At 50.4% G+C, this 136,631-nt stretch overlaps 10 protein-coding genes, 1 long non-coding RNA gene and 1 other non-coding gene across 29 annotated transcripts in view; 5 read left to right on the forward strand and 7 right to left on the reverse strand.

Annotated features, from left to right (window-relative positions):
* Nucleotides 1-7,930: 7,930 nt before the first annotated feature.
* Nucleotides 7,931-32,151, reverse strand: Cntrob (centrobin, centriole duplication and spindle assembly protein). Of its 2 annotated transcripts, XM_032913483.1 has the most exons (19): nt 31,801-32,151; nt 30,953-31,037; nt 30,637-30,700; nt 30,114-30,270; nt 29,049-29,165; nt 28,621-28,737; nt 28,213-28,311; nt 25,333-25,569; nt 24,892-25,038; nt 21,144-21,277; nt 19,523-19,648; nt 16,906-17,068; nt 15,506-15,764; nt 13,173-13,327; nt 12,009-12,072; nt 10,814-10,984; nt 10,562-10,694; nt 8,670-8,742; nt 7,931-8,405 (listed from the first exon to the last, which is right to left on the reverse strand). In XM_032913483.1, the coding sequence occupies exons 1-19, from the start codon at nt 32,071-32,073 to the stop codon at nt 8,286-8,288; spliced, it is 2,694 nt and encodes an 897-aa protein (XP_032769374.1). In that variant the 5' UTR covers nt 32,074-32,151; the 3' UTR covers nt 7,931-8,285. The 2 variants fall into 2 exon arrangements, with proteins under 2 accessions (XP_032769374.1, XP_032769375.1); XM_032913484.1 differs by lacking the exon at nt 31,801-32,151 and having other exon boundaries at nt 30,637-30,718; nt 30,949-31,036.
* An 869-nt stretch (nt 32,152-33,020) lies between these two features.
* Nucleotides 33,021-34,841, forward strand: Trappc1 (trafficking protein particle complex 1). Its single transcript, XM_032913663.1, has 5 exons — nt 33,021-33,146; nt 33,239-33,337; nt 33,475-33,545; nt 33,886-34,024; nt 34,493-34,841. Exons 2-5 carry the CDS (start codon nt 33,239-33,241, stop codon nt 34,619-34,621), a joined length of 438 nt encoding a protein of 145 aa, XP_032769554.1. The 5' UTR covers nt 33,021-33,146; the 3' UTR covers nt 34,622-34,841.
* Nucleotides 34,842-35,345: 504 nt separating this feature from the next.
* Nucleotides 35,346-41,979, forward strand: Kcnab3 (potassium voltage-gated channel subfamily A regulatory beta subunit 3). Its single transcript, XM_032913794.1, has 14 exons — nt 35,346-35,962; nt 37,196-37,239; nt 37,328-37,365; nt 37,575-37,654; nt 38,942-38,986; nt 39,076-39,120; nt 39,277-39,320; nt 39,484-39,570; nt 39,813-39,898; nt 40,005-40,125; nt 40,206-40,300; nt 40,404-40,524; nt 40,688-40,776; nt 41,014-41,979. Exons 1-14 carry the CDS (start codon nt 35,721-35,723, stop codon nt 41,089-41,091), a joined length of 1,215 nt encoding a protein of 404 aa, XP_032769685.1. The 5' UTR covers nt 35,346-35,720; the 3' UTR covers nt 41,092-41,979.
* Nucleotides 41,980-48,246: 6,267 nt separating this feature from the next.
* Nucleotides 48,247-50,137, forward strand: Rnf227 (ring finger protein 227). The gene is made up of 2 exons (XM_032913798.1): nt 48,247-48,855; nt 48,956-50,137. Exons 1-2 carry the CDS (start codon nt 48,339-48,341, stop codon nt 49,009-49,011), a joined length of 573 nt encoding a protein of 190 aa, XP_032769689.1. The 5' UTR covers nt 48,247-48,338; the 3' UTR covers nt 49,012-50,137.
* A 986-nt stretch (nt 50,138-51,123) lies between these two features.
* Nucleotides 51,124-77,850, reverse strand: Chd3 (chromodomain helicase DNA binding protein 3). The gene is given in 41 exon segments (XM_032911765.1): nt 51,124-52,324; nt 52,985-53,111; nt 53,313-53,476; nt 54,433-54,628; nt 54,879-55,011; nt 55,586-55,694; nt 56,383-56,511; nt 56,698-56,799; nt 56,907-57,042; nt 57,150-57,271; nt 57,750-57,912; nt 58,081-58,225; nt 58,768-58,901; nt 59,065-59,150; nt 60,146-60,211; nt 60,595-60,772; nt 61,218-61,384; nt 61,675-61,906; nt 62,082-62,206; nt 62,391-62,508; nt 63,350-63,481; nt 63,638-63,779; nt 64,061-64,141; nt 64,143-64,232; nt 64,380-64,501; nt 64,783-64,920; nt 65,231-65,431; nt 65,564-65,755; nt 66,120-66,219; nt 67,113-67,244; nt 67,797-68,008; nt 68,156-68,359; nt 68,526-68,756; nt 69,029-69,222; nt 69,379-69,529; nt 69,685-69,815; nt 70,029-70,315; nt 71,653-71,777; nt 72,391-72,561; nt 73,110-73,222; nt 77,584-77,850. Coding segments are annotated over 41 exon segments (6,165 nt in total). The 5' UTR covers nt 77,840-77,850; the 3' UTR covers nt 51,124-52,196.
* On the reverse strand, nt 58,507-58,646 carry LOC116910732. The gene has a single exon (XR_004389250.1).
* On the forward strand, nt 77,590-82,477 carry LOC116908561. 3 transcript variants are annotated; one of them, XR_004388995.1, is made up of 3 exons: nt 77,590-77,629; nt 79,268-79,360; nt 82,106-82,477. It is a non-coding gene; the product is annotated as an uncharacterized LOC116908561 (long non-coding RNA). The 3 variants fall into 3 exon arrangements; XR_004388994.1 differs by lacking the exon at nt 77,590-77,629 and adding an exon at nt 78,843-78,926; XR_004388996.1 differs by lacking the exon at nt 77,590-77,629 and adding an exon at nt 78,943-79,107.
* Nucleotides 82,478-101,519: 19,042 nt separating this feature from the next.
* LOC116910604 (cytochrome b5 domain-containing protein 1) lies at nt 101,520-106,004 on the reverse strand. 2 transcript variants are annotated; one of them, XM_032914546.1, is made up of 5 exons: nt 105,703-105,770; nt 105,457-105,626; nt 105,295-105,371; nt 104,949-105,167; nt 104,126-104,373 (listed from the first exon to the last, which is right to left on the reverse strand). In XM_032914546.1, exons 2-5 carry the CDS (start codon nt 105,614-105,616, stop codon nt 104,143-104,145), a joined length of 687 nt encoding a protein of 228 aa, XP_032770437.1. In that variant the 5' UTR covers nt 105,617-105,626; nt 105,703-105,770; the 3' UTR covers nt 104,126-104,142. The 2 variants fall into 2 exon arrangements, with proteins under 2 accessions (XP_032770436.1, XP_032770437.1); XM_032914545.1 differs by having other exon boundaries at nt 101,520-104,373; nt 105,457-106,004.
* Naa38 (N-alpha-acetyltransferase 38, NatC auxiliary subunit) lies at nt 105,833-106,999 on the forward strand. Of its 3 annotated transcripts, none has more exons than XR_004389164.1 (3): nt 105,833-106,007; nt 106,500-106,683; nt 106,839-106,996. XR_004389164.1 is itself a non-coding variant. In XM_032914549.1 (3 exons), the coding sequence occupies exons 1-3, from the start codon at nt 106,217-106,219 to the stop codon at nt 106,949-106,951; spliced, it is 378 nt and encodes a 125-aa protein (XP_032770440.1). In that variant the 5' UTR covers nt 105,937-106,216; the 3' UTR covers nt 106,952-106,999. The 3 variants fall into 3 exon arrangements, 2 of the variants coding, with proteins under 2 accessions (XP_032770440.1, XP_032770439.1); XM_032914549.1 differs by having other exon boundaries at nt 105,937-106,297; nt 106,839-106,999; XM_032914548.1 differs by lacking the exon at nt 105,833-106,007 and adding an exon at nt 106,029-106,297 and having other exon boundaries at nt 106,497-106,683; nt 106,839-106,999.
* Tmem88 (transmembrane protein 88) lies at nt 106,827-108,568 on the reverse strand. The gene is made up of 2 exons (XM_032914547.1): nt 108,311-108,568; nt 106,827-108,181 (listed from the first exon to the last, which is right to left on the reverse strand). Exons 1-2 carry the CDS (start codon nt 108,518-108,520, stop codon nt 107,912-107,914), a joined length of 480 nt encoding a protein of 159 aa, XP_032770438.1. The 5' UTR covers nt 108,521-108,568; the 3' UTR covers nt 106,827-107,911.
* Nucleotides 108,569-109,150: 582 nt separating this feature from the next.
* Nucleotides 109,151-130,184, reverse strand: Kdm6b (lysine demethylase 6B). Of its 12 annotated transcripts, none has more exons than XM_032914532.1 (24): nt 130,053-130,184; nt 123,482-123,593; nt 118,658-118,775; nt 118,256-118,399; nt 118,025-118,166; nt 117,736-117,834; nt 117,425-117,644; nt 117,244-117,336; nt 117,001-117,162; nt 116,720-116,914; nt 116,284-116,628; nt 114,036-116,197; nt 113,827-113,953; nt 113,615-113,720; nt 112,331-112,536; nt 112,166-112,230; nt 112,012-112,086; nt 111,769-111,917; nt 111,531-111,645; nt 111,261-111,448; nt 110,975-111,116; nt 110,475-110,601; nt 110,220-110,390; nt 109,151-110,134 (listed from the first exon to the last, which is right to left on the reverse strand). In XM_032914532.1, exons 5-24 carry the CDS (start codon nt 118,159-118,161, stop codon nt 110,111-110,113), a joined length of 4,908 nt encoding a protein of 1,635 aa, XP_032770423.1. In that variant the 5' UTR covers nt 118,162-118,166; nt 118,256-118,399; nt 118,658-118,775; nt 123,482-123,593; nt 130,053-130,184; the 3' UTR covers nt 109,151-110,110. The 12 variants fall into 12 exon arrangements, with proteins under 12 accessions (XP_032770423.1, XP_032770435.1, XP_032770424.1 ...); XM_032914544.1 differs by having other exon boundaries at nt 112,012-112,083; nt 130,053-130,183; XM_032914533.1 differs by lacking the exon at nt 130,053-130,184 and adding an exon at nt 125,927-125,991.
* Nucleotides 130,185-130,638: 454 nt separating this feature from the next.
* The window catches only part of Dnah2 (dynein axonemal heavy chain 2), a 124,624-nt gene continuing 118,631 nt past the window's right edge, over nt 130,639-136,631 (reverse strand). The window contains exons 80-88 of the mRNA XM_032914170.1: nt 134,160-134,351; nt 133,798-133,982; nt 132,808-133,036; nt 132,580-132,731; nt 132,345-132,459; nt 131,561-131,737; nt 131,395-131,469; nt 131,101-131,251; nt 130,639-130,977 (exon numbers count right to left, since the gene is read on the reverse strand). Of these exons, the coding sequence (XP_032770061.1) occupies nt 130,823-130,977; nt 131,101-131,251; nt 131,395-131,469; nt 131,561-131,737; nt 132,345-132,459; nt 132,580-132,731; nt 132,808-133,036; nt 133,798-133,982; nt 134,160-134,351 (1,431 nt within the window). The 3' untranslated portion in view covers nt 130,639-130,822. The remainder of the gene's footprint in view (nt 130,978-131,100; nt 131,252-131,394; nt 131,470-131,560; nt 131,738-132,344; nt 132,460-132,579; nt 132,732-132,807; nt 133,037-133,797; nt 133,983-134,159; nt 134,352-136,631) is intronic.

Genomic DNA, 136,631 nt, shown 5'->3' on the forward strand with positions numbered 1-136,631 from the left:
TGAAGCTTTGCTCTGCTTTTCCTTTTCTGGCATGTTTTTATTCTGTTTTCTTGGTTTGGGAAGGTTTTGTTTTTACATTGGGCTTTTGTTTGCTTTTTGAGAAAATTCTTAACATTGGGTGGTTGAAGAGGGAGAGAGGATCTGGAAGGACTTGGGAAGGGGATCAATATGATCAAAATACATTTAAATTTAAAAATTGTTTTAAAGGGGCTGGAGAGATGACTCAGAGGTTAAGAGCACCAACTGTTCTCCCAGAGGTCCTGAGTTCAAATCCCAGCAACCACATGGTGGCTCACAACCATCTGTAATGGGATCTGATGCCGTCTTCTGGTGTGTCTGACAGCTACAGCAATGACTTTATCCAGGCCTTGTGGCACATGATTGTAATCCTAGAGGCAGGAGGATCAGGAGTTCAAGGCCACCTCATCGACACAGCAAATTTGAGGTCAGTCTGGACAAGAAGACTGTACTGGCTGGTTTTGTGTGTCAACTTGACACAAGCTGGAATTATCACAGAAAAGGAGCCTCAGTTGTGGAAATGCCTTCATGAGACCCAGCTGTAAGGCATTTTCTCAACTAGTGGTCAAGAGGGGAGGGCCCAGCCCATTGTGGGTGGTGTCCCTGGACTGGTGGTCTTGGGTTCTATAAGAGAGCAAGCTGAGCAAGCCAGGGGAAGCAAGCCAGTAAGTAACATCCCTCCATGGCCTCTGCATCAGCTCCTGCTTCCTGACCTGCTTGAGTTCCAGTCCTGACTTCCTTTGGTGATGAGCAGCAATGTGAATGTGTAAGCTGAATAAACCCTTTCCTCCCCAACTTGCTTCTTGGTCATGAGTGGGCACTTTCCCCACATGTGTAAAGCCCTGGGTTCAGCCCCCACTGTCAGAAGAAAGTGCCCTGCTGCCCAGCTACATACCTGACTCAACACCGGAAAGATGGCTCAGGGGCCAAGAGCGCCAGCTTCCCCTGCAGAGGACTCAAGTTCAGTTCACCCACACAGGTATCACAGCAAAATCTTGTAACTGCAGATCCAGGAGAGCCTGGGATCTTCTGACTTCTGACCTCTTCAAGTTGTACATGAGTCGACATAACTGCCTTCCCCAACACACATACATGCACATAATTAAAATTAAAAAATCAGTCTTCTCAGGGTTTTGGGATATGACTCAGTGGTAGCATGTATGAAGCCCTGGGTTCAATCTCCAGCACTAACAAAATAAAAAATAAAAAGGATTTTGCAGGTGGTGGTGCACACCTCTAATCCCCTTAATCTCAGTGCTTTGGGGGCAGAGGCGGGCAGATCTCTGAGTTCAAGGCCAGCCTGGTCTACAGAGTGAGTTCCAAGACAGCCAGGGCTGCATAGAGAAACCCTGTCTTGACAGTCTCCCCACCCCCGATAAAAGAGGATTCGTTTCAGTGCAGCCTGATGGTACATGCCTGTAATCTACCACTTGGGAAGTGGGGCAAGATCAGGAGTTCAAGGCCAGTTTAAGGCGCATAGAGAATTTGGGGATGTTGTTTCCAAACATCTGTACGTACACACGGAGAGAGAAAACCCATGTATATATAAAGACCTCTTGAGCTGTCAAACTACAACTGTAGTTATACGCCCATCATAACCAGGAGGCTGACACCAGTCTCGCTGTAGTCTAATCCTCAGAGTTGACTCGGCCTGCTCTGTCATCCTCCTGGTGTTCTCTGTGAGAAGATGTCCTAGTCATGGTCACATTACAGTTAGTCTTTTCAAAAAGACTGAAATTATAATGACTTTATTTGTATGTGTGTGTGGTGGGTGTTCATATGCCATACTACATGGTAAGATCAGAACACTTTTGGGGATCAGTACTTTTCTTGCAACATGTAGTCCCTGGAATCGAACTCATGTCATTAAGTGTGTTTACCCACTGAACCAGCTCCCCAGACACTGGGACAGCAACATTTATGTCTCTCAGAAACAAGCTGAATAAGAATTCTTAAAAATGAACTGGAGATGTAGTTCACTAGTAGTCTCTCTCTCTCTCTCTCTCTCTCTCTCTCTCTCTCTCTCTGCCTTTGTGAGGTGACAGGAGTGATGTTTGTGAGGTTGGTAGTGCAGCATGCATAACTGCATCAGAAATTCTTGCACTGCACGTCTGCATGACGCATTCTTGTACTGCATAACTGCATGGACTGCTTGAAGCTTGTGGTCCCAACTGAAGCAGGAGGAGCATCTGAGTCCAGAACTTTGGGCCCAGCCTGGGAACATAGGGAGGCATGTTTGTAAACAACGAAGACAACAGAGTGTCACATTGTTTATTGCTGGAATCCTGCATTTCAGACCGCCAGACTGCAGTTGACTGCGGACGGCAGAAATGATAGCCAAACTGCTTACGAACGGGGCTACTGTATTTAAATTGGTTTTGAAGGTATCAAGTTAAGTTGAAGTCGTAATGGATTAAGTGGGATCCTAAATCCAGTAAATATGGTGGCCTTATAAGAAGGCCAAGGAGGGCCCAGGGATTCTGGGAGAAGCTTGTGCTGCATGCCAAGGGGCTTTGGGGCTGTTGGCAGCCACTGACGGAAGCCAAGAAAACAGAGGTCCTCCCTATAGTCCCCACAGAGCATGGTCCTGCCCCAACCTTGATTTCAGACCTTCAGCCTCAGAATAGTGAGAGATGCCTCTCACTTACGACTACGCAGTCCGCAGTGACTCATCGTAGCAGACCGGGGAAGTAGTGGCATTGCTAGGAAACGCCACAGACATGCACAGAGCTTACATTCATGTGTGTTTCCATGTTCATTTCTCTGTTTATTTCCTCCCTGACACGTCCAACCTAATGCAGTAGCAGAATTGGCTCATTTTTCCCTCTCCACGTCTGTACATGATGGCTCTCCCACAACACAAACTCGACTCCCTCTATTTGTAACATGGCCACTATTTGATCACCCCCCAAAAGGCAGTGGTTTCCACTGTGTGCTCCCTCACATAGCCACTCTGTCTCACCCTGCCCTGTCTCTGACTCCCGTGGCACTTCAGACACACCCCTCCCCTCCAACACCCAGAGCTGGGTGAGCCCCTGCATTGTGGGGCTCCTTCTCACCCAGCTCTGCCTCTAATCACACACACTGGACCGGGCTAGCCTGCACTGATTCTAACGTTATGCAAGCAGCATGTGCTGCCCATTTCCTCCTGCAGTCTGCGTTGTCCCTCAGTACCGTGTTTAGGACCGTCACCGAGACAGAGAGACGGACGCCTGTAACTACAGTTCACCCATCTGACCTGCTGGGAGTACGTCCTGATGTGAGACTGCTGCGGTGGAAAGACACGCATTATTTTCCTGTGACGTCGATGGACTTGTCTCCTGGTGCAGAGCGGTTTTTCTAGGGCATGTCCCCAGGGATGGCTTTGCTACATCATAGGATGTGCACTGTCACATCAGGCACTGCCAAAATGTTTCCCAAAATGGGCCATTTGTCCCCTCCTGCTTCTCTCACCCGCAGAACAGCTGCGGCAGCCAAATATCCTCAGTGACTATACATTCAGACCTGTTAAATGTTGCCTGTCTGACAGGGCAAGAGAATAGCTAACTGATTTTATTTGCAGTGCCCACCCGGTGCTCAGTGAGGCTGAGCGTCCCTCCCAGTGTTGACTAGCTCAAGAAATGCCTGGTGGTGTCTCTCTCTTAAATTTTTTATTTTTATTTTTAAATGATTTTGTGAGTGGGTTTTGTCCACATGTAGGTCTATGTGCTCTCCTCTGGTGACTGTGGAGGCCAGAAGAGGGTGTTAGATCCCAGGAACCGGAGTTATGGAGAGCTGTGAGCCGCCATGTGGGTGCCTTGAGCCCCAGTCCTCTGGAAAAGCAGCCATTGCTCTTGACTGCTGAGCCATCTCTCCAGCCTCCGCTTTAAAAAAGTCTTTTGTTAAGCTAAGCCCTTCATACTGAAATTTTAAAAAATGAACAATTTACTATAAATCTTAACATGCTATTTATCACAGCATTAACATCTGAAATATATGTATCAGTCATATATTTTGGTGTCAGTGGGGGTATATCATACTTTAAGTGTATCATTCGATGCTCGTTTAAACTCATATGTCGCGGAGATGACTGCTTAATCTGCAAATACTGGTTTTCTCTTCTCCCATCCGGCTCCTGTAGGATTGCATCCCAGTGCTAACAGAGGCATCCAAGAGGAGGCATTAATGCTTCTTAGAAGACTTACGTGTCATTTGCTCGCTGAGTGTGTATACACACTGCACGCATGCTTGATTCCCCAGGAGACATTTGACTCCTGGGAATAGGACTTAGAGTTGTGGACGTCACGTAGGTGCTGGGACCAAACCCAGGTCCTCAGGAGGGGCAGCCAATGCTCTTAACTGCTGAGGTGCCTCTCCGGCCTGTAAAGACGATACTGTATAGAGAATGTTTCTAACATTCCCTACTGAGCATAGTGTTTGCAGAGCTGGGGGAGGCCACAGTGGATAAAGCACTTGCCCCACTTGTAAGAATAGGAGCTCAGAATCCCAGAACCCATAATGTTTTTGTCCTCACGGCCACAAGTGGTCACTGATGTGAATACATGACACTTGCATCTCTGAATTTCTGATGTTAAACTACTCTTCTGCTCCTGAGATAAACACATATATGCATACATGGGTGTTTTCCCTCTCCCCCCTCTCCATGTCTCCCCACCTCTGTGGGACCCAAATCTACAGTTGTTCTTAAAGGAAACCAGTTTCACAGTTCTACTCTGTGCTCCTGCCTTAATCTGAAGCCTTTTTTGACAGTTCGTTAACATTTATGCTGTTGTTGTTGTTGTTGTTGCAGTCATGGTATCAGGATCTCCCTCTGCAGCCCTGACAGGCCTTGAACTTTCAGCAATTTTCCTGTCTCAGTTTTCTAATTCTAGGCAGGAGCTGTCATTCCTGGCATTTTTTCCCCCTCTTTTGAACATGGGAGATTTCCAAAAAATTTTATTCTAAAGAACATACATTATTTTCAATAAAGTTAATTCATGTGTGGTGGTGGTGGTGGTGGTGGTGGTGGTGGTGGTGGTGGTGGTGGTGTGTGTGTGTGTGTGTGTGTGTGTGTGTGTGTGTGTGTGTGTGTGTGTGTGTGACACATATTTTTAACACAGGGTACAGGGTTTCTCTATGTAGCATTGGCTGTCCTAGAACTCACTATATAGACCAGGCTGGCCTTGAACTCTGATCTGTCTGGCTATGCCTCCCAAATGCTAGAATTAGAGATGGGCTACTATGCCCAGCTGTAAGTATATTTGTTTTGGTTTTTGGTGTGTGTGTGTGTGTGTGTGTGTGTGTGTGTGTGTGTGTGTGTGTGTATGCAGGAGTTGGAGGATGTCCAACTGGGAACCAAACCTGGGTCTTCTGTGAGAACAGCAAGTGTTCTTAAGCATGGAGCCAGTTCTCCAGTCCCAAGCTTAATCCCTTCACTACTCGCTTGTATGGCTGCCTCTTTGTAATAGCACCTTTCTCGTCTCAAAAAGAACACTGCTTAAATAAGGTCTTCCAACATTAATTTTCAAAAGAGACCAGTTCAGCTCTGCTGTTGGTCTGTGTGACCAATGTGTTTTTCCCAGCATCTCACAGTTGGTCACCACTAAATATGGGCATGGGTCATCTTCCCAGTGAATATTTTCAATTTCCTTTAAAATCTTTTATGTTTTGGTTCTTCAAGACAGGGTCTCACCATGTAGCCCTGAGTGTCCTGGAACTTACGATGTAAACCAAGTTGGTCTCAAACTCTAGAGATCTGCCTGCCTCTGCCTCCCAAGAATAGGGACTAAAGGCATGCACCACCAATGGTTAAGTTTTCAGTTTCTTTAAGGGAGGGCCTAGGGCAGATTGCTAGACTGTTGTCAAGTTCTACTTTATCCTTGCCATGTTGTTACACACAGTTCCAGCTGCACAATGGGAGCACAGTTGGGCTACATTCCTGAGATATTTGTAGCCTGATGTAACCAAATGCTGACCACCTTGCCAATGAGACAGTAGCAAAGTTGGTGCAAAGTTTCCAGCTCTGTGGACTAAGACACTGGACCCTTAAAGTCCTTCCTCTCTTTCCAGCCAGAAGTCATAATGGTCTCGCTTCACCTGTGTAAATAACAGCTCAAGAAAAACAGCAAGATGGAGGGCGACGGGTCCCAGTGACATCAGACTTCCCTAGACCATCACAGAAGAAACAAACTGTCTGGAAGGTCATGGTGGTCACAGCAGCTTAGCTTCCACCCTAGTGGACCCCACCCCTACCCCCCTAAGCTCTTCTCACACATGCCCCTGAGCCTTCTCAGGAGATGAAAATCCCATTATCAACATGCCCTGCACACCAGGCAGCTGGGAATGTAGGTTTTCTGGAAATCCTTCAGGTTTTTTTTTTTTTTTTTTTGGTTTTTCTGTCCCCTTCTCGGAGTTTTCCCAAGATAACCATGGAGGTGTTGGGTGGGAGATGGCCGTGAATTCTTGTTCCCCCCCAACTTCCTTCAGTGAATCAGTAGGCTGAAAACTCAAAGCTTGCCTGCTATAATCACCTCTCAAAGTGGTTAAGTCAGCGCTGTGCCCTTTTCTCACTGGGAGCTGTTTTAGGGATACATAACTTCCAGCCTGTGTCTCAAGAAAAATGTAGGGCATGCTGGCAGGCTGGAATCTGGAGATGAGATAGGAGCTGAGCGTTCATTTTACCAATATTTTTTAAAGGTGTAAAACTAACGCTTACCAATGCTGACAGTGCGCGCGCCCCAGATCAGTTTGGACATCCATGGCACTTGAAACAAAGATGCAGACATTCCTAAAGGCAGGGCTCACGAAAGCCCTCCCACGGGCCTGCTGTCAAGTCCTAAGCTCAGCTGAAGGCCTAGTGTCCTGGATGGCCAGGAGCAGGACCACAGGACGGACTTGTCATCTTCTCCCATCCCTGCCCTGGGAGGAAGGCCAGGGGGCAGGGAGGAAAATGTCCACGTGTGCTGCTGTTCGACACGTGAAGCGCGCCTGTGCTGGATTCCATCAAACAGCTCAAAGTCGACGGGGCCTGGTCTCCTCAGGAGCCAGCACTGTGCGTGCACCCGTCTGCCCTTTCCATCGCCCTATGGGTGCTGCTGTGAAGCGGGACGCTGTCTGCAGTCGTAAGGCTTCCTTCAGTCTGCCTGACAAACACACTCTCCATCCTCTCAGGTTAACTGGGACTGGGCTTCTGCCTCCACACTGCGGCCTAAACTAAGAAGCTTCATCCTGATTATGAGATGAATCTCATTCTGTAGTCCAGGATGGCCTAGAATTAGGTAGCCCAGGCTGGCTTCAAACTTGTGGCAATTGCCTGCCTAAACCCCCTGAGGATAATTATGATTATAGGCATGAGACACTGTGAGCAGCTATCACTTCAGCCCTAAGGACACTTCTGTGCTCATTTTGATAAACATCAGGATAGAAGGTTCTAGAAACAGTGTTACTCTCCTCTTCCTTCATTTTTTTCTTTAGCACAGGGTTTTACTGTGTAGCCCTGGCTATCCTTGACCTTGCTCTGTAGACCAGGTTGGCCTCCTCAGAGATTCACCTACCTCTGCCTCCCTCTTTCTGGGACTAAAGACCTGTGCATCACACCTTCCTTACTGACATGTTTTAGAGCTATAACGTTATAGCTCAAACACACCTATTGGCTGGACAGAACCTGCCAGCCTGAATCCCCAGTGCCACCCAAAGTCATCTGTCCTTAGAGAGCAGAAATGCCAAGCATGTTGGCACACGCTCGTAACCCAACACATAAGCAGCAGGAAGGCATACATGTACAGGCAGCCTGGGCTACACAGAGGGGCCTGGTCCCAAAAAGGGAAAAAAATCACATAAAAATAAAAATGTTTTAAAAGACAAACTCTCCCCAGCATGGAATGCTTTCCTCAAACATTTATACAATAATTTTCTTTTATTAAAGGTTTAGGCATTTTTGATCTCTAAAGTAATACATATTTATTTCAGAAAATGTACAAAATACAAACTATACAAGAAGAAAAGAATCACTCATAATCTACTATGGAGCAGCTAAGCTTACACTGTAAGCTTACACTGAGCCTTAGGCCACTCAGACATCCTCACATGGCAGCCTCAGAGGCTCCTGTGCTTTCTCATAGGAAACAATCATATTCTAAAATACCGAACCAGCATTTTAAAGGTTTCTTTACAAAGTCACTTCCTACAAAATCTCTACTTTCCAGACTTCACTGCTGCAGACAGACTGCAGGCAGACAGACTGCAGGGCGCTAATCAAAATGAATGCGAAAGAGGACGAAGGGTGGGCCTCATCTCCAGATGCCGCCCCGACTCCTCATGCTAGGGCCAGGATGCCCACTTTTCTTCCGAGCAGGCTTTTCAGTCTTAGGGGCTGAAGCAAGGCGTCGAGGGACAGCTTGGGAGGGGATCTGAGAATTGAGAGGAAAGAAGAAAAAGCTGTCTCCTTTTCCCTCATTTTCCCTGCCCCACAGAGGAAGGGCATGGTATACAGAGAGGCCCCAACCAGTGAGCACAGGGCAGTGTGTGTGTGTGTGTGTGTGTGTGTGTGTGTGTGTGTGTGTGTGTGTGTGTGTGTGTGTAAATGCTAGCAAGTGTGGACCTTGAGTGGCAAGGCTAGCCAGGGCATGTGGGACTGGAAAGACAAGAGCCCCACTCTTCCCTGCTCCCCTTACCTCTTTCCGGGTGATCTCACCCAAACGGGAGTCTGTGTTTCTTCTGGGGACAAACTCCCCTTGGCCATCAGTCCTGCCACACAAATCAAGGGTGTGAATGAGGACAAGGAGGAGGTGGGGGAGTAATTCCCCAATTCCCCAGTTTCCTCTCTTAGGAAAGTGAGATGCCTTTAATCCCAGTTTGAGCCCAGCCTGGTGTACACAGCAAGCTCTAGGATAGCCTGGGCTACACAGAGAAATCGTGTCTCAAAAAAAAAGCAGAGAGAGAGAGAGAGAGAGAGAGAGAGAGAGAGAGAGAGAGAGAGAGAGAGGGAGGGAGACAGAGGGTCTGGGGAGATGCTCAGACAGGAGACAGCATTTCTAGTTCCACAAAAACAAAAGAGAAAGAGAACTGGAAGCACAGTGGAGCTGGAGTCCATGTGGAGGAGACTTTGTGGGATCCAATGAGTCACTCTGGGTTGGATCCAAGCTTCTTAACCTGTAGCATGGCACCACAAAATAGAGATTTAAAAAAGAAAAAGAAAAAAAACCCCACAAACACAGAAAGGGTTTCTGAATATGGCACGATCAAAACTTAATTCAAATGCAGGCCCAAATGAGTCCAAATGTTGCAGTTCTCGATGGTCCTGCTTCTGAACACACAGCACACATGCGTCCGCTGTGCCCGCCGTCACCACAGTGGACACTGCCTGGACACTTGGCTCTAGAGTACTGCACTGTGACTCACTGCTGTGCTCTTCCTGTACATGAGGTGTGTGTCTGCTCTCACACAAACCACAGTTTAACCACAGAAAACAAAGACTGTGCTTCTGTGCTGTGCATCCAGGTGCAGAGGCACGCGGAGGCCAGAGGCCAGACAGCCTCCATGTTGTTCCTCAGGAGCTGCCCACAGTAATCTTTTTGTCTTTGTGAGATAGGGTCCCACCCACTGTGCAGACCAGATTTACCTCAAACTCATAGAAATTCACGGGTGTCTGCCTCCTAAGTGCTGGGATTAAAGGTATATGCTACCATATCTGGCTATTTTAGTTTGTGAGACAGGGTCTTTTATTGGCCTGGGGCTCGACAATTTGGCTAAGCTGGTTCCAGGCCCATGAGTCCCCAGGGAGCACAAGTGTATGCTACTGTGCCTGGCTTTTCAACATGAGCTCTGGGATCAAGCTCAGCTCCTCACGCCTGTATTGCTAGCACTCCACCAGACGAGCGGTCTCTCCAGCCCTCATTCCCCAGCACGTATCAAGTCCGTGCGTCTTTCAATTGTATTCAAATGTCTGATTTGAAAGTTTGAGCAGCCGACTTAGTTTTATTAAGAAACAAAAAACAAAACAAAACAAAACAGAACCCAAGGGCATGCTCACACATGCCGTAATCCTGAGCTTGAAGGCAGAGGCAAGGCTGACCGACAGTGAGTCCCAGGCTATTGAACCCTTGTCTCAAAAACATAATAAACAAATACATTTCCTTATGACTGACTCTGAGTAAATGTTTGATTTGTTAGAAAAGGTTCTCAGGTAATAAGAAGAATTCTGAGATTCTGAGTTTTGAGCTTCTGGGTAGAAAGGACAGAAAACTGAGGTCTGGGCACACAGGTCAGGGTTTAAGAAGAAAAGTCAGTAGAGGGGTTGGGGATTTAGCTCAGTGGTAGAGCGCTTGCCTAGCAAGCTCAAGGCCCTGGGTTCGGTCCTCAGCTCCGGAAAAAAAAGAAAAGGAAAAAAAAAAAGTCAGTAGAAATGGAAACAGAGAGAAGGGAACATTGTGACTCTACATTTCCTCCTTCCCCACGCCCTGGCCCCCTATAAAGGACAGGCCGCATTCAGCAGACACACTGGGGCTGACCATCTCCTAATCCAACTCCAGCTTGGAGCCCTTCCTCTCCTCCCCCAGGCGCATACCCGCCATGTTCCAGTCTCTTCAGGTACAGCAGCAGGTCCTCAGCGGGCAGAGCACCCCAGCCCCGAGCCTGGTACAGGCGTAAGAGCTCAGACACCTCCATCAGCTGCCTTGGGGGGCTGAGCCCATCCGCACCTGAGAGACAAGTCGGCCATTACCCGAGGCCTCCTCTCCCCGCCTTCGCCTTCGTCCCATTTCCCTAGGAGCCTAGGCTGGCCTCCAGCATTTCCTCCTCCTGGCACACCCCGCCTCACCTTTCTCTGGGGAGCCAGAGCTGACACCACTGCCTTGCAGATTGGATGAAGGAAGCTCATGGGCCCTGAAAAGACTAGAAGCCATGGCTAAGGGAACTTTAGTTTTGTGGACAGGAGGTGGAAGTCGAGGCATTTGAGGGGCTTCCTCCCAAGACGAGACAGCCCGGGAACCTGGCATTAGGAGAGAGCAACAATCAACACGGGATAAACAAAACCCAAACAGGCCGCCCAGGCTCTGCTCAGAGGCCCTGGGTTCAATCCCCGGCACAAATAAAGCTGGGCATCAGGACACACGCCTGTACACGAAACACTTGGGGAACAAAGGCAGGATGAGCAGAGTCCCAGAATACCTTCAACTACACGAGATCATGTCTCAGCCACAAAGATGACAATGCTCTCCCTCAATAAATTTTTTCTATGTACTTACTATTTAGTAAATAATAGTTAAGTATGGTATTTCAATGACCACAATATACTTGAGCAAAACTGACTGGTCCTTTAAATGAGAACTTTTAACTTAGTTATTTTAGGTGTTAATACATTGAAAAGTGCCAGAGGTAATTATTTCTAACACTACCAGGTTTAATGATAAATTAATTTAGAAATGGAATCCAAATTCAAGCCAGGCACTGTGATTCACTCCAATAAACCCAGTATTTGGGGAACTAGGGCAGGCTAGATCTGAGTTCAAGATTAACACCGATTTACACAGTAAGTTCAAGGCCAGCCTGGACTACAGAATGAGATCCTGCCACAAAAGACATACAGAAAACAACAGAAGAAACGGAATCCAAATTCAAATAAACACATATAATCTCTCCACAGAAAACCACTGTGCCCTTGTTTCTTCCTTTTTTTTTTTTTTAAAGATTTATTCATTTATTATATATAAGTACACTGTAGCTGTCTTCAGATACACCAGAAGAGGGCATCAGATCCCATTACAGATGGTTGTGACCCACCATGTGGTTGCTGGGAATTGAACTCAGGACCTCTGGAAGAGCAGTCAGTGCTCTTAACCGCTGAGCCATCTCTCCAGCCCCGCGCCCTTGTTTCTAATTCAGGTTTTTATATGTTACGACAGGTAGTTAATGGAGCAAAGCCAAGTCCTACCTCCAAGCGCCTACCTCATCCTAGCTCACCAATTCCCACCTCTTCTAGGCCCATCCTGACCTTCTTCAGAGTTGGGACTCACCAGACTTAGGGGGCAACAGGTCAACAGAGGGGTTTTCGTTGCTCTGAGGTGCTGTCTCCAGCAGCTGGGGAAAGAAGACAGGATGCTCCTCTAGACAAGGGTAAAAAGAAACCTCGGCTCTGAGGGGAACAGAGATGTCTGAGGCTAGGGTCAGTGGCCTAAGCTCCAGAGGAGGATTACGGACTAAGAATGTGATGGAATAATCACTAAGACAAATGGCTGGTCCTAAGAAGGCAAGGAAGGGGCTGGGGAGATGGCTCAGAGATGCTGAGCAAGCATGTGGGTCGAGTTTAACTCCCACATCTAATAAGCTAGGCAGAGCTGTGAGTGATGTGATGGTGCAGCCTTTAGCCCCAGCACTGAGGACGACGCAGATCCCTGTGAGCCTGAGGCCAGCCTAGTTTACATAGTGAGTCACAGACCAGCCAGGGTTACATAGTGCGGCCAGGCACGGCAGAGGATGGAGCCATTTCCCACCTCAGCACTTTGGGGAGGGAAGAGGGAGACAGGATAGTCCTGAGTGCTTGCTGGCCAGCCACCCAAGCCAATTAGTAAACTCTAGGTTCAGACAGACACACTGTCTCATTAAAAAAAAAAAAAAAAGGCTGCCAGTTGTGGTAGCGCACATCAGTAGGATTTGCTGAGGGAGGCAAAGGCAAGAGGATCACGAGTTTGCAGCCAGCCTGGGCTACACATTTGGAACTAAACCACCAACCAAGAGTACACATGGAGGGACCCATGGCTCCCGCTGCATATGTAGCAGAGGACGGCATTGTCTGGCATCAATGAGAAGGGAGCCCCTTGGTCCTATGGAGGCTCGATGACCCAGCATAGGGGAAAAGTAGGGCAGTGAGATGGGAAGGGGTAGGCGGGTGGGGGAGCACACTCACAGAAGTGGGTGGCATGAGGGAGGGATAGGAGGTTTAACTGGAAAGGGGAGTAACATTTGAAATGTAGATAAATAAAATAATCAGTAAAAAAGCAAAACAAAAAATGGCATTGAAAAAATAACTTAGCTGCGGAAGAAATGGCTGACACCGGCTTCTGGCTCACATACTTCATGTGCACACACAAAGGCAAGAAGTCACTCAGGTACAGTGCACTCGGGAGGCTAACCCAGAGGGAGTGAGTCAGGACATAAAGACAAATGGAGGTCTCTCTTACCTGCTGCAGAAAGTTCTTGAGGCCTTCCAGCTGAGAAGCAGGCGGCAGCCCTGCCTTTAGGGGCCCATCACCTTCAGGCCCAGGGTCCTCCTCAGGAAATGGGTGCTCTGCTCTATGATCAGCAGCGAAAGCCTCCAATGCAGAGAAGGGTCCAGCTGCAAAGTGAGACAGGTGCCTTGGCATGCACGTGTGTTGTACATGGAAGAATAAATGACCTACCAAATGCTCCCAAAGAAAAGGGACCACTGAATGGAAGAGTGGGGGCTGGAGAGAGGGCTCAGTGGTTAAGGGCCAGCACACGGCAGCTCACCACTGTCAAGAATTCCAGTTCCAGGGGGATTCAATGCCCTCTTCTAACCTCCACAGACACACGTGGTCCATCAGCATGCATGCAGTCACAACACCCATACACATAAATGAAAAATACAATCTTTTAAAACAAATAAATAAATATCAGAGGGACAGCACACCCAGGAAAGATGGCATCAGAGTTGAAAAGAACTAGAGGGGAGGATAAAGGTGCCTTCTGGGGACTGGGGTGCAGCTCACGTGGGAGTGTTTGCCTAGCAAACAGATAGCACTAGGGTTGTCCCCAGCACCACAGCACACTGGGTGTGGAGTGCGCTCTTGTAATCCCAGCATTTAAAAACCAGAATTCAAGACCATGCTTGGCTATCACAGTGAATCTGAGGCAAACCCCACCTCCCTTTTCGGTGGCCTGTAAGGTGGCTCAGACAATAAAGGCAGTTGGCTGCCAAGCCGGATGACTTGAGTTTGACTCCTGGGACCCACACTTATATAGAGTATCAGGTCCCATAGCTCCACAGAAATATCATGGTATATATGTGCTTATACATATACAAATACAAAGTAAATAATGTAAAAACAAAACAAAACAAAACAAAACCCAGTGCTTACGTGTTCAAGTGCACAAAGCACCAGAAGGATGCTGGTCTGCTTTACTCCCTTGAGACAGAATCTTACTGAGCCTGGAGCTAGGCCCACATGCCCCAGTGATCCCAGTCTCTCCAACTCTGTGGTGGTTTGAATGCAAACAGCCCCTGAAGGTCCATAGGGAGTGGCCCCATTAGAAGGTGTGGCCATGTTGGATTCGTCTGGATTCATGTTAGAGGATGGTTTTGAGATCTCAGATGCTCAAGCCAGGGCACTCTCTTCCTACCTCAAAGATCAGGACTAGAAGTGGATTCACCCACTTCAAGCAGAAACTCTCACAGGTGTGCCCTCCATTTCTGGATTGGCATTCATTCCAGATGTAGTCAAGCTGATAACCAAGAACAGCTCTCACAGGCCCAAGGCGGAGGTTGTCAGTGAAGGTCACACCGGCTTTTCCATGGGCACTAAGGTCTGAACTCAGCCCCGCTGCTTCTGCAGCAAGTGCTCCCACTCCCTGAGCCTTCTCTCCGGCCAGGCCAACACTTCCCTCTTTTGGTGAACTCGGGACTGTACCCAGCACCTCATGTGGGAGAGGCAAGCATTCTGCCAGAGTTACAGCTCCAGCCACAGCCTTCAACTCTTTATCCTCCTGCCTCCACCTTCCAAGTGCTGGTATCACAGGCATGAGCCCTACCCACGGCTCTACTCTTTCTCTTTTCATCGGGGTTCGTGCATCCATCCCAGGCTGGCCTCAAACTTACTATGTAGGTGCTAGAAAGGGGCACATATCTACATACAGGCAGAATGCTCATAAAATAATAATTTAAAAACCACCTTGCGATGTAGCTGAGGATGACCCTTAACTTCTGACCTTTCTGTTTCTACTCACTGAGTGCTGATGTATGCTACCAGGTCGTTTCTGCAATGCTGGGGGTTCACACGTCCTAGGCAAGCATTGTGTTTACAACTAAGCTACAAACATCAGCAGTCTTTTCATTCTTAAGTCACAGTACATCAGTGTTTGAATACAAAAACCCTAAACCATGGGTGGCCACCCATTAACGCCAGCCCATCCAGTGGTAAGTGCCATCGGAGAGTCTGGACTAGACTCAAGCATCCTGACTGGTCGAGTCCATCATAAGCCAAGGTGATAAGGAGTGAGAACCACAGGGTGGACAGTGAGAGAGTGGTAGACTTGTGCAGAAAGAAGCAGGGGTGTAGGAAGAGTCCACCCAGGAGAAGTGCCACCACTGTTCTGACAGCACCCCTGCCTCCGGCTCCGGCTCCCAGCACATCCGTGTACTTCCATGTACTCCTCCCATTACTCAACGACTGGTAAGAGACACCCAGGAACCAAATGCCCAAGTTCCTATCAGAGGGAACTCCGTAAGGAAGCCATTCGTGCATGGAGACCACCAGTGACCTCTGCCCTTAGTCACCTGTAAGTGGAGCCACATCAGGCTTGGGTTCCAGGGGCTGAAAGGAGTTCTGGCTCTGGAAAGAGGGTCCCAGCAGGAGGCTCAGATCTGGTGAGGTGCTACAGAGAACAGAGGGCGCTCCCGGCAGATCAGCCCTCGCTTCTCGGCCTTGCTGCAGCACAGGTTTCAGGGCCACAGCCATGGGAGGCATGGCCCAGATCCTCCTCTCCCCCTTCTCTGGCTCCATAGGCCCTGGGCTGGAGGGCTCAGCAAGAGGAGCCTGGCCAGGAGAGAGAGAGAGAGAGAGAGAGAGAGAGAGAGAGAGAGAGAGAGAGAGAGAGAGAAAGGAGGTTCACAGCCTGGCGGGTTCAAAGACACAAGGCTTAGTACAGACACTTGAATACGGCTGTAAACTCCCTGAACTCCCTTCAAAGGAAAATGGGTGACATCTAACTTTCATCAAACGTTAAACTGATTATCTGTCATATTACAATTCTATTTCCACAAACTGTATCGATAACCCATACAATAAATAACATGTGTTTTAATAGGTATTGTAACAGTATACATACTAAATACAGAAAATGAAAACCATTTCTGTATCAAGTACTACGTACTTGGTCACATTCAAAGTTAGATAGCAGTAGGTAGAGGGTGGCATCTGTTGTGAGGAGCTGAGGGGAGGAGAAGGGACCTGAAGATAGAGGGCTGGGGTCCTGGGATAGAGCAGAGGCTACTTTCTACTGTAAACTTTTTATTTTAACAGTTTAGATGTTTGTGCCACGTGCACAAAACTAATTCTAAAGCATTTTAACCAATCATACCATAAATTAAAAATAAGAAATACCAACATAAGAAAGACTGGGAGTAAGGATCCCTATTTTAGTCTACGGCAGGATGGACAACAACTCGACTGTGTGCGTGAGCGTGTGCACGTGTGTGTGTGTGTGTGTGTGTGTGTGTGTGTGTGTGTGTGTATGCTTGCTTTTGTTGCTGCTGCTGTTTTTTTCTTGTTATTGTTTGTTTTGCTTTGCTTTCCTTTAAGATAGGACCTCATGTAGCCCAGGCTTACCCTGAACTCACTATAAAGCTGAGGATATCTTTGAGCCTTTGACCTTCGGCCTCCTCCTCGCCACAAGCAGCTGTGCTCAGCAATTTTTCCCCTTGGGTTTTAGGGAATGAAGTTAGGTCTTCATGCTTGTAAAACAAGCACTTTACTGACAGTCATCTCCCTAACCTTAGCAACAACTTACTGTCCTAATTTTTTTTAGCCATTATTCTACCAAGCTGACACCACATATTTATCCACATGTGCTAGAACCACAGAACTATGCCCAGTGGAACAGGACGCATTTGGAGAGCTATGGCCATGGAAAAAGGGCTATTCAGGCACAACAGCTGTTCTCCAGGGCAATGGCTACCTGAGGGTTGGGAGGCAGAAGTGTGGTACTGAGCAGCTGGTTGGCCTCATCCCAGTGGGCCTGCAGCATGGCTTGGAGCCGCTCTACCAGCTCCACCCGCTGCTCCTCCAGCTGCTGGTTTCCGCTCTTCAGGTCACGCACACGAGCTTGCTCCCTTGCCAGCCTGAGGAGAAGAAGAGAGGGGCCAGGGTGACGCTCAGTTGGTGACTTGTCTGCTGCAAGGCCTGAGGGCCTGAGTTAGGATCCCCATTAGGGGCAGGGTGTGGCAGAACACATATGGTTAGCCAGGCTAGCCAAACAGGCGAGCTCTACGTTCAGAGCCTCAAAAAACGAGGTGAAGGAGACAAGGTATGACATAGGCCTCTGGTCTACACTTCACCCACAGGAACACATACATACATCCCTAATACACACACATTAGTCTACACTTCACCCACAGGAACACATACATACATCTCTAATACACACACATTAGTCTACACTTCACCCACAGGAACACATACATACATCCATAATACACACACATTAGTCTACACTTCACCCACAGGAACACGTACATACATCTCACCCACAGGAACACATACATACATCCCTAATACACACACATTAGTCTACACTTCACCCACAGGAACACATACATACATCCCTAATACACACACATTAGTCTACACTTCACCCACAGGAACACATACATACATCTCTAATACACACACATTAGTCTACACTTCACCCACAGGAACACATACATACATCTCTAATACACACACATTAGTCTACACTTCACCCACAGGAACACATACATACATCCCTAATACACACACATTAGTCTACACTTCACCCACAGGAACACATACATACATCTCTAATACACACACATTAGTCTACACTTCACCCACAGGAACACATACATACATCTCTAATACACACACATTAGTCTACACTTCACCCACAGGAACACATACATACATCCCTAATACACACACATTAGTCTACACTTCACCCACAGGAACACATACATACATCCCTAATACACACACATTAGTCTACACTTCACCCACAGGAACACATACATACATCTCTAATACACACACATTAGTCTACACTTCACCCACAGGAACACATACATACATCCCTAATACACACACATTAGTCTACACTTCACCCACAGGAACACATACATACATCCCTAATACACACACATTAGTCTACACTTCACCCACAGGAACACATACATACATCTCAGATACATACACATTAGTCTACACTTCACCCACAGGAACACATACATACATCCCTAATACACACACATTAGTCTACACTTCACCCACAGGAACACATACATACATCTCTAATACACACACATTAGTCTACACTTCACCCACAGGAACACATACATACATCTCTAATACACACACATTAGTCTACACTTCACCCACAGGAACACATACATACATCTCTAATACACACACATTAGTCTACACTTCACCCACAGGAACACATACATACATCTCTAATACACACACATTAGTCTACACTTCACCCACAGGAACACATACATACATCTCTAATACACACACATTAGTCTACACTTCACCCACAGGAACACATACATACATCTCTAATACACACACATTAGTCTACACTTCACCCACAGGAACACATACATACATCTCTAATACACACACATTAGTCTACACTTCACCCACAGGAACACATACATACATCTCTAATACACACACATTAGTCTACACTTCACCCACAGGAACACATACATACATCCCTAATACACACACATTAGTCTACACTTCACCCACAGGAACACATACATACATCTCTAATACACACACATTAGTCTACACTTCAACCACAGGAACACATACATACATCTCTAATACACACACATTAGTCTACACTTCACCCACAGGAACACATACATACATCTCTAATACACACACATTAGTCTACACTTCACCCACAGGAACACATACATACATCTCTAATACACACACATTAGTCTACACTTCACCCACAGGAACACATACATACATCTCTAACACACACACATTAGTCTACACTTCACCCACAGGAACACATACATACATCTCTAATACTCACACATTAGTCTACACTTCACCCACAGGAACACATACATACATCTCTAATACTCACACATTAGTCTACACTTCACCCACAGGAACACATACATACATCTCTAATACACACACATTAGTCTACACTTCACCCACAGGAACACATACATACATCCCTAATACACACACATTAGTCTACACTTCACCCACAGGAACACATACATACATCTCTAATACACACACATTAGTCTACACTTCACCCACAGGAACACATACATACATCCCTAATACACACACATTAGTCTACACTTCACCCACAGGAACACATACATACATCCCTAATACACACACATTAGAGAGGTGACTTTTAAGAAAGCAGAAGCTTAGGACAAGGGGCCGGGTGCAGTATCAGACCTCTGAAATAATTAAGGATTTGGATACATTAGAGGAAGCTGACTCTTCTGGAAGGCTTCTCTCTGCCATCCCCAGTCCAGGCTTTACCCATGGAGAGAACTCCAAGGCAGTACCTGAGCTCATAGTCCTGAGCAACCTGCTGCTGGCGCTCCTCTCGTTCAGCCATTTCCACCTTGAACTGAGCCAGCTGGGCAGCCAACTCCTGTTGGTGCTGTCCACTGAGTTCCTGTAGCTGCTTCCTAGAAAGGCCCAGGTGAGAAACAGACTTAGTGTACAGATGGGAGCTACCATCAGGGGCAGGAGAGGAGCTCAGGGGTTAAGTGTGTGGTGTGTACTGTTCCTGCAGAGGACCTAAGTGTGGCTCCCAGCACCCACACTGAGTGGCTAATGACTGCTTGCAGCTCCAGGAGTCCAGCTCCTTATCTGTCCCACAGGCATCTGTGCTCACACACACATATCTAAACACAGCCACATATGCACACATGTAATTACAAACAAAGCCATTTTAAACCAAAAGATGTTATTGATGAGAAAAAGACAGAATGTGTGTGGGTAAGGGGAGATGTGGGGAGCCAGCCCAAGCCCAGATTTTCCCAGAGGCCTAATGAAAGGACAAAGGGACCATTAGTTCTGTGTCCTTGTCCAGGAGTGAGCTTGCAAGGCTGGGCTAGGGCAGGAGCGAGTGTTTCTGGAGACCCTACTCATACCCCTGCACTGTGGTCATCAGCTGTGTCTGAGGTGTGCTGTGCTCTCCTTGCCAACATTGTCTGACGTGGCTCTCAGTTGACCTTGACTACTGAGCCCTCCTGCTCCCTGCAGATAGTATACAGGATGCTGCACTTCTGCATAAACTTGCTTGGCATACGTCATCAGCTTATGCAAGACCTGCTGGTCCCATTTCTCATCCCTGTCCTCCCTCTCAGCACCTCACCATTAGGGACCCTTGTTCCTGTGGGTTCGGGTCAGGAAGACAGACAACTGCAGTCACCCAGCTCAGCCCAGCACATGACAGTAAGGACAAAGCTGAGGCCACAGGACGGACTCCTCAGAAGCAAAGACTGGTGTGAAGGTTTGTGGGAAAGCGACAGACTCGCTGATCCATTTGGTTTGGTTTGGTTTGGTTTGGTTTGGTTGAGACAGAATTGCACTACATTGCCCAAGCTCAACTCAAACCTACAATCCTTCTGCCTTAGTCACCCAAGCTGGGGTTATAGGACTGTAATCCATGTCCACTTAAAAAGGACATAATAGGAAGCACTCCCACCAGGCACAGTGTCACATGCCGTTAGTCCCAGCTCTCAGGAGGAGGCGGAGACAAGACAGACAGACTTCTGTGAATTCAAGGACAGTCTGACCTACATAGTGAGACCCCATCTTTAAAAAGAACAACAAACCTCCCCAACCCCCCAAAACAAACAAAGCAGAAGCTCTTCCAGAAACCATGGTGAAGGAGGGTGAGCGAAGGCGGGGTGGAATCAGAGGCACCTCTGGAGCAGCTGTGAACTTCAGCACTGTTCCAAAAAGGAGCTGGAAACACTGGAGGGAAATCTCTAGGCTGTGTGCCTGGCCATAAGCACTTCATGGCAACTCTCCCGAGAAGGCCCAAGACCTTGACAGATAGGACCGAGTGCTGGGAGTCGTGCTGGGAGATGCTAAGAGGCTCTGAGCACATGGGCAGGAAGCTAACAACACTTGCTGCTGCCAGAGAAACACTATCTAGCGAGTCCCAAGTACCTGTGATGGTCCCTGAGGGAGGCGGCCTGCCGCAGGCTGTTCTCTTGAACCTCCGCCAGCCGCTCGGTCACCTGCTGCTCCAGCTGCACAGCCAGCTCTGACTCCATCTGGATCCGCTGACTCTCATATCTGGCCTGGGAGTAAAGGAGGTGGAATGACTGTCAGCTCAGTTATGTCTGAGATTAGTTGTCGTCTTCTTCTTCTTCTCCTTCTTCTCCTTCTTCTTCTCCTCCTCCTCCTCCTCCTCCTTCTCCTTCTTCTTCTCCTCCTCCTTCTCCTTCTTCTCTTTCTTCTCCTCCTTTTCCTCCTCCTTCTTCTTCTTCTTCCATATTTATTTACTTATTTATTTATTATATATGATACACTGTCATCGTCTTCAGACACACCAGAAGAGGGCATCAGATCCCATTACAGATGGTTGTGAGCCACCATGTGGTTGCTGAGAATTGAACTCAGGACCTCTGGAAAAGCAGTCAGTGCCCTTAACCACTGAGCCATCTCTCCAGCCCCCTAGTCCTCTAAGTGTGGAAAATGTCAACAAGATCAGTACCAACAACCCCCCATCTGCCTTAAGGACGAACAACAGGGAGTTTGCCTTGGAGAGGGACTCAGATTCCCTTTCTTTATTGAACTATGAGATATATCATATATCACACAAAGGTGAAAATGGCTTTGGACAAAAGAAACAGATGTATTAACCCAGGGGAACGCCAGAGCACTCTGCAGGAGTCTGAGATGATTCGCTTATTACCTCTCCCTGAAAGGAGGCACTCAGCAGTCTATCTCCCTTCCCCACGCCCCCACCCCTACTCCTTTTGCAGCTCTCTGGAATCTGATTGCTACTTCACAAGCAAAGAGCTCAGTTCTAATCCCACCGTGGCTGTTTCTCCATCTGTCACCGCAGCTCCTGGGCCCCTGGCCACCCCTCCTGTCTAGGTGACTTTTCCTCTGCAGAACCTCTGTTCTCATTCTAAGTCTTGGCTGACTGCTCTGCCTGCAACTGCTCTTTAACCCCACCACCCTTCCTTCTCCTCCTATCCTTCCTATCTGCTGACATTTGGGCCAGATAATTCTAAAGTGTATATGATAAGCTTCTGCCTCTAGGCATGGTTTTTACTAGATTCCTTAGTTCCTAAATCTTTCATTTTATCCTGATCTTTTTTTTCCCAAGCTTTAAGCCCATATACCCAAGCTAGGTATGGTGGCTCATGCCTGAACCCCAGCACTTGGTAGTCAGAGGCAGTAGGATAAAGTCAGTCAACTTCCACATATCAAAACCTTGTTTAAAACATAAACAAATAAGGGACTAGAGAGAAGGCTCAGCAGTTAAGACCACTGGCTGCTCTTCTAGAGGACCTGAGTTCAATTCCCAGTACCCACTTGACAGCTCACAACTGTTTGCAACTCCAGTTCCAGGAGATCTAATACTTTAATACCAATATACATGCAGGTAAAACACCAATGCATATAAAATAAAAATAATTGGCCTGAGAGATGGCTCAGTGGTTAAGAAGCACTGACTGTTCTTCCAGAGGTCCTGAGTTCAAATCCCAGAAACTACATGGTGGCTCACAACCATCTGTAATGAGATCTGATGCCCTCTTCTGGTGTGTGTGAAGACAGCTACAGTGTACTTATATAAAATAAATAAATAAATAAATAGATAAATAAATAAATCTTTTTTTAAAAAGGTAATTATTTAAAAATAAATAATAAACAAACAAAAGAAAACCAAAACACCATGGCTGTTTTTTGTATAGACCTGGGCCACGGGCGTCATTCCTGGCTTGTTATACTCTCGTACTCCCTTCTGACCGGTCATTTATCCTACTTCTTAGCTTGCTCTTGCTAACTCATGCATTGGCCCTTAGCAAACACTCTACACATAAAACAGAGGCCCACAGTGGTCAGAGCTAAGTCCTCCCAAGTCAGGGGTCCCCAGGGTTGTGTTCCTCCAGGACTGAAACATGGCTCTCTCCAAGCAGTTCCACCATTCCAGGGAGCAGCAAACTACAACTCAATTAGTTCCCCTAATGCCTGCTTTTTGTTATGAAGTCTGACTGGACACAGCCATACCCACTTACCCACATACTCTCCAAAAACTCTGCTTTTGTGTTGTGGCAGTAGGATAGTTACAGGTGAGAACACACCACCCACAGAGTCAAAAATACTCTCTGGTCCTCTGCAGAAAGTCTGTCAACCCCTCTTTCGTAGCCGATCAGAGGCTAACTAATGAAGGTGAAGATTCAATGGACTAGTTACACTGAAACTGTTGGTTTTTAATGTGTATGGATTTTGTCTGCAGGTAAAATGTGAATTTAGTTCTGACCATTAGTTTAATTCTGGCCATTGTGGGCCTCTGTTTTTATGTGTAAAAGGGCCAATCAATGAGTTTCTGAGAGCAAGTTAAGAAGTAGAATTAAATGGCCATGCTGATGCCTGGTCCACGCAGAGACTAGAAATAGGGTGTCACCTAGAACTGGAATTACAGATGGCTGTCAGCTGCTATGTGCGTGCTGGAAATTGAACCTGGGTCCCTTGGAAAAGCAGCCAGTGCTCTAAACTACCAAGCCATCTCTCCAGCCTTGTTTTATAACCAGTACTGAGATTGAACCCAGGGGCTCACGTATGCGGAGTGTGTCTTCTACCTCTGAGCCATACCCTAGTCTGCATTTTACTTTTGGACACAGGCATCCACTAAGTTGTCTAGGCTATACTTGAACTCACATTCACACTGTAACCTAGGCTGGGCTATATCTTGAGATCCTCCTGCCTCAGGCTTCTAAGTAGTTGAATTATAAACTTGTGCTACCAGGCCTAGCTGAAATGAGTTTTTCAATCTAATTGTGTCTTTTTGACCCAGGTTATGAGCTGATTCAGGAATTTCCCAAGTAAATAAAATAAACACTGTCCTCCCGGATCCCCAACTGATAGGTATTAGCAGAAGTTCCTAAGTACTAGTAACAGGGCTGCTTAGATGACTTATCAGATAAAAATGTGTGGGGTTGGGGATTTAGCTCAGTGGTAGAGTGCTTGCCTAGCAAGCGCAAGGCCCTGGGTTCGGTCCCCAGCTCCGAAAAAAAGAAAAAAAAGAAAAAAAAAATGTGTAGCACACAACTCTAATAACCTGAGTCCAATTCCTCACGTGAAAGGACAAAGCTGTTCTCTGACCTCTACGCACGTGTCATGGTACAATTCACCCATACACAGACATACAACCATTGCACATATAAAATGATAATAAAATTTTAGAGATAAAATAATAATAAACACAAAGCAAAACATTACCAATTGGAGTCAGGTCAGGCACAAACTTTCAACTGCTCAAAGAGTGCATACAGAAAGTGTGGCACTAGGGGCTGGGGATTTAGCTCAGCGGTAGAGCGCTTACCTAGGAAGCGCAAGGCCCTGGGTTCGGTCCCCAGCTCCGAAAAAAAGAACAAAAAAAAAAAAAAAAAAAAAAAAAAAAAAAAAAATAGAAAGTGTGGCACTGCCTCTTTAAGAGCAGTATACGGCATCTCAAGATTTGAACCAGCATAGTCTAAATGTAACAGGGTGTCAGTCCACACTGTTGGAAACTGTCCTTCAGGGAGGAATTACTGGAGCTTAAGACAGAATATTACCAAATTAGCCAAACCTATAATACGTCTTATATCTGACTGGTAGTCTTCCGTGACTTCCAAGTCTCTGTGTGTACTCAGGCCTGCTTTCCCAACTACAGAGCACCCCTTGGAACTCTGGGGCTCACCTGGACCAAGCTCATTTCCAGCTGCAGTGCGTCTCTCTCTCTCCGCACCGTGTCCAGGTCCCCTTCCAGCCGCCGCACCTCAGACTGCAGCAGTACCAACTGCTGCTGGGCCTCCCGGGCTGCCTGTGCCTCCCTCTGGCTGGTCCCCTAAAACGGAAAATCCAGGATTAATGCATGCCTCCCTCCTAATTCCTGCTTACTGATTCCAAGTCACACTCCGTCTTTCCCTCCTCCCATTCACCCTGTTTCTCCATCTCTGTGTCTTTCATGTATCTGTTGCCCCTAGGCCTTCACACTGGTACTCAACCCAATCCTGCCTTCCGTGTATAACTCTTTATTCTCCATCTTGCTCCCTAGTAACCTCCACATTCTGGCATCTCATCTTATTCTGTAATTTTCCCAACCCTGTTCATCCCCAACTCTTCCCTTTGCTGCTTCTACCTTCTCTCTTTCCAGCTGAGCCTGGCCCTCCTCCTGCAGCGCCTTAAGGCGTTCCTTCAGCTGCTGTTCCTGCTTGACCCAGGCCTGCCTCTCCTCTTGCAGAGCCACTTGAAGGGCCTCCAGCCTCCTGCGCTCACTGAGCTGCCCAGCCTTGGCCTCATCCCGCTCTTGCTGGAGGGCCTGGCACTGCTGCTGCTCCACCTCCAACCTCATGGCCAGGGCTTGCCGTTCTTCTTCCTAAAGCCCCAGGAGAGAGCCAACTTTTGAGTGTGCGTTCAGGAGACCAGCAAACACCCCCAGACAACATAGTGCGGAGAATTAGCATCAGCTGACTAGCTCACTGGGTTACAATACAGTGGATAAGAGCCCCATCCCCTGTCCACGGGGGGCAATGCACACCTGGTACAGTGAGCCTAGGGAAGCCCAAGGCTTGAAGGCCATCGGTCTGGGGGACCTACTACTGTTGTCTTGCTAAATGGACATGTTGTCAAAATGCCTCCTAAATACTCATGTTTAATGGCTGCAGAGATGGCTTAGTGGTTAGGAGGGTCAGCTGCTTTTCCAGAATATCCAGGACCTGCATGGTGGCTCACACTTGTCTTTAACTCCAGGGGATCTGAAGTCCTCTCCTGGTCTCGGTACCAGGCATGCACATGGTGCACAGACATATATGCAGGCAAAACAACCATACTCATAATGTAAAAACAATTTTTAAAAATTCATACTTAAACACAAATTTGTGCTATCCTCAACTTTGGCAATAAGAGGTCCATTCGGCAGTGGGCAACAGCTAATTTGGAAACTCAGAACTGGGTGACAGAATTGCAAATAAGTAACTAAATGGGAGCTCTCTAGCTACACCAACACTCCCTCCCAAGGCTCAGGAATGCCATGAGAAGCATAGGGAGGAGTGCTGGGAAATGTCAATGTACCCACAAGCACAGCAGCTATGCTTACGGCAGGAGACCGGCGTGTGACCACGCCAACAGGGTCAGTCAAATGACTAAAGCAGTTACCCCCAAAAGAAAGAGAGACTTGGGATGCATTTTATCAAGACACTGCTTATATGTACACAACTGGTAAAGGATAAATAAAAGATATTCTGTTTAAAAGCAGACCCATCGTGCCTTCTCGACAAGTGAAGGGGCAGCAAGACGTTAGCTGTGAGCAAGCCAGAAACCAACCCACCCAGCACCTTGGTCCTGGACTTGGAGCTGTCGGAACTTGAGAGAAAAATTACTTAAGCCCTCCAGTCGCTGGCTTTTTCTTTTCCTACCGAGAGGCTAAGTACACTAACACAGGCTATGTGCAGAGAAGGCAGGAAGACCTCATGATGCTTTTAAAAGAAATACCAGGCCAAGTGAAGACTGACTATACTGTGGGCTGTGAGTGTGTGACATAAACTTCCTGACTCTCATGAAATCTTCAGTAAGATAATTTTTATTGTTCTGGTTTTTTGAGACAGACCTCACTATGTAGCTCTGGCTGTGATAGAGCTCCCTCTGTAAACCAGGCTGGCCTTGAACTCAGGCACCTACCTCTGCTTCCCAAGTGCTGGGATTAAAGGTGTGCACCACTCTGGCCTATTGGTAACTTTTTAAAATAAAACTAATAAATACATAAACCGACTGTGTGCCAGAGTTTTAATCTCAGCAGGAATCCTACTCCTCCCCTCCGTTATCACGTGTTCTGTTTTTCAGTCAGTCTGGCTACGTAGCCCAGGCTGAGCTCGAATTTGATCCTCTTGCCTTAACCTCCCAAGTGTTGTGATTACAGATGTACGCCACCATGCCCAGTGTACCATGAGTTCTTAGGCATACATCATCATCTGTGAAAAGAAGATAATAGTTTGCTTTGTCAGGACTAAAGTGAAAAGTGTATTTAATCCATTTGGCAGGGCCAGGCACCTAGCATATACTCAACACACAACAGTCTTCACCACCATCATTAAAATACAAATGCCCAACCTACAGTCAGTGGGTCAAGTGGCACCAGCGCCAGCACTGTCAGAGGTAGCTGTCAGACCACAAGCATCGGTCTGCATATAGCAAGCATGTGTCATGAAAACAGTAACTTCCAAGCCTGACTACTAACTTCATAGGTGTTCACATGCCCACTTCAGCTCTAAGAATCCCAAGTAAGTGTCATCCAGTAGTGGTTTAGGCTGTGTAACCCAGACCAGCACTCCCACTCCAGACTGAACAAGATCACCTAGAAAATTTCTGAAACCCACTCTGTATCTATTGACACAAAATCTCTGGGGGTGAGAGAATGAGGGTGTAGCTCAGAAACAGAACTCTTGTCTAGCATGCGTGAGGATCCTCTATTAAAGGTGTGTGTGCACGAGTGTGTGCATTTGGATATGAGGTCTCATTATGTAGTTAGCACAGGCTGGCCTCAGACTCACAGAGATCCACCTGCCTCTGCCTACCCCAAGACTACAGAGATTAAAGGCCTGGGACACACCTAGCTCCTCACATGGGTTTAGGTTTTTTTTAAGATTTATTTATTTCATGTATGGGAGTACACTGTAGCTGTCTTCAGACACACCAGAAGAGGGCAGGGGATCAATCCCATTACAGATGGTTGCGAGGCACCATGAGGTTGCTGGGGAACTGAACTTGGGACCTCTGGAAGAACAGTCAGTGCTCTTAACCGCTGAGCCATCTCTCTAGCCCGGTTTAATGTTTTAATAGGAATATAATATGTGGTGTTTTCCTGGCAGCAGGGCTGTCTTCAGAGATTAGCAGAACTAATGTTCCTTGGATATACCTGAGCAGCAGGGCCCTAGTGCCACTCAAATTATAAACTCATCCAGACCATCACAGCCCCACAGTCTCTAGAGGAGCCTGACGCCCTCACCCAGCCCCCCCTTCTCACCAGTGCCTCTCTTTCCCTCTGCTGTAGCCTGGTACTCTCCTGCTCACGATTCAGGGCTTCCATGGCCTCAGAAAGGCTTTGTTCCAGGCGGGTTACTGTCTTTCAGGAGAGAAAAGCACACAACAGTGATAATGAGGGAAACACCTCTACTTTAGAAATAATTAGCAACGAACACTCGAAACCAGTTTACTAAATACCCCAGGGAACCAAAGACTAGAATGTGTGGGGGAGGGGAGCCTGCCTGAGAAGCCACTAGAAATACAAATCTGACAGAAATCTCAGCAAGCGGTAACGAGGGCGGGCGTGAGGATAGCAACCGCGTGCCAGAGGCCAGGCTTTTGGGAACCCTAGTACCAAAGCTGTTTCTTCCTATCCAGACTCTAATGCCACGGGGTCCAGGTCACCCACCTCCTGCTGCTTGCTTCTGGTGAGTTCTGCTGCCTGGCGCTCCTCCTGAAGTCCCCTCAGCACCTCTGTCCGCTCAGCCTCATGCCGATTCCAGCCCTCTACCACTCGAGCCAGAGTCTCAAGAAAGGCAAATAAAATGGAATTTTAAAACCCACTTTTTTGCCCTCTTTTCTACAAGTCATGAGCCACCTCCCTTTCCCAGGTCAGAAAACCTGGCATCTCATCCTGCTGTTAGCACGAACACAACCTGGTTAAACAGAGTGCGATGTCGTTCATCCCCGTAATCCCAGCCCTTGGGAGGCTGAGGCAGGATGGCCATTAAAACCTCAAAGGAACACCATAAGAGACCCTGCCACCCCCTTAGTGACACTGCAACAGTGCCCTCCACAGAGATGCCCCCGCCCCCATGCCTGCTACCGCCCCCATACCTTGTCTAGCTGTTCAATCATGAGATCTTTCTTGTGGTCAGCAGCCACGGCCACAGCTAGCTGTTGTTGTAACTCTAGCACTCGAGTCTGCAGGCTCTGAATGTGGCGCTCATAATGCTGGAAAGAGACATGAGGCATGTGGGTGCTGCTCACCCTTAGTCTGACCATGGCAATGACATTCAGCATCCTTAGGGACAAACAGACTGGAGACAGAAAGCTTAGATCCCCAGAGCAGAGTTGGTTTGAAAAGAAAGAATCGTGGGTTGGGGATTTAGCTCAGTGGTAGAGCGCTTGCCTAGGAAGCGCAAGGCCCTGGGTTCGGTCCCCAGCTCCGAGAAAAAAAAAAAAAAAAAAAAGAAAAGAAAAGAAAGAATCAAGAATTCTGGAGCTCTGGAAGTGGCTGTTAGCTTCTTTCCTGGATTTCCAGAAACTGTTGGCAGAGGCGCAGCAGCCCACATTGTAAAGGGTGGGAAGTTACTCCTGCTCTGAGGAGCTCATTGAACACAAAGTGGAAAGCCTTTCGCTCACGGCCCGGCAGTTTAAAATAACCGGGACGGTTCCAAAGTTGACAACCAGTGATTCTGCCTTCTCTTCATTCTTGTTCACCTCTCTGTCCCCTCAGACATTAAGGGTCTTATGGAGGAAAAGATCGTCATATCACCAATAGCTCTACTACTCTTTGTGCAAGCCAACAAAGTGGTTTATCCATTCAGAAACTACTATGGAAGGGTTTTTTTTTTTTCTTTCTGTGTGTTAGGTGAGAAGCAGTACTGAAAAGGACATAGCGCTGACCTTGGAGGAGCTCACACTTTAGAGGGGAGAACAACAAGATGTTATCAGTGAGGAGTTATATGAAGGGAACCAGGGATCTGATAACTCTGTGTGTGTATGGGAGGAGGGTATGTGTGTCACATTACACAGGACAGTCACTGAGGGCCTCTCTGAAGACATCCTAGAGCACAGTCCCATTCCCAGCCTTCAGACTTAACAATCAGACCTGCCTTTCTACCCAAGGCCCCTAATTTCTAACCTTGCTACTTTCAAATGAAAACCTTTGCCTCTCACCTTTCGGCGTGTAAGCTCTGAGTCCAGTGCATCCCTCAGCCCCTGACAATCTGGGGGGTTGGTGGGGGGCCCTGGTCGAAGGCTGGCATATCGGGGAAACAACTCTTCCAGTGCCTGGGCTGAGCTCGATGGAGACAGGTCTTGCAGAGGCCGGGTGCTGAGCGAGTCAGATAGGGAATGTCAAGACTGGGAAAACCTTTGAGACCCACTGATCCTACTGTGGTATTCTATATGTCACAGAACCAAAACATAGAGCCAACAGCACAGAGGATCCTCTGTGAGGTCCCTTCCTCCAATCACTCCCCCGCCCCCAGAATGAGACCCAATAACAGCAGATACAAGCTGGAGAAGACGGGCTGAGGATAGAGAGGGCCAAGTACTATACAGTTACTGCCCAGGTTTCAGAAGGAAGGGAGAAGGAAGATGAAAGCCAACGACAAGCTTCTAGATCCCTAGGAAGTACATAAGAGGTGATGGGAAGGGGGGAGTGAAGAAAAGCAAGTGGGCCACCAGGAGCACTCACTTGAGCAAGGTAGCAGTGCTGTCACTGTCAAAGGAGTCCTCTTCCCGTCTCTCTGAGCCAGTTCCTGGAATGAGGGGAGCCCCTGCTTGTAGCCCAAGGCCCAAGAGACCCCAAAGTAAGGACCAGGTAGGGACAGCAGCCATTTGGAAAAAAAGAAAAGAGAAAAAAAAAAAAGGCCTTTCCAGTTCTCCACTCCCCAAACCTTTCCCCAGAGAGTAGGTGCCTTTCTTCTGGTCTCTAATTCTTAGAGTGCCTGCTTACTGTCTCCTGCCCCTACACCTCAGCTTTCCTCAAGAGTTCTACCGGGCTGACTTACGATAGGCCATATCACGTGAGGTATGGAGCATGGTCTGGAGCTGGCCCCGAACGCTTTCCATCTCAAAGATATGCTTAGACCCATCCTAGGGTGAGAAAAAAGAAAGGCCACAGAAGTCACATTTTAACCTCTATGATATACATTCTACTTACTGCCAGGGCAGAATTTTCAAATGGGCCTTAAAAAACTGAGGAAAGCAGTCAAACCCAGCATGGGTGGGGGAGTGTCTTATCCTTGAACCAAACTCCAAATGTTTACAGAGGCCAGAAAGGCAGTAAGTGAATGAAGCAGCAGGTTTAAAACAAGGCTGGAGGGGACTGTTGTCAGCTGAGGAGCAAAGGTATTGTCTGAAGCCTGGTGCAACTGTGCCTACCAGATTCCACACTCTGGAAGACCTAACCAGTCTGCACATCAGTGGTATCTTTTCCAGGGGTACAACTATCTTCCCTACACATGCATGTGTGCCTTGTATGCCACAGTCTGAACCACACAATCAAAAGAATTTTGAGCTGACAGGACCCTTACGTGTGTTGCTGCTGTCCTCAAGTCTCCAGTTCTCATTTGGGTCCAAGAAACCTAATCCCCATTTCTAGGACAACTAAGCTACTCTACAGGGGCGGGTGTCTGTCCAAGCAAAAACAAACCAAAACTCTAGGAACCGTCACAACTTCCCAAATTATAGTTTCATGCCATTCCCTCAACATCTTCTGTGAGAAGCATGAAAAACCTATGTATTTGGAGGAGATCATTTAAATCTAATAACAGATTCAAGCCACAGCAAGGCTAACCTGAAAGGCCAAGAGCCTTTCTAATACCCGAGAGATCTCCAAGACACACCTCTCTCTCACCTTTTTCTTCAAGTTGTTTTCCAATCCAACTGACAAGCTGCGACTCAGTTCTTGAGCCAAGCTGTCTATGCCCTCGTTAGGAGGTGAGGAGGTGGAAGCTAAATACAGCTGGGCTCGGGCTGTGGCCTCCGCTTGCCGGCTGAGATGCAAAGAAGTATACAGCTGCGAGGTCACCTCCGAGGACACCTGGTTCAACCCAGGAGGCTCTGATGAATCGCTCAGGAGGTCCTCTGGCCGGAGAGGGGAATTGGGGCTGGGGGCTGCTGTAGCCATGAGCAGAGAAGAGACAACTGGACTCAGCGGGAAACTGGGAATTCCTGGCTCAGTTTTGAAAGGATCCAAACTTGTGGGTAAGATTTGGAAGGGACGAAGACACTGGGTCCTCAACAAATGAGGGTATCAGGGCTTTCTGCTTAGAGGAATGTCCACTGACTTCAGAGGCCAAGGAGAGGGCAAATACATTCCTTCTCCCAACTCCTGGGAACGGCGAAAAGCGGATGTGCAAGGCTGAAAGTCAAGGTAATGCACAGAAGACCTGCATGCAGGGCAACAGAACCGCTGCAGTTCCTTCCTAACTAGGGTCCTGGAAATTGCAAATCATTTTCGGCACGGGTTAACCACGGTTACCTTTTTTTCACACTTAAAATGTGCAAACTTTAACAGACCACACGCCAAAGCTGGCCCAATGTCTGTCCTTCAATTGGTTTTAGTGAAGAAAGAGGCACGACTTCAATGCCACAACACCCTCCTTCCGCCCCTTCTTCACCTGTCCCACTCAGAGTCGAATTCCCTGGATTTCCCTTCCAATCCTTCCTGAAAAGAAAGCCACAGCAGAGGTCGGTAGAATTCCGCCCTACCCCACCCTAAGAAATCTCTAAGAAAGGGGCGCGCGTGCACAAACACACCGGGCAACCAGCCGCCTGGGATGCTCTACCGCGACCATCTGGTTCCGACTACTCTGAGCACGACGGCCCTGGTTTGCCAAGATGAGGAGGACTATCTCCCTACCCAATAACTTCCACAGAGGAAAACCAAAGGCAACCCCTTTCTAGCGCGATACTAGCTCTCAAAACCGTTGGCAGCCTCCCGCCCACCGCCTGCAATCCCGCCTCCAACCGAATTACGTCACCCGCCCGCGAGACTAAACTCTCGGCACCTCACTGGGCTTGAGAGGCCGGGGAGCAGGAGCGCGCATGCGCGCGGCATCGGCGACCGCGGATTGGCTTCAGGAGAGAGGCGGAATCTAGTAAGACTTTCGGGGCGGAGTTAAGGTTCTTGAGGGCTTGGGACCCAGCTGGGCTTTAGAAACCGGAAGTAGCTTGTCACCCTCATTCAGAGCAATTCCGGTGAGTCCGGGGGTGGGGTTACCACCTGTCCTGAAGAACCAGGTTTTAGAGAGTTGGGTGCAAGCCACTGAGTGAGGCTTTTTATCTTGCAGATGACTGTCCACAATCTGTATCTTTTTGACCGGAATGGAGTGTGTCTACACTACAGCGAATGGCACCGCAAGAAGCAAGCAGGGATCCCTAAGGAAGAGGTGATCGGAGGGTCCTAGAGTATCCCCAAACGCACATAGTCCCTGTCCGGTTCCCCTTCTCCAAATCCCAGGTCCTTCCTATACCCATCCTGTCTCCCTCCATAACCGGGATCTAATTCTACCGCCTCTCCCTCCAGGAGTACAAGCTGATGTATGGGATGCTCTTCTCCATTCGTTCGTTTGTCAGCAAGATGTCCCCGCTAGACATGTACGGTCGTTTTAGAAGGGTGTTGAAAGGAGGGCTAACTAGCCTTGGGAAGAGGAGATATTGTTTTGGGATGGAAGTGGCATGTGGCCCCAAAGAGGGGAGGGTGTGTTTTAGAGAGGCTGAATCTGGAACAAGAGTCTTGAAGCTGGCAGGAGCGGCTGCAGGGATGGTCTGAAAGTAGGGAAAGAGTGAAGGCAGCAGCAATTAAGTCGAGGGGTGGGGATGATGGGAGGTGTTTTTACTCGACTATCTACATGAATAGAAAGGAGTTAGCCTGGAGGGCATAGCAAATATTTCTTTGGGAGTGATTCCACTCCTGTCTTAATACTCATTTCTGCAGGAAGGATGGCTTTCTATCTTTCCAAACTAGCCGTTACAAACTCCATTACTACGAGACTCCCACTGGAATCAAGGTTGTCATGAATACTGACTTGGGCGTGGGCCCTATCCGAGATGTTCTACACCATATCTACAGTGCGGTCAGTGTCAGTGGAGGAACTCTTCTCCCCCCCTGGAGCCCTAGGAGTCTGCCCTAATCCTTCTACGTTATATCCCTGTTGAACTCAGTTTTCTCCAGAACCTTAAGCTCCTTAAACAGTAATAGCTTCTCTAAGGAAGAGCTTGTACGGTTTTTTTCACTGACTTATTTCCCATTTTAATTATATGTATTGTGTGGAGGGTATGTGTGCACATGAGCACAGGTGCCTGTGGAGGGCAGAAAAGGGTGACAGATTCTCTGGAGAGTTACAAGCAGTTGTTGAGCTGACCAACATGGGTGCTGGGTACTGACCATCCTCCACAAAAACATTAGTATGCTTCTTAACTCCTGAGCTCCCTCTCCACCCCACCCCCACCCCGGGTATTCTTAAATTCCTGAGATTATACCAGGTTTGAGATTGAAAATGGAAAGTGTCTCAAATCAAGCTCACACACTCTCCTTTTCACAGCTGTATGTGGAGTTTGTTGTGAAGAATCCTCTGTGCCCGCTGGGACAAATTGTGCAAAGTGAACTCTTCCGATCCCGGCTAGACTCCTATGTCCGATCTTTGCCCTTCTTCTCTGCCAGAGCTGGCTGACACATCTACCTCACCCCTCAGAAGAACCCGTGACTGCCTGGGCCCATCTCACTTGTTGCAATTTGAGCCCTTCCACCTATCTGTCTCCCAGAGCTTCAACCTGAAGGCCTACCACCCACTGCCTTCAAGTCATGAGAATGAAGTTCACAAGAGAGTCTTTGCCAGTTTTATCCCCTGCTTGACTCTGTAAACAATGCAGAATAAACCTTTTGTCACCCTCTGCTGCCTGAGTGTGAGTTCCTGTGGCCCCTCCCCACACGAAAATGAGAACTAGGGTAGCCACACATCCCTGAAGCCTAATAAGGAGTTTTTCCCAGTAGATTTCTCTTGAGCTGGATAATTCTTTGTTGCGTTTGAGAATTTTAGCAGCAACCTTTGCTACCACTTGATGTGGTACACACATCCTTCTTACCTTTGGCTGTGATGATCAGCATCTCCAAATCTAGTTTCTGGGGGAACAAAAACGCCCTCTCGAGTGCACACCACTGACGGGAATGGAAGCTGACAGGTTTCAAGTACAAAAAGTGAGAACCACGTTCCTAAAACGGGATGTTCTGGCCATGGCACATTGATTATTTAAGTTCAGGAGCCTTCCGCAGGCGGAGCTTATGCAGATGAGCAGCGTGTTAGGCTCAGAGGCAGGCGGTTCCATGCAGATGAAGGGGGCGGAGCCTGCATGTTAATGAGCTGGGCTCGCTGCTGAAGCGGCTGGGAGCACAGCGGTCCCGCAGCGGTTCCAGCTGAAGTGGCACCGGTCTTTTGCTACCCCTTGTTCCTGGGTAGCTATCCTGGAAGACCGTCCTCGACTTTTCTTTATCCTTACCCGTTTATCCTCCTACTCCCTTCATCACAGCCCCCAGCACCTGAATATCCACCACTCCGGGCGACCCCACGGTTTTCCTTTCCCGCCGCAAAACCCGCGACCTCCAGCAGCCCGCCCCCGCGGGCCCGATCCCGTTTGGCGGCTCTAGCTGCAGCCTCCTCTGCCTTCCCACTCTCCCAGGGATCGCGCTACTACCCCACCGGTGTCTGCCCTCGGACTTCCCCGCTCCCTCCTCCCGCTCCCTCGGAGCCCCCTCCCCCGCCCTGGCCATCCGGCATGCAGGTGTCTATCGCGTGTACCGAGCAGAACCTTCGCAGCCGGAGCAGTGAGGACCGTCTCTGTGGACCCCGGCCGGGTCCTGGGGGCGGTAATGGAGGGCCAGTGGGCGGAGGGCATGGGAACCCTCCGGGGGGTGGAGGATTGGGCTCCAAGTCACGGACTGCAGTGGTCCCCCGACCCCCAGCACCTGCTGGGGCCCTTCGAGAGAGCACCGGCCGAGGCACTGGCATGAAATACAGGTATGGAGTGGCCGGGCAGCCTATCCATTCGCTCCTCTTTTGGGACCCTGAGTTTTTCTGGGTTAGCTGCCTAGAACCCTTCAAACTTAGCTTAAAGGTCTGGTTCACTCCCCCTCTTCTCTCTCACTGACACTCTCTTAGTGCTAGTTAGTTCCCCCAACTTTGAAATCAAGTTTACCAAGGTTGACAGAGTTCTGTCATACCTAAACGATGCCCCTGAGTTGTCATCCTTACCCGTAAAAGAGAGGGGAACGCCTGGATCTCCAGGCTGCTTCCCCCCCACCCCCCTCCAATGGAGTGTCCTTGGGTTGGCGTCCTGGGGAGAGGAGGGAGGGAAACAGCATCTCACTCTGGCCGGTTGGGGCGCCTGACCCAGATATTGCCCCCACCAGTCCCGAGGCCAGTCTCCCTCAACCTTTCCAGAGTAAGATCAAGGCATGAGAGAGGGAAGGGACATTTGGAAGGATGGACCACATCTTTCACCCTCATGCTGTAAGACAAGAGTTGGCGGGAAGGGTTTCGGGAATTTTACTTTAACTCAGAGGACTGCCGGGCAGAGACTCTCAGAAGGGGAGTGGGGAGCACTTTTGCTTGGGAATGAGTCATTAATGTGACCCACCTTTGTCCTCTGAAATATCCAGTCCTCTCCCTGTAGCAGCCCTGATTGGAAGTAGGGCTGTTTAATCTGTAACTTGGAAAGAGAAGGAGGCTTTCTAGTTGAATTTCAGAAGTCAGTGAAGAGAGGAAGAGAGAGAGCTAGACTTTCCCGTCAAAGCCTCCCCACCCCCACATCTGCCTTTACGGAGCCTCCTGAAGGTGCCTGAGTTGGTTTACTGTTCACTGTCACGCTTCAGTGTGGCGTTCCTTAACTGAGGGGCTGTTCTCAAACTCACCACAACCAGCCAGTTTTCAAATCCCACTACTCCACACATCCCAGAGATGACTCAGACACAGGCAGGCAGGACCTCACACAGAAGAAAGTCAAATCAGAGGGCAGAGGGGAAGGAGGCACTGAACAGTGGCTCTCCAGGGTCAGTCCTCTTTGTTTACTCATTCTTTCAACAACGTTCCTAGGGCCTCTGCTATGGGATAGCACTGTCCATACCATCAGCCCATTGGGTCTGGTCTCTTGGACTGAGACCCTTGAGGGCTTGGAAGGACAGGAGCTGGGGACTGATAATCCAAGTCCCCAGTGGAGGCTTCATCCTCTCCTGCTGCTTCTGTATCCTGCAGGAACCTAGGAAAGTCTGGACTCCGGGTGTCCTGTCTTGGCCTCGGTGAGTTAGAATAGAAGCTAAGGGAAAAGGGGCATTATTTCATGACCTGTCTCCCACAATTCTCACAGGTCTGAATTCTCTCTTGCAGGAACCTGGGTCACATTTGGCTCTCAGATCTCAGATGAGGTATATGTGATGGGATCTAGAAACAGGGTCCAGGTGGTTGTGGTGAGGGGATAAGAAGTGGGTTTAGATACGCATGGGAGTGGAGTAAAGGACCTGATGGGCAAAGGAGAGAAAATGTGGGGACCAGGGCTGCAGTGCTGTGGGTTAAGATGCAGGCAGGGAAGTAACTAAGGGCAGTCCTTCATCTTCAACTTTTCTCACCTCCCTAGATAGCAGAAGATCTCCTGACAGTAGCCTATGAGCACGGTGTAAACCTGTTTGACACCGCTGAAGTGTACGCAGCAGGAAAGTAAGAACTGGGGTGAAAGAGTAAAGTTATATTTGGAAGGCAGGTTGAGAGAACATCAGGGATTCTTGTTTCCCTCTTTTTAAAAAAAAAAAAAAAGCCTGGGAATTCTGGGAACAATCAAGTTCCAACTTTTCAGGCTAGTAGACACCCTATGTATTATGGGAGTTGTAGTTCCCACAACACTTTCCTCTCTGGATTAGAGGTCAGTAGACATTACTGTGCAGTCACATTAAAATAAAACCAACAAGTTTATCCTGAAGATTACAACACTGTATTCTTAAACACAGCACGTCACATCATATGCCTATGGCTTTACACTGGAAGTAGCCAAAATCTGCATGGCTTACTCTGCCTCTTTATTTGATAAACATCCTTCTTCAAGACTTAGCTCAGTGTCAGCTTCTCCAAGAAGCCTTTACCCAACTGCCCAGAATTGGCCATAAGCAGTGAGCACCCACGACACTCAGTACTACCTTCTGACATTGAGTAAATGTCTGCTTCATACGACTATATTTGCTGATCAACTCAGAGCCTTCCATGGCAACCTCCACGGAACCTGTCTTCTCGAGATCCTTCATGGAGGCCAGCAAAATGCATGCACTGTTTCAGGGAAGAAGTCAACATGAGCTTGTGAAATGTAGAGTCTTACGTGATTATACAAACAAGGGACATACGAAAGATCCAGCATTATACAGTGTTTCCATAATTTCGGACTTGTCACAGCCATTCATGATTGTGTGTAACGGAACTACACGGGCAGGGCTTGGTGCCACACACCTACAGCTCCAGCACTGGAAGGGCAAGGGAGGAGGACTGAGAGTTCGAGGCCAACCTGGGCTACAAAGTGAGATCTTGTTTCTAAAAGTGGGAGGCCAGAAGAGAGGGGACGTGTGTGAGCAACACTGTGGAAGCTGATGAGAGGACTCCCCACAGACTGGCAGTCACAGGCAGAACCAGGGCTGGGCTTAGGAGGATGGCTGGAATTTTACAGAGGCAGAAGGAGAGGAACAACCCAGTCTGTTTCTCTTGCCTTGTTATAGTCTACCCCTTAAGCACCCACAATAGGGCTTGGTACATAGTCGCTATACAACATAGGTGAATGAATAAAAATTATACACTCCTAGCTCTAGGACCCCCCCTCGCCTTTGTCCAAAGTAAAGCTGAGACTCCAAAGTGGGGGCTCCCGTTCCCCCACTCTTCTCTCTACTAGAGAGGACAAAGTGGGAGAAGAGGAGGAACCTAGTCTATCTTGGCAGAGTCGAGTGCCTTATATTGTCTTTATTTCAGGGCTGAAAGAACCCTAGGCAACATCCTCAAGAGCAAAGGTTGGAGGTGAGACTGTTTGGGGGGGAGGGAGTTACCAGAAACATGACCAACGGGATAGCATTTTCCTGCTGGAAATACCGTTTTGCTTTTTCCAGGAGATCAAGCTATGTTATCACCACCAAGATTTTTTGGGGAGGACAGTAAGTAATTGGGGCGAAGCCTTACAAAGGATATGTGGAATATGGGATAGGAGTGGGGGGGTTTGCTGCTCCACACCTTCGGGTAAAGACTCATGCCATCCCAGTTTTTCATAGCTCCAGATAAGCCCCCCTCCTTGACGTAGCCTCTTCCTACAGGGCAGAAACTGAGCGCGGCTTGAGTCGCAAACACATCATTGAAGGTGAGAGTCGGTGCCTGGGAACCTGAGGTGGGTAGCCATGGAGGCCGGAGGAACTGGGAATGTTCCTGAAGGGAAAGATTTAAGTTGACCATGTCAAGGGAGTATGGTCTGATGTCTTTACTGAAGGTAGTATTTACCTTCCTTTCCCTCCCCCACCCCCCAGGCTTGCAAGGATCCCTGGACCGCCTCCAACTGGAATATGTTGACATAGTATTTGCCAATCGTTCAGACCCCAGCAGTCCTATGGAGGGTAAGAGCCAACACCCCAAACCTGGCAGCCCTTCCATACCGGGCACTGTCTCAAATGTGCAGCAGGAAGCCAAGCTTCCCCCACCCACACATCCCCCAATAGCAGAGGCTCAGGTCCGAGGGTGAAGAGTAGACATGACTGCCTGAGGTCTTGTTGTGGTGGACAGAGTCTAGGTGCAGTGGATCTGGAGTCTAGGAACCCATGGGTCAGACATCAAGGCTTTTCCTCTCTTGTGCACCTAGAGATTGTAAGAGCCATGACCTATGTCATCAACCAGGGCCTGGCCCTATACTGGGGGACATCCAGGTGGAGTGCTGCAGAAATCATGGTATGTGACTTTGACCTTTCCTCGTGACCAGTCCCACCTCACTGGACTGAGAATGGAGAAAACGAAGGATTGCTCTGACCCCTGTCTCCTTTGCACACCAACCCAGGAGGCCTACTCCATGGCCAGACAGTTCAATCTGATCCCTCCTGTGTGTGAACAAGCGGAGAACCACTTCTTTCAGAGGGAGAAGGTGGAGATGCAGCTGCCTGAGCTCTACCACAAAATTGGTGTGCAGACCCTCGTCCCCCCTCTCCTGCCTCCCCCATGACATACGTCCCTGTTCCACACCAGATCCTCTTGCTCTTAGGTGTTGGCTCAGTCACTTGGTCTCCCCTGGCGTGCGGCCTCATTACTAGCAAGTACGATGGGCAAGTTCCAGATGCTTGCAAGGCCACTGTCAAGGTCAGACTTGGTTGTTCAGGGAGGCAGGGCTGGGCTAGCTAGGCCGATGTATGGTCAAAAAGAGGGTAGGGAGGGCTCTTTGCTGATTCTCATTGGCTTCCAGGGCTACCAGTGGCTCAAAGAAAAAGTGCAAAGTGAGGATGGCAAGAAGCAACAAGCCAGAGTGACGGACCTTCTCCCCATCGCTCACCAGCTAGGCTGCACCGTGGCCCAACTTGCTATAGGTGAGACCCTGCAGGGGACCTGCCTCTTGTGACTTCCTAAACCTCTTTCTAGGCTAGTTTGTTCTTGGGGAGGACCCTCTTCAGACACTTCTGGAGTCTGGGTGCCCACACTGATCCATCAGGGGTTCTTTTCTTTTTTTCTCTCTCTCTCCTCTGGTCCCAGCCTGGTGTCTCCGAAGCGAGGGTGTCAGCTCAGTTTTACTGGGGGTGTCCAGTGCAGAGCAGCTGATGGAACATCTGGGCTCCCTACAGGTGAGTTGGAGATTCAGAAACGGAATTCTTTTTTCTCCCCTTTCAACGCTGTCTAACCCTGAAGGGACTGAATGACCGACCTTCGTGCAGAATTGTCATTTGCAAAGGAAAGTCTAGGGAGACGGGCCAAGCTGTCAAACAGCTGAGGCGCTTTCTCAGCTGGTCCCACTTTGGCCTTCATCATTTCCTTACTCGGTGACCCGGCAAAAACTGCCCTCTCTACTGCCCATTCTCAAGGTGCTGGGTCAGCTGACGCCGCAAACGGTGATGGAAATAGATGCGCTCTTGGGGAACAAATCGCATTCCAAGAAATAGTCCGTTGTAGGCGCGGGGACCCAACGCGGAGTGATTGCACCCTTTGGAAAACCACTTTCCTGCATCCTGCAATCAGCCCTGGATCCCCACCAACCAAACCCTGCTCCCACGCAGCGCCGCGGCAGAATCAGGGTAGCCCCGCCCACCAACGAGTCCCGGCTTCGAGTAGCGATTCGCATGAACAAAGCCATATCCTTTCACCGTGGGGCACCGGGCAGGAGAGAGAAAGTAGATCTCCCGCCCACCCTCTATGCCCCTGCTGTTTCCTAGGGCTAGGCCTTCTTGCTAATCCAGGGCATGAGCATTCTCTCCGCCATTTGGTCTCGCACCGCTCTGCTCATTTCTTCCCCCTATTGCTGAAACCCAGAAAACATGGAACAGCTAAAAGAAACATTGAAAGCATCTCAAAAATGGGCCTTGAAATGTCATCAAGGGGGCAAGAACCTACACCGGGAAGGGGGCTTTGTAGTATTTGTCCAATAGAAGCCAGGCTGGCCCTGGCAGAAAGTAAATTATAGTCTTTGGAAAGGAGACTACTGCCTCCTGCCTTCCTGGAGGTGGAGGACTTAAATCTAGAAGGAGGGTCACACGAGAGGATAAAGTTAGGGAAGACAAATGTTGACAAAGGCAGGAAGAAATGTAATGGCTGTCTTGTAGAAATGGCAAGGTGGCGCTTAGAAAACAGAGTGCTTTGGAGGGTTTAGTGACACCCTTTGGGCTACCGGGTTGTAAAGGGTCTGGGGAAAAGCTTGGGCTCGAACTGGATTTAGTATGTAGCAGCAGAGGACTTCAGTCGTCTTCCTGACCGTAAACCTAAAGCAATAAAGATGGCCTCTCTGCTGTAAGACTTTCCAGGGAACTGTAAATAAAATCTCAGCTTGATCCTCACCACATCCTCTGAAACTGCAGGGTGGGGGTGGGGCCTCAGGGGCACCGGCTCACTCAGCACTGCCTCTTTGTTAGAAAGCCCTCAGCCCTGGTTCTCTCCGTTCATCTGAGTGGCTCAGGCACCCCACCCTTGGTTATGGTTCTCTTGAAGGATCTTAGGACCAGGTACCCCCGGGCTCAGGTCATCGTCCTTTCTTTTGAAACTAGTGATGAACCTTAGTTTCATTGACCCCTTCTTTTCTTCCTAATGGAAGATGCAGCTAACACTCTCCACCATTTGTGCATTACATTCTGAATTTTCGTTTTGTGCTTGTGTATGGGCGCACGAGCCGCGGTGCTTTTTGGAGGTCAGAGGACATCATTTGGTTCTCTCCTTCCACTAGGTGGGTTCTGGGGATCAAACTCAGGCTGTCATGGTTGGCAGCCATCACCGTGATCCCTTTAGCCATCTTGTTCACCCGCCCTCCCCCCTTTCATTTTTACGTATTTTGTCTGCGTGTTTAGTTTACGCACCGCTTGTATTCTAATGGTAACAGAGGCCAGAAAGAGGGTGTTGGATCCCCAAGGACTGGAGTTGCAAACAGTTGCGAACTGTTCTGTGGATGTTGGGCATTGAACCCAAGAGCAGCAATTGAGCAACTTCTCCACCACCCGCCCCACCTCACCCTTTCTATCTTTTAAGGTTTCGTGTGTCTGAGCCTTCTGCCTGCATGTGCATCACAGGTGTGCCTGTGCCTACAAGAGAGGAAGTCAGATCCCCTGGAACCTGGGTTATAGATGACTGTGAGGCACTGTGTACATGCTGGGAAACAAACTTGGGCCCTTCTCAGAAGCAGCCAGTACTCTTAACCGCTCTCACAAGCAAGTACGCATGCACACATGCGTGTGTGTGTGTGTGTGTGTGTGTGTGTGTGTGTGTGTGTGTGCACACTTTATCTGCCACACTTCTTGTCTCATAGTTCTCCTTTCCCTGCCTCATACCTACAGGGACCCAGAAATGAAGCCGTTTTGTTGTGGCTAGATAGGAAAGGTCATTGGGGTTGCGGTTCTGTGATGTAATAGAGTGGTATTGTAAGACCTGTTTCTCTGGAGAGGATACAGAGAGAGGGGAAGAGCCACAATTTGTGAGGGAAACCAGCGAAAAGCCAGGTAGGAAGTCGGCAGGGGAGGAGAGCCCAATGGGCTCTTCAGGTCCTGCCGCTATTTCCGCACTCTGTTTCTTGGAGGAAAGGAAGCAAGCAGGTGGGAAGTTACAACCTGCAGTGATCACAAAGCAAAGGAGAAGTCTGCCGCCCTGAAATATGACCTCAGCGGCTCCCTCCTACCCTTCTCATCCTGCCTTGATCCTGACAGGAGTGCAGCATAGAATGAAGTTCCAAGAGAGCCACTGAGCAGCCTGCCGCTCACTGACTGGCTCAGCAACCATCCGCAGTCTAATGAGTGCTCACAGCCACCCCTCTAATCTCCCACTCATTCTGGAAGACCGTGGAGGATCCAAAGAAGCAAGACATGACTAAGCTATGATTAGTTCTTCTGTGACAAACACACAAGGATTTATCAATTCAAAATAGTATTCGCCTTAAATAGTTCCCTTGGAGAGCAATGCGCTTCTTCTAATGCTGCCTCCCCCAGAGCTCAACACATTTTTGTTTATTTCTTATTTGTTTATCCCTGCTTCTGTTCAACACCCTTTAAAACCTCCTCTTAGGATTGCCTCCAGAGGTGGTTTGGACGTCCCTTGTAAACAGAACCTTCCTTTGTTCTCACGCCTCCTTTGTGTATAGACTTTTGCCATTACTTCTCACCCACTTCTTCATGAGTTCAGTGAGCATCCGGGCATTGAGTCACTCAACGGTGTGGCATGGGGCTACGGGATGACCTTCATGTAGTTTGTTGCTCGGAGAGACAACCACATGGTCACTGTTCTAGTATAAGCTTCTGTTGCCCAATGTCCAGAGGGAAGCCCATGGTGCTAACTAGAGTGAGTTCAGGCCATGGTGAGGCTGCCCCCAGAGCAGATGGAGTGGGTGTTAAAAGGAAGAGTGTGAGGGGAGGGTTGCATGCAGGGACCTGGCAGCGGAAAGGAGCCAAGTAGTGTTAGACAGCTTTCTGTTGCTGCGACAAATAGAGAGGAAAGGTTTCTCCAGCTCATGAATTTCTAGGTTTCGGCACCCGGTGGCTTGGCCCATTTGCTTTTGAGCCTGTGGCAGATTATCACAGTGGAGTAAACTGCTCAATCTATGGCAGCTGAGAAGCAGAGAGAAGGGGCTGAGTTCTCAACATACCCTTTACACAGCCCTTTAACCTAAATCCTAACAGTTCTATTCCCTCTCCAAAGTATCACCTGGGACCAAAGCCATCAACACATGGCTTTAGGGGACATTTAAGATCCAAACTATAATAGAACCCCAAAGTCTCCAAAGCCAGAGTGTCCAAGGAGCAAAGAGAGCCTGACACACTGAGGTCAGGGCCCACAAGACCATCTGGGCGGTTCAGAATATTATCCTCGTCCTAAAGATAACAGGATAGTTTCTATTTTGGTTAAAAATGAAATTGAGGGGGAGGAGGGCTGGAAAGATGACTGAGCAGTAAAGGTGCACGCTGTGCTTGCAAGGGACACATTCCCCTCCAAGGGTCCTCAGGCAGCTCACCCCCAAACTCCACCCCCGGGGTAGCATCTGACACCTCCAGCAGGCAGGCACCTCTATGCACATGTGTACACACACACACACACACACACACACACACACACACACAACAAATAGATATACACAGAGACATAATTTAAAATAAAACCAAATGCATAACAAGACTTTTTTTCATCCTCCTGTGGGTTGGCTGGGAGTCACTGTGCCCTTTCACTTGGTCTGTATTCACTGAGCAGGTAAACTGAGCAGGACTATTCCAGATCTCTTCACTAGGATGTCAGGCAGTAGCACTCACCTCCAGTTCTTGGGTCTAACTAACCCTCCTTCCTTCTGTGGTGGTCTCAGGGCAGCCTTCCAGCACTTCCGGCAGGCAGATGTGCACTGCTGTGGAGGACGAGGCTCCAGAACACGAACACACGATCCCTGCCTTTTGCTATCATTGGTCAAGGCTGGTCACAAAGTCATCCTCCACGGCAGAGACAGGGAAGTCCACTCTTTTTGTTTGATTGAAAACAGAGTCTCACCGTGTTAGTCCAGGGTGTCATCAAATTCAACTTCTGTCTCAGCCTCCTAAGTGCTGGGATTGCACTCTGTGCCACCAAGCCTAGTATAGTGGGCTGGGGGATGCTGGGCTGGGGGATGCTGGGTTGAGGGATGCTGGGAGAAGTAGCAAAGGATATGGGCACCGTTCCACACTCACTACATCAAAAGATTTTAAACAGGAGTGAGTGGAAGTGGTGACAGAACGTGACTGGTTTGAGGTTTGGAGAACTCTCTGTAAATAACGTGGAGGGCGTGGGAGGGGAGGCTGTAGACCAGTGTGTTTGTGAATGAACTGGGAGTTTGTGAATGACAGGGAGGCAAGAGATGACAACAGCTTGGATCAGGAGCGTGAGAAAGAGGTAGAGATAAGTAGGGAGATTGGTTATTCAAGGGACAAAATGGCCTGGGCTTGGGGAAGGGTCAATAACGGGAGGGGAGGAGAGAGGAGGGGAGGGGATACAGCCACATGAAGGAGGAGAGAAGGGAGGTATCACTCAGGGTTATGGAGCAAGCCAAGGAAGGGAAAGAGGAAAAGATGGAAGGAATTCTGGTTGGAAAAGGGAGATCACCAGTTCGGGTTCTTGGAGCCCGTGACAGGAAGCTGTAAGTGAGCTTAGACTTGGCTGTGGAGCACCTTGGGCTCACTGTATTGTTTGATTCCACCTTCGATGAATCAGACTTGGGTTGGGGGATGGCTCACCTGTAAAGCGCTTGAATGTAAATGCGAGAACCTAAGTCTGAACCCACAGACCTCACATAAGCTGAGTGTGCCGATATGTGTGTCTGTAATCACGGTCTCCTACGAGGTGGGAGGTGGATACAGGAGAATCCACGGAATCCCAGAAGCCTGTGGACCAGATGTCCTGGCATACAAGTCTGAGAAACCCTGTCCTAAGCCAGGTCGGACATGGGGCTGGGCATGATGGTGCACGCTTTTAACCCTAGCACTTCGAGGTAGAGGCAAGCGGATCTCTGAGTTTGAGGCCAGTCAGGGCTATGTAGTAAGACTCAGCCTCACAAACAACACACAGCCACTAGCAACAACAGGAAAGGCCAAACAAGGAGAAGGGGAGGACTCCTGAGGTTATCCTCCGATTTTCACACATGTGCCATAGCATGAACCACACACAAGAACCCACGTGCATGCACACACACACAAAAACAAAGATTAAGCCTTGCCATCAGTTGAAGCTTGCTTTATGCGCATGTGTGTGTATGCCAGGCATGTCCAGGTGCCCACGGAGTCTAGGAAAGACTCAGATCTAAAGCTGGCCTTGAAGGCACACACTTGGAGTCCCAGCACGTGAGAGGCAGAACAAGAGAGATCAGAAGTCCAAGGTCACTTGGAACGTGTAGAGCTCCAAGCCAGCCTGAGTTACATGAGGCCCTCCCAGTCCTTACTGCTTTTACAGAGGACCCAGCTTTGTGGCCAGAACCCATACTGGGTCGTTCACAACCACATGCAACTCCAGCTTCAGGAGATGGGACAGCTATTTGGACTCCGGGGGTTTCCTGCACTTATGTGCACACACCCACACAGACCCCCAAACATCTATCGCTAAAAACAAAATAAAGCTTAGGTAAATCATACCAAAAAGATAACTTTCCAGAAGCCATAATCCCAGTGCCCTGGAAGCTGAGGTAGGAGGACTGCCAGGATCTGAGACCAGCCTCGGCTACATAGCGAATCCCAAATTAGACTGGGCAAAAGATTACTGCTGTTAGGCGTGGTAACAAATGCCTTTAATCCCAGCACTCAGGAGGCAGAGCAGGCAGATTTCTTGTGAGTTTGAAGTCATCCAGAGCTACACACAGTTTCAGATCAGCCAGGGTTACATAGTGAGACTGTCCCCAAAACAAAACAAAGTTTTAAAAACTCTAATGTTGAAAACCAAAAGCAGCTCTGTCTTACCTGTGAGGAGCCAGTTAATGCTATACATGTAGAGAAACCCATCTCGTATTAACCAGGAGATGGTATTTGGAAAATACTGGGTACAGAGAAGTTAAAGTGAACACAAAACCGGCTTGGAGCCGGGGATGATAAGGATGAAAATAACCATTGCTTATCTGATGTTTACTGGGTACCAAGCATCATTTAAGGCACCTTCCAAACACAAGCTCTTCAGTCCTTACTATTATTATCTACACTCTGTAGATGAGGAAATCAAGGCGCAGAGAAATTAAGTAACTTGCCTGTGGTGTCACAACTAGGATTTGTACTCGAGCCAGCTGTGCCAAGCCTGTGTTATTATCCTCCGCCACTGAACCTGGGTACGAGAGGACGAGGAGGCAGCTTGGGTGTGGGCGCTACACCATGAGGGAATGTGGGTTGTGAGTACCACGTCCTGTTTACCAGTGGGAGAGAGAAGTCAGACCCCTGAGTCAGAAGTCATGCAGGGCTGCTTCGTGTCAACCATCATACTGTGTGGGTGTCCTAGCCCGGATACTCCCGAAGGAAAAGATTCCCAGCATTCCTAAGGCTGTGCTCCTGGAATCTAAGTCCCTCCTTGGGCTGAGATCTTAGCTGAACTCAAACTCTCGGAAGGGGGCGGAATTTTGGGGACCCAGCCTTCCAAAGAACCTAAAAAGTCTTGTATAAAAAGGAGAAATGAGGGCAGAGTAAATTATGGCTGGGCACAATCCAAACATCCAGCAGCTCAATTAAAACCGGGCAGAACCAACAGTAAACATGTTTGCGTGTGTATGTGTGTGGGGTGGTTGTGAAAGAGTATGAACATGTGACAAATATGCTAAGAGGGCCTTAGAGACTTGGGCCAGTGACTGTGTGTACAAGAGGAGGCCTGGGCATCTGCACCAGATAGGTTTAAGTGACAGCGTTGGTGTTTACCTACGGGTAAGGAGTCCGCCATACAGGCAGTGGGTGAAGCATGCCCCTCTTCTCCCCTCTGGCAATTCTGGCATTGTCTTGGGCATTCACCCCGCTGCACCCCCACTCGTATGCCCAGCCTCGCGCCTCCGCCTCCCCAACGCGTGCCTCGAAAGGGAGCGGCTGATCTGTGCATGACGCCTCGTGGGCGGGTCCTCATTATTAAAAGGGAACAGAGGCGGCGGCGCGGGCCCCAGGCCCCAGCCCTGGCCCAAAGTGGGCTCGTTTGTTCTGTGTCCTAGCCACCGCGGGATCGAAGTCCTCGAGCCACGGCGACCACGATGCAGCTCCTGATGAGAGTGCCCTCTCTTCCGGAGCTGGGTGAGCTGGACTGCAACATCTGCTTCCGACCCTACAACCTCGGGGCCCGCGCTCCCCGCCGCCTGCCTGGCACGGCGCGCGCCCGCTGCGGCCACACGTTGTGCACCGCTTGCCTGCGCGAGCTGGCGGCGCGGGGAGACGGCAGCCGCACGGCCGCGCGTGTGGTGCGCCTGCGCCGTGTTGTCACGTGCCCGTTCTGCCGCGCGCCTTCCCCGCTCCCGCGCGGCGGCATCACGGAGATCGCGCTAGATCCTGACTTGTGGTCACGGCTAGAGGAAGAAGCCCAGGCTGAGTGTGAAGGAGACCCGATGGGGAGCCCGGCCAAAGAAAGCGGAGAGGATGGAGAGGACGACGACGGGGAACAGGAGAGCGAGATGGGGGCGGGACCTTCAAGTGCGGGTTGGCGCGCGCTTCGCCGAATTTTGGACAGGGTCCTGGCGCCGGCGCGCCGCTTGCGGCGTCCGTTGCCTAGCAATGGTGAGGGACCATGTAGGGAAGATACTGGGTATCTCGTGCTGAAGAATGCTGGGTCAGGTTGCATCCCCCTGTTGCCACTAACCCTTCTTCTTTTCTCCAGTGCTCTACTGTCCAGAGGTCAAGGACATTGCCCACATGACGCGTTGTACGCTGTGACCGAAGAACCCGGGAGCTGTGGCAGAAAGCAGGTGGGAGCAGCATCTTCGAGCGTGCTCTGATACAAAGGGTTGATGTCAAGACTACACTGATACTGGAATTGGTACGCGCGTGACGGAGATGGAGCTGAACAGAAAGTACCCTAGGCGGTGTGAATTGTGAGCAGCGAAGGCTCCTAGACTGTGCCAGCATTACATTTTCAGGATGGAGTGGCCAAGGGATAACAGAAACAAAGCCTACCATAATGTGGAAAGAGAAAAAATGTGGCGTTTGTAAGCAACAGATCCCATTTTAGCCGTAGTCTGTGGTGGGAAATGTTTACTTTGGGAAAAGGGGGGGGGCAGGACAAGGGATAAGCTAGTTTTTATGCCGTGTCAATCTCACTTATCTGGTTATGTGTGTTTGCTGGCATGCCATCTACCCACTCCTGGTTCCTTGTTCCAGAAATTTCTGGTTGCCTCCCCGCTTATGATTGGAAGTCTTGCGTACACAATCTCCCTTCAGCCTGGTAGGGCAGGCATGAAAACATCCAAGGGACATTTACAGGAGGCCTTAATTAAGGCCTATCAGGGATGGGTGGACCATTTGATAAAGGAAGCAAAATCTAGCCCTTTGTTATCTGTACTGACTGTGTAGCAATACTGGTGGGGGAGAAGGATGCTCATATAATTTAAATGTGTCCCATAATGGGACATTGTTTACTATATGTAGTTAGTTATATTTTTAAAGTACTGTAAATATCTTACTGTAGACTTATCAAGACCAGCAGTGTTGGTTGGTCTCACAGCTTGCTAGAAATGCAGAATTTCAGGACCCCAGTCCACATTCCCTGATATTTTTTAGACTCTCAGGTGCATGTATGAAAGTTAAGAAACACTGGTTTAGATCTTAGTCACTATGAGATGTCATCATCATCTGTAGGTGAAATATTTAAAACACTAATGACACATTGCTTTAAAGTTCCAAAGTGACATTCTTTTGAGAAGAAAAGCTTTGAGCTAAAAATGTGAATTTGCAGTAGACCTCAGTTTTCAGAGGTCTTCAAGATCTTGTTTTTATTGACAAATAATAATGTATCCAGTTAGAAGCTATAAACCTCCATTTTAAAACTGTTTTGTCCTTTTCCTGTCCTTAAGTTTCAGCTTAAATGTCCCCTTTTGGAGGCCAGCATGCCTGTTATTACTTTTTCCTGTATACATGTTGCCAAAGTGAATGCTACGTTTATTTTCTGGTATTTTATGTCTTGAGTATTTCTAGAGTGTAAATTTCAAATGACTATCTCCAGAGCCAATAGCAGTGTTAATGTATATGTATTAAAAAATGTTTGCTGAATTTATTTTTAATGTAATAGTCTCAAGAATAAAGCGTCTAGACTCACTCAGCCTGTGAAAGACTGTTACTGACAGTTATAAGACCAAGTTTTGCCTAGCAGTTTAGTGACACCACACTCACCTCAGTTTTTTTTTTTTTTTCTTTTTCTTTTTTTTCGGAGCTGGGGACGGAACCCAGGGCCTTGCGCTTGCTAGGCAAGCACTCTACCACTGAGCTAAATCCCCAACCCCTCATCTCAGTTCTTTAAAACAAAATATGCTCTTTGCTCCATAATTGAACCTGTGGTGCTGTAGTGACCTCTACTGACTGTGGGGGAAGCCAGTTTTCAGTGCTGGGCATCCCTCCTGTCAGGCAGCCTGCCCCCTCTCTGCTCTGTTCAGCTCTGCTCTGCCATTGTGACCTCGGGGGTCCTACTGCTCACCAGCTCTGCACACTGAGCTCATTGTGGGGTTGACACTGGAAAAAGGTCTTATTTTGGTGAATGATTCAATAGAGAAAAATGCAGAAAACTCACAAAATAGGGAATTATTAGCGGGGTGGTGGTGGTGGCATACACTTTAATCCTTGCACTTGGGAGGCAGAGGTAGGAAGATCTCTATGAGTTGAGGCCAGTCTTGGCTACAGAGTGAGTTCCAGGATAGCCAGGGCTACACCGAGAAACCCTGTCTTAAAAACAATGGGGGGTGGAGGGGGCTATTAAGACGAAATAGTACAAAGCAATAATCGTTACTTTATCTCCACACAAAAATTCCCCTCCCCAGGCAAAAATGACAGCACACAGAAAGGAAAGTATAATTTATATGTACAACCGATAACCTGATACAGAAGAAGGGATTGGGACAGACCAGGAGCGGGAGCAAAGAGACTGGGAAAGGGGCAGCAAGGAGGATATGGGGGTTCCCCATGCAAACTGCCACTCCCTGGCCCCTCCTTAGAGGGGGAATGTGCCCGAATCTCCCTAGCCTTTATCCACTGTGTTGCTCTGGTCCCAAGGCAAGGCAGGCTCCTGACTGGGCCCCTGGCCTGACCTACTCAAATTTAGTCTGTATCCAGGCCTTGAGGAGGGAGGATTTAGTCCCCCAGAAACCTGAGCCCCAGAGTGGGGGTCTGCCCCATATCTGGCCCTCTGTATTCTCTCCCACCCTTTCTAGGTCACCTAGAACAGGTTGGGGAGCTCCTCTTTGGCTTGAGGGAGTATCACCCAACCATTACTGTGGGGGTGGTCCTTGGTCCCTGGGGAGAAGAACAGTTCCTACTACAAGATGCTGGCACACAGGAGGTAACTGAGCCAGGAGCAGCAATCCGCTCCCTTCCTTGTAGCTGTTTTACCCTCCCTTTGGGAGCGGGAGGGAAAGTGCCATGCAGCCCCGCCCCTCCTCCTCCTCCTTCTCCTGCTATTTTCATCTTTGTAATAAGGTTCCCCTCCTCTCTGAAGATCTCACAAAAGTTCCTAAAGGCCAGCAAGGCTAATCCCCCACTTTGGCAGGAGGTGGAGGTGATGCTGCAGGAAAGGCCTGGGAGGCCCCACCTCCTCCCTCCCGGACACTCATTTGCTGGGAAGCTGTATATTTGGTGGTGGGGCATCCGGGTACTTGGAAGACCCTGCTAACCATCTCCCACCCAGACCTCTTCACACCAGCACAGTCTTCAAGGTTTGGTGGGAAAGGTGTGTGGAGGCGGAGAGAGATAGGGGTCCTTCTTGAAGGGAGGCATTATAGAGGGGCAAAAGGGCTCCTAGCCCAGTGGTGGCCCAAGGGGTGGGGAAGGTGGAGGGTTGGCAGCAGGCCCCAAGGCCTGAGATGTGGGTCGGCTCCGGGGTCGGGGCCTAGGTGAAGGGCAGGCCTGGGATCCAGTCAGTCGTCTATACAAATCACCTCCCCTGCTCGGGGCTCCTTCCGATCCAGCCCCAGCCCGTCTGACACCAACGCCCCCACCATTTCCTTCTCTTTCTTCACCAGCACTGGAGGGCCGTTGGTGGTGGCTGTTTGGGAGGACAGGTAAGAAAAAGTCAGTCCTCACATTCCACACATCACTCTCTGATAACCTATCCTTACTGCTAAGTCATTTTTCGCCACTTCTGACTTTTCTTATAAATGTAGAAAGATTAGAGGTAACACTGCCTTCCTTAGATTCCTCTTGTACAATGATGTGACAGGTCTGACTCTCTAGCCTTTCGGAGTTCACATTCCTTTCCCCTTGAGGAAAGCAGGTAGAGGAAACTCATGTGGAAGATACGAAATCCTGTGATGGGTAAGGCTTTTGGTTTCTTGGTTTTTTGAAACGGGGTTTTCTTACACGACCCTGGCTGTCCTGTTTGTGCCTCTCAATTGCCGGGATTAACTGTGCACAACCACACCCAGCTGGCTTCCTTTTGGAAATAGCACCTCACACAAGCCCAGGCTAACCTCCAGACCCTCAGGAACCCTGCCTCAGCCTCCTGATTGAGGTTGACATGGGAACAGAAGAGGGGAGGCGGGGGGCGGGGGAGAAGCAAAGGGAATGGATAGAACAAGCCCAGAACAACTCTTCCTAAAACACTGGACACTTATAAGGAAGAGAGAAAAGCAAGACAAGGAAGTCAAGCAGGGATGGAGTTTGGTCAAAGTGAGGGAGAAGCAAGGAGTCAGAAGCACCATCTAACCTGTGATGAAGGACCCTGCTGGCATCTGGCTGTAATTGGCGCCTGCGGCGGCCAGGGCCCCTACGGGTGCGGCGCTGAAGGCTGCCCCGTACCCCGGAGGTGTGGCGTAAGGACCCGGGGGAAAGGCCTGGATTAGGAGAGCAAACTGGGGTTAGGTAGTCCACAGTCTGGAGAGGAAAAAAATCAAGCTCCAGAATTACCAGGCAGAGAGACTCAAGATGCAGACTGTTGGGAGCAGGCTGTTTATATGTGTAGGATTCTGATGCAGTGCTTGTGTATATGTACAAGGGGCACTGACAGGAAAATGAGCTAGGGAAAAGAGGGTTACCGGTGTGGGGTGAGGCTCCGTGCCCTTGCTGGCCAGTCGGCTGAGGATGCTGCGCTCGGACATCTGAAGGCGGGCTGCGATGGGGGGTATTCGGGACAGCGTGGCTGGCAGGCGGGTCACATCTGCCTTCATGTCGCTCAGCAACTCCTCCAGCTGGTTCAGAACTGGGGCCCGGGCCACAGAGAGAGAAGGGCAAGAGAAAGGTAGAGAGAGAGAGATGGAGCCAGAAAAAGGGACAGTCAGATGGACAAGTACAGTCAGAAAGAGAGGACACAGACATCAAAGGACCACAGGCCAAGGACCGAATGGCAGAGATTAGACAGAAGAGTGGTTCAGAGGAAAGCAACAGACCAGATACCACACAGAACAGATGGAGTAAAGACAAAGACAGAGTATGGAGAAGAGGTAGGGGGAAGACATTGAAAGACATGGGGTCGGGGTTGTCAGAACATCCCGTACTAGAAAAGGGAGGCTTAGGGGTCAGGATGATGGGGAGGAAATAGGAGGCATGGGGGCAGTATGATTTAGGGACTCGGTTTTAATACATGATGGGGAGGGGGTTAAAGAGTCAGCATTCTGTAGAAGGACCTAAGGTTGGCAGAAGTCAGGTGCTACACCAGGCTCTGTTAGGGGGTTAGGATGGCTCTGGGACCTAACCCATAGTTATCGAGGTAGGAGGATGTGGGAGAAAAGGTTGGGGGCCAAAAGCAAGCTTCATGGGGTCTGCCCAGAGGTAGATGGGCAGTCGTTTTCACTTCATGGGGTGAAGGAGATACAAAGAAAGTGACCTGTGGGTCAGAACTAAGGACACACACACACCAAGGCTATCAGGATCATGGCAGGTGCAACCTGTGGTCCCACTCACAGGGATCAGGTCCCACTTTATGAGGTGACTGGTACCCTACTGGTCACTGCTGTGAACCATATCAGGTATGGGCTTAGACAAGGGGTAAAGCTAAACCCCAAAAGGGTCAGAAGTGGGGTTAGAGGTCAGAGGGCAGTGGTTCAAAGGGTAGAGGGGTAAGGGGGCAAAGGGTGTGGGAAAGTTTTTAAGGGTGCGGGGTGAAGACTTACGCAGCGTTGTGGGCCCTCCCCCGCGCGGGGCCACCGCGGCCCTTACCCTTGTGCAGGACAGCGTTGGCTGGCTTGTTCCCTGCCAGCGACTCCTTGGAGAGGTGCTGGTGGCTCTCGGCTAGGCACTCGGCCTCGGCAAAGCGGGCGTGGAGGGCCATGGCGGGGTGCGCCGGCTCCTGTGACAGGTTCAGGTAGGCCGCCCGCCGCAGCTGCTCCTCGATCACCAGCGCCTGCTCCAGGAGCTAAGGGAACAGGATAGGGGTAAAGGCAGGTGAGTAGAAGGACTGACCCAGCACTAGAGAGCTACTCTGTCCCTGTTGCCCTGGAAACTCCAGCTCCACAGTGTGTGAGCCAGACCACAGTTCCCATCCGAAGGTCCACTTGGGTCTTAGCCACAAGTGTTACCTCAGGTCTCGTGATGATACCATTCCTTCCAGCCCATGTCTGAGCAAGGCCCTTCTTCACCCCACTTCTCTTCTTTCTCATCCTCACCTTGAACCTCCGGGCCAGGAATTTATTTTTCATCTCCAGGAAGTTCCCCTTATTGGCTTCCGTTTTAAATGGTTCATTGATAATGGCAAACTGAGCATCGTTCTGGATGTCTTGCCACCGGGCATAGCCATGGCTGCCAACAGAGCAAAGGAACTATCAAGGAATTTAACTGAATGGATGCGACTGTGAACATTTATTATTGGCCAGATGTCCCCAGAATGTGGCACAAGCTTCCCCTGCCTGACTGTGGACTCTTCTTCTCTGTAGTTCCCCTCTGCCCTGGCTAGTTTTTCTCAACCCGACAGAAGTTAGAATTATCTGGGAAGATGAACATCAGTGAAGAAAATGACTCCATAAGGTCGGGCTGTAGACAAACCTATGGGGCATTTTCTTAATCAATGATTGATGGGGGAGGGCCTAGACCACTGCAGGTGGTGCCATCCCTGGGCTGATGGTCCTGGGTTCTATATGAAAGCAGGCTGAGCAAGCCACAGGGAGCAAGCCAGTAAGCAGCACCCTTCCATGGCTTCTGCATCAGCTCTTGCCCTAACTTCCCTGGAAGACGTGCTACAAATTGTAAGAAGAAATAAACCCTTTCCTCCCCAAGTTTCTTTCAGCCATGGTGTTTATCAAGCAACAGAAACCCCACGACACCTTCTCTCCTAGCTGAGAGAACCTTTGTGATCTTGCACATATGCAAAGGATACAGGACAATGCCAGCTAGAAGCCAGTAGTCATGTCTCCGGTGCCAGATCTCATTGAGTTTCCCCGAGGAAATAGCTGCTCTTTCCTCATTCTGCCACAGTGTGTGCAGCTCTGCAAAGAACAGAACGAATGCATCAGGTTTGTGGTCTGCATCACCCTGGGAACGTACACATGGAAATCTGAGTAAGGACAGAGTATTAAAGGCTCCTTAAGAACTTTATGAGGGGGGGTTGGGGATTTAGCTCAGTGGTAGAGCACTTGCCTAGCAAGCGCAAGGTCCTGGGTTCAGTCCCCAGCTCCGAAAAAAAGAAAAAAGAAAAAAAAAAACTGTATGAGGGGCTGGAGGGGTAGCGCAGTGCTTAGAATCACTTGTTACTCATGCGAAGGACCAGACTTCAGGTCACAGCCCCAACAGGTAGCTCACAACCATCTGTCATTCCACTTACAGGGGATACAGTACCATCTTCTGACCTCTAAAGGTACTGTACACATGTGGTGCACACACATGCATGCAGGCAAACACTCATAACACATAAAATAAATCTGAGAAAATTAAATTACAAAAAGGCGAGAAACATTAAGTTAGGAAGTAAGGAGTAGAGTTAATTATGAACAGGCTTACATTAAGATTAAGGTAAGAGAACTGTTAGAGACCAATGGGAGTTTGGTGGTAACTTAGGACTGTCAAGGCTCACTGTCAGCATGCACCAGTTCATTGAAAGTGCTTGGAATTAAATGGAGCAGGCAGCCTCAGACACAGTGACACAGTGAGGAGCAGGTAACAGACAACCTCCCACACCTGTGAAACCACCATCAGCAATGTTGAACATGAATCTTGGCTTCTCCACCTTCTCCTCACGGCGCCCATTGGGCCGTGGCTCATCCCGAGGAGGCCCAAGTCGAAGCTCCCGATCTGCTTTTACATCTTCTGCTAGGCCAAAGAGTGCAAAGCTCACACCTCAGGACTGCCTCCTTCTAAGTCCCAAGACTACTTAGTGCATCAACCGTACCGGCTCTCCCAACAGCTACCCACCCAAGACCAGGCATCTGTCCCCAGATTCCGCCTCCCCAGATACCCTCCAGGACTTGGGTGTCCAGTCCTTCTGCCCATTACCTCTCTTGCCCAAATCCCCTGTCTCCCCCTCTGTCCTCTCCCTGTGTTCCTGTCCATCCAATGGCTTCTCCTCCCCCCTTTCTCCTGGTGTTGGCTCTGAGGCTGTAGGAAGGTCAGAAGATGTGAAGACGGCTGTTACTTTCACCCCAGGTCCCGAAGAGGCAACTCCAAAACCCAAGTCCCCATCGCTGGGAGGACAATTCACCCACCAGACTTTTCCCTGTCTCCTCGGTACCCAGGTTCAGGCTCTATCTCTCCAGGTACCCCCGGTGCGTCCTCCTCTAACAGAATCTTCCTATGTTCTAGCCGTTCTCCAAGTGATGGGGCAGGGCTGGGAGAATCGATCTAGTGAGGACAGAGAGTCAAGTGACTAGAGAGCTCCTAGGCACTTTGTTGCCAAGATCCCTCCAAACCTTCCACTCCACCTCCTCAGAGAGAACAGGCGAACACACCTCTGTCTCCATCTTTTCCCCCACTTTGCTGTTCTTCTCTGGCTTCTCTTCCGGGTTCTCAGTGTCATCCTTCTCCAGCAGTGTCCTTACACCATCTCCCTTCTCACTTGGAGCCGGAGTAGCTGTGGGTGAAGGCACAGTGCTATGGTTTGAATATGGCTTAAGTGTTCTCTAAAGGTTCACATGTTGAAATTTTATGCCCAGTGTAAAGTCACAGAACGGTAGAAATGGTAGCCGACTACAGTGTTTACAGGTGGGGCTTAAAGGGGATAATCAGGACCAGATAAGGTCATGGGGTGAGACCCCACAGTTGAATCCTGGTGGCTCTTAAGGGAGAGGGGAGAATAGACATGCATGTTCTCTGCATTTCACCATGTGACAATCCTGCATGACCCAGGATTCTGCCAGCAAGAAGTTTATCCCCAGATGCAGCTACTGACCTCAAACCTCCAAAACCGTGAGCCCAAATAAACCCATGTCCTCTACAAAGTTGTCCAGCTTCATGAATCCCATTAGAAGGGAAAAGCAGAGGTTTTTCCACCCTGACATCTGGCCCTCCCTCACTCATCTCTCCCTGCCCCAATCCAGACTCCCAATTACCAGGTTTAGAGGTGCAAGGACTGTTGGTTGTAGAAGCCTCAGGAGTGGTGGGAGACGTTTTGGTTGGAGAGGAGGCTCTGGAAGAGCGTTTGGAGTCAGCACTGGGGTCAGGCATCAGCTCTGGCATTGACCAGCGTCCATTGATATGCTCGAACTCTTGCACCTGGGAAGGAGTTTCCAGGGACAAGGGTCAGTTCCTGGCCCTGGTCCCATAGGAAGCTCCAGTTTCCTCTATATCACCCCAGCTTGAACTAGAACTAAGAGATGAAGGACAGAAGGAGGACAGAGACTAAACGGTTGGCCTGATGCTACAATGAGGAAGGACCAATACCTTCTTCTTGACGAGAGACATGACTCCAATGCGGGTCAACACCTGCTGGCGACTCAGCCCCTCCCGAGGGACCCCATCCGCAAAGGTTTCAGAGCCATCTGCCCCAGGTTCGCACAGATGGCGCATGAACAAAGACACATAGGCCCTGAAAAGCATGGGGTGACAGGAGGGTTGCAAGGACTCAGGAGGAGCTCAGATACAGCTGATGCAGAGCTCACTAACACCTGAACTTCAGCTCTCCGGTGCTTCCAAGACTCCAGCCCTGGGCCTCTCCGCCACACCAGCCCTTCCCATCCTGACTCATTTGCTGGCCCCCATCAGCTCCCTCATTGCACCTCCCAAGACTTGGCACTTTGTTCCTCGGCCCCATCAGTCAGCGTTTCATCCTGTTCACCAGCTCCTCCTGCCATGTTACCATGGCCAAGTAAATGTGAAGCCAGGCTAGCCTGGGTGAGGCTCCTTCTTCAAACCCCTCTCCCATAGGGGAGGAGGCCTGGCCCCTTTATTCTAGGCTCTGCTGAGGGGAAGTGGGGTAGGCTGAGTCCACGTCCCAGGAAATAGAGCCTGGACATCAGGGGAGAGGTGGTGATCAGCTGAGTAAGGTCACATCATATGGTAGCCAAGAGGAAGAAAGGAATGTCCAAAGCTCTTAGCCCTATTCAATTCATCTGCAAGTCACCCACTCACTTGAACTCCTTCTCCGTTTTGCCCCTCAGGTCTCTCACTAGCCACTGTGTGGTGAAAGCATCCTGTGGCGGCATCCCCCAGCGCATCACAGCATTAAGGAAAGCCTTCCGCTGCCGGGTATTGAATCCCAATACCTGAAGGTGGGGCGAAGAGGCAGGGCCATGAATGATTAGGAGCCTGAAGTCCTTTCTATCGCTGGTGGCCCAGTCCTCAATTCCCACTGCATCCCCATCCCCTAACCCCCCACCCCCATTTTCTCCTTAGAGATCATGCAAAGTGCCTGGGCCAAAGTCTCACTTCAATGTTGCCCCCGACTCGAGCCAGCAATGGAGGCAGCGGCTTGTCCTTCTCATTTCGAAGCTGCCTCTTTGACTGTCGACGCCCTAAGGGTAAGGGTGACACTGATTAGTGGAGAAACCACCTCCTCTAAGCCCTTGGTCTTCCTTATATCCATCCCCATAATACGCAAAACACAGGGCTAGCCTGTGTCGCATTCACCTCTAATTTTTTCAAGCACGTTGTCAGTGCTACCAACCTACTAAGGCTAAAAGAAGCCATATTTAAAAACTAATAACAACAGCTGACAGACAAGTTTACTCATGATTTTCCTGTTTGGTTTCTGGGTATGTGTGTTTGTGCTCAGATGAGGTTGTGTTGGCCAGGCCACCACCTCTGGACTTGGGCCATGCTGTCTAACCTTCCTAGTGGCTGGGCCTGCATGTATGCAGCATTGCACCTCAACGCCTGTCTTGACTGAGGGCATCAGCTACCACATGGCCATGTGCTCCAAATTCAACAAGGGAGAGGCCACGGACACGCTTCCCTCCAGTGTGCAACCTTCCGTTTTCCTGCTGAAGCAGCTGGCTTGCCTGCCTTTCTTCCTTCCTTTCTTTCTTCCTCTCTCTCTCTCTCTCTCTCTCTCTCTCTCTCTCTCTCTCTCTCTCTTTCTTTCTTTCTTTCTTTCTTTCTGTTAGGTGCAGGCTGGCTGTGTTGTTAGCATGCCTCTAACTCACAATCCTCCTGCTTTCTATGTATTGACATTACAAGTGTGTGCTACCACATTCCCACCCCAAAGAAAGCATTTTTATTGCATAAAATAGGGGGTCGGGGGCTGGAGAGATGGATCAGCAGTTAAGAGCCCAGGGTCCGATTTCCAGCACCCACACAGTGGCTCGCAATCATCTATAACTCCGGTTTCGGTGGATCTGATGCCCTCTTCTAGCCTCTGCAGGTACCAGGCATGAGGTTGTACACAGATATACATGCAGGTAAAACAATACACATAAAAATAAAAATAAATAAATCTTCAAATAGTGGACTTAAAGAAAGTTAGAAAGTGAAGTGAGAGAGCGGAAACAGAAAGTCAAGAAGACACCACCTTCAGGACGCTCATCGAAGTCTTCATCCTCCTCCTCGGACCCCACTGAGTATTCTGACTGGTTATCTGTGCGGGGCAGAGAGGGTTCGATGGTAAGCAGTAACCATACTGGGGTCCTCTCAACTTGGATTCTTGTCTTGGACATTTCTCCACCTCCACCCTGCCCTTGGTCCTACTGCAGACTCTGGGCCATATATCCTGAACCATCCTTAGCCTCTGGGTAGCACATACTTTACCACTGTGACTCCTGTCAAAGCTACTCTAACCATGTGTGCTCACGGGATCCCTCTGTAGTCCCTAGTTAAATCCCCAGGGATCCATCTGGCCTTAGAAAAGTTCCTCCTGATCCATCCCAATCACCCAGCCTTCCCTTTTTCCACAGCCCCAGCCCCAAAGGTCTATCCACGTCTTCTCCCCTCCCCATCTGTGCGTCAAGAGGCAGCCCGCACCTTGGTCCTCCTGGGCAGCATCATTGTAGTTGACCTGCTTTCGGACTCGCTTCCCCTTGCCTAGGTTCCGGGCGAGGTCTTCCTGCTGCTGCTCATAGTGGTGTCGCAGTAGCTTCTCCCAGTAGTCAGGGTCCACATTCTCCTCCTGCTTGATGATCTCTCGCTCGATCTCCTCAATCTGAAGGACAGAGTAAAGGCTGGTAGCCTCCTTCCTCACTCCTCCCACAGCTGCATCCCAATCCCTGTCACCTGCGCTGGTCAAATCCTGCCTGATGCTTTCGGACCCAGCATCTAGTTTCTGGACACTGCACATTCTTCCTACCAACTCCTCCTTGCAGTGTAAACATCTCCTCGCTCCCCTTATCCACCCGACAGACTCAGAAGCCGTGTTCTGTGACTGCAAGAACTTTCCGTGCCTAGGTGTCTTTCCAAGCCCAGTCTCATCTATCAAAATGAGAAATTGTTTGAGGTACACTGTTGCTTTTTGGTGGGGACCAAGTTGAGAGAATAAATCAAAAATATGAGTGCAAGAGAATAGTCCTACTTCAATATTTAGTGGAGGGCATGGATTTCCCTTCACAAAAGGCCTTGAAGAGACAGGGTGTGGCCCCCAAGCCTCTCACCTTGTCTTCCTCCCGCACAACATATTGTGCCACCTTGAAGGAGCTGAGGTATTCGTTCATGTTCTGCACGTCTGTGTCATCGGTCGCATCCTGGTTTCGGTCTAACAGTCGAGCAATGGCTTCATTGTCATAGTGGATCACACTGCTATCTTCCTCCTTATTCTCTCCTGGTAGAGACAGGGACAGAAGAGGACCAGAGGTGTTGGCCAGAAGCTGGGGAACAGTTTAGCCAGGACGGGTGGGATGCTTCTCCTTCTTATTGGGCCCTAGAAGAAATGCCCGCTCCCTGAGGGCTCGAATCTAGTGTCTTTTGTTTTGTTTCTTTGGGTGGCTGACCCTTCTCTCAGGACTACTAGAAAGAAAAGATTTGTCCTTTACTGGCTGAGAGGAGAAGTTAGGTTTTTTGGAGGTGGGGGGTTCCCAGGGACTACCTTTAGGGAGCTGTAGACGTTCTTACCCTCATTTTCATCTTTGAATAGCTCCTCGGTGCCAAATTTGAGGATGTCATCCAGCTCCTGCTTGGACATGGAACCAGCCTTGGAGCCCAGGCCTGGCCGCACGACCAGGTGTGTCAGCATCATCTTTCTCTTAGCCACCTGTGTGATTCGCTCTTCCACTGAGGCTCGGGTCACAAACCGGTAAATCATCACTTTGTTGGCCTGGCCAATCCGATGGGCTCTGCTGAAGGCCTACAGAGGCAGGAGGAAATGGATGTCAGCCAGGAGAGTGACGGAGAGAAGCTGACACAGGGTCAGGAAAGGGAAGGCCTTCTCTCTAAGACCAATCCCTGAGCAGGACAACGTTCTTCCTGAATCCATGCCATGTTGCTGAATGTTACAGGGGGTGTAGGATGCACATTCCCACCTGGATGTCATTATGGGGGTTCCAATCAGAATCGAAAATGATGACAGTGTCAGCAGTGGCCAGGTTGATGCCCAGTCCACCAGCCCGGGTGGACAGGAGGAAGCAGAACTGTTGGGCTCCAGGAGCTAGGACATGAGAAGAGGCCAAGTTTACCTAACTGGCTGCTAATGCTCTGACTATAAAGCACGACATCCCAACTCCCAGTGTAAGTTAAGTTGCCAGCTTCCCCTCACCATCCCCCATCCTAAGACATGGCAGATGTTCCCAGGCCCTCTGTGTCCACAGATAGCAAGCAGTTTTCCTCCTCACCATTAAAGCGGTCGATGGCCTCCTGCCTGAGGGCGCCCGTGATGCCACCATCGATGCGCTCATACTTGTACCCTTCGTAGTCTAGGAAGTCTTCCAGAAGGTCTAACATTTTGGTCATCTACAAGGGGACAGCAGGAGTCCAGAAGATGCAACAGGAGCTCAGGCCTAGTTCCTGAAAGCAACCCTTTACCACAACAACCCCAAGCCTCATACCTCAACACAGCCACCCAGCTGCACTACACGTTCCCCCGTCTACTCACTCCACCTATCCCTGCCCTCATGTTCTATCTCAAAGTCTTAATTTAAGATCGTTTCTTATAAGTCACAGGTTCTCTGAGACCCATGAAAAGGCTCCAGAGAAACCTATGTAAATACTTTGAAAGTAACATAAAACAGGTGTGTGATTTTCTCCAAAGTGGAGGTATAGTTTTCATCAAAACCCTAAAAGGCCTGTGGTCCCTATTGCATTCACCCACGAGGCTGGTAACTGGTCCTAGTCTCTTCTTAGGAACAAGGATGAGATCCAGGGATGAGCCAGCCATGCCAGGCCTTTTATTTTTAAAGACAAGGTCTCACTGCGTCAGCCGAGCTGGCCTGGAACTTGCTATGTGCAGGCTGAATTAAAGGGATGCACTACCACACCCGGCCCAGACCTTCGATACTTTTGTTTGTCCAGTGCTAGGGATCTAATCCACAGCCTCATGCAAGCAAGGGAAGTGTCCACCATTAAACGATCTGCTCTCTGCTCCTTGAATACACTGTCTCTATGTTTAGACTGGCTTTGGCCTCAGCATTCCAACTTCAGGGACTGTAAGGCTAGGCCACTGAATCAAGGCAGGCTATGGGCAGGATCTCGGCCTTTCAGAGTAGAGTAGCCACAGGAATGAGGACAGGGACTGAAGTCCGGGTGGCGAATGGCAACAGAAAGCAGCTCTGAGGAGAGCGGAGGGGCGGGCCACCTGGGAGAAGATGAGCACTCTGTGTCCTTGCTCCTTCAGCTTCCGCAGCATCTTCTGTAGCAGCAGCAGCTTCCCTGACGACTTAATAAGTGCCCCACCCTCATAAGCCCCACTGGGGAGTTTGGGAGACTCCTGAAGAGAGAGGAAAGGGAGAAACGAGGGTCAGCAAGCACACTCCTTACTGGACAGTGCCTGGAAAAGCCAAAGGCAGCCCAGCCCCACCCGATGTCCAAGGCAGACCCTCCCTGAGAGGCAGCCATATGATCTGCCCCTGCTCTCTGCTCCTACCATAGCAGCCACGGGGAAGAGGTACGGGTGGTTACAGCACTTCTTAAGGTCCATCATGATGTTAAGCAGGGACACTTGGTTCCCACCACCTCGAGAGTTCAAGGCCTCAAAATTTCGAGTTAGGATGTACTTGTAGTATTTCCTAAAGACCAGGGTAGAGATATACAAGAGATATAAATTATAAAGGGACCCACTTCTTTCCCTCCCCCCCTCCCCCTTTAAACAGGCCTTCTCTGTGTAGCTCTGGCTGTCCTGGAACTCACTCTGTAGACCAGGCTAACCTCAGACTCAGCGACCCATCTGTTTCTGCCTCCCAAGTGCTGGGATTAAAAGCATGGGCAGGCATCATTTCAATGTGGCCCAACTGTAGGGAAGCTGTCACCCGAGCCCCACCCCAGTCTGACAGCCTGTCCCAAGTCTCACTTCTGCATGGGGCTTAGCTCCACTCGAACAATGAGCTCTGTCTTGGCTGGCATGTTCTTAAAGACATCTGCCTTGAGTCTCAAGCATGTGTGGTCCCAGTAAATCATGCAGTTTCTTAATCTGGTCCTCTTTGGATATGTCAGCAAACTCCTCCAGAAAGCCCTCCAGGTTGCTAACAGACACAAAGAGATAAGAAATCAGACAAGGGGAGAAGTTCTCTGCCTCTGACCTTGGGCTCTATTTCCTACATCAGGTGAATCTTCTAGAAGTCTCTGTGATGCTCTTCCTCCCTGCAAGCCAGCCTTAGTGAGCCACTTACTTAAACCTCTCTGGAGTGAGGAAGTTGAGAAGGTGGAAGAGCTCCTCCAAGTTATTCTGCAGTGGAGTCCCCGTCAACAACAACTTATGATCTATCTTGTAGCCATTGAGGACCCTGAAAAACTAGGAAGTGGGACAAGGACAGGCAAGGGAAAGAAATGGCTTTCAGTGGCAGGCAGCTATCTCACCTCACAGACTTGCCCCAGTTGCCAGCTCCTGAATTCCCATTTCCCTCAGGATCAGAGACCCCAGCCCTAGCCCATTTCCTCCTGTAGCACGGTCCCTTCTCCACTATGACAGGAGCCTTACCTACAACAACTCAGACTAGTTTTGTTGCAGTTTCTTTAAGGGTCAACACAAGTCCTCCACAGCCTCCAAGTCCTCGGAGTAGGGATCTCACTCACCTTGGACTGATTGTTCTTGAGTCGATGAGCTTCATCCACCACAAGACACGCCCAGCGAATGGAGCCTAGAGCTGCCTGATCGATGGTGATCAGCTCGTATGATGTCAGGAGAACATGGAACTTCACCTGTGCCTCTCTCTGCCAACAGAAGCATTGCCCATTCATCCGCCACTTAGCACGCCCCGCCCACATCTCCAGCCTTGCTCTTTATCCAGACCCTGTGATGCCCTCCCTCGGAAAGTCAGGGATTCTAATTTCAACACTGATCAGGGACTACGGATCACAGCCTCTAATTTCCAGCCCAATGCCCGGCACTGACAGAGCTGCACTGTTCCCAGGAAAGTCTACTGTGGAGACACAGAGGCACAAAGATAAGGAGAGGAATTCCTGGCTGGGACAAAGAAATGACAGATCCAATGGTCTCAAAGCATGAGACAGAGGGACTTACCTTCATCTTAAAAGCTTTCTTCCCGCCTTTTATGGCATTATCCTCAAAGGAGAACTCGTTTTCTCGAATAATGGCCCGGCTATCCTTGTCACCCGTGTATGTGACCACATAGAACTTGGGTGCCCACATCTGGAACTCCCGTTCCCAGTTGATGATGGTAGAGAGTGGAGCACTCACCAGGAAGGGACCTTTTGTGTGGCCCTGGGAGTGAAGGGTGGAATGCCATCAGTTCAGGCTCAAGGGTATGTGCACCAGTCTCCCTGCTGTCTGCTCTAGCCAACCCCACCCTGAGCCTCAGCCCCACCCCCAGGGGGCCTAGAGCCCCACACGCACCTCCTTATAGAGTGAGTAGAGAAAGACAATGGTTTGGATGGTCTTGCCCAGCCCCATCTCATCAGCCAGAATTGTGTCAGTGCCTTGGGCCCATGAGAAGCGCAGCCAGTTCAGCCCTTCCAGCTGATACATGTGCAGCGTGCCTCCTGTGGCCGTGATAAACCGTGGCTGAGTCTCATATTTCACTGTAGGCTGTGGAGTCAAGACATCGCAAGGTTCAAGGGAACAGCTGAGGGGGCTTCTGCCCCGCCCTGGCACTGGTAAAAGGTGGATTACAATTTCCTCAGCTACGGACTGAGCTGAGTTCTAGTCTTGAGTCCCGTCCCCTCCCCCCGCCCCCATACCTTCCCCCTCCCAACGCACACACTCCCAGTCCCTAAATCATCACCAGGCAGCACCACTAGGAAGGGGCAGCTCGGAGGGAACTGGGCTGACTGCTGATAGTATTGCACTCCTACCCCCTGGAGAGGGCAAGGGTGAGTGGTGGAGAAAAGCTACTGTTTGGAGGCTGCTGACAGCTCCAGTCTGATGCTGGGGGCAGGGAAAGAAAACTTACATCATTAGTAGGGGAACTGGGAGGCCCATCGCCCTGTATCTCCTTCTTCTTCTTCTTGTACTTTCGAGGCTGTGCGGGGTCCTCGCCCATAATTAGCTCACTGAGAAAAGAGTGGGTGTCAGGTCCTCTCACTCTCTTTCTCCAACGCATTGCGCATTGCAAACAAAAAGCTCTAATTACATTTACAGGGGACGGAGGTCACAGGACAACTGTAGAAACTGGTTCTCTCATTCCACTGTGCAGATCCTAGAGAATGAACTCGGGTCGCCAGCCCTAGAGGCAAGTACTGTTACCCACTAAGCCATCTTGCCAGCTCCATCCTATGCTTCCCCCACACCCCAGATCCCTTGAGCATCTATCATTCTCTTCCAGGTGTCCTCCTACATTTCTTTTTTTTTTTTTTTTTTTTTTTTTTTAAAGATTTATTTATTTATTATATATAAGTACACTGTAGCTGTCTTCAGACACACCAGAAGAGGGCATCGGATCTCTTTACAGATGGTTGTGAGCCACCATGTGGTTGCTGGGATTTGAACTCATGACCTCTGGAAGAGCAGTCAGGGGTGCTCTTAACCGCTGAGCCATCTCTCCAGCCCCTCCTACATTTCTCAGACCAGATCTTATTTCCTCTGCTTACTTTTTTTAGATATAATTATGTATGTATGTATGTGTGTGTATGTATGTATGTATTTGTCTATTTGGGGGGGGGGTGTTCACTCAGAAACCAGAAGAAAGTGCCTGGTCCCCTGGATCTGGAGTCACAGGAAGTTGTGACTCCAGGTATAGGTGCTGGGAGCTGAACTCTGATCCTCTCCAAGTGCTCTTAGCTGCTGGGCCATGCTTCTGGGCTGGCCAGGTCTCACTGTTCGTCCTTATGTTACCCCACCAAACCCACCCAAAGTGCCAGCCAAGGCTGTAACTGCCCAAGCCTGGGTCTGTCTGGACCAGCATCCTCCCCTTCATTTTCACGGCTGAGCGGGCACCCGCCCTCACCGGTGCCTCCAGTAGCTCTGCTTATGGTCGTCATACTCAGGGATGTTCATCTCATCCTCCTCCCATGTAGACTGGTCGTAAGGCAGGTCCTTCCATTTCACAAGATAGTGGTAGTTCCCCTTTTTATCCATACTGTTGGGCAGGAGACCGAGAGAGGAAAGAAAAATAACATGGATCACGCATTGCAGAAAGTTCTGATAAAGTGTCAACAAACACAGCATGTGTTTTCTTAGCCTTCGCGGGATGGTCTGTAAGACACCCATCACAGAACACCCTGGAGAGCCCATAGGATCACTCACTCACCAGACGGGACTTGTGAGGGTCTGAAATGTGCCAGCCATGAATCGAGGCACTAGGCTGAGCAGTGAGTGAACCAACAAGCGTCCCCTCTGATTGCTCACACTTTGGTGGTAAACACTACTCTGGAGACACTCATCTGGGCGACCTGTCTCTCAGACCTTGTTTTCATCCCCATCCCCATCCTATGCTACTAGAGACAAAGAATGCTGGACTAAGCTTCCCCTGGTTTCTCAAGTTCCCTAGGAGGAGGAGCAGGGCTGGAAGGGCTGCAGCTGCAGAGACAGTCACCAAACTTCAATCAGTCACTTGGTTTATGTAGGGCCATTGCCATGGTTAGACCAGGGTCATGGTCCAGGTGGGCCTCTGCACAGAGCAAGGACTCACCTATGGTTAATAATGCGGTGCACAGTCATCCACTCTGGCTTGATGCCGAAACGGTAGTACTTCTCCTCCATCTCTGCGTAGTGCGGGTCCTTCACCTTCCGCTTATCACTCTTCCCATCGTCCTCACCAGATCCATAGTCCAGCGGTGGGGGCTCGTCCATGTCATTTTTCCGTTGATAGTTTCGGTACATTACCAAGTGGAAGATTTCCAGCTGGTGGGGGCACAGAGGAAGGGAGAAGAAACGACCTCTAAATCCAAAGAAGGCGAAGGAGCTGGATGCCCAGGGGACGGAGGGCCAGGAGAGAGCAGGAGGCTGGGAGCGGGATCTTAGGTGCTGGGAAAGGAGAGGCCTTTGTACCTGAAGCTCCTTGGCCCAGGAGCAATGCCAGTAGGACAGTCCCACCCACTTGACAAAGAACTCCCGCTCTGATCTGCCTTGAAGAACACGAGGGGGTGGGGCGTCTGGATCCCCGTCTGCCTGCTGCGGGGCCGGCACTGCCACAGGTGGCTCCCCCCATCGCCAGTGCAAGATCTTCTGAACACGGCCCTTTAGCACAGGACACTTCAGGATGGGCGTGTAAGAGAAAGAGGAAAGAAAGGGGTGAACAGAACCCCGTGTTAGGTAGGACAAGGGGTAGGGGCTAAGGAAGGAAGAGCTGCGCGGCCTCAGAAATGGCTGAAAGGTGGCGCCTGGATGGTGGGCGCTGTGAGGATGAGGTTCTACTTACCGTGCATCGAGGGCACAGCCATTCACCATTGGGGATGTCGGGCAGTGGGGGGTTCAGACAGTGGATGTGGTAGGAAGAGATGCAGGCGTCACAGCACAGGAGCTCCCCGCCGTCCTTGCACACGCGGCAGTACTCCATGTGGTCATCCTCTTCCTCCTTCTCTCCTTCCTCCCCTTCCTCCTCATAGTCTTCCTCTTCTTCCTTGGCCTCCCACTGTACCCCTTCCTTCTCCTAGGAGGTCAGGCGCAGACAGACATAGACAGAAGAGAAGGGGGGACAGGAAAACCAAGATGACTGAGTCCTAGACGTGTATAAAAGTCTCACGGGGCCTATCAAACAAGATACTCTGACTTTCCAAAGTTAGTGACTCTGGGAATAAGGGGTTGAAGGAAAGGACCCAATTAGGATTCTGGACTCTGAGTAATGCTGAGAGGCCTGGGAAACCATAGCAGAAAGCAAGAAGGAAAGAGATAGGTGGGACCATGAAGGCACCAGGTACTCACACAGTGGGGGCAGCTCCATTTGCCCTCAGGAGCTCGATCAAGCTCAGGGTCAAGGCAGACGAGGTGGTAGGCACGGGGGCAGGTGTCACACAGAATAATTTCCCCGCCCTGCTGGCACACCTCACAGTAATCCTGGTGATCCGTCTCATAGCCATCAACTTCCTCCTCCCCGGTCACTGTAGGACAGCCCAGGACTGTCACATACCCCAGTCAGGACAGAGGGAACAGAGAAAAAAGAAAGGGATTCAGGGAAAGACACACAGAAGGTTTGAATAGAGGTCAATATCTGAAGTAAGAAAAACAACAAAGGAATAAGTCACAGAGAGGCTCACACATGGTGACCTCCTCACCCTTCTTCTTCTTCCTTCCTGGCCGGCCTCGCTTCAGTTTCTTGGCACGGACAGGACCATCAGGCCGGCCTGAGGCACTATGAACACTACCACTGTCCAGGTCTGACTCCTCAGCCTCTGGTTCAGGGCCCTCATCACCCTGAAAAACACACTGCCCAGAGCCCCGCTGCCATGAGTGAGGCATCCTGGGTTCTACCCACCCTCCGTCCCCAGACTGTGGGTCCCCACCCCAGCTCCCCTCAGGGACTGTCCATGGAATTCAGCCCTTGACAGACAGGTGCTGAGCAGATGGGGAGGGTTGCTCACCGAGCCCGCCTTCCTCCTCCTGCCCCCCAGAAGCCCTAGCTTGATTTTGAGTGGCGCCATCTTCTTTCCTCGAAGCTTCTTGCGCCCATCGGGGGCTCGGGCGCTCTTACCCCGCCTCTTGTGGCCTGGACCTGCGTGGGAATGTGGAGGGGAGAAGGTCCACAGGCCATGACACATCCTGCTAGAGTAGGAGCCACAGGGAGCTCTAGGCTGGGTGTTACTTTCCCCGTCCCAGGAAGCATTTTCTTCCCCAGCAACCATGGTGGGAAAGCATGGGTTATAGAGTCATGAAGCCATGCAGTTTGGAAAGCAGGGTACAGAGGTCGGAAGAAGAAGGGTCCTACCTTTGCCCTCTTTGGTTTTGGCTCTTCTGATGGGTGGGGGCTGGATTTCAGGAGCAGGGGGTGGTGGAAGGGCAGGGGGGGGTCCAGATGGTGCTATGGGGGTGGCTGAGGAGACAGCAGCTGACACCTGCTCAGCTACAGCTGCTGCTGCTGCCGCTGCCGCTGCCGCCACAGCAGCTGCTGACCCTTTGAAGGGGTTATTGGCGCTGAACTCTCTCCACTTGGCCCCCAGGATGGTCATCATCTTCGACATCGGGATCTTAGGATTCTTCTTAGCAATTAGGGGCCTGAAAATATAGAAGCAGAAAACTCAGACTTTTCACAGATGGTCTGGGAATACTGCCATCTCCTGTATCAATTAAGTCTATGCTAACATTCCTGGGTGGGGAAAAATATGTCCTATTAAGAAAAATATTAATTTAAGTAATGAGCTAAGTAAAAATAAGTTAAGAGGAAAATCTATCCTGTCAAGTCCCACCCTCACAATGGCACGCTTGCCTTGATTTTCTGTGTTTTATTCAGTTATGTGGAACCTGAAGGCAGTTTCCCTCAGGATAGTTAGAAAGACACAGACATCGTGTTTTCCTCTAGGGGGCGTGGTCAGCTCTTATTAGGATATCTATGATTCTCAGTGCTGACAAACAGGCTATGTAGCAGGTGTGCAAGTAAGACATTTCCAAAGACAGTTACCAAATACCCCTGAGGCGAGGAAGCAACATCACTGGGCTATGCATTCAGCCTCCCATCAAACCCACACAGGCTCCTACCAAGCATGCATTTCTAGTTTACAGGTAAGAAAACCGAGCACCTACGAAATTAAGTAACTTGCCCGAGATGAAAGCAGGGCACTAAACTGTTGTGTTAAACTTCAGCATGTGTATCCAGGGCACCAAAACTGCTGTGTAAAACGACACTCCTACCCAGGGCATTCGCATGAGTCTCTGCTTTCAGAGTCCCACGGCTCAAGCCCATTGCTCTCGGTGCATGATTTGTTTTTACTGTGGCTTAAGAAAGGGTTCTGGGGCTGGAGAGATGGCTCAGCAGTTAAGAGAACTGGCTGCTCTTCCAGAGGTCCTGAGTTCAATTCCCAGCAACCACATGGTGGCTCACAACCATCTGTAATGGGATCCGAAGCCCTCTTCTGGCATGCAGGTGTACAAGCAGATAGAGCACCTCATATACATAAAATAAATAAATAAATAAATAAATAAATAAATAAATAAATAAATCTTTAAAAAGAAATAGGGTCGTGAAGACTTGAAATGAAAATTCCCAATGATGGCACCCAGGTCTAGTCTAGAGCAGTTACAGAGAGGAAAATCAGAACTGTCAGAGCAGAAGATTCAATCCTTCCTGTCCTTTCTACCTTCTAGTTCTAGAAAATTCTCTAATCTAGTATTAGACTCATGATCTCTGTCCCACAACCTAAGAGAAAGATGGACTCATAGCTGGGATTGGTAGATCCTAGACCAAGAGTAGACTGAAAATATGTGTAAAAGTATTTTTGCACATGCTGTGAATTTCTCTAGAAAGCATTTTCTCAGATTTTAAACAGATTCCAGAGAGGCCCAGTCCACACCCTAATAATTAAGTATTGTCTGAAAGGACTCCCAATTCTGTGTACCTCATGAACTGACTGAAGGCTTTGTAATTAGTAAGTGTGTGATAGTCCTCCTCAGAGAACACGTGTTCCACATCCTCCAAGCCCCAGGTCAGAAGCAAGGTGGCGGATGACTTCTGCTCCACCTGCTGAATGGGGGGACAGGGTGGTAAGATGGGGCACCCTGGCTCCTCTCCCATCATCCTTTAATGCCTCTCTTAGTATCCACCCATTTCCTGCCCCCCATCCCTTACGAGGCCCAGCTCTGGCAACATCCTCCATCCCTCTGCTGTCCCTCCATCCCTCTGCTGTCCCTCCATCCCTCTGCTGTCCCTCCATCCCTCTGCTGTCCCTCCATCCCTCTGCTGTCCCTCCATCCCTCTGCTGTCCCTCCATCCCTCTGCTGTCCCTCCATCCCTCTGCTGTCCCTCCATCCCTCTGCTGTCCCCTCCATCCCTCTGCTGTCCCTCCATCCTCTGCTGTCCCTCCATCCCTCTGCTGTCCCTCCATCCCTCTGCTGTCCCTCCATCCCCTCTGCTGTCCCTCCATCCCTCTGCTGTCCCTCCATCCCTCTGCTGTCCCTCCATCCCTCTGCTGTCCCTCCATCCCTCTGCTGTCCCTCCATCCCTCTGCTGTCCCTCCATCCCTCTGCTGTCCCTCCATCCCTCTGCTGTCCCTCCATCCCTCTGCTGTCCCTCCATCCCTCTGCTGTCCTTCCATCCCTCTGCCACTCTCTGATGCTCACTCCCTAACTCTACTCACCTTGTGTCCCCCATCCCCTTCTCCCCTTTTCCTCCGTTTTGTTTTCTTCTCTCTCTTTTCCCGGTGCTTCCTTCTTCGCTTCCGACCTGGTCCAGTTCCATACTCGCTGCCTCCACTCTCTGACTTCTCCCGGTACTCATCTCGCTCTGAGCCAAACTCCTCTTCACTGTCCTAAGGAAGAGAAATAAAAATAACATTTATTCATTCTCACCATGTGCCAAGAACTGTTCTTAGCACGAAACATATTTTATCTCTTTCCATCTTTACAACTACCCTATGAAACAGCAATTGATCTATTTTTGTTCACTTTTTTTCAGAGGAAACTGAGGCACAGGGAGTTAAATAAAGTACCCAGTAAGACAGAGGATTTCTAGGCTCTGAATTCACACACTCTTCCTCTAAGACTATGTTTTCCTTTGCCCTCTATATTGAGAATTAAACTCAGGGCTCAAACATGCAAGGCACTGAGCTGCTCCCTCAGTGAGACAATGTGCTCTCAACTCTTTCCCTCAGATGGCAGGGTGAGTTACACTGACAACTGGACTCTACCGGGTTGGAGAAAGTGAGGCTAGGGTTCCAGGTCCAAGACAGGCAGACAAGAGGCATGAGAGAGGGGTAAAGTCTCTTGACCCTAGGGACCCCTCTACCCAGGTAGCCATGAATAAAGAACATGTCATCTTTGGAAAGGGGACTCCTGAGCCTTGCTGTAGGATACTCACAAGCTTCTTTCGTTTCCGGGGTTTGCCTGGCTTGTTTTCCTTCTGCTTCTTGGGACCTCGTTTTCGCTTCTTCACGCCCAATGCTGAAGGCAGCAGCCGGATATCATCCTTATCTTTGAAGAAAAAAAAGCACCAGAAAACCTAAATTCGGAGGGTCCCAATCTCTGACGTCCTTCGTTGTCCCCTTCTTACCATAGCCTTAGTAGCACTCTCTAGGAGCCCAGGCATTAACCCCTCTCCATTTCCCTGCCCTTCAATGCAAACCACGTTTCTAGTACTCTGGGATCCTCTGGTTCTGAATGGAGGTCAAGGGTCAGAAAGGAAGAGCAGCCAAGCCACTCCCTCTCCTCCCCTCCTACTAACAAGGGACCAGACTCTAGGCCACCGGCTCAGCCTGTGGCGGGTCCTTTCAGTGCTCGCCAGGGCTCCTCCTGCCTCCCCTCACTTTGCCAGCTGGCAGCTTGCCCAGGAAGCGGGGAAGCCATGCCCAGCTGCTGGCCTGGCCTGACCCCAGCACTTGGAGTAGGGAGACACAAGCTGGCAGCTCCCTAAGCCAGATGCTGAGGAGCCAGAGCCAGAGGTGGACACCTGGGTTCTCACACTAACACCCTGGGGCTCTGAGATCCTTTCTGCCAAGTGGGAGGGAGGCCTCTATTTACATTTTCTTGGATAATCACACCAACACAGCACTGGAGCAAAAGAGATTCTCAGCCAGTCATCCTCTCTTCCCCACAGGACCAGTGTCTGCCTCCATCACAGCCTAACTCAGCAAAAGGAAGTCGACGCAATTCCCCAAGCAGTCCTCCCGGAGGCCTGGAGTCCACCTGCCTCTACATCTACTCCTAGAGGCTGTACCTTTATCCCACGCCTTACCTTTCATCTCTAAATCTGTCCCAGACATGCTGACGAATCTATATATACAGACTGCAGGGACACAAACAAGGATATAAACACAGACAGACACACCTAACATGTGCAGTCTCAAATTCTCTCTCTTCCTCCCCCCACCCCCTCACCCCCCCCCCCCACACACACACACACACACACACACACACACACACACACACACACCCCTGTACCTGCTTCAGCACAACTATGTCCCTGGCTCTCTCCCCAGAGAGCTCTATCAGAGGACACAGGACAGGTTTTTCCCTGATATCCCACCACCCCATTCTCCCTGACCCCTGCCAGTCTGCTGGTGTTTGGGGACCAGAGTTGTTTCTCAAAGATTAAGCCCTCCTGATGCCACACAGAAACGGGCTGTGGCTTCCCTACCACCCCCACCAGTCACTAGACTAACCAGCCAGACCTGTCTTGTCCAAATAGAAGGAGCTGCAGCCAGAGGGGAAAGCCAGGGCTTGGCCCAGCCTCTTGCCCTAGGACACACAATATACCTTCCCTCAACAGCCAAGGGAAAATTAGCCACAATTAACACCCCAGGCCTGGGATTCCGACCTGATGCTACCTTTCCTTCTACCTCCACAATCCCGGGTTCCTGTGGGCAAAGACTCTCTAGGATGGGGTGTGGGCATGCAAAGGGGCAGCCTGCCCAGAGGCAGTGTGTGAAAAACCGATCCGGGCTCCAATAGGAAGTCAGACGTCAGGCCCAGCAGCTGGCTCCCCTTAACTCTAGGGACTTGGGTTAATACGAACATGGAAACGAAGACCGCGGGGCAAGTGGCAAGGGCAGGCCAGGGTACGCCAACTGGCTAAGGATCAGGGAAGTGGGCCGCCTGGGTCACCCTGGGTGTGTGTGGCGAGGAAGTCTGTGAACTCCATTTCCCACCCAGACCGGCAGGAGGTTCTCGGTTTTAGGCCGACGTCGGTGGCCAGCAGAGGGAAAGAATGGCGAGGAGAGGCAAGGAAGGGTAATAAAGCAAATCTAAGCCCCAACCTCTGTCTCAGCAGCCTCTCAAAGCTGGCCGTGAGCCCAGACTCTCCCACATCCCGGCTCAGATCTCGGGAAGGTGGGGAGGGCGAGGGCGGAGTCTGGCAGTAGGGCTGTGGGAGGAGCCTGGGCAAGAGCCTTCCTCCCGCCCCTCTCTCCTAATCTCGCCATCAATCTCTCACACTTATATTTATTTTTTTCTCAAATTCCCCTCCCTCCCCCACAACGAACCTCCATAATAGGTCTACCGCACATGCGTACTGAATGCAGGAGGTGGGTTTGTATTTTCAGACCTTTTGCAAAGAAACTACCAGAATTTTCCGCACCACCCACAATCATTTCCCCTCCCCCATCTCCACCCCCCAAGGAATCACATCTATATATTATGTTATATTATTTCTCTAGACTTGCCAGAAGGGGGAGGGAGAAGAAATGAGGTTTTTCTTTAGCTTCCTGCTCCCTTCCCCCACCAACGCGAATGCAATTATTTTAAACGTTCAACAATGTAAGGAGACTGGAGCGATGGGGGAAGGGATAAAAATTGGTCTTGGGTAAGAATGTAAAACAAAATGGTGAGAATCAAAGCAGTCGCACTGAAAAACAATGGAAGGCTCTCACGAGTACAAATTCATATTCCAGAAAGAGACGAGGGCGGGCAGCCTGAACACAGCTCCTTAAGAGGAGACTTATTTTTCCCCACACTTAGGTAGACGGATAATGAGTACGCTAAAAATATTTTCCTGAAGTTTTACCTCAGAAAGTCATCTGAGGGGGTGTATCTGGGTCATTTTGACTTGGAGGGCTGGAAGGGAGATGAAATTGCCCAGGGAGACAGAGGAGGTGAGATTTCATTTCAAACATAAAAATTCAAAAGCATTTGACGCTTCTCAAGGATTCAGAGAGCAAAGGGGGAGGGAGGACGCCACACAAAGACCCATCTCGACCTTAGGCTCGTTCCTTCTCCTCTCTTACGGGCAGTCAGTGCCTGGGATCAAAACCAGGTCCCGAGTTCAGAACAGTTAGGCGAGAGGTACCGATCCCCTAACTCACCTGACAAGTCCTTTCCCCTCTTTTTCACACCTCGCCGCAGGCAGCCCTGCGGGCAGCCCTCTCCTCAAGACCTTTTATTCTTCCCCCACTCCAAGCGAATTCTGCGGGCTCGCTGGAATAACTTTTTTCTAAACTTTTCCTCTTTTACAGGTAAACCTGGCGGGGCTAGGGGTGAGGGGTGGGCTTTACCCAGTAAGCATTAAACACATTGTTTTACACACATCCAAGGCTGTCTCAACACGTGCGACAAAAAAGTCACAGTGGTCAATAACATAGTTGTACAGATAACGTTTTAAAGTTTGGTGCATGTGTGCTGCTCTGCCGCCAGAGACTTGGGGGTGTGGATGTCCCCAATCAGAGGTTGGCGACACCTATCCTAAAGAAGCTAGAAATCGCTCCACTTGGAGGGTGGTCGGAGGGGTGGCCACTGATCCAGATAAGGGCCTGTCCCTAGCTCGGCTGGGCGTGCTACTCCAGTGCCAGGTGACTTGTCATCTCGGAGAAGGGTGCTGAGTGACGGTCAAGACAGCAGCTGGGTGGGCAGTTCACGCCCCCCAACGTGGTCAGGGTGTGTGGGTGGTTTCATCAAGAGAGTGACAGTGAATGGCAGCCACGTGAGAGTCACAGCTGGGCAGTTCGGCCACCCCAGACTGACGGGGTCACGAGGGGGGAGGGGACGGCTGCACTTGACACAAAAGAGCCCGGGGCAGAGATGACGAGGGTGGGGCTGGGGGCATCTGGCTCCCCAGACATTCTCTCCTGTCTCTCCTAATCTGAAGTGACCCGAGATCGCGACAGCCAGATAGGGGGAGTGGAGGGTAGGTCCAAGTCTTACTCCAGGAAGTGGTCTGCGTGGAGTGTGGCCACCACCTGCCCCCAGTCGTCAGCCGCTACAAACATTCGCACGACCCCTCCCCCGCGTGCCACTGCACACCCCTAAGTTGGCGGGCACCGAAGTCCCTGCAGGTGGAGGGGCTGGTCCGCGGGCCACCGTCCCACCTCTGCCTGCCCAAGTCCCCAGCGGAGGGCGTCGGGTGGCGGTCAGCGCCACACACCGAACCCACTCAGCTTCAGTTTGACCCCACCGGGGCCGGGCCCGAGGGGCGCTCACGCGGCCGCCCCTCCCCCACGCGCCCCTCCCCCCACGCCGCCGTCCGGTCGCCGGGGTCTCCGCGGTCCCTCGCTCGGCCTGGGAGGGGGCCCTGGCTTCGCCACGGCCGTTTCCTGCCTATCCCCTCCCCGCCGAGGGTGAAAAAAATAAATCTCCTCCCCCGAAAGCCGCGACCAAGTGGCCCGGTCCGCGCGCGCAGCTCGCTCCCAGCGCTCTCCAGCCCGGGCGGCAGCGGCGGCCGCGGTAGCGGCGGGGGAGGGGTGCAGCGGAGGAGGGGAGGAGGCCTGGCCCCGAGGCCGCCGCCGCCCGGACCGTGGGGCCCGTCTGGACCGGCCAGGCGCCCGGGACTCGCCTCGGCTCGGCCGAACCGTAGGTGCCGGGCCCCGTGGCTCCGCTCGGGCCCCGGGAGTCCGACCGACGCTTACCTGGCGGCGGGGGCGGCGGCAGCGGCGGCGGCGGCGGCGGGAAGAGGTGGCAGCTGGGGGGGCTGTGGCGGTCGCGGCCCCGGTCGTGGCCCGGCCCGCGCCCGAGTACTCCCTCTTCGTCCTCCTCCTCATCGTCCTCGTCGGCCGCCTCCACCTCCTCCTCCTCCTCGTCGCCCTCTTCTTCCTCCTCTTCTTCCTCCTCCGACACCACCATCTCCTCCTCCTCCTCCTCCTCGTCCCTCAGAGGGGAAGCCATCCTGTGGCTCTGGCCCCCCCACCACCCCCCCACCCACCGCCCGCCCGCCTCCCCCACTGCTACCACCACCACCTCCTCCTCCTCCTCCTCTTCGGCGGCGGCGTCCTCCTCCTCCTCCTCACCGCCTCCCCAGCCCCCCAAACCCCAGGCCACCCCCTCCAGAACACCCACCCCGGGGCCGGCGTCTGAGGAGGGGGGCCGCACTACCCCCAAAAATGTTCTTGGAAAAATTTAAGGACTTTTTCCTCCTTCTCTCCTTCCTCCCAAGAGAACAAGAAAGGGAGATCGTTTTTTTAAAAAAATTATATATATATGTATATAAAAGTTTTCGACTTCTCTCTACCCCCCTCGGTTGCTTTAAATATATTTAAATTCTGAGGGGGGCGCTCAGAAATATTTCTCAGAGCTGAGGCACTAAGATGGCCGCCTTGAAATTATTTTTAAAACAACCCCCCCTCCAGCACCGCCACCCCCTCTATAAAGAAAGAGAGAGGGGGGTAAAATCCCCTTTTAAAACAAAATGGCTGGCTTAATATTTCATTTTTCATACACCCCCCTCTCCCTGTTCCATCTCATCTCTAAGCTTCTACTCAGAAACCCACAAATTTCTCCCTTTTTTCATAACTGATTAGTGCACAGATTAATACATTTTCCTTGTGTATTGAGAGAGAGAGAGAGAGAGAGAAAGAGAGAGAGAGAGAGAGAGTGTGTGTGTGTTGGGGGGCATGAAGGATTTCTGCATAAAACAAAAATGGCTGCTGTGACTTAACTCCCCCCTTATAAAAAATATTTGGGGGGGCATTAATCAGTACTCATGCTCAGTCTGACATCAGCATAAATTGTTAAAGGTTAACTAGTTAGATACTAGTCCAACTAGATTGAATTTTTCTTTTCTTTACTAGTCTTCCTCCCCCCACCTTCCTTCTCTAAAGAAAAGCCTTTTTTTTTTTTTCTGAATACTTGAGAAGGGAGTGGTTTGATGTGAAGGTTTTTTTTTTCCTTCAGGCATTGAAAAGAAAAAAGATGAAATATATGTTTATATATAACTCTCTACATACCTCACTGAAGTCAAAATGCATTTAATTGTGTACGTATCTTTTAAATGAGGAACGGTACTGGATTTTTTTTCTTCTTTCTTAAAAAAAGTGACAGAAATCCTAGTGACTTTGGGGGGGAGAGATATGAATAGATACGATGATTGAGTTTTTTTTCAAAGGAGTCCATGTTTGATTCTCTCCTTCACCCAGCATTCTCAGTGGTTTGTAATTGTCAGTTTTATCTCTACTTTTTCCCTTCCTCTCCTGCAGTTGCTTGCTTGTAAAATCATCTGACTTGAGAAATTAATTTGGTGGTGAATAGGACAGATTTTTAGAAGAAAGAGGAGAGGGTCAGATCTGAAGATTGTGAAATTCTTTTCTCCTGTTGCAGCGAACACCTCTTCCTCCATGACCTTCGACACTGATAAAAGTGGAAGAAACTGAGGCACGGGGAGAGAAAGGCAGCTGAGAAGAGAGGAATGAGGTAGGGCGAACACCTCAGGCCTTTTCACTGAACCACCCTGACCTATCCTTTACAACGGGATCCCAGTGTTTATCTTAAAGTTGTAGCAGGAATCAGATGAGCAGTTGACAGGCAGTCCAGAAGGAAGTCTTTCCTACAGAGCTTTGACAGAGCCGGCTCAACTGGAATAAAACTTGCCAAGAAGCCAAGCAAGAAGGGCAGATAGCCTAGCTCCACCTTCTTTTTTTGTTCTTGACTCTTTTCTTCCCTCAGTTCCCTCCCATTCTTTTGATCTGTCTTTGTTGCTCCCCATCCATGGCCTGGGGAAACCATTTCTCTACTGCCCTCTGAGCCTCCCAGCATTCACAGGGACCCTGAGGGGAAGGTGGCCAACAACCAAGGAAGGGTTTGTAACAAAGGAATAGTCCACGGGATGTTGTTTACAATGCCAAAATGTTTCTTATTGATGCTGTATTCCCTGCCCCACCCCCACTACCACTTGAGTTCCTTGAGCTTTGGTTCCTGTCTTTTTTTTAAATGTGGAATGATCTAGACTATGCTCCCATATTACTTCCTTCTGTCTTCTCTCAATCTCATTGCTAGTCTGGATGGGTATCCCCTCTTCCTATGTGTGGGCTCCTCTGTAAGTGCACTTTATCCCTTGATGACACTGTTTTTCTGACACCTTTGACTCTAAGGGCTTCGTCATTTCGAAGTGACGGTCCGTCTCTGTCATGTCTCTCTGTTCACTTCTCTCTCCTGTCTGTGTTTGCGGATGGATGGCTCTTCTTGAGGAATCCCCCTCTTTTTGGCCTGAGTGTGCGCGTGTGCATCATCCTGACACTCAGAGTGTCTCCACTTGTGTGCCACCACATTGCACAGCATGTGGTAACAGTCTCCCGAGGCCTCTCCTGTACCAGGCACCTCTGCCTGCCTGCTGCATGTGTCACGGTCTGCAGGTGTAGGTGTCTAACGGTGGCAGTGTGTGCCTCCCTGTGCAGGCCTACGTCCTTGTCTCTTTAGCAGAACACTTGTTAATTTGCTCAGCTCCTTCTCTGTGTTCATCACATACACACCCTGCTGCCCCCAGTCTGTCAGCACCGGCTGCTCCTGTTCTTCCTGCCTCCTGTGACCTCTTGGTGTCTTCTCACCTTGCTCCTGCCTGCCTCTCTACCTGCCTGCCTCTGTTATGATGCCTGCCTGCCTGTCTGCTCCTCCCTCGCTGGCTGGCAGCTTCTTTCTCTCCCTGGTTGTCTGTCTGGTTCTCTGGCTGTTTGCCCACCACTCTCTCTCTCTAGCCATCTGTCTCCCCGCCTGCCTGTCTCTGTCACGTTTAAAGCCTGAATCTCTTGGTTTGTCTCCTTTCCAGGACTTGCCAGTTTCCCATCCTGGTCTGCCTCTCCTCTTGACCTTGTACTTGCTTCGGTTCCAGCTTCTCTGCTGAGTTCTTCGGCTTTCTTTGACTCCTTGTAGCTGTGTCCTCTCGCCTGCCTGCCAGTCCTGTCTGCTGCTCTCCCACGGTTCAGTTTGTATCTTTTTACACTACTTATCAGCTGTTTTTCCCAGGGCTTCCAAGGGTCATGCGGCAACCAAGCACTAATGAGCTTAGTTCCTCTCCAGGCCTTTCAGTGTGTCCCTTGCCTTGACGACATCTGCATTTGTACCATATCCCTTACCCCTCACCTCTGTTCACATTGGCGCCTCTCTCTTTCTCTCTCTCTTTCTCCCTCTCTCTCTCTCCCTCTCTCTGCCTTGCTGCCTTCACAAGCAGTCTGCTTGCCTCAGTCTTTTTGCTGGTTTCCTAGTCTCTGTTTTCCTGGCTTTTTGCTGTCTGCTTAGCAGGTTCTGGCTGTCCACATCTCTGCTTGCTTTTCTTCTTGTTTTAGGTATTTTTCCCTCAGTCAACTTTCAAATAGACCTAAACATGCTATGAAATTCTAGACGTATGAAACCTAAGGCCGGCAAGACAGCTAACTAATGAAGAGCATTGGCTGTCCTTCCAGAGGGCCCAGGCTTGATTCCCAGTACTGGTGTGGTAGCTGACAACCACCTGTCATTCCAGTTCCAGGGACACAACGCCCTCTTCTGGTGTCTTTGGGTATTGCATGAATGATATACATGCAAAATACCTTCACAGGTTAAAAATAAAGTAGGGGCTGAAGAGATGGGTCAGCAGTCAACAGCACTTGTTGCTTTTGCAAAAGACTGGGGTTTGATTACCAGCACCCACATGGTGGTGCACACCCACCTTTCTGGAACGCCCGTCATGGAGAATTTAACACCCAGAACCACCCAGAGCATTAGACACACATGTAGTGCACATACATACTTGCAGCAAGACACTCATACAATAAGTGCTCTTAAAAATAAGGCTTTTAATGAAGGAAAAAAGTCTCCCACATAGCCTTCTCTCCCAGGCCAGGAATTATTCACCCCAGAGCCAGTCATTTTTTTTTTTTTTTTTTTTTTCCTTCGAGCTGGGGACCAACCCAGGGGCCTTGCATTGATTTTTTAGATGTCACTTGGGAGGTCTGATCTGAACCCCACCACTTTCCTGCATGCTGCCACTCCTGACACTTCCCGGTGTGGTTGTTCTCTCCTCTCTCCCAGGTTCACTGGGTGCCCTGTCACAAGTCAGGACTTCCTAACTTATCCAGAGTTGGCCACCTCTTTCCATTTATTGTTCCAACCCTCCCTCATAGGTCTCACAGAGCCGGGTATCATCTTCTCTGACTGGTTGCTCTTTGCTTGCTTTCCCCACCACAGAAATGCTCACCCTCCGCTAGTCAACCCCGTGAGTTACCTGGATGACAGCACACACTCCTTGGTCTCTTCACTGAAACCTATGTCCCGGAAAGACATGGCCACACCTGGGGGAGTGACCTGCCGTGAGGATGTAGGTGGACGTCATGAATGACATACAAGCTGTGCTTACGGGCATGTGGAGCAGGTAGGCGGCTGCTTAGACATTTTTGTCTTTTCCTTTTGTAGCTGTGTGGCCCAGGTTCACTTTGCCAATAAACACCCTCCTCGGCCTCCGGAGTGCACATCTGTAGGTGTGCACCCACCATGCCTAGGTCTTAAAGGTGAGTGACTCTAGATCCTTTGGGTTATTCTTAAGTCTGTCCAAGAGTTTGCCTTAGTAACCCCCCACACTCCCAAAACCCTCTCTTCTGTGTCTTCTCCATGCATTTTAGAGACAAAGACTCAGACTGTAAACTTCTCCATATCGTGCACACTGCCCAGCATTTTGCTTCTTCCTAAACTTCCCTCACCTGTTGGTTCTGTCTTTTCTCTTAGCTGTCTTCCTCTCTGTTCCTGCCTCTGCTTCAGATTGGCTGCCCTTCTGTCTGCCTGGCCTGTATCCCTCCATAACCTGTCTGCCTGCAATAACACGTTACAGCACTTGGTAGATTGTGTGGCGCTGTGTCTGTTAGAACATTTCTTGTTTCCCTTCTTACCCAGTGCTTCCATCACTGTCTGCTTCACTCTGGCTTCCTCTTTCTCTGCCTTGGAAATACACAGCTGGTTCTCTTTTTCCTTGCTTGCCATCCTGCACTCCTCTGTCTGCTCCATTCTTAGTGTGTGTGAGAGAGAGACAGACAGACAGACAGACAGACAGAGACGCATTCATCTGTGTGGATATCAAGTTTTTTAACATCACTTTTTCTTTCTTTTTTTAAAGATGTATTTATTTTATGTATGTGAGCACACTGTCACTCTCTTCAGAGACACCAGAAGAGGGCATCCGATCTCTTTACAGATGGTTGCAAGCCACCATGTGGTTGCTGGGAATTGAACTCAGGACCTCTGGAAGAGCAGTCAGTGCTCTTAACCACTGAGCCATCTCTCCAGCCCTGTCTGCTCCATTCTTGTCTCTCTTGTGTGCACAGGTTCCTCTGTGTTTCTTTTGCCATTTGTTCTCTGTCCTTGAGCCTTTTGTCAGTGCCTCTATGTTTCATTGTCTCTGATGCCTGTCCCTGCTATCAATTTCAGTGTGGGCATCTCTTTCTATACTTCCAAAAGTAAGGAAGGTTGGAATCTCTTGGTGAGTACTTCTTGTTTCTATTGGAAGAGTGTTGAAGTGATAACAACACAAACCAGAGGTTGAGAGACCTCCCCAGTGTAGAATAAGGAGCAAGGGAAACATTGAGGAGACTCCTAAGCCAATAATAAGGTTATTCAAGAAATGTCGCTGAAACAATAGTTAACAACCTTTCAGATTATACAAAGGTATAAATTATTTTGCTAGAGAAAAGGCGGCACTCTTTGAGGGGAAAGGAGATCTGGCTCTCTGCAAACAAGCTTCACCACAAGCCTTCATGTGTGCGGCTAGGGTAGCCCAGGTAGAAAACTGCTTGCCACACAAACATGAGGACATGAGTTCAATCTCCAGCTCCCCCTTAAAAAGCCAAGCGCTGTTGTGCAGACTGTTGTGATTTCAGCTCCGGAGTAGGGAGAACGGGTAGATCCCTGGAATTGGACGGCTAGCTAGATTAGTCTAATCAGCAAGAGTCTAGGGAGAGACCTACCTCAGAACACACGGTGGACAGAAAATCTCAACCTCTGGCCTCTACGTGCACCACCACACGTGTGTGCATAATTACAGCAAACACACATGATGTAGTAATGTTTTTACTTAAACCTATAAGTAATAATAATAAAATGAACATTTATCAGTCATTCAACTTAGTAAATATAATATGATCGACCTCTTTAAAATCACATGGAGGGGTTGAATAGCTTGACAGTTAAGACAACTTAACTGTGTTGCGAAGGGCAACACAGACACACAAGCACACAAATGAATATAAACTGAACTTGAAAACCCTCATGAGCCTCCTACTGTTTCTACACATTCCTGTTCTTTGTCTCCATCAAAATTTTATGCTTAAAATTTTGTTTTTTGGACTGGAGAGATGGCTCAACAGTTAAGAGCACTGACTGCTCTTACTGTCCTGAGTTCAATCCCCAGCGACCACATGGTGACTCACAACCATCTGGAATGGGATCCGATGCCCTCTTCTGGTGTGTCTGAAGACAGTGAAAGTGTACTCATATGCATAAATCTTTTTTTTTCTTTTCTTTTCTTTTTTTCGGAGCTGGGGACCGAACCCAGGGCCTTGCGCTTGCTAGGCAAGCGCTCTACCACTGAGCTAAATCCCCAACCCCATATACATAAATCTTTAAAAAATGTTAAGCCCCTCATTCCCCAGCACATATGTGGAAGCCAGACGACAACTTGTAAAAGTCAACTGTTTTCTTCCACCATGAGCGGCCCTGGGATTGAATTTAATTTATCAGGCTTGGCAGCAAGCCCCTCTATCCACTGACCATTTCAACAGTGCATGGTAACTTTAATTTTTAAAAATTTCTAACCTATAGGAAAAATCTGAAAGAATACAGTAACTATGTCCTCCTCATCTAAACGTAACTGAGTGTTAATATTCTGTACATCAACAATGGGTGTGGTCTTAGGGTTTACTGCTGTGGACAGAAACCATGACTAAGGCAACTCTTAAAGGACAACATTTAATTGGAGCTGGCTGACAGGTTCAGGGGTTCAGTCCATTATCATCAAGGTGGAGGCACAGCAGCATCCAGGCAGGCATGGTGCAGGGGGAGCTGAGAGTTCTGCATCTTCATCTGAAAGCAGTCAAGAGAAGACTGACTTCCAGGCAGCTAGGATGGGTCTTAAAGCCCATGCCTATAGTGACACACTTCCTCCAATAAGGCCACACCTCCAAATAGTGTCATCCCTGGCCAGGCATATTTAAACCACCACAGGCGTGCTGGCTAGTTTTATGCCAACTTGGCCCAGGCTGTCATCCTTTGGGAAGGACAAACCTCAGCTGAGAAGGCAACCCCGCCAGCTGGGCCTGTAGGCAAGACTGCGGTGCATTTTCTCAATGATTGACTGATGAATGGGCCCAGCCCACAATGGGCAACACCACCCCTGGACTGCAGTCCTGGATACTATAGGAAGGCAGAACCAGAGAGCGGTGGTGCACATGGTTAGTCCCAGCATTTGTGAGGCAGAGGCAAGCAGATCTCTGAGTTGGAGGCCAGCTTGATCTACAGAGCAAGTTCCAGGACAGCCAGGGCTACACAGAGACCCTGTTTTGAAAAGCCCTAAATAGGGGGCTGGAGAGATGGCTCAGTGGTTAAGAGCACTGACCTCAGTGATGGCCTGTGATGTGGAGCTGAAATGAGCCCTTCTCAAGCTTTCAAGGTATTTCCACCACAGTAGTCGAGAGCCTAATTAGGACAATGGACAGATCTCTGTGATCCAGTCTTAAGGGAATAAATATCAAATTCTGCATGTAATATAATTCCAACCATGTAGTAAGAGAATTTAAATGTTAACAATGGTTTTCCTAGAAATAAGCATTTTCTTTGTTTCCTCTATATCTATACCTGTCTCCCTAGTATGTCTCTGGAGCACATATTCTATGATGAAAAGCAAAACCTAAGTTGGTAGAGCAAGAATGACTGACGTGTGGCCATGCAGTTTGGTAGTCTCAGAGAGCAAGCCTGGAAGGACTGGGACATAACTCAATGCTAGAAGCCTGGGCTCAATCCCCAAAAGAGATGGCATCCCTGAAGGCTCCCGCAGTCCTGCTCAGATCCCTGACGTCTCTCCCTTGGAGATTAGTTTTTGTGTGACTAGCAGCATAACTGAATGGGTACTAGCCATCCTTAACGGCCTAAGTTGGACTCCCAGGATCCACGTTGTAAAGAGGGAGAACCACCTTCTGGGTGTCCTCTGGTCTCCACGTGTATGCTATTGCATATGCACCTCCAACATGCACACACATATAGTACATATAAATAAATAAAAATTTTAGATAAGAAAAAAATAGGTATCAAAATGTCCACTGTTAAGTCTTCACCTCTTGATTGCTTCCCGTATTGAAAACTCACTGGCTCCAGGCTGCCATCACCATGGGTCACCCGTGCTACCTAGACCCTGACTCCATGCTTGCAGAGACCCTCCCCTGTCACCCTTGGGTGACCCCAGTCCCTGCACCTGCCTCCTCTGTGATATGAAATAGAGGACACCCCTTTGCCACAGCTCTGCCCCTTGCTTTCTCATCTACTTACACATCATTATTCTTGGACCTGTGACATAGTCCTTGAAGTCCCAGCTTTCTCCTAACCAGGCCCACTTTTACTTCACCTTTTTCAAGTAGTTTAACCTGCCCTGTCAGCCGCTCTTCCCATGGCCGGTCTCACATTTGCCTTCCTGCAATGTTGGATCACTGTGACTGTTTACCACCACGGGGCAAAGTGCTGCAGGTGACCCTGGCCATCCGACTCGGTCCAGTCAGACTTAGCCCCCTATCAGCTTCCTTTGTGAGTCAACGTTCTCCACAGTGGCTTTTCTACTTATTTTTTAAAATAGTTTTAACTCTGTGTGTGTGTGTGTGTGTGTGTGAGAGAGAGAGAGAGAGAGAGAGAGAGAGAGAGAGAGAGAGAGAGAGAGAGAGAGCGCACCTGCCCCAGAGGCCAGAGGAGTTGTACTCTCTGGAGCTGGAGTTAAGGTAGTTGTGAGTTGCCATGTGGTGTAGGGAGCTGAGCCCGGTCCTCTGAAATAGCAGTCGTATTACTCGCTTGGCCACAATGGCTTTTAAAACCATCCTCAAACTCATCCCTTAAGAAGTCTGGTCTACTTCAAGATAGAAGGAAAGAGGCAGGACAAGAAGAAAAAAGGACAGATGGCTCCAGGCAGAGGAGTGCACATTTGTGACCCCTGTACTTGGGAAGTAGAAGTGAGGGGATCAAATGAAAGGCCATACACAGCCACCCAGAAAAACTGAGCCAACCCAGGCTAGGGGAGACAGCCTTGAAAGAAGAGGAGGCGGTGGGAGGGGAGGAGCAGGAACAAACAGAGACATACTTAAATGTGGAAATGTAAAGCCTGCTTTCAGGAGGCTGTAGCAAGAGGATTCTAAATTCAAGACCAGCCTACTTTAAAACAAGACCCTGCTTCAAAAAGTAGGTTTGGCATCAGTATTTCAAAGGAGTCTTCTCTGATTAAACTATTATCAATACATTCAAAACATTTACAATTTTAATTTAAATATTAATAAAATAAAAATATTAATATGTTAATAGTAAACATAACATTTTCATATAATAAATATTAACAAAATAAATTAATACAATAAGAAGCTGGGTATAGCGGCACACATCTTTAATCACAGCACTCAGGATGCAAAGACAGACATCGTTCAGATAGTTTAAGGCCAGCCTGATCTACTTGACCACTTGCAGAGCAGCCAGGGCTACATTATGAGATTCTGTCTTTAAAAAAAAAAAAAAAAGGTTTAGGGGTTGGGGAGGTGGCTCAGTGGTTGACAGCGTCCCTTCCACTTGAAATTTGAAAAGTAGTTTTAAAGGAACAGGACGAGGTGCAGCAAATACGATCCTGATCTTCTGTATGAGGTTTCAAGCTACGGTGAGGAAAGCCATAAAGGAAATTCCTTATACGTTTAACAAAACTAAAATTTACTGTGGACAATATCAAAGGACAATCAGGGCCAGTGTGGTGGCAGGTAATGTCACTGAATGACAACCCTGGTGACCTGAATTCAATCCCCAGGACCCACATGGTAGGAGAGAACTAATTCAAAAAGCTGTCCTCTGACCCTTCCTCCGTATGCTGTGGCACATGCCTGAGCACATACACACAAGAAAGAAAGGAAGGAAGAGTGAAAGGACTGAAATGGACTAGTGGTTACAGTGACTTGCTCTGGGGCAACTGTGGCCCACACTTTTAAGCCCAGCACTCAGGAGGCAGAGGCAATAGGATCTCTGTAAGTTTAAGGCCAGCCTGGTCTACAGAGGGAGCTCTAGGACAGAAGAAAGAGTACTTCATCTCTCGAGGACCAGAACTTGGTTCTCAGCACCTGCATTGGGCACCTCACTGCTGCTCATGACTCCAGCTCTACCTGGACCCAGTCTTCTGTCTTCCATGGGCAGCCACATGCACACATGCATGCCTTCACACAATATACACATATGTAATAAAAATTAGAAAATTTAAACGATTTAAAGACAAACAGGAAAATATACTGTACCTGACAGACTATTCAGTATTTTTTTTTTAATTTATTTTTTTTTTTTTTTTTTTTTTTTTTTTTTTTTTTTGGAGCTGGGGACCGAACCCAGGGCCTTGCGCTTCCCAGGCAAGCGCTCTACCACTGAGCTAAATCCCCAACCCCTTATTCAGTATTTTTTAAGACTTATTTTTCTTTCATGTCTATGAGCATTTTCCTTGTATGTTGTAAGTGCACTCCATGCCTGGTGCCCACAGAAGCCAGAAGAGGGCACTGGAGCCCCTGGAACTGGAGTTACAGACAGTCATAAGCTGTAATGTGGGTGCTGGAAACAGACAGCAAATGCTCTGAACTGCTGAGCCATCTCTCCAGTCCCTGAGTATTATATTCTTTAATAAAGCTTAGATATGACAGAAACTAGTTCTTTTAAGTAGAAAGAGGTTTTATATTTTATCCCTTGAGAAGTAGAGACAGGCAGATCTCTGAGTTCAAGACCAGCCTGGTCTACACAGCAGCCAGAGCTATGCAGGGAGAACCTGTACTTTAAAAATAAAAGAAGAGGAAAGAAAGAAAAAGAAAAGGTGGTGGCCCAGGCCTTTTCATAGCACTCAGGAAGCAGAAGCAGAGGCAGGCAGATTTCTGAGTTTGAGGCCAGCTGGGTGTACAAAGTGAGTTCCAGGACTACACAGAGAATCCCTGTCTCAGAGAGAGGGGGGGGGAAGAGGGGAAGAAGGAGGAGGAGCAGGAGGAAGAGGGAGAAGAGAAGGAAGAGGAGGAAAAGGAGAAGGAAGCAGAGGAAGGGGGAGGAAGAAAAGACTTTGCCCAGGAAATGACGAAATTACAAACGTTGCTGAAAGGCCCAGCAAGGCCCATAGGCTGGCTCTAGAGTAGGCAGCGTAGAGTAGGCAGAACTGGCCCAGCACAGCTTTTCCTGTCCCCACTGTGGCCAGGAAGCTGTTGGGCCAACAGCTGGTTCCACAATCCCTCCAACAGTGTCAAGTGACAGGAGTCAGTCAGTAGGGAGGATGTTACAAGGGGAGGAGTCAGCTAAGGTTGCCTGCTTGCTTAGAAATGAGATCTCAGTGCGCTGCCTGGGGTATTCCAACGCTGAGCATTCAGGTAAGCCCCCTGCCTCAGCTTCCTAAGTAGCTGGGTACTATATGTGTACAGCACCACACCTGGCTGTAATGTTCCTTTTTCTTTCTTGCCTTCCTTCCTTCCTTTGAAATAGGGTCTCACTCTGTAAACCTTGATTGGCTGGCCTTAAACTCACAGAGATCCACCTATCTCTGCCTCCTAGTGTCAATACTAAAGGTGCAAAAGCCATGGCCAGCTGTTTCTTAAGTAATGGCTCTGGCTCACTGGGATGGCTCAGCAACGTTTGCTGCCAGTCCTCGTGACCCGTGTGCCAGTGCTCCTCTCACACAAATAGAACTATAACCTTAAAAACAGAATAAGGACCTTAGAGAAAGCCATAACAGCAACAACAAAATCAGTAGGAGAATCTAAGAAGTTATGTGGATGATGTGAGAGATTATAGCTTGTCCTTACAGAGTTGTGCATTGTATCCAGGAGCTTCCCTGGGCACGCGCTCAGGAAGTGCCTCACTCCTTCCAATAGCCTGCAACAGCAGTGACCTTCACCACAATCTCCATTTCACGGATAAGGAAACTGAGGTGAAGGGAAGTTAAATAGCTTCTCCAAGGTCAGAGGTATTTAAAGGTAAAGTGGACATTCAGATGCCAAACTCATGGACCCCAATACAAGAGGAAGTTGGGTGATATTTGTCTCTAGAATTGGAATGCTATTATTAGAATCATAGGAATTAAATGGAAAAGAAGATGGCTTCAAGAGGGGGTGATGTGCTTGTTTTTAGATGTGCTTAGTAGGATAAGACAGACATCTTATTATCCCCTTGTTTATGAACTGAGAAACATTCGCTGGGCTTAGGGTCCCTTGCAAGGAACCCATTACTTGCTGTAATCCAGGTCTCTGGTGAAGGAGTGTGTGAAGTCTCCCAATACTTTCAGTGCTGTCTTCCAGCCAAACTCCTCCCTTTGCTTTCTGAGGAGCTACCATATTAAGAAGAGGAAGATAGATGCACAAAATTGCTGCTTGCTTTTTCTCCTCCGCCTCCTCTCCTTCCTCTTTAAGACCTGCATTGCCTGACTACAGGGACAGAACTGAATAGCCCTATACAAAATTGAGTTGAACTTTATGTTCAAATACTTCATTAATAAAAATAAGTTATGCAGGTTAAGCATCTCTGATATGATAATTAAAATGTTTCAAAGTCCAAGACTTGAATATCAACATGATACCCTTATGATGGGGTCACAGCAAAAATTTAGGCACACTAATAATGTTGAATTAAATTACCTCCAGGCTATGTATATAAGATTTATGGGGGGTTGAGGATTTGGCTCAGTGGTAGAGCGCTTGCCTAGTAAGCGCAAGGCCCTGGGTTCAGTCCCCAGCTCCGGAAAAAAGAAAGAAAAAAAAAAAAAGATTTATGAACATAGTATCCCCTTGGGTTTGGATGATCCCATACCCAAGATCTTTCATAAAGTATATACAGATATCCCACAGTCCTCAAACATCCCTAACCTCACAAGCCAGGCTGTCCAGCAGTGGGTTACCTGGGGCACTTTCCCAGGGGTCGCTCTCCTGCGCTGCAGGCTCTACATCTGCCCCGCACTTGTTAATGCCCCTGGCTCTCCTGCCTCTGCATTTGCTCTTAACCTTTTTTACTATTTCACTCACAATATATGGGGAAACAAGTTGATGTCAGATCAAAGCAGATACAGCTAATATATTTACAACAACTAGTTTTTAAGATTCTATATTTAAAAACTGTATAACCTCTGAAATCCACCCTAGAGCTAGTAAAGAAGTTACCCTATATGGGTAGGCAGAGGAGCATCAGAGTCAGAAAGGTGGACAACCCTGCTGCTTGCTGACCCTGCCCTCACCCTCTGCCCAGCAAGTCCCCTGCTCCTCCAGCCTTCTCCCGGAGGTCAGCCTGCCCCCTGCAGGGAGGATTAAGTGAACTGACTTAAGCACTGCGTGTAGGAGCGCCCTCGCCCTCTCGATTGCTAGTTGTTCTGAGTAATCAAGTTTACAGTTAGGCTGTTTCTGTCAAAAGATTCCTTTTAAGGGATTCAAGGTGAAAGACCTTGGTTATAAAAAGAAATCGTAAACCTAAGGTGCAAGAGATGAGCTTCAGTTACTCTTATTCCCCAAACCAGACCATTCCCGCTTTTCTTCACCGTGCATAGAAAAGCTCGACTCTGACAGGACGTGAAACAGCACATTTAACTAGACTTAGTAATTCTCAGAGAGACACAGAACTATTTGGTTGAAAATAGAAAGTTAGTTCCAGCTTTGATCTACTAATTTTCTAATCACGAAAGATATTCCTGGATGCTACCTACTGCCAAGTCTCAGGATATAGCAGGAGCTTCTTCTGATCCAGGCCATGCTCAGGGTATGTTTGTAGTCACTGTTGTCCCTCCCTTGTGGTTAAAGAAATGTCATCTAAAGAAAGTATTCTGGGGGTTGGGGATTTGGCTCAGTGGTAGAGCGCTTGCCTAGGAAGCGCAAGGTCCTGGGTTCGGTCCCCAGCCCCGGAAAAAAAAAAAAAAAGAAAGTATTCTGTATGGAGTTACTAATCAAGAATGCTCTCCCCTTCTAAGAAGTAGCTGGACGTTTTCTGACAGCCCGTGCTTTCTTTCCCTGTGTAGTTGCCGCCTGGCTCCTGTTACACACACCAGCCAGGTGCTGTCTGCAAGATCCACAGATACTTAAGTCATCTTCTTAATGCTGGACCCCACCCAACCTTTCACACATTCACCGCTCCTGCCTCAAGCGTGCTCCCACATCCTTGGCACCAGCCTCCTCCTCACCTCTAGTTCTCCGTGAGCCTCCCTTTCTTCCTCCCCTCCCTTGGGCACTGCTCCTGCCAGGCTCTCTGCTCACAGCTCATTACCCACCAGGTGACCTCATCCTTAGCTTTGCCCCAGTTACTGCTGGCCAGGAATTCCTGGCTGAAGGGACACAGAGCATCAGTCCCAAATAGTCTCACGTCACAAAGTTACCACAAGCAGCTAACTTCCTCTTTCAGCCTCCCCCCGTCCCTTAACGTTAGAGTCACCGTCTATCCGCCCAGCCACTCATCCCAGACAGATTCTTGGGTGTTATTCTTGGCTCCTCCCTGTACCTCTGACATCTGCCAGGGAAATTTACTCTAACTTTCCTCCTCCTCCCCTGGTCTCCACTGTCCTAGCCTAGCTGCCTTCAGGTCTCCCCTGGATGGCTGCAGTTGTCTCAGCCTCCTAGTCGCCCCACTTCCCCTACTCTATTCTAGTCTCTCTTGAAGTTGTAGACAAGACATCTTTGAAATGCTTATCTGCACATGTATGGTGGTGCATACCTTTAATCCCAGCACTAGGGAGGGAATCAGTTCGAGGCCTACATACAGAGTTCTAGGCCAGCCTGGTCTACATACAGAGTTCCAGGCCAGCCAGGGCTATATAGTGAGAGTTTCCCAAAGTAAAGAAACAAAAACCTCCCTCACAAAAATAAATGTGGGGCCTGCAGATGACTTAGCAGGTAAAGATGCATACTGTATAAGCTGGACATCTGCGTTTGATTCCTGGGATTCACCAGGTAAAGGGACACAGGTAAAACCCACAGTGGAAGGGAAGAACAGACTTGTGTAAGTTGTCGTATGACCTGCACATGTGTGCACATACATACACACACACAAATATAAAAAAAATTAAGTATAAGAAATAATTTTAGGTGGTTATGGTGACACCTGCCTTTAATTTCAGCACTAGGGAGGAAGAGGCAAGCAGATCTCTTGAGTTTGAGGCCAGCCTGTTCTACAGAGAGAGTTGCTGGACAGTCAGGGTTACTCAGAGAAACCCTGTCTCAGGAAAAAAAAAAGTCATACAAAAAATAATTTTCATGCAAATCTGAAAACTTCCTTCCCCTTAGAAAGCTGTTCTCTGAATTATATACTGTAAAGGGGTAACTTTTATATCAGTTCTTTATAAAAGCCAAGTAGAACCCTAGCCTGACAGACAGCTCCACGACAGAGGCCTGGCTTCTCGCCTGCTGCACTTCCTCCCCACTATAGTTTGTGCTCTCCTCTACCTGCCTGGTCCCTCAGGTCTCAGCTTGAGAAGACACTGCACCAGAAACCTTCCCTGGTCCCCACAGAAGGGGGTGGGGATGAGTGCCCATGTTCCTAAGCACAGCCAGGGCGAGGGACAGAGTTGCCTGTGTACTTCATTCTTGTGTAGCATCGATCGATCCCATATATTGATCAGGGGCTGGGTATGGGGCTAGTACTGAGTGTTCAGTGGCAAGTGAGAGCTATGGTCTCTACTCTCTTAGGCCCTAAGAGGAAAAAAGGTGGACAGGAACCTGGGGCTAGTGATGTAGTTCAGTAGGTAGAGTGGTTACCTGGCATGGTAAAGCCCTGAGTTCAAATCCCAAGCACTGCATAAAAACCTGGTATTGCGGGGTTGGGGATTTAGCTCAGTGGTAGAGCGCTTGCCTAGGAAGCGCAAGGCCCTGGGTTCGGTCCCCAGCTCCGAAAAAAAAAAGAACAAAAAAAAAAAAAAAAAAAAAACCTGGTATTGCAGTGGATTCTTGTAACTCAGCACTGGGGAGGTAGAGACAGGAGCATCAGCTCCAAGTCAGGGCCTGTGTGGTCAGGACTCAGCAGATGGAAGTTTGCTGAGCTCAGCATGCATAACCCATACCCTCACACATACTAATAACATTATTAGATATACATTGATGCCAGGCATGTTTGCTGAGCTCAACATGCATAACCCATACCTCACACATACTAATAATAACATTATTAGATATACATTTATGCCAGGCATGGTGGCACACTCTTAATCCCAGCACTCAAGAAGCAGAGGCAGGTGCATCTCTGAGTTTGAGGCCAGCCTGGTCTACAGAGTGAATTCTAGCATAGTCAGGGCTACACAGAGAAGGCCTGTCTTAAAAAAAGCAAAAATAGGGGTTGGGGATTTAGTTCAGTGGTACAGCGCTTGCCTAGGAAGTGCAAGGCCCTGGGTTCGGTCCCCAGCTCCAAAAAAAAGAACCAAAAAAACAAAAATAAAATTAAACTTTAAAGATCATCCCATTACAAGCAAGTTTAAGGCCGAACTGGCTATAGAGACCTTATCTCCACAACAGAGCAATAGAGGCCAAGGGATGGCTTCATTGGTGAGGTGATTGCTACGCACCTATGGAGACCTGAATCTGAATCCTTAATGCCCAAAGTCAGTCATGGCATCCTGTGCTTGTAATCCCACGACTGGGGAGGTGGATACCCTGGAGCTCTCTGGTACAGTTGCATCATGAGCTCCAGATTCAGTGAGAGGCACTATCCTACACAATAACCTACAGGAGCTGGAGAGATGGCTCAGAGGTCAAGAACACCGACTGCTCGTTCAGAGGACCCACAGCCATCTGGAACTTGTTACAGGGGATCTGACACCTGGGTAGCTCCCTCTAGCCTCTGAGGGCACTGAACACGTGACTGAGCCAACACAGGGGTGTTGGAATTGAACCTTGTCCTCTGGAAGAGCAACCAGACCTCTTAACTGCTGAGCCATCTCTCCAGCCCATGGTAAGAGTTTACTCCTTAACTCTAAGGAAGCCTCTCGAAACTTTAGGAGTTTAATGACTCCCCACCTACTGTATAAAAGTTGAAGTAGGATGGCAAGTTTAAAAGTCCCAAACCACCCAATCTCCTAATAAACTTTTGTTTGTTTGTTTGTTTGAAGTTATTTCTCCACCAGAGAAATGAGCCAGTTTAAGCCAGATTAGTGTGTATTAAAGGTTTATTGGGAAGCTGCTTGCACATGTTCACTGGCTCCAAGGACCGAGGCCAGAGGAGACACCATGGAAGGGAGACAGTGGGGAGGAGAGAAGAGAAGTAGAAGAAGAAAGATAGCAGGGAGACCAAAATGACTGGATCATATAGAGAAGAGCCTCTGTGGGAAGGGGGCCCAGGTCACAGTTGGGGTAGGATCTGCCAGGTAGGGAATGAGGGGTGCCATAGGATATGCGCCTCGGTCCCTTGTCCCGGGGCCTGAACCAAGCGTTGCTTTGTTTTGCTTTTCCTGTGCAGCCCTGGCTTTCCTGGAGCTCGAGAGACCAGCCTGCCTCTGCCTCCTGAGTGCTGGGACTAAAGCTTGTATTTTTTTAAAGATTTATTTATTTATATATACGAGTACACTGCAGCTGTCTTCAGACACACCAGAAGAGGGCATCAGATCCCATTACAGATGGTTGTGAGCCACCATGTGGTTGCTGGGAATTGAACTCAGGACCTCTGGAAGAGCAGTCGGTGCTCTTAACTGCTGAGCCATCTCTCCAGCCCAACAAAAGTTTTTCTGCTACCACTGCACAAGCTGTATTTACCAAAAATGCCCACAGGAACTGTGGTAGTTTGAACGCAAATAGGGAGTGGCATCACTAGGAGGTGTGGCCTTATTGGAAGAAGGGTATCACTGAGGAGTAGGATTAAGGCTCCACAAGTCACCGTCTCCTCCTGCTGCCTTCAGATCCAGATGTAGAACTCCCAGCTCCTTCTCCAGACCATGCTGCCCATGTGCTGCCATGCTTCCTGCCCTGACAATAATGGACTAAACCTCTGAACTGGAACCAGCCCCATTTAAATGTTGCCCTTTATAAGATTTGCTGTGGGGCCTGGAGAGATGGCTCAGCTGTTAAGAGTGCTGACTGCGGGTTGGGGATTTAGCTCAGTGGTAGAGCGCTTGCCTAGCAAGCACAAGGCCCTGGGTTCGGTCCCCAGCTCTGAAAAAAAAAAAAAGAAAAGGAAAAGAGTGCTGACTGCTCTTCCAGAGGTCCTGAGTTCAATTCCCATAACAACCATCTTTAATAGGATTCGATGCCCTCTTCTGGTATATCTGAGGAGAGCAATAGTATACTCACATACATGAAATAAATATTTAAAAAAAAAAAAAAAAAGCTGCTGTGGTCCTGGTGTCTGTTGCACCAATAGACACCCTAACTGAGACAGCACTATCTCATAGCCTCCATGTCCTCTGCTCGTGATTTCCTTGAGACAGGTCTCCTGTACTCAGGCTGACTTAGAGCTCAGGACTTCCTCATCCTCCTGCCTCCACAAGTTCCTCAAGTGTTCTGAGTTCCACATGTTCTTACAGTGTCATGTAGACAGCTCTCTGGACAGAAAGATAAGGTCTTCTTCCCTCCCCTTGAATATGAAGATGTGTGATCCATCTTCACCCTGGTTCTTTGGCGCCTCATTCGCTCTTAGAACCCAGCTCCGACACAGTGAGGAAGCCCAAGCTCACCTGTGTGGACCCATATGAAGAAGAAACAGGTCCTCCAGGGTTGGGGTGTAGCTCAGTAGAAGAGCATTTGTCTAGGATGTTGAGGGTACTAGAGCACAGTCCCCCAGCACTGAGTACAAATGTTAAGAGAATGGATCCTCCAGCTTCCAGAAATGTAGCCTGGTCCATGCATTTGGATACAGTAATGAGCTACAGTACCTAACTCAGCCTGGACCGCAGCCGCATCACAAAGTGACGATGGTGCTGGTTGTTAAGGTCTCCATCTAAGGGTCCTCGCTGACAGCCAACAGGGAAGTGGACTGGCATCCTGTGTCTACTGTGCAGTGTGGGGTTGGGGGCACGATGCAGGGTTTAGTGGATGGACTAGTTCTGTCTTGCTTCAAGGCCCAGCTCTGCCAGATGGTTAGTTTATGGCCTTTGACAAGGTACTTAACGTCAGTGCTTCGATGTCCTTTCATCAGTTTAAATTAAAAACGTAGACAGGTATGTTGGTGCATGCTTTTAACCCTAGCACTTGAAAGGCAAAGCAGGTAAATCGCTGAGGCTACCCTGACCTTCACAGTTCCAGGCCGGTCAGGACTATACAGTGATATTCTTTCTCAAAAACCAAGCAAAACTGTTGTACTTACCTTTGAAGTCTATTGAGAGCATAGTGTGATTAATTACAGAGAGAACCGAGTAAGTAGATTTGCTCTCATCCATGTATATATAGCATAACTTAGTTCTGTCTCCAGTGGTTATTCTGGGCCTAGTGGTTCACACCTATAGTCCCTTTGGAGGGATAGGGGAGGGGTTCAAGCCCTGCCTCAGTTGCACAATAAGCTCAGGGCCAGGCTCTGTCTCAAACAAACAAAACAAAACCCAGACAGAACTATGCAGTGATCATCTCTGGGTTGGTGCCAGGGCAGGGTAAAGACACGTGCTGCCAAGCCTGGGACCTGTGGTGATTCCCAGTACCCACAGTGTACAATGAGACCCCTGCCACTTCAGGTTGTCCTCAGTCCTACACATGTGTGCTGTTACGTGTGCAAACCATACTTATACCTAGACCCTGTACACATAGAAGTGTGATATAATTTTTAAAATGATAAATGATCTTTGTTCCTTACTTGCCCCACAAGAGCATAAACCCCACTAAAGCAGGATGATTTTCCACTCGTTATGACCCAAATACCTGGAACCAGACAGAGTGCAAGTTAACTTTTTGTTAATGGACATTTCACGCTGCTGATAAATAGATTTTGCTGGTTCCTATCCAGTGTCTGTTCTGTTCGGGGTATCAGAAGATACTGACCCAGATTCCTTTGAGCCTGTGTGCCATAATGCAAATCATTTCCTATCAATAAAACCTAGTCAATGGCTGGGCTAGGTGACTCCTGACTCTAATTCCAACATCCATCATTGAGAAGGTCTTTGTGAGTCAAGGCCACCTTGGCCTACATAAGACTTCCAGGAAATCATAGTAAAGCCCAGAGCCACATAGTAAAACCCTGTCTCAAAAAACCAAGAAAAAGAAAAACAAAACAGTAACAACAAAAACTCAAACTAAAGGCCTGCTAGAAATGTTAAAATGTTTTTGCCTTCTTGATGTAGGCAAAATGTTGATGGCTATGAGGATTAAAAAGGGAAAGAGATGATCTAGTGGAATCACAGTTTCACTAGCTGCAGACCTCTGGTTATGTGGATACATTTACATCTTGGAGGTTAACTCCAGTAGCCAGCTTTGTTACATGCAGCCAAGTACTGTGGTGCGTTAGGGATCAATCTACCCTTTTAGGCTAAGTCTAAGCATGTCATCTTCCCGCTGCCAGTGTAAGGGTTAGGACAGTTCACCAGTGCACCTCTCACTTCCTGTCAGATTGTCAATTGAGGGGTAGGGCTTGGCTAGGAAGGAACACTTTGCTCTTGGGTTCACACAGACTTAAAAGTGGGAGTTGTGTGGTAACTTCACGCTGCTTAAATTGTTCCCAATTTATATGTGTGAATACTTTGCATGCATGTATGCGCACCACTGTGTGCCTCGTGACCTCAAAGGCCAGAAGACTGCCTCAAGTCCCCTGGAACTAGCGTTATGGATGGTTGTGAACTACCATGCGGGTCCTAGGAATTGAACCCTGGTCTTCTGCGAGAGCAACAAGTGCCCTGAACTCTTCATCCTAATAATGTTCGTTCCTGAAATAAACATTCATTTGTTAAAATCCTGTGTCAGGCACTGTACTGGGGACACAGGGATGATTTAAGTGGACAGCTGAGTTGCCACTGAGCAGTAGTTCTCCGAGGGCACTAGATGGCAGGGCCCTGGGCCAGGACGACACATGGTTGTAGCAGTCTTTACCTCACCAGTCTTTTCCCTATCCCTCAGTCATTCACACAGGAGCCTTGCTTTACAGTGTTTCCTATGTGCCTGGAGTACCCATGCCCTGTATTTTGCATATCTGTCTGATCTCTGAATTGAGGACCGTTGATTGGGTCTCTTCGGTTTCAGACACTGCTTTCTCACTCTCGCTGCTGACCTGTCATAAACTGGCTGTTCTCCTAGTAACAGCACAACTGTGTGCACTCCACTAATTCACCTCTGGATCTGGATGCAGCAGCCTTGTCAGATGTCATGACTGGGGGTTATATAGTCTCCAGCCTATATGAGCTCGAAACATTTGAGCCTCAGCTACAAGGCACAACCAGATCAAAAAACTCTGGGATAGCTGTAAATACTCCAGACTGGTCATTAACTCCAGGGATTAAAAATGTGAGGAATTCCTGCTGTGGGAACACAACAGATGGAATATGGGTTGATACAGACCATCAAGATGGTGCCAGGCCCCCTGTTTGTGACTTTTCAGGCTTTTAAAGTTTTGTAACTTATGTATGAGTGAGACTGCTACTGTAGGCAGGGGAATCTCCTGGAAATGATCTTTCTTCAGAATAGTGCAAATGCACACACACACACACACACACGCAATATATATATTTAGAAATTTCCAAGTTGTCCAGGTTACTTGCCACGAGGGAGAGCCTTTTTCTGATTGGTATTCTACCTGTAAGGAATGTGTGCTTATTTCCTAGTGAAGTGTGTCACCACCAGTTTGCAGAAAACTGCCATTTGGATTCTTTGAAGCTGCCGTGGTTTACTGAGGACAAGCACTCCTAACCTTCCACTCTTTACCCTTCTCCTTCGAGCACACACAAAACAGCTACCCCAGTAGGACTTATCCCTATGCCCATGTTCTCTGCTTCCTGGATCTCAGCTTGAGACACGAGTCACATATTCCTCATGTCAAATATCCAGTTTTGGAACAAGACCAGCGCCTACTGGAAGGCCGCATAACCAAATAAGCAAGGGGTATTAATAAACCAGTAGGACATCTTGTTCCTCATCTGTCTACCCCTCCTGCCCTTCAACGGTCCCCCCAACTCATTCACATACCAGCTTTGGTTTTCAGGGTACCTCTAGCACCTTAAAAACAGCTCTCCAGGTGTCCTGGTGTTTCTGTCGTTTTAACACAGCTACAGTTAGAAGTGGAGTTAGGAAGAGGGGTGTCAGTTGCGAAGATGCCATAGAAGGGGTGACTGGGAATGGTGTCACCCCTGAACCAGCGGTTAACAAGCCATGAGGAGCAAGCAAGCTGGTAAGCAACTCCTCCATGGCCTCTGCTTCAGGTCCTGCCCTGGCTTCCCTTCATGATGGATTACAACTGCGCACTTAAAAACTCTTTCCTCCCCGGGTTGCTTTTGACCATAAGACACTGGGCATGGTGGTACATGCCTGCAGTCCCAGGATCCAGGAGGCTGAGGCAGAAGGATGGGAAGTTTAATGTCAGCTTGGATTACATAGTGCAGCTGTCTCAGAACCTGCCTACACCAGTACTTCAGCCTATCCAGTTATGCTACCCCACACTGGGGCCTGAGGCTGCAGCTTGGAAGATGCACTCTCCCGGGAGGATTAAAGGGAACTAAATCTAGCCATGTCCCAAAACAATATATAATATCCTCTTCTCATTCCCAAAGTACACCTCAGGTCATACACACCCACCCCCTCTAACAATGCCTTCCTACTCAGCTACATCCCGAGCTGTACACACAACCACACTCCACGTCCACACGTCCACACGTCCACACCATTCATCCCATACAATAAATGACCTTTTTTTTTGAGATTTAAAAAACAATGTGCACAGGAGTCAGATTCCTTAAAAGCAGTTACAGATGTTGTTAGCTACCTACCATGTGGGCGCTAGAAATTGAATCTGAGTCCTCTGGAAAAGCAGTCAATGTTCTTAATTGCGGTGCCATCTCCCTAGCCCCATATGTGACTTCTTAAAGTATTTATGTATGTATGGAAAGATATTAAAGTCAGGCATAAACTTTATGCTAATAGAGTTCTGGCCATGCAGGTTTTCTCCCTACTACCCTCCCCTGATTTCCCCTCTGTGGTCCCTTCAGGTCTAACTTCTTTGACATTGGTTTCACAGCTCTCCTGACTCTTTAGTCATTAGAGCCACCTGGTGGCCACAGAGGAAATCACAAGCGGATTACCCACAACTGTCTCTGGTGCCAGAAACTGCAGGGTGATTTTGAGTCTGGCTCTGTGGAAGGAAAGAAAACACACACACACACACACACACACACACACACACACCTGTGGGTAGAGACCACAGAATAGAGCCATGCGTGCTACTGTCTCTTAGTCCCACCTTCCCTTCAAGACACATGAGCCCACTGGTTATTGTATAGACAGATTCCTCGATATCCAGGTTCCTTCAGTCATATTTATTGAGCAGCAGCTATGTGCCCGGCAATGGAAATACAGAAAAGAGTGAGTTTCTGCCCTCGTGAGCTTACAATCTAGCAGCCAGCCAGCCATTTTCACCCATTCTACATAGTTTTAAAGTAATAAAACATAGAAAAATGCATACTGCTGAGAAGTGGGCCAAAAAAGACAAAGGAAAAAAAACGGGGGCTGGAGAGATGGCTCAGTGGTTAAGAGCACCGACTGCTCTTCCAGAGGTCCTGAGTTCAATTCCAAGCAACCACATGGTGGCTCACAACCATCTGTAATGGATCCAATTCTCTCTTCTGGTGTGTCTGAAGACAGTGATAGTGTACTCATATAAAATAAATAAATAAAACTTTAAAAAACTGGATACTTAGGATAATCAGGGTGCAAAGTAGAAGGGTGTGGTGCACTGAGAACAGTTTCTGTGTTAACTAAGGGAAGAAGAGACCTCATGGCTTGCAGGACAAGGACAACTGTGAGGGGTTGCCATGGGTAAAGAAGGCAGAGCCTGATTTATGCAAGGCTTTATTTAGAGCTTTATTCCAAAAGCATGAAAAACCTACTGAAGATCTGAGGCAGAAAGTAAGATATTTAGGTTTGTGAAGGCAGAGGCAGAAATTGGACGTCAGCTGGTTTCCCAACAGTCTGAGACAAAGATGGTTATTACATTAGACAAAAGAACAGATTCCAAAGATTCTTAGATATAGAATTGATGAGTGCTTGGGCTTATAGGGAAAGGAGTGTGTGTTTCTAACAAGAAGTTGTGAACAGGCAAGTGATCTCTGAGTTCTGGGCCAGCCAGGGCTACACAATGAAGCCCCAGGCAATCTACAACCAGTGGGGTGTTCTGGAAAAGAGAGAAACCTGGGCAGAACGAGACACCCTGGAACATTCCCAGCAGAAGTCATAGGAGGAACTGCTTTGGCTCTCAAATAGTTTAAGACTTAGAAGAACAAATAAGAATAAACATTGATCATGTCCAAGCTGACTGAACATCACGATTATTGATCCAGACAATGTATGGACTCTTAGGCCGCATGGGACTAAGTGAAAGTCTTCAGCACCAGTAGACTAAGAAATAGCTGAAATCAGGAGTTTGACCTTTGCTCATGCTTCCCACAGTGGCAGTGCAGCCCAGCCAGTGTCTCGTGGAGGCCACCCGCGGCTGGGAAGATGCAGGCTCCTTGACTCATATTTGCTGCCCCTGCTGCAGGCTCACTTATCAGTTACTATGTTGTCGGTTTTGAGGCAGGGTTCCTGGAACTTGTTTTGTAGACCAGGCTAGCCTGGAACTCATGAGATCCACCTGTCTCTGCCTCCCCAGTGCTGGGATTAAAACCACCATGCCTGGCTCAATTTATCAGTTATCCTTAATTCCCCTCCTCTGTTAGGGACAAAGGGAACCAGATGTAGCCAGTCATTATGAGAGTTGTCTGCCTCTCATAGCTCCCCTCTTTCTGACCCCAATAAACTTCTTTTAGGGTCACCATTTGACAAATAACTCTGTCTTCCTTGATATCTGTAAGTGGCAAGGCCTACTGGAAAAAGAAGGCGCCCCCTATTGGGTCCTCACTACAATGTCTTGATCTACAGACCTTTCTCCATTCTGGTTTTGCCTGGAGTCAGTAAATATCTATATTGTTGCCTCCCCACCCCCCGCCCCCAACAATCAGAAATCTTGTTATGATAGCAACAAGGAAGTAGCCTCAGTAGCAGTACTTGGCTGAAATTTAGCCTTCCCTGCCTCTGTCCCCAGAATACTCTTTTAATTAACTCCCTGCAAACACAGAAAATATTGAGTACACAATAGACTCACATTTCCCCATCATGCAGCAAGCCTAGGATAAGCTCACATCCCAAATACACAGTTTGAAAAAAAATGGTAGCATTAGGCAAAGCTACTGAAAATGTTCCTTTACACTAAAAACAGCCTGACTTCCAGAGCAGGGCACGTTTGTGCACTGTGGCTCTACCACAAACGTGCACTCGTGCTACTAAACCTTTGTAAATTCCTAAGGGAGCATCTGTGAAATGGCACTAATGTAGTCACCCTATAGGACAGCTGTACTTAGCAGCATAAAACTCCAGCATATTTCCAATCCTAAACTAAATGCATTCACTTTTCCCGGGGCACCAACTAGTAAACACCTTTAGAAAGGAAGTCAACCAACCATCTATGACTGGTGATGCTAATTTCCAAATCCTGTCTTTGTAAATCCCACCTTCCTACTAACATCTCATTCTCCCCTTTGCCAAAAACGATCTTCCATCCCTTCATCCCTTTGTGTCTTTCTCTTACGACTAAAAAAGTTCTGTCTGAGCCTTATCTCCTCCTCCCATTCCTGAGCCTCTAGGTCTCTTTCTGTTCTAAGGATTCTCTCCTAAGACCCCTCTAATGCTCTTTGAGCAAATCATCCATGAGCAAAGGAGCCAGGGATAAGGCCCTTACATGTCAGGAAGGCACATGGACCACAGGCTGAGCCCCAGCAGGGAACAGAGGTGTAGGCCCAGGCCCCACAGACCCACACCTCGATTCCTCAAGGCATAGAAAGAGGCAAACTCAAACATCTTGCATCTACATGCGCATCTCCTTTCCTAGAGCTCTGTGAGGTCATCATTGAAGTAGAGTAGTATTGCGGGTGTGTGAAGTGTACCATCCATGTTAAGGAAGTCAAACTCTTCTTCTTCATCCCGGATCCCATTTTCTTCCAGGGTTTGATCCATGTTCAAATTCTTCCCATCATATTTCCATGTATAGCTGGCAGCATGTGCATTATAGGGGAGATAGCGGTGTAGGATTTCCCACATTGAATCCAGAGCCCCCACCTAAAGAACACAGAAGTATCCACCTCTAGAATTCTGCATGGAACACACACACACACACACACACACACACACACACACACACACACTCCCCAAGGGCCAGAAGGGTCCTTACACCTAGATCTTTCAGGATTTGCTCTAAAGAAACTGGGAAGAAAAATAGAAGAGAATCTGTTACAAGAATTGACAGAGCTTGAATCAGAGTGCCTCCATTAGCAGATAGCACCCATCAGGCATCCCATAGTCCTAAAGAAGTAAAGTTGAAGTCACAGCATCCTATAAAGACACCAGAGTCCTATCACTTCTAACAAACGGGTCAAGAGAGTCAAAGCCTGCCTCTCGTTTACAATGGGTCCATAGCAGCATATAAGCCCTTCCCAGGACCACCATCGCTAAGATGCTGGCCTAGATCTATGAAGGAGACTGGTAGCTGTTAATACAAACATACTTCTAAAATTTCCAACTCTGAGTACCAGGGTCATCTGCTTTCCTCTGTCGTGTTAAATGGAGGGAAGAAGATGTGGCTCCCAGAAGTGATTTCTGGTTCCTCTAATATGTCTCCAAGCACCAGATCTCACCTCCAGTGTGTGCTCCTGTGATGTAAGAGTGTTAATAATACGGATGTTCCGGGTCTGGGCAGACAGCCGTCCCACCAGGTAACTTGGCCCCTTCCACCAGGGTATTCCGAAATCATTGGCCCAGTCTGAACGGGGCAGAGGAGGCGGGATATGCACGAAGCGGCCTCGCGGGGTGCGGTATCTCACGCAACCAGTCAGTGGATCTATGTGCTTGCGAATCTTCAAAAGCAAGGGTTTGGAGAGAAGGACGGGAGCAATCAGTATTTCGAATTCCAGTTATTCCCCGCCATCCCTCCCCTGCTCTCCAGGGCCGCTTCCACCAACCCCACACTCCAACAGAACTTACGTCTTTGGTCTTTGGATCAAACCAGTGACTAATGTCCTGGCCTGCAACCTCCAGGATGGGTTTCAACAATAGGTCCCCTAAAAAGGAACAGAGGCCGTCAAAGGCCGGCCACCCAAGTGCCAGAACCAGCTCTCCAGCCTTTTCCTAGCGTGTGTTCTTTACCTTTGAATTCCTGTACAAGTGGTGTTAGATTGTAAACAAATCCCAGATAAGATACCCATATGTCTTCGGGCTGGTTGTGTTCCGCTACTTCTGACGGCGTGAAATAACGACGCTTAAAACAACTAAAGTCTGGCCCCGCCACTAGGCCCCGGCGCGGCATGGCTCCTGTTCTATAAGAGACACAGGCTCCCTCAGCTACTTTCTCGCTCCTCAGCAATCTTACAAACTATCAGGATCAAGAACTACCTGGAGTGCGTTTATCGCTGACATGGAAACCATTGTCCTTTTCCGGCCACCGTCCTCTCTAGTTAAATATACGTAAGCAGGGCGGGGCTTGGGCTGCGCCTGTTCACCGGAAACATTCTGGATTCCGGCATCGAGCATGATGTTGTTGCATTCATTCTTAGAAAATATGAAGACGATCCGTCTCATAACGGACTGTAGGCTAGATGAGTTAGGAGTAACAGAAAGTACTGAAGAGACTAGAGTAGAAGATTGTTTAAGTCACCAAATCTCCAGGCGTTTCTAAAAGCTGTTTTAAGAAATTTCAGGTAAAGATCTCGCGATATTCTTTTATAGCCTAGTCGGCATCTAGGAACCTGGCATGAAACAAAATCTCGCGAGATCTCTGCAGTGGCGGAACCGGAGATGAGGAGGAATTGTGATCTCACGAAAGAGCTTGGGAGCACTCGCGAGATCTGACGCGCCGACCCCAAAACGCTCTTAGGAAGTTTAAGGCCCAAAGGAGGTCCCAGGGCCAATGGCCGGAGCTGGGCCGACCATGCTACTACGAGAGGAGAATGGCTGTTGCAGTCGGCGTCAGAGCAGCTCCAGCGCCGGGGTTAGCGTGGGCTCGGGTTCTGGAGGAGCAGTCGGGCAGCAACACCGGGTGGGGAGGGGAAGGTGGTGGCGAGGATGAAAAAGGAACTGCAGTTCCCAGCAGCCCATGAGCTTCGGGCAGCGCCGCGCGGGCAGCTGGGAACTGTAGTTCTACGGGCGTGCTGCCGACCCTGGGCGTCTGGGTGCTTGTCCTGCCCTAGCAGGACTCTGATGGGGAACAGGAGGACTCGCCTGCAGCGCGTGCCCGGCAGCAGCTAGAGGCATTGCTCAACAAGACCATGCGTATTCGTATGACAGACGGAAGGACACTAGTCGGCTGCTTCCTGTGCACCGATCGTGACTGTAATGTCATCCTGGGCTCTGCGCAAGAATTCCTCAAGCCTTCTGGTCAGTGCACAGGGAATACACACCTACTTCCTCGGGAATGCGGCGGAAATTCACCACTAGGCATATCCTCTTGCAGGCCTTACTGCACCCCTTGTTTTCCGGGGCGAGACTGATGTTTGCCTGCCGTTCTGATCCTCTGACTCTTTTTTTTCCAGATTCATTTTCTGCGGGGGAACCCCGTGTGCTGGGTCTCGCCATGGTACCAGGACACCACATCGTTTCTATTGAAGTCCAAAGGGAGAGTCTGTCGGGGGGCCCGTATCTCTGACCACGATTGCACTTCTCTTTGAGACCATTAAATCCTATGACCAAAGTGGCCCGTGTCTGTGTGTAGGTCCAATGTCAGGGTAGGGTTAGCACCCTACCCTTAGAGGTTCATCTGAGCCCAGGAGCTTCCTCAACCTGCCCCTTCAACCTAATACTCAGGAATACCAAACCCTCAAGTTATGAGCTTAAGGCAACAGGGCCTAGGGTGGGCCCCTCCATCTTCCCTCCCACGCTGCTGCTTCAGATTGTAGCGGGAAGGGGAGTCATCCTGCTCCGGAAGACCCATTGTTTCACACCCCGGCCTGGCAACACTTAGTTCCTTTAAGCTGGGGTCAGAGAACGGGCTCGGGTCCCCAAGGGGAGTTGAGTAGGCAGCCGAAACAAGGCCCTCTCTGCACTATAAATGGGGAAGTGACTTTGGGGTCAGGGCCAGTGAACTCTGGGGTCTGACCAGGAAGAACGGACTAATGCGATAAGGAAAAGGCAGGATGCTGAATGATGTTCTCTGGTTTGCTCATTTGTAGTCTTGAGGATCTGTTTCCTACTCCTGAGCCCTGAGCAGGGGCGATTGGATATGTGCCACCCTGTATTCACAGAGCGCATTCATTTTACAAATTTTTTATTATTTGTGGTGGTTTCTTCTCAAGCCCTGTCCCTCAGTCCCGTAAATTCTGGAGGAGCTGCACCAGCAAAGGAAGGCACACATTCCAGCTCTCCTATTTACACTAGGGAAGGGGAAGATGTGCAGGGTCCAGCCCAAACATTCAGGAACCAAATGTGAGTTTCTGAGACATGGAAATTTTCGCCAGCATTGTGTCCACATTCTGTTGTTCCATCAAAGGGATGCTAGGATTTGACTCAGGTAGCGGTGAGGAGCAGGGTTGGGCAGTACACCCTGGGCTTGCTTCAAGTCCTTGAGAGACCAGGAGGGCAATGGACAGGATTCTTGACTCTAAGCACCTCAGACCCAGACCTTTCCCGGTGTGGGAACAGACCGGGGACTTGATGAGACTGGGATTTGCTTCGGCTGTGGGATGCGCCGGCGCCTGTAGAGGGCTCGGCTGTAGGGCACAAGGCAGTCGGCCAGGCGGAGGCGCAGGCAGAGGCGGCGGTAGGTAGCCAGGGCAAGCACAAGCAAAGGCACGAGCAGTAGGAATCCAATGACCAACAGGGCGGTGAAGCCTGGGTCCCGCAGATGCGCGGTGCAAGGGGGTGCCTGAGAACGCAGAAACTGTGCGGATAAGAGACATCAGAATGGGCCACACTGTGCCTAGAAGAGTAGAACCCAAGTGGGAATGTTGTGGCTCAAAGACCACCCGCCCACACACCACTCACGCTTATCGCTTGGGCACATGCTTACCTGGGAGTGGCAGAGAAAGCCGAAGCCTAACATGGTGACAGCAGGTAGCAAGATGGTCCCCAGCACCAGCGCCAACAAGAGGAGATTGAAAACAGCCACCAGCAGATTCTGAGCCGTTACTAGCACTGCACAGGCCCAGCAATCTAGGGGATCCCGGGGCTCTGGGGCGCCAGCGAGACCGGGACGCTGGGCTGCGGGGACCTCCGCCATGGCCTAGTTGGTTCCCGCCCCGCACGGCTGCAGTCCTTATAGCCCTCTTTCCTGCCCCTCCCCCGGGGCAGTCTCTCCCCACCCCGCCCCCCACTACCTTATCCTGGAATGCAACTCTAGGATTAGGCATCCTCATCCTAGGGAGCAGACTGTGGTTCTGGACATTCCACAGGCTCCTCCGGGGAGGGGCTCGCCACCGCCAGGGGCTGCATTGCCCTCCCTTCGGTTCCTCGACCCTTCGACTGATATGCTTCACAGCCATCATCAAAACACAGGGGTCGTTTTTTTTTTTTCCTGTTTTTATTTTTAATAATATTCTCACACAAAAATCACCGAAAATAGGGTAGGGATGGGAAGCCCCCTCTGCCCCTGGGGCAGAGAGACAGTGCAGTGCGAGGGGGCGGGACTGTAAATCCCCCCCACCCCTCCGCAGCCCCAGCGGGAGAAAACGAACTAAGAAAATGAAAATAAAGCCCCAGAGAAAAATCACCCCAGGGTGTCCCTGCCCCAAAGAGGCCCTGCCCTGGGATGTTTCACGCCTTAAAAAAGGGGGGTATGTGTGTGTGTAGGTGTCCACTGTTTTTAAAATGGCCGAGGCTGGGGAGGACAGGGTTCCTTTCCTCATAGTTCTTTCTTTAAAACATTTTTTTATTTTATTTATTTATTTTTTTTACAAAATACCATTTCAGTTCCCACTTCTTCCCCTACAGTACAGGAGTCGCTCACCCTCAGGTGGGGTTGGGGTCGGGTCGGGAGTGGGGGTACTGGTCCAAGAAAGTGCAGGACGTAGGGGAGGGGAGCAGGTTTGAGCACCATGAGAGCCCGGCTGGAGCCGCGGGCGGGCGGAGACGGACGGGCCAAGCCCGGACATATACTGGGGCGCAGGGAGGGCCCAGGAATGGGCCTCCCAAAGAGGCAGGAGGGATAGCTTGGGGGTGTAGGAGGTCGGGTTTTCCCAAAAAAAAAAGAAAAAAAGAAAAAACAAAACAAAAAAACAAAACCCAAAAAATGAATAAATAGAGGTGAGTGGGACTGTTATAAATTAAAAACCAAAAACAAAAAGAACAAAAATACGAATCATAACCGAGTGAATAAACAAGAGACATATACAGGGATCACAGCTAGCATTGGAAGTAAAAAAAGGAGGTCCTGGGGAGGGGTAAAGCCCATAGAAAGAATCTCATTAAAAACCTCGGCTGCCGAATGTCTATGTACACAACGAGCCGCGAACGTCTGCGCCGGCGGGCGGCGGGCGGGCGCGCGGCGGGCAGGCTTGAGGGAACCCGTATGTGACCCCCGCCGCCGCCGGAGCCTGGTCCTTGTGTCTGTTGCTAGAAAGGCCAAAGTCGGTGAGGGGAGGCGCTGGTGGGCGAGGGGCTGCCAGCCCCCTCCCCGTCTCCCATTTTTTTTCCTTTTTTTCCTCGTATTTGTTAAAAAAATTTTTTTCTTAATAAATTAAGTGAGGGGAGCTGCCAATAGGGTGGAAGGGCTGGGCCCAACCCCCTTCCCGGCCAGAGGCGGGACCTAGGTCCAGCCCAGGCGTGTGCTGGTGGCCCCGCCCGCGTGGGCGGGCGAGCGGGGCGTCCGGCCTCATCGCGACGTGCTGGCAGGAGCCTGCGGGGAGAAAGTGGGCAGCTTCAGTGGTGGGCGGGTGAAGCCGGTCGCACCCGCGCCCCCTCTGGATTCCCGGCGCTCTCACCAGTGTGAAGGCATCATAGGCCTGTGCCAGCTCCTCTGTGCGGTACTGCTCTAGCACCACCACGCCCTGTAGGCCCGCGCTGCGACGGCGCGCACAGCCCTCGCAGTGCACCAGGTACGTGTTTCGGCTGCCATTCTCACTTGTAACGAACAGGATGTTGAACACCTCCACCTGGCCAGGAGGAAGTGGCTGTCACTAGGAAGTCACTATTACCATTAGGGACCTTCCAGGCAGGGGAAGAACTTGCACACTTACGTCGCATTCGTTGCAGTAGTAGGCAGGCTCGTCCTTGACGCGGCCTTGGTAAGCGATTTTCTTCCCTGCTCGCACCAGGCTCTCCCGCTGCACCTGGCAGTGCTTCATTGACTGCAGGAGGCAGAACCTGAGCAAGACCCAAAAGTAGATGTTGAGACAAGACTCCAAAAGTGGTGCTAAAGCTGGAGGAGGCACATGGGCAGGGGTGGAGCTCCCAAGACCCTAGCCCCATGGAATTCCCTGGGCAGCCCTCCCTTTTCATTTCTGAGTTGCATTTCCTGTCTTGAATACGTCACACTTGACATTTCAAGGTTTTGTGTGTGTGTTTGGACCACAGGAAACAAAGGCTATGAGGCGAGAATGAGCCTTTGTCAGGCTCCCCAGCACAGTAACACTTAAGAACGTGCTGCAGACACAGAGGAAGAATGAGGAGAGTCAGGAAGAACAAGGGTAGGAAACAAGCCAGTGGAGGTGGGCTAATAACCAAACAGGGGTCTCACTTGATCATTTTGAACAAGTCAGGATCACTGATCTTGACCGTTCGAGCTACGTTCCAGGACACATGAATCATGGGTACAATGGACTTGACGTTCTTCACCTCGTTCCACTCATATCGCTCCAGGGCCAGCTGGTATTGATAGGCTGTAGGCCAGAGGAAGTCAGGCAGAATTCGCAACCAGCCCCCTGCCCCTCCCTCAGACTGTGACTCTCCAGACCCAGCTCTTTCCAAGAGTTTGCTCCTCACACCCTTCACTGTACCATGATGACCCGACCCCTGCCTCTCACCGGTGAGGGGCCCCACGTTCCAGGCAATGTTGTTGCACCAGCCAGTAGCCTGCACCCAATGCACAGTCCCTGCATTAATCCACACAAGGTCTCCAGGGCGCTGCACGAAGCGGTAAACAGGAATATTGGACGCATAGAGGTCATCCAAGATTGGCCACCAGGAACCAGTCAAGTAATCCACACCATGCCTGCGGAGTGGGCAGTCAGAGGGTCAGGTGGGAAACACAAGGACCCGATGTGATTGGGTGACTAGCAAAGGGTGGTGCGCACCGATCGCAGAAGGCGCTGATGGTCTCCCAATAGTGCTCATGTACCGCGAACCACTCGCAGTCCCCGGGGCCAATGTTGATATTGACAGAGCAAAAATTGTTATTCTCCTGGTGGCCTGCAGAGGGAGACAGAACGTCACGGACGGTCCAATGCAGGCACGCACAGAACAACCCCACCCTTTGCCCTCATTGGCTAAGACCTAAGCATTGAGTGCGCATGCGCAGAGTGAAAAGCACACCTGGCGTTCGACTGCCAGGGACCTTCATGTATAGCTGCACGGTGTTCATGCCCAGGATGGTGTGTCCCACATGGCTAAGCATGTTGCCTGTGGATGTTACTCGCATGAAGGCAGGCAGTTTCAGCAGCTCCTGTAGTTGTGGCTTCCACCTGTGAACACAGGAATGGGGATGAAATTAAAAGGGTATCCCAAACCAGTACCTAGCAGGTTTCGTCCCAATTTCACTGGTCTATCCTCACTTACCTCTTGGCATCAGACAGGTCGATGTTTGTGCCAAACTTGATGATGTGATGGTTCTTGGGGTCTGGTGCACTGCTGCTGGGGCAAAAGCACAGACAGGTTGATGGCAAACCAAGGGAGAAGAGCGAAGCAGGAAGGGGACAAAATTATCCTTTACCTGGGAGAGGTTCCTGTAGTGCTGTCTGGTTCCTCGGATTCCTCATCCTCACTCTCCTTCTCCTCCTGCTTGGTCAGACAGGTCCGCGGGTCTGGGTCAGTGACTGCCTGAAGCCCACTGAAGTCAGACCCCAGCACCCTGGTCCCACTTGTGCCTGATGCTCACCTGCAGTGACTCCTGGAAGGACGAAGCCTGGTACTGTGCATATTTAGCGATGGTGGTGTGTGAACGGGAGCTCTCACAGGGCCAGATCTGTCTGGTACCTGTCAGATCCCAGTTCTCGTCTGAGGGCTGCTGCACTTGGGTACGGACCTCCACTGTGTGTTCACCGCTCGCCTCTACCAGAGTCTTGGTGGAAAAAAGGCCTAAGTCTGAAGGGAATGCCAAAAAGGATGCCAATCAGGTCAGAAGGCTCAACTCACCTGCTCCCTTCCTGGCCAGGACTGTGATGAAGTGGATATAGATTTAGCAGTACTCAGCACCAAGGAATAGGCGCGAGTCACAGCCCTAGGAAGCTGACAAGGCTGGCTCCTGCCCAGCCCTTCTCCAACTACTTCATGCCTCAAGTCTCTACTAGAATTCTCAGACATGCATATGCCCACATGGTAGGCAATCAATGAATGGTTCAAGTGATAGATGAAGTTGAGCTTAGAATGTCTCCCAAATTACTCACTGGGAGGAGAGAATGCATGGATATAAAGGAAACAAGATTGACTTTGATATTTCCTTGTTTCCTCTAGTTTTATACTACTTAAAATTTTATATAAGGGCTGGAGAGATGACTCAGTGGTTAAAAGCCACTGACTGCTCTTCCAGAGATCCTGAGTTCCATTCCCAGCAACCACATGGTGGCTCACAACCATCTGTAATGAAATCGGATGCTCTCTTCTGGTGTGTCTGAAGACAACGACAGTGTACTTACAATGTAAGGACAGTGTACTTACACAAAAAACAAATAAGCCTTTAAAAAAAGGAAAGAAAAATTTTGCAGAAAAAAACTAACCATGGGTCAGAAGTAGCCTATAATCCATTCTTTTAAATCTTTTTTGTTTATTTTGTTTTTTGGAGCCAGTGTTTCTCTGTGTAGCCCTGGCTGTTCTGGGACTCTGCAGACCAGGCTGGCCTCAAACTCAGAGATCCGCCTGCCTCTGCCTCCCAAGTACTGTGCCATCCCCGCCCCACCGTTCTCTGCATTCTTCCTCACTAACCACTCCTGAGATCTATCTTCCAGAGGGTCTACTGCTGGGGTCAGAAATGAGAGGCGAGAGGACCTCCAGGCTGCCTGACACACTACTCAGCACTCCTCAGCTCCTCAAACATGGCCTATGTGTGACTGAGTAAGCTCCTTCACTGTGGCAACTCTAAAAGCACGGAGGTGGGAGGTGGTTCTCAAAGGGTCCCATATGCCACAACCCTTACAGCCCTGCACATGCTTTCCCCCAAACTCACTGAGCCGAAGTGAACCTGCCAGGCCCCTGATGACAGTGATGGGGTTCCGAGGATCTGTACAGAACTGCAGCAGGACCGGCGAGAAGGCGTCTCGTTTGCTCTCCAACTGAGACAACCAGGAGACAGTGGGGTCAGAGCCCTTTCCCAGGCTCTAAGCACTCCAATTCAGCCCTTTTGGGAAGGGTGGTTCTGAGGACAGGCGGCATACATACATAAATGCTGGGTGTAGGAGGGTTGAGTTTTTCCCGGGGCAGCTTCTCCTCAGTGTTGATCTTCGGTTTCACAGACTGGGCAGGGGAAAGGTAGGACTCTCGGAATTTCCCTTTCACCTTGGCATTCCTGTGAGAAGACCACAGAGTAAGATCAGGAACATGAGGTAATCTCCAGGACAAGCCTTAGTTACTACAGCCTCCAAACTCACTTGCTGGCACGCATGACATCAGCAGCGCAGTGGCTGATGGTGAGGTCTGCCATGCGCAGCCGCCGCTCTTCTACTTCAGAGGCGATGAAGGTCTCTTTGTCCCCACTCTCCACCTTGATGAGCCTGATCTTCAGCTCCTTAGGTGGCCCCTCACTAAGTGACCGAAGCTTCAGCATATCTGCACGGCTCACACCTGGAGGCCCTGGAGCTTCCTCTCGAGTCTTCTTCCCAGGGACAGGAGCTGATGGGGGTGTTGGCTGAGCAGAGGGGGCAGGAGCAGGTGGGGGCGCTGGAGTTGTGGGTGTCTTGACTTTGGAAGCCCCACCTACATCAGGCCGGGCCTTCTCCCGGCCCTGGATCTCTTCACTCTGCAAGTCCAAGTTCCCCAGCACCCTTCGGCTTTTTTCTTTGGGAGCCTTGGCCTTGGCCTTGGCCCTCCCCTCACGGGGCCTACGACCCACACTGTCCCTACAGGTCCGTCTGTGCCGCCGATGATCCTTCTGACGACGCTTACCACTACCTGGACCTGCTGCCGCCACTGCCACTCCCCCACTCTCCTCCTTGGCCTGTGCAGGAGGTGGCTGTGGCTCAGTCCCACTGTCCACTGGGTCTGCTATGTCCACTGGGTCTGCTGGGTTGATGGCACTCCGGCCCACCCGCTCTACAAGGGTCTCACAAGCCCGACTGATTTCTTCTAGCACCTCAGACTCAGAACGAGCAGGGGGCAGCGGCAGAGGTGGGGGCAACTGGGCAGGGGTCACGGGGCCTGGTGCTGGCTCTTCACCTGCCCTGCGCTCCCGGACCCAAGGCCCGCCTGAGGTAGAGAACTGAGATGACGAGGAAACAGAGGGCTTGGGGGAGCCCTGGGCGCTAGGGGCCACTGAAGTGGGTGGTGGGGCGGTAGCACCTGATGCAGGACTAGGGGAATACTGAGTGGCGGGCACGGACCCGGGCCTGGTTGAAACGGCTGCTCCAGTCCCCCGATAACAGTACTTTTGCCCCTCAAGAACAGAGGCCAATGATTTGAGCAGGCTGGCTGGGCTGGCTGGTGGAGGTGGTGGGGGCTGGGGTGGTGGAGGAAACTTGGCTAGAGGCGGTGGTGGTGGCAGGGCTGGTGGTGGCTTCTTCTCCTCTTCTTGGGTGGTGGTGGTGGTGGTGGTGGTGGTGGGAGTTGCAGCAGCAGTGGTGGCAGCTGGGGCTGTGTCACTGGGAAATGAAGACTGTAGAGATGCAAAGGGCTCTTTGAGTGGGGGTGGGGGAACCACGCCTGCCTCTTGCTGCTGCTGCTCTTCCTCCTTTCTAATGGATTCATCCAGCATCTTCATGATGTTAGCTAGCCCATCAGGGAGGATCTTGAATTCAGCTGGCTCTTCAAACTGGTCCTCCAGTGGAGTTGGTGGAAAATCAAAGAGCCTCGGGCCTCGGGCAGGCAGCTCTCCAACCCCAGGTGGCACAGGCTGGGGGGCTTTACTCAGAGAGCCTGGAGGTGGCCCCTGCCCCACCTCGGGGGTCTTTGGGAAGGAGACCCTGGGCCGGGGGCTCTCCGAGCGCCTGAAGCTTCCTGAGGTATTTTGGTGGCAGGAGGAGGGAGGGGCTGGAGGCAGGGCAAGAGTCAGTGGTGGAAGAGGTGGGTCCTGGGAGCTCAGTGTTGGGCTAGATGGCCTGGGAAGGGGGTCTATACTTCTGGCCAGATAGGGAGGTGGTGGGAAGGGCACAGGCCCAGTAGGACTACTGCTGTGGCTGTTGCTGCTGCTGCTGCTGCTGCTGCTGGTGGTTGGGGGAGTGGGAGGGGTATGCGAATCCTGAGTGCCCACAGAAAAGCGGGGGTTTGGAGGCCCCAAGAAGCCATCACGGTGGGGAAGGGGTGGGGGAGGAGGACGGGGAGGTCCCTCAGCACCAAAGAAGAGCTCCCCTAAGATCTCTCCATCCTCTCGAGCTGAGCGGCAGGCTGAGCCCTTCATCCAAGCAGGGGGTGGTGGAGGGCGCAAGAGGCGAGGACATGGGGGTGGAGGGGATGAAGGGGTCCCAGATGGTAGGGATAAGTGGGGAGCGGCAGCAGGGGCTGTCAAAAATGGTTTCCGACTGCTGTGTGCGGAGGGACCCAGGCGGGCCTGGTGAGGGGCTATCTCCAACGCAGGGTTTTGGTAATGGTCAGCGCCAGGCTGCAAGTGGAGAATGGAGAGGTCACAGTGCTGCTCTGGCCCCCTCAGACAACTTCACCCACCTTCAACCCAAGATCAGAACGTACAATGCCTGGGCTCGGCTCCACACCCCGAAGACCAGTGTTGTTACTGCTACTGCTGCTGCTGCTGCTGGTGCCGGGGAGGCCAGGGGGCCGGGAAGGGGCGTAAGGCACGCAGGCGGTAGATGCTGCTGGTGAAACGCTGGAGTCCATCCGCGACCTCTGAACTCTGCTCTCTCTAAGGTCACTTCCGGGGGGACGGGTGGCAGGCAGGCAGCCATGGCTCTCTGCTCCTGGGGGTCGGGGACCTGGACCAAGGGGTGTGGCCGGGCCCAGCCGGTGGCTGGGCGGATGAGCAGTGTAGGCAGGAGCTGGGTATGGATGAGGGTGAGGCAGCGAGTGCCGCTGCTCCTATGGGAGATGAATGAGGTCACCAAAAGAGGAATGAAGAAGACAGAATTTACAAGAAGTAAAAGGTAATCGGGATTAAAGAGGGGCTCACCTGGCGCTCTGGGGGTGCTGAACCCTTGCGCTCAGGGCCCCAAGCATCTCCATGCAGGGTATTCCACAGCCCTGGTTTAGTCAGCTGAAATGGGGGGCTAATAGCCAGGCCAGGCAGTGTGGCGGGGTGGGGGTGGCGGGGTGGAGGTGGGGGGGGTGGTGGTGGAGGGAGTGGCAGACCCGGGGGAAGGCCAGCCTAGAAGAGAAAAAGAGTGTAAAGATCCTACTCCTTGCCCCAGTTAGGCATTCGCTCCACCTGCTGACCATGTACAACCAACCTACCTGTTCAGAGCTGCAGCCTCTCCTGCGCTTGCCTCCAGGGCTGAGGCCTTCCTCTCCTGAGGGGCCTGAGAGTGCGGCAGGAGGCATAGGCTGGACCACTGGGGGTTCAGCAGATCTCTTCACTGGAGGGCCCCCTCGCTTAGCCCCATAGTTCCGTTTGTGCTGAGAAGAAAGACATAGCGGAGTGAGCGTTGGCCTGCCACGATTCCCTTCCCACAGGCAATCACTTAGCCTCAGCCTCACCTCAAGGTGCAGCAAATTCCATACTTGCTCCAGGGGAGGCAGGACCTTGGCTCTGTGCTGACAGGAACCAGCATGAAGGTTCCAGAGCTGGGCCTGAGAGGGTCGAAGGGCAGATTAAGATGAACTGGGGACATTGCGCTAGAAGGCACAACTTAGCCACCTCTGTTCTGCCTCATCCCACCTGCTGCAATCGGCCAATTCGGGGGCCCAGTTCAGCGAAGCTTCCTCCGTAGCGAAGGGCCCTGTGGTAGCAGCATATGGCCTCCTCGCTGTCGTGCTCCGACTCATACAACTGTCCAAGCTGTTCCCATAAGACCGGCTGGGCTGGCTCCCGGAGCAATGCCTGTACACAGCCATGTAGAGACTCCAACTTCCCATGGAGGGGTCTTGGGGTAGGAGTCCTACAGAGGACAAGGGATTGGGAAGGATCAGGCTTGGAGAACAAGGCCCCAACTCTCCTCCAGTCCTAGAACTTTTGAATTCCGCACTTACCCAGAAGCATAATAGGGCTTGTTAGGGTGCCCGGAGCTGTTGCCATGAGAGGGGGGTAAAGGAGCAGAGAGTGGGGGCTGCCCAATGCTGGCAGAGCATCTGTAAGAGAAAAGCTCAGCTGTGCACTGCCAGAAGGAGTACGCGTCCCCTAGAATGGGTAGTCAGAGGGAGCAAGGGCAGATGAGGCTGCTCTCTGGACCCACATGACCAAAACTCATGGGAAGTGACAACAGACAGGGAAGACTGGAAGAGAAATAAGTGCCTGGAGATAAATGGTCCAAATTCTCACCTGCCTCCAGGCAGCCATGAGTTTCGGGGAGGAGGATGGGGTGGGCAGGAGCTCCAAGCCCCAGCACAGCTCAAGCCCCCAAGGGCAAAGGCTTCCCGTGCAGAGCGGGCCCCTGGAGGGTCCACTGCCCGATGCATCCAGCCTAAGTCAGAGACAAGAGACCATGCTCTAGCAGGGAAGCAAAACATTCAACCGTGTTTTCAGCGAAACCAGTTCCAATCTTTCCCTTACCAGGTCAGCAGTGGCCCCAGGAGCCCTGGAGATGGGGCACAGCCCCCTGCCCCAGCTCTCTGGCCCGATGGTCCAGCTCCAACTGCCCTTAACAAGAGTGCCCACTGTTTCCAGGTGACGGTCTCTGGCCTTCTGCAACCAATTCTACAGAGAGAAGAAAAGAGTGCACTGAAGTTGCCAAAATAGTGAGGGCCCAAAGGCTGGTCTGAAATGTCAGTGCAGAAGACTGAGGGCAAGGAACCAAGGCAGACACCGGCAGAAGGAGCCCCTAAAAGCGGGCAAGTGGAGTAGCAGGAATATTGGACAAATAGCGGGGAGTCAGCGATGGGAACAACCCAGCCGGCCGCAACACTGTCTGACAGGCTTCCAATCCTGAACGACCTACCGCGCGCGCCTGCTTACCCAGCCTCCGTGGGAGCGTCCTCTCACAGCTTCAAGAGCTTCAGAAATTTAGCCAATCACAAGACTTCTCTATCCCCAGAAAGCCAATCATCACCCTTGTCTCCGCCTCAGTAACAGCCTAACAGGAACCAATAGGAGTAAGGTTAGCCGGGCACTGAGCGGCCTCCGGAGGAGGGGCCGTAGGGCCGGTCAGACAGGCTCGCCCTAGGGTGACCCCGATGTGACCCCAAGGTTCCCACCTAGGGTCCACATCTCCGATCAGAAACTGGTAGCCCGCAGGGCAGAAACAGCAAGCTAAGACTGAGAGTGAGGAAATCATTCACTAGCCGACCTGAGGGCAAGCTTCACACATCCACCGAACTGGCAATAGTCCCCGCCAGACTGTTCAAGTCGTCCTCTGTCTATCCGCCCCAAGGACGGACAACAGACCAAGGCAAAATGCAGACAAAGACATTGATACCCCTCCTCACTTCACATCACCCAACAATTGACTCTCCTCCACTCGATCACCCCGGTGATCTAGGTCTAGCAATTAGTAAATCCAGCACCCAGGCCCTCCCGCGCCTCTATCAGAACGCTCCACCTCCAGCGCCTGACCCTGTCCTAAATCATGGTCAAGTCCCCAGTCTCATACCAAGTTCCTCCAGCTCCTCCACTTTCCCTGGCTCTGAGTCTTCAATATCAGTCGACCCTCTCAGCCAGTCCCCCCAGCCCTCCAACTTCTGGGAAGCTGCGCGCCGTGGAGTGGCCCCTCTCGCGTGGCTCCTGTATCCTCTATGCCCTTTCCCTGCCGGGGCCACGCGGTTCCCCACGGCCCACGTGGCCCCCACCCCCCCCCAAGGGAGGGGGGATTTCGGGGGTTGCCCGTGACGTGGCTACTTGCGCAGCGGAAGCGGTGTGTGTAAGGGGGGGGTCCTTCAGGAGGGAGGGGAGGGCGGGGCCCAACAGGCAGTGACATCACCCCTGTCCCACTCTCACCGCCTACTCCCTTAAAGAACCCAGACCCCGTTTCACTTCCTCCTTCACGCCACCCCCCCTTACTCCTTCCCGTCGAAGCTGACTCGACCCACAACGGGCACAGTACTCCCCTTTCCTAGGCATGTTCCCTTTAATCCCAGCTTTGCCTTCTTAAATCTTAGAGCCCAGAAGCTGCTTCCCGGAGCATACCCCAGGTCCTGGCAGGTAGGGAGCCGACTCCGCTCCCGGGATCGGTCCATTGAGAGTCTAGAGTACAAAGAGCGGCGAGAGGCTAGTGTCGAGTACAAAGCCGCGGGGGCGGGGCTAGCGCTCCAGCTGGAGAAAGCGCCGGGCAGGAAGCCGGGGGAGAGCGCAGCGCGCGGCGAGGGGTTGGGGGCGGCTGGAAAGTTCGCCTTGGCCGAGAAGTCTGCACCGTGAGGAAATTTCCAACCAGCCCACAAAGGCAGAAGGGTTTCTGGCGAAAACAGTCTTCCCTCCCGCTGGGGCAAGGTCATCTGTGCGTGAAAGTGCTTGGACCCTACATACAGATCCCGCAGGCTGCTCCAGTCCGGGCCCGGTAGGACCTTGCGTTCCGCGGACTACTCAGTTCACGCGGAGCTCCGGTCAAAACTCTCTTGAGGCTGCAGTCTGTCAGTTACCAATCCCTGGGACGCGTACAACGCTAAACTGTGGTCAAGTGCAACCCAAACTGGCTGCCCCAGCCAAGCCCTGCGGGGGTAGAGAAACCAGACGTGGGCAAACGGCAGCTCGGGGTACCAGATGTCAGAAAAGCAGATCCCTGCTAAGGAAGTGGTGCCCAGAACTCTGCTAGTTACCAGGAAATGCAGCTTCCCCTTCTGCGATGATGACACTTCCCCTCTACCACTTCCCCTTTCCCACGGGGAACTGACTCAGCTTTCCCTAAACTAGCGAGTTCCGTCCCTCCAGTCCTCTTGATCTTCAGCCTTTATCCACAACCTCCCACGACGACACTATGGACTACAGAGCGCTCCAGAACAAAACTTCCTGTACCCTTAGCACAATCTCGCCAACCACCACGAATCTGTGTCCCCACCAGGGACACAGGCGCCTGACTTCCCATCCGCCCCACGAACAAAGCCTTTCTCAGGGTCTGAATCAGGCTTGGGGTGGGGGAGAGTGAGTCACTCCGAAAACCATCCCCCGTTCCCACTGACTCAGCCCCCGCCTCCCTCAACTCACACAGACACACAGTCAGAGGCAGACACAACTCCTCAGCCCACATACTGCTCACCACCGGTCCGCGGAATTTCCCCTCTGTCTCCCTCAAGACCGCCCCACCCCGCGCTGGGCAGCCCCGCCGCGGCACTCACACCTGTTCCTCAGTCGCCGCCGCCGTCGGCTGGCACGCCGTCCACTCTCACCTCCACTCTCGCTTTGAGGCAGGAATGGCCCTCCCCGACTCCCAGTGCTCATACTAACCAAGGGGAGGGAACAACCAGGGACAAGCACAAAGACAGACACCCACAGACTCCTCGAAGACAGACGGAAGGTAGACGCACATGTCCAGGGCCAGCCTGGATGGCCGACACACTTCTGAGGCTGACAATCCAACCTTCCCAACCCGACCTACAGCCCAAAAAGCCTGCCGCCCAGAAAGGGTTAATTCCACTTGAGTCGAAACCACGCCCTCTCCATCCGGGCACTCCCGGTAAAGCCGAGCTCCGCCTCTCGCATCCGGGATCTGGACTCCAGGACTTTAACCGATCCCCCCCACCCCCCTTTACTCCCAAGAGAGAACTACTCCATCAATCACACCCACTTAACTCTCTCTGGGCTCGGGTCAGAAGAGCCCCTCCGCGCAGCTCACGGAACGCGGGGTATAAGAGGGACGCTTGGCACGAGGCCTGCGACCTGCAAGTAGACATTGAACGATCAAAGACACCAAGACCCCGCAGACCGATTTTTCCTGAACACGCATTTAGCCAGCACCCACCGACTCGAAGGTGGGGCGGATCCAGGACCGACCCCCGCGGGTCCCATTCCTTCGCAGTCTTCTTTCGACATGGCGGAAGCTACTAAGTTACCGGCTCGCTTCTCACCTGGGAGAGCCGGTGGGAGAGGGAGGGCCGCGGGCTGAGGCTCCGCAGTGACTCAGCCACCCGGGCAGGCAGCCCGCCCGGGATTCCCTTCCCTAGCCTTCCCCCGCCGCCGGCCCCTCCCCGCCCCCATCGAGAAGTGACAGTGCTGGCCCGGGCGAGCTGGCCCGCTATGTGTCACTGCGGGTGTTTGTGTTTGCCTCTGACTGGGCGCTGTGTTCACCAGTCAGTCTAACAGGATCGACTGTGTGTGGGTCTTGGTGTCTGTTTGCACCTGCATATCTGCTCATCTTGTCTCCCCTCTGCGCCTGTGTCTGGCGCGTTCCTGTCATTATCCCTGTCTACATGACTCTGCGAGGCTGTCTCTTGTCTGTGTGTCTGGTTGGCTCCTGTCTCAGTCTTTTGTCTGGGTCTGCCTCTGCATCACTGTGGTGATCACGTGTGTCTGTGCACATGCCCTTCTGTGTTTGCTTTCACATTCTCAGAGCCAGGGAGACATTGTAGGCAGGCTTGAGGGGTTCTCTTAACTCCCCTGAATCCCCACTTACTGGATCAGTGTCCTGTTTAGTCAATTATTTAGGGCTCTGCCTTCAATCAAGTTCAGCCCCATTCCTCCACATCTTCACTTAAATCCTCACAGCTTCTTGTAGTTACCACGGTGGAAAGTGCTATCATTTACCAAATGGAGGCACTGTGTTGAACCTTTTAACTCTTCCCCAAAACCTGGCAGAGGAGGCACTTGATGGCCCTATTTTGGGAATGAGGAAACAGGCTGGGGAAGGCTTGGTAACTCAACCAAGATCCTTCTCAAATGAGCGGACAAGCTGGGCTTCTTCCCACAGCTCCGTTTTCTACACTGCTTCTGACCCGTTCTCCCTCAGTTTTATCCTTGCAGGCTCTCTCCTAGACCAGCCTGCCTCTCTGTTACTATCCCAAGTGTTTACAGCCTCCAAAGTAGATGTGGGTAGGAGGCTCTGCAGCAGATCTCAGAAGCCGTAGGTTTCTTGGCAATGAAGCACTCCATTCCCTTAAAACGTTCATTGAACACAAATCTACAAAGGCACCTCAACGTGCGAACCGTCATTCTAAACAGGACAGATAGGGAAAAAAATAGACCTACTCAAGAAACTCCATGAGCAATGGGGAAAAGCAATGAAGACTCAGAGAACTTAGGTTTCCAGCTTAGGGAAGATTCCTTTCTACTAGGGAGACGAAGCGGGGCTTTAGGAGGCGACTGGCAGAAGCAGAAGGACTGAGGAAAAGCAGGATAGTTGCCAGTTAGGTGCACAAATCTACAGTGCTTCACAGAGAGGATGGGCCAAAGAGCACTCAGGTGAGATGCAAGGCAGCCATGACAGGCATGGGCGAACTGCACAGCAGTGGCGTGGACCATCTCCTCACATCAGTTCCTAAACACCCTTTATCTGCATGGGGGAAAGCCTTCCCCTTCAACAGAAATTCCTCTGGGCTATAGAACAACTACATTCGGCCTGCAAGCCCTTGCTTTACTCTTTCCACAAATGAGTTTCTCGTGGCCCTGGGGGTGTGGGTTAAGAGGTTTTCAGGTGGTAGAGAGGCTAGCGAAGTACAGGGACAAACCACTCAGGAGATAGAGGGGCTCTGCATGTGAAGGGCTGAACCATTCAAGCACCACATGCTGGGGGGAGAGGTTCAGAGTTGGGCTGGACCATTCTGAGTGGGCATGAACCAGATCATAGCAAAGATTTTCAAACATGCCGTGAGGAGCTGGACGTGGGGGTCTGGGGTGACACTCAGCAGCTGAGCTTACCAGATGGAGTTGGAAGTGGACTGCCTCATTGGAACAAGCACTCCAGCAATGGGGCACAACAGAAGTCGTGGGGTGGGTCCTACTATGAGGCTGACATGGTGCCTGGGGGAACCTAAAAGAAAAAAATTCCAGTTAGAGGTGGGATCTCCCAGGATGGAGGAGTCAGTCCCCTTCGTTCCTTGCCCCTTGATTGACAAACCAGGCCCTAGAGGTCAGATGAGATGGGAGAATCAGTTTCCATGGCAACCTGGAAAAAAGCCATCTTCCAACCTTCCCTTCAGGAGGCAGCCTGGTTCAGGTGGTAAGGGAGCATATTGTGGCACCTCATTACCGGCCGGTGTCTGACTGGACTGATACTCTGGTGCAGGCCAGTTCCAGGGACATCTACAATCAAGTTCTGACCCCAGGGCACGTGGACCCTAGGCCTTCAGTTCTGCTACCTCCAACTCTAACAAGACACCATAGTCAACACCACCTTTTGGACTCTGACCCTTCCTGTTCCCTTAGGCTGGTGTAGGCAGGTCCTGGCAAGAGGCACAGGTGGTCAGACAAGATGAACGGGCCCAACAGGGAGGAGCCTTCTTCCTCTGCAGGAACTGTGACTGGGCCTGAGCTCGGAGGTAGCCTCTGTTGCAGGTTCCCTCCGTGTCACCTCCAAGGCCATATCCTGTTTCCCCATCACCTCCTTCCTCTATGTGGCCCAGGGAGGTGACTGGCCCACTCTCTTCCCTCCCAATCCTTAGACACAAAGAAGTAGGTATATTAAGACAAGTCTGAGGCCAAGACTTGGGAGTTGATAGCAGGGGTCAGACCTCACTCAACCCTCACCTCAGACTTACTCCTTGGGGACCAGTGTTTCCCTTTGGCCCCAGGACCTAAACACGTGGGCTCTCTACCTGGCCTCTCCATTTCCCAGCCTTCCGGCCCCCATCTTTCCCCCTGCCCCAGAGACTTAGGCCTCTGGCCTCCATGATGCAATGCCCTGCAAGCTTTTGTAGCTGCTGATGACACTGCCCCCAGGGGAGTGTTATTTCTGACCTAAGCAAGGCCCTTAAGGGGCAGTGGTCAGCTGCAAGCTGAGAAAACTCAGCTTGGCTAGGACCTTCTGGAGAAAAAAATGCTAGAGGCTGGAACCCCTCCTGACAGGGAGGCAAATTCAGGACTAAGGTGCTTACCCAGCAGTTGACAGCATTTGTGGATGTGGGGTAGGATAGCCTACAAGGAAGAAGGGGGGCCCCAGGCCAGACCAAGGGGGTCAGAAGGGTGTGTGATGGGTGTCTGGACGCCAGAGTGGGGGAGGGCCAACAGCCATTTAAAGGGCCAACCTCAGAACTTTAATCCCTTACCAGCCTTGGTCCCAAGCAGGAGGCTGTAATTCATCTGTCCAACAGCTGGGGTGGGGGTGGGGGGCATGTGCATGAGGAGGAGGGGCTGGGGCCTTCCTGTGCAAAGAACCAAACAACAAAAGGGGAAGCTGAAGGGCCAGCTCTAAAGTGCCCAGGTCACCCTGTTGCCCTGCAGGTCTGCCAGTGGCCCCCACCTGGTGGCCCACAGATTCTGTAGTTCAGAGTCACAGGTTCTTGGCCATGGAGTCAAAGGGCTCAAAGACGGGGTTCTGGAGAAAGCCCAGACTGAGCACCCTCAGGGCAGGCTGTCAACCCCTTCTTGCACCTTTCCAGTCCAGTAACTGTACTGGAGACCTGCAGGCCCAGTCCCAGACAGCCTCAAATGCCCTGCTCACCAGCCAAGCCTCTGTAGACACAGCCTGCCAGCTCCCCCTCCTGCCAGCACAGGGTGGCAGTGGCCACACCAAGGCTGTCCCTTTAAATCATTACCACCCCTGACGGTGTGGACAAACCAAGGGCCCTGCCCCCCAGGCAGGCAGCTTGCCACCACCCCCACTCCCCCCAGTCCCCAGATATGTAAGGGCCATTTAAAGGGACATCAGAGAGACAGCCTGGTCTCAAACAAATCCCCACCCCCCTCCTCACACACACTCACAGCCCCTGTCTCCAGCAACACATAGCCCCCATGCCTCTCCAAAGGGCCCCCAAATTCCGGTTTTCTCTCACCCCTAGAGACTGCTATGAGGAGAATGGGGCAAAGGAGACTGGGGGGAGCCATTAAAAGATAAGGACTCCCTCCTCCCTCAGAGCCCCACGAGACTGGTCGGAAGAAGCCAGGCTGAGAAACATCGAGACAGAACCCCAAAAGGTGCCTCGGGCAGAACAGGGGAGCACACACTGTGAGGTGGGGGGAAGGGAGTCAGGCTGCACGAGACAGAGGGTGGCGGAGCCAGCAGGCGACAAGCCCAACTCGCAGAAATGGAACAAGGAGGGCTGGGGGGAAAGGCAAGGCCTGGGAAATCGGGGAGATGGAAAGGGGTCGTCCGGGAGGGTGTGGAAGAAAATCAGACAGGGGGAGGGAGAGCCAGGCCAGGGTTACCTGCTGGGTGTCTGTCCCCGGCGGTGCCCCAGAGTCCGGGTAGGGAGGGGAAGCAGCAGGGGGGAGGGGGGCTGGGGGCAGGGGGAGACGGTCCCTCCTCTGCCTCCTGGGCCTGCCCCGGCGCTTGCAGCCTCTGCCTCCCTCCCTCCTCCTCCCCGTCCCTGAGTCCCGGAGTCAAACAAGAACTGTAGCAGGCTCTCCCAACCCCCTCCCTCCCTCCTCCTCCTCCTCGTCCTCCTCCTCCTCCTCCACCTCCTCCTCCTCCCCTCCCTCCCCACCAGCAGGCTCCCTCCTCCTCCCTTCCGGTCTCTTCCTTTAACTACCGGCTCCCCCAGCCTCCCCCCACTAGTCTCTCTCCACCCACCCACCCACCCCAACCTTTTACACACCCCTTTAGCCTAGCCATGTCCCCGCTAGGGAAACTGTGGAGTCCCTTTGCAAAATGAAAGGCTCCAGAGAGCAACATGGGAGGGAACCAGAGTATCGCTTGAAAAATCACAAGCCACAACGTAATTATTTTAACAGCCAAAGGAATATAGTCTTAGCTATTTTTTTAGGAGGGGAAAAATAAGCCTAAAGAAAGCAGTCCAAATCTGACTAAAGCCCACATCAAATAAGGTACATAAAGTAGTCGAGGCTAATCCCTGACACCCCACACAAAACACACACTCCAGGTAGCAAAATTCCCCCACTCTTTACCCAATCCCTAGCGAGGGCTACTTTAGAACAGGTCCACCCACTATAATAACTAACACCATTTAATAACACGTATTTCGTGACACTCATTCGGTATTAATTTTATACCGACCACTGTGCTAACTGCTTTGCATAAATTATTTCACTACCCCTCCCATCAGCTAGAAGGTAAGTATTGATATTTAAATGTCCCAGATTAAGGATAGGAGGTTCTGAGAGGATGTGACTTTTCTGAGTCCCACTGAGTGGCAGAGCTAGGATTAGAATTCAGGTTTGAGCTGACAGTCCAAATTCTAAGGCACATGAAAGGAGACTCTAATACGATCACCAACTCCAAGATTGAACAGAGGGCAGCCATAACTATCGCCGAATTTCTCTCCTCAAAGTGGGCAATACCAGAAGCCATCTACCTACCTACACAGATAAAGACCTTGACTTTTCTACCTAACTCTGTTTCCTCGGTTTGGTGAGGGGAGGTGAAGGGGGTGTCAGGGATGAACTGGTGCGAATACCCACATACAGCTCTACTCTTAGGGGCAGCTGTCTTGCAACTACACCCACTTCAACTCAAGATGGGAAAGGGGCAACATGACACTGGGCCATGCAGCAGGTGGGAAAGTAAAAAGACTTCCCGGAGATTCTTCCTAGGGCGAGCGGGAGGAGTATGTGGGTGGGGGTGGGGGTAGTAGTGGGGACTAGAGAGGAAGTTTTTCATGGCAATCTAGGAAGAAGAGAAAAAAAAAGACCGAGAATTCTCTCAAGCCAGCAAAGGGGCAAAATCTTTCACGCCACACCACACCCGCGCCCCTCCCCCTCACTAAACTCCAGGCCAGGGTTTCCCACCTGCAGGATGCTAATGCCAAGGGAAAGGAAAGGAGAAAGAGATGGCACGGGACTGGAACGGGACTTCGGGCAGAGGTGGGAGGGGATGGAAACGGGAGGAGATCGCATTGCCTGGCAACCGTCCCGGGGCACGTGCACTGGTGACATCATCCCAGGCCACCTCGAACACAGACCTTTGACTCCTACCAGGGCGAAGAAGCTGCTGGCTGGCTACGTTTCCTGAGAAAATAGCTTTAAGAATTCTAGAACCCAAAAAGGAGACGAAGGAGGGAACCCAGGCGTCCTGCCTTTATCTCTATTAACCCCAGCAGAACTAATCCTAGGGAATCCGGTCATTCGCCTGCCTCCTCCTCTCAGCCTCCAGCCTTGACCTCCCAACCCACATTTCTGACTGTCCCGACACACCCCTCGGAAATACTGTGCCTTCTTTCTTCTGGGCTTGATCCCTGGTTAGGGGAGGGAGACTAAGGACCGGGCACCAACCAAGTCCCGCGGGACTCCGTCTGCTATCTGCAGGATCCCTTGTGCCCCAGCTGGCCGCCAGCCGGAATCTGTCTGGGTCCCCAACTCTCCCGCCCCTCCCGCGCTGTTCCAGGGCGGAGTCTGTGGAGTTGAAATCAGGACACGCCGAGAGGAAGAGTTATATAACCCTCTGGAGAAGCAGAGAAGGACGAGTGGAGACGGGGACAGACAGCCCGAAAGGAGCCAAGGGAAGTGTAAAGAACGCCAGAGCGTGCTACAAGGAAATGTTAAGGAAGGGAAGGGAAAGGTTTAGTTTGCCTATCAAAAAGCATAAAGGGCATAATGACCCTCTGGCCAAGAAGGTCCTGGGCCTCAAGGGGCTTCTTACAGTGTCCTGCCGGGTCACTAACTGCAGCTAGGTCTGGGTGGGTTAAGCCTTAGGAAGGGGCGCTTGTACCCACTCCCTTTCTTTTGTGGAAACAACCTAAGCTAGAGCTCGGGAAAGCCGCTACTGAGCCTAGGGGGCCCGGAAACCACAGCTCCGCCCAGCCCACCTGGGAGCTTGGGGCGCCAGCTGGGGGTGGCAGTGGGGAACACTGTTAGCGGGCCTTCCCTTGAGAGGCTGACATTAACAGTCGACTCCCGGTTAAAGAGCCCTAACCCACCCAGACGTCTGGGCCCGCAGGGGTTGAGAAACACAACCCTGGACTAGTTTGCAAACACAGACTGACGACCTGAGGCAAGGGGGGGGAGGCTTGCGAAGACTCGCCGCGCAGGCGCAAGAGACTGTCTGTGCCTGGGCGGTGGAAGGGGTTGTACAGGGAGTGAAGCGTGTGGGAGTGCACGTGCGGATCCTGGGTAGCCACCGCCTCCCCCCCCCCCTTCCACCTCCTCCCTTCCCCTCTATTCAGTCTCTCTATAATGACAGCTTCCCATTGGTCACTAGGGCCCTGACGTAGTCGACGTCCGCTAAAGCGGATTGGACTGGAGGGAGTGAGTTTGGGAATCTGGAGTTGGACGTTCGTTGGCCTGTTACTCTGGCAACTGGGCAAACAACCCTTGCGAGCAACGGAGATCCGACCCGCTTTAATCTGAACGACCACTGGGTCCATTCCTATCGCACCTCAGTTACTTCTTTTCTCTCGGAGTTCACATCGCCCGGAACTAGGTGTTCTGTCTCCGACCTTCCCCACACTCTAGCTCCCCCACCCCAAGACACACTCACAGGCCGCAACAAGTCAGAAACGAATCTACAGTTTAGTGACCAACTCAACCCACATGCCACTTCACCAGTGTTTATTCTAGGCCGAAAAAGCATAGTGTCTAGCCCTGTCCCTAGCTTCTGTTCTTTACCCATATGCTTACAATTTCCCGGGACAGGGGCGGGTGCCAGACAGATGACAGGGAATCAAAGGAACCTCAGCGAACCTTTCTCAGGGGTACGTGTCACAGCTATATCCCCCAAGACGCATGACCCTCAGCTCTGCTGGGCGTCTCATCCTCGCCATCTCGTGGCTACGTGGGAGAAAGGGCCAGAACCCAGTGAAGGCTAAGGATCTGAAGACGGAAAAGTGAGGAGGGCACCGGGGACTAGGGGAACGAACCAGGCGAGGCCGAAAACAGAAGGTGCGGTGGAGTGGGGTGAGACGGAAAAGCTACCGCTCCTGGAGAGATGGTGAAAGTCAAGAATACATACACGTCTCCCCGGGGGAAAGAGCTGAAGGAAGCCTTCAAGTGGGCCCGTAACTGGAGGCTCACTTTGCCTGATCAATTTTGACCTCTGTGAGCCAGCCCCTAGGCCTAGACCTATCCGCAAACTGACCTTATAGTCTTGTTCCTCAGGACTGCTAAGCCCCGCCCTAGTGTCAACTCCCCATCCCAAGCGGGACTGGGATTACTTTTAGGCCCTCTTGACCTTTAGAGCCAAGACCACAGTTTTTCCACTACCTTTACCTTGTTCGCTTTTGGGGGACTTGGATGTCCTGCGTCCCCACTTTGCCACTGCTTTTCACAAGACTCAAATGCCCATCCCTAGCCCGACCTCTCTAGAGTCTGACGTCCCGCCCCTCCCCCTTGCAAGGAGATGGTCTCCCTCTTTCCAAAAGTCCTTGCGACTCCCCATTACCTGGTTCTGGGGGTCCCAGATATTCAAGATCTTCAAGGCCTCTTGGGGGTCGAGCGGCCCCCCCTCTCCCAGAGAGGGGTTGGGGGGGCCACTCTACCCCGTGGCGCAGTTTGATTTTCCAACACAAACACCCGCACCCGCCCCCCTTCCACAGCCCCGCCCCCGATTCGTGGTCCCGCCCCTCGGCGCTGAAGTCCCTCTCTCCGGCTCCGCCCTGTCCTCGGTCCCGCTCCCCTCAGCTGTAGTGTCAGATAAGAATTCCGGGTAAGGATTGCGAGGCTTAATGAGGGTGCAGTGTATAGAGCCCATCCTGGACCCTTACCTGACAAATCTCTATTCCATTTGGATCCCGCGCCCTTCCAAAGCAAGCCCCGCCCCGCCTGCTCAAATCCTTTCCTGGAGTCACACCTCCTTTAGGCCTGGCGGGCAAGTAGTTCAAGGCCACGCCTCCTCTAGAGGCCACCCCACTTCCCCCTTTCAGTTCTGGCTGTAGCTGCTCCTTTCCAGTATTAAGTCCCAGCTTCCCTCCCTCCCTCCGGTTTCCCCCACCCCGCAACACACACTAAAACATCAAGAGACTTGGGGCTTGGTTTTGCACGTATTTTACTGCGCTGAGCTCCAAAATAAGTCTTCCACCTATACCGCTAGCGCTACTAGGTACCGCCAGGGAGTCGTTATATGCTGGATTCAGCTAAGATCAAAGCCTGAGATCCAGCTTTAGTTCAAGGTCCTGGGTCTTCCGACCCTCTGGAACAGGACAGAATGGTCCATCAGTTGTCCAGGCTCATCAGCAGAGCAGTGCCCCTCTTAATCCAGTGGTCAGATGTCATGGCTCCAGATCGGAGATCGATGCCTATGACAAAGGAGGCTCGGTCTGTGCTGCCTGCCCGGTTGGGGTAATAATAGCACGGACAGGAATACATGCCTGGGGGAGAAGAGAAGAAATCAGATTCCGAAGCCTGGAAGATGAGAGCAGGGACATTTGAGGACTGAGCAGAGAGGATGGGTTAGTATCCAAACAAGGGATGGGGAGGGGACAGTTTCCCACCCTTGGCACTTTTCTTTCGGCTCTCTGCTGGACGGAAGTGGATGGTGGGCATGAGGCAGACCAACTGCATGGGCTCTGCCTCCACTAAACAAGAGTTCTTCCGGTCCCAGCCAGCACCCTCCAGGTACAGGCCCCGAACCCAGACGCCGTCCTGGAGAGAGATTGAGACCGAGTTGGGGAAAAGATCCTAAGTTGACGATACTTTTGACCTAACTCCTCTATCCTCCACTTCTCCCCGACTAGCTTCCCATTTTTGCTTCCATTTCCCTCCTCATCCCGAGCTTGTCCTCCCACCTTGGGTGGGTACACCAGGTTGCTGTCGTCCACGGTGGAAACTATAAACTCCCAAGAAAGGCTGTCCACTGAAATCTGTGGATTGAAGGCAACAATGAAGGAGGCCCCCAAAGAAGAGAGAAAACCAATCCCATTCCTAGCCTGCCTCCCGGCTCTGGACGCTCACATTGTTTTGTCGAGCAGCAGACTGCAGCACAGCAGTAAGGAAACCAGTAGGGAAAGTAAAGCCGGACAGCCAGAAGAGCACTGGAGGGCGGGCTCGATTGGCCCATGTTTCAAACTGTTCCACACGCACAGCCAGGTCCCGGGTCCATGACGCCAAAGGCTTCTGTGAGGGATATACCTGAGAAAGGAGGGAGAGCATGTCCCTCTGTCCATGTTGCTTTTATTCAGAGCACCTGGGGCATCACCGACTACAGTTAGCCAAAGCTCTCCAAAAGTTAACTCCCAGGGGAAAAGCATAGAACAGCAACCACTTAATAATAATACCACTACACGATTATCCTTTATCCGAAATGCATGAGGCCAGCAGACTTTCAGATTTCTCATGGGTTCTTCAGGGTGCCCGTGGAATATTTGCATAGACTACTGGTTGAGGATCCCTAATTTGAAAATTAATAATCTGAAGTCTTTTGAGCATTGTGTTTGGCACTCAGAAAGGTTCATATTTTGGGCTTTTGAATGAGGGATGCTTGCTCCACAGTGACCAGGTACCTGTTGAGTGCCATGCACAGTATTTGGGGTTGGGGAGTATCTTTGAAATACCTTTAGGAAAATTAATGTGACTACATCTGTTCTGCAGTCAGTGGATGTTGGAGCCAGATCTCAACACCTTGAACCTGTCTGGACTGGAACCCCGGGCTCTTTGAAGTCCACTACATGCCTCCCGAGGATGAAGTGAAGAGAGGTTCAGGGTTAGGATTGCCAGTGTGGGGGACAGGGAAGCTTGCCTTTCCCCACAGCGGAGGGACATGAGCATCAAATATGCAGTTGAAAATCTCTTCCAGGCTTGTTGACATGACAATGAGGCCCTGGATACCCTTCTCTAAGTCTGTCAGTGAGAGCCTGAGTAGAATGAAGTGGGCAGAGAATTAGAGAGGTGTGGGCCTGGGAGAGCCATCTCAACCATGAGTGGGGGCATTTCTCCTTCCCCTCCCACAGTCTACAGTGTTCCTTCCGGCTTACAAGATGGTCTTCATGAGCTTGTTATATCTCTGGATCTCCTGTAGGAGGACCACGTTGAGTGGGGAGGGGTCGAGAGCCAGCAGCTTCCGGGTCCCCTCATAGTCAATCATCTCAGGGATCTTCTGCTTTACATCCGCAGCCAACTCTAGGACCTAAGGAGGCAGAAGCTCTGGGGCTAGGCTGCCCTTCCTCAGCAGGCCCTCTCCCTAGGACATCCTCTCTTCCTACCTTCTCTTCTCTGCTCTGGCCACCAATCCTGGTGGGTGTAATTTGGGGTTGCAGGGAAAGCAGGGTCTCAAAGAGGGTCCGGGCCTCGGTGATCTGGGAGGCCACGTCAGCATTGGGGTGTTGGCCAAAGGCCTCAGGGGGGTCCATACTAGGCAGCAAGCTGATGTATTCTTTGTAAGATGCCAAGCTCCCGTCCTTCGGGATGTAGTAAGTGTCCAGCACAGACAACCTGGGCATGGGCAGCCACAGTGGACAATCAGTAGATTGCAGGACCTGAGCGTCCACGCTGAGCCTAGGCCCTAGTTTCAGGGCATTCCCATTTGTCTACCTCATGGCTCCAGCTCATGCGCTGCCTCCCAATTTCACAGATTACACACACACACACACACACACACACACACACACACACACACACAGACAGACACACACAGAGACACAACACACACAGAGACACACACACAGATACACACACATAGATACACATACACAGACATACACAGACTCACACACACAGACACACACACACACAGACACACACAGAGACACACACACACACACACACACACACACACACACAGACACACACACACACACACACACACACAAACACACACACAAACACACACACACACACAGACACACAAACACACACACACACACACACACACACACACACAGACACACACACACACACACACACACACACACACACACACACACACACACACACACACACACACACACACACAGAGAGACACACATACACACACACACACACAGACACACACAGAGACACACACACACACACACACACACACAAACACACACACACACACACACACACACACACACACAGACACACACACACACACAAACACACACACACACAAACACACACACACACACACACACACACACACCACTCAACACTCTGGCCTCTGGTCTGTTTACACCCTTTCACCCCTTACTCAGTGCTACCCACCCCCTCACCGGTAGGAGGGAGTCGTTAGGCTCAGGTCACAGAAATAATCATTGATATAGGTGGTGAGCAGGCGCCGATCCCAGTCATCTGTGACATGTCCCCCGTAGTTGACACCCGCAATGAGGTATTTGAGTGCGTCCCAGGGTGTCTCCTCATATTCATCCAGATAGAGACTCAGCAGGTTCTCTGACACCTGCATACAGTCCCAACCCAAGTCCTCAATGCCATATAGTTATGTGGAGGACTCTCCTAGTGGGGGGTTAACATCAGCTTCCGGGCAGCCAACATTCCACAAAGGAGCCATGGGGCAAGAAGTATGAGAAGAAAGGGCTGACATGTGAGACCCCCCTCCTTCCCCGTTAGCACAAACCTCAAAGTCAGAGTCGTTGAAGCCATAGATAATGTTCCAGCCAAGCTGTAAAAACTTTTTGCGCTCGAGTAATATGGAGTGGAAGAAGCAGAGGGCAAACAGGAGTTTCTTATACTTGGTGGGTTTGGAGCAGTGCGTGAACTGTGCCTCCGTCATCAGTTGGTACAGACGTGTCATGTTGGCCTTCAGACCCTGAGGACAAGGGACCACAGGGTGATAATTGTCGTATTCAATGCTGCCACCAGCAACATGGCATGGGAGTAGCTGTGGAGGAGGCTCTGCACAAAGGCCCTGGCTGGAGGAGTGGAAGTGGAACACAACTAGCCTCCAATCTGCATGCCCAGATAGATGCTCATTCACAGGGTGGGCTCCTCTCTACACCCACTGTGTGTGTTCTCCCTCACCATCACCATCATCATCACCATCATTGGTTATTTGGGAGGAGCTCCTACTAGGCACTGAACCTTGGGCTTCAGCTCGCAAGGCATGATGACTCTGCCACTAAGCTACGTCCTCAGCCCCTCCTCTCCTTTCTTGGAGACAAGTTCTCATTGTGTAGCTCTGGCTGGTCTGGAACTGTTCTGTAGACCAGGTGGACCTGGAACTCAGAGATCTTCCTGCCTTCTTGACAGTGCTAGGATTACAGATGGGTGCCGCAGACCCCAGCCCTTCCTCCATGTTCAACTCTCTCCATCATGATGTCCTTTTAAATTTGAGAGTGCCAGAAAATATGAATAAAGAAGTGTATACGTACAATTGCTGCATCATTGTTCCTTGTTTTATGTCAGTGCTAGGGACTGAGTCTCAAGAACTTCATGCCAGGAAAATATTCTACCACTAAGCTACACTGCCAGTCCACTGCAACTGAGATTATATATATTATGGAACTGCAAGTATGAGGGTACCCTTGGGAAACCAAAATTGGATCATAAGCTCCAGGCCAGCCTGGGCTACATGGCAAAAGGAGAGAAGGAAAGGGGGAAAAAATAAATGGCAGGAGACATACCTTAATCCTAGTGCTCAGAAGGCAGAGGCAGGTAGATCTCTCTGAGTTCGAGGCTAGCCTGGTCTACAGAGTAAGTTCCGGGACAGCCAGAGCTACACAGAAAAATCTTGTCTTGGGAAAGAAAAGTAGAAAAAAGAAAAGCCATGAAACGCATCACTGGGAGGATCAGGATGTGTATCAGGAACACAGTGTCCGAGGTACGGGATGAAAGTCAAGGGCACAGCACTTAGCGGGAACAGATAGAATCATATTTGTGATGCCTGTGTGTAATGTGCACCATGTGCATGCTTGGGTCCTGTGGAAGTCGGAGGCAGTTTTGGATGTCCTGGAACTGGAGTTAGGATGCTTGTGAGACACCATGTGGGTGGTGGGGATTGAGACCCAGGTCCTCTGCAAGTGCAACAAGTGCTCTTAGATACTGAATCATCTCTCTAGTCCCTAGTTTGTTTGGCTTGCAGCTACTTCCTCCTCCTCCTCCTCCTCCTCATCCTCCTCCTCCTCCTCCTCCTCCTCCTCCTCCTCCTCTTCCTCCTCCTCCTCCTCTTCCTCCTCCTCCTCTCCCTCCTCCTCCTCGTCCTCCTCTTCCTCTCCTTTTTGGCTTTTTGAGACATGGTTTCACTGTGTAGTTCTGGCTACTCTCTCTGTAGACCAGGCTGGTCTCGAACTCAGAAATCTGCCTGCCTCTGTCTCCCAAGTGCTGGGATCAAAGATGTTCACCAATATCACCTGGCCTTTTTTTTTTTTTTTTAATTTTATTTTTGAGATATGGCTTCACTGTGTAGCCTTGACTGTCCTCAAACTCACTCTGTAGGCCAGGCTGGCTCTGAACATTTAGAGATCCACCTGCCTCTGTCTCCTGAATGTTGGGATTAAAGGTGTGAGCTAACACCGCCTGGCTTAGTTTTGTTTAAGAGAGTCTTCTTTCGTGACGTACCTGGCCTGGAGTTTACAGACTGAGTGCTGGGGTCGTTAGTCCTCCACAAGCTGCATAAACCTGCAGTTGCATGGCAGTACCTTCCCCAGACCCCGGGACTCAGGAATTGGAGGCGGGAAAATCAAGGTCATTCTCAGAGATGGGTTTTTGAGGTGTGGAAGTCAGAGGACACTTTGTGGGAGCTGGTTCTCTACATCCACCCTGGCGGTCTAGGGGATTATATTTAGGTTTGACAGCAAATGCCTTTTCTACTAACTCCTCTAACATAACAATGAACCCAGCTCCAGCAGATAAATGTGAGCTGAGCAAGCCTCACTCACTAGTGTTGACAGACGGTGGGAAGGACACCACACACACACACCACACACACACACACACACACACACACACCCGCCTCAGCAGCCAAGAGGCTTTCTTGGAAGTCTCTCACAAGCTTAGCTACGTGATGTGGTCCAGGAAATGATCTTTCAAAGAAAAGGAGCCACTGCAATACTGCAATGGTTCAGTGGGTAAAGGGGCACCAAGCCGAGAC

Source organism: Rattus rattus, chromosome 9 (assembly GCF_011064425.1).
Source record: "Rattus rattus isolate New Zealand chromosome 9, Rrattus_CSIRO_v1, whole genome shotgun sequence".
NCBI classification, from domain to species: Eukaryota; Metazoa; Chordata; class Mammalia; order Rodentia; family Muridae; genus Rattus; species Rattus rattus.

Bases quoted from the DNA above. Each gene is read 5' to 3' on its own strand.
- Cntrob (XM_032913483.1), bottom strand. From the start codon at position 32,073: ATGGCTACAGCAGCCCCCAGCCCCAATTCCCCTCTCCGGCCAGAGGAC. The intron at 21,278-24,891 runs GTGAGCCCCAGA...CTTTACTCCCAG, and splicing joins TGGAAATGAGCTTGGTCCAG to GCCAGATATGAGAGTCAGCG. The intron at 19,649-21,143 runs GTACTTGGGACT...GGGCCTTTCTAG, and splicing joins TCCCTCAGGGACCATCACAG to GAAGCAGCTACAGGAACTCA.
- Trappc1 (XM_032913663.1), top strand. From the start codon at position 33,239: ATGACTGTCCACAATCTGTATCTTTTTGACCGGAATGGAGTGTGTCTA. The intron at 33,546-33,885 runs GTACGGTCGTTT...TCATTTCTGCAG, and splicing joins AAGATGTCCCCGCTAGACAT to GAAGGATGGCTTTCTATCTT. The intron at 34,025-34,492 runs GTCAGTGTCAGT...TCCTTTTCACAG, and splicing joins TACACCATATCTACAGTGCG to CTGTATGTGGAGTTTGTTGT.
- Kcnab3 (XM_032913794.1), top strand. From the start codon at position 35,721: ATGCAGGTGTCTATCGCGTGTACCGAGCAGAACCTTCGCAGCCGGAGC. The intron at 38,987-39,075 runs GTGAGACTGTTT...TGCTTTTTCCAG, and splicing joins CTCAAGAGCAAAGGTTGGAG to GAGATCAAGCTATGTTATCA. The intron at 40,301-40,403 runs GTCAGACTTGGT...ATTGGCTTCCAG, and splicing joins CTTGCAAGGCCACTGTCAAG to GGCTACCAGTGGCTCAAAGA.
- Rnf227 (XM_032913798.1), top strand. From the start codon at position 48,339: ATGCAGCTCCTGATGAGAGTGCCCTCTCTTCCGGAGCTGGGTGAGCTG. The intron at 48,856-48,955 runs GTGAGGGACCAT...TCTTTTCTCCAG, and splicing joins GCGTCCGTTGCCTAGCAATG to TGCTCTACTGTCCAGAGGTC.
- LOC116910604 (XM_032914545.1), bottom strand. From the start codon at position 105,616: ATGCCGCGCCGGGGCCTAGTGGCGGGGCCAGACTTTAGTTGTTTTAAG. The intron at 105,168-105,294 runs GTAAGTTCTGTT...TTGCTTTTGAAG, and splicing joins TTGATCCAAAGACCAAAGAC to ATTCGCAAGCACATAGATCC. The intron at 104,374-104,948 runs GTGAGATCTGGT...TGTGTTCTTTAG, and splicing joins CACAGGAGCACACACTGGAG to GTGGGGGCTCTGGATTCAAT.
- Naa38 (XM_032914548.1), top strand. From the start codon at position 106,217: ATGGCCGGAGCTGGGCCGACCATGCTACTACGAGAGGAGAATGGCTGT. The intron at 106,298-106,496 runs GTTAGCGTGGGC...GTCCTGCCCTAG, and splicing joins AGAGCAGCTCCAGCGCCGGG to CAGGACTCTGATGGGGAACA. The intron at 106,684-106,838 runs GTCAGTGCACAG...TTTTTTTTCCAG, and splicing joins AGAATTCCTCAAGCCTTCTG to ATTCATTTTCTGCGGGGGAA.
- Tmem88 (XM_032914547.1), bottom strand. From the start codon at position 108,520: ATGGCGGAGGTCCCCGCAGCCCAGCGTCCCGGTCTCGCTGGCGCCCCA. The intron at 108,182-108,310 runs GTAAGCATGTGC...TTATCCGCACAG, and splicing joins GCTTTCTCTGCCACTCCCAG to TTTCTGCGTTCTCAGGCACC.
- Kdm6b (XM_032914532.1), bottom strand. From the start codon at position 118,161: ATGCATCGGGCAGTGGACCCTCCAGGGGCCCGCTCTGCACGGGAAGCC. The intron at 113,954-114,035 runs GTGAGTTTGGAG...GTCTTCTCACAG, and splicing joins GATGTCATGCGTGCCAGCAA to GAATGCCAAGGTGAAAGGGA. The intron at 112,087-112,165 runs GTAAAGGATAAT...CTTTTGCCCCAG, and splicing joins ACTACAGGAACCTCTCCCAG to CAGCAGTGCACCAGACCCCA.